At 41.0% G+C, this 144,179-nt stretch overlaps 1 protein-coding gene across 2 annotated transcripts; it reads right to left on the reverse strand.

Moving 5' to 3' along the window:
- Window positions 1-28,902: 28,902 nt before the first annotated feature.
- On the reverse strand, window positions 28,903-116,276 carry LOC135196292 (endoplasmic reticulum resident protein 44-like). 2 transcript variants are annotated; one of them, XM_064222994.1, is made up of 10 exons: window positions 116,124-116,276; window positions 87,966-88,038; window positions 83,130-83,285; window positions 82,693-82,877; window positions 53,876-53,991; window positions 51,341-51,506; window positions 50,784-50,904; window positions 46,798-46,923; window positions 37,318-37,439; window positions 28,903-35,181 (listed from the first exon to the last, which is right to left on the reverse strand). In XM_064222994.1, exons 1-10 carry the CDS (start codon window positions 116,166-116,168, stop codon window positions 35,053-35,055), a joined length of 1,239 nt encoding a protein of 412 aa, XP_064079064.1. In that variant the 5' UTR covers window positions 116,169-116,276; the 3' UTR covers window positions 28,903-35,052. The 2 variants fall into 2 exon arrangements, with proteins under 2 accessions (XP_064079064.1, XP_064079065.1); XM_064222995.1 differs by lacking the exon at window positions 116,124-116,276 and adding an exon at window positions 115,866-115,887.
- Window positions 116,277-144,179: the final 27,903 nt, after the last annotated feature.

Below are 144,179 nucleotides of genomic sequence, written 5' to 3' on the forward strand. Positions count from 1 at the left end.
TTATTGTGTTACACCTACAATGCTCATATGTTTGTTATGATTCTATTATGTTTTTTGTATTTTATATATTCAACTAACCACCTTCTTCAATGTAGCTTAGCCAAGAAACACAAGCAAGAAGATATTGCTTTATTATTGCCCTTTATCCACGGACCTTGACAACGAGAAATGGAACACTATCCAATAGTACTAAAATAACATCTTTACCTCTTCCCATAGGTAAGAGTAAAGAACTGTGGTATGGGTCATATAACTAAAGCAGACCCAAAACACACACACTCTCTCATCTGGAATAGACAAGTTCTGAGTTTTTACCATAAACCCTGGAATGAAAGAGAATGAGACTCCATCCCTCCTTGTACCAAATGAGACAGGACAGGCAATGCTATTTTAAAGCCAAAGTTAAAGGGGCCGGCCGGTACCCCTATAAATGGGGATATAGGGCAAATATAGGGCAAAAAAATGCAGTCATAAAAAAATTCACGGAGCTTCGAAAGGCAATGGAGAATGAATATACAAAATATTTTGTCAAAATTCCTCATACTTTCGTAACGCAATAAGCCAAAAACATTGATCTGTACAAGAAAATGCAACATTTCTTGTTATCATAAATTTTGATAGTTATTGTCAAAGAAATTGTGAGCAATGGCATCTGTAGAGATTCCATGAGTCGCAGGAGGAAAGGTTCCTAGCTAAGACTAAGCTAGTAGTAGTAAGCTTACCACCCTTCAGTGCGAGCAGAAACATGAAAAAGGTTATACGTTCGAGTTTCACCTCTTGACATTCGCTCGCGTTTACGTTTGTTCATCTTTGTTACGGCGAGAATTTCATCATGAAGAAGACAATTCACTCTAATATGAGTTCAGACTATCAGTTAGTGAAGAGAGAGAGGACGGGGCTTGGGGAGGGGTGTGTAGTAAGGAACACTCGGTCTTGCCTGACGCACACGTCAGGCAGTGCCCCAGGCTACAGTCTTTGAGCAAAGGGATCTTCATTTATGACAAATAACATAGTTTTGGTTTATTAATACCCAAAAAGGAATATGAAATTCATAATAATCATGATTTATTAACATTATTTTTGTAAAAAGAGAGTACGTACACGTTCTAGTCTCACCTCTGACATTCTCTTGCTTTTATGTCTGTTTATCTTTGTCTTGGCAAGAATTTCATCATGCGAAAGAGGAAAAAACAAGGAAAACATCTCACTAACATATAGAAGAAGAAAATTCACTGTAATAAGCCAAGTTAGTGAACGAGAGAGAAAGAGAGTTGCATAGGTAGGAGTGGCCCGTCTTGCCTGAAGCAGTGCCCCAGGCTGCGATCTATGAGCAAAGGGATCTTCATTTATGATTAAATTATGATAAATAACATAGTTTTGGTTTATTAATACCCAAAAAAGAAATATAAAATTCATAATAATCATTATTTATTAACACTGTCTTTGTAAAAATACAAAGGGAAACTTTAAATGCCCGTATCTCAAAACTATACTTATTGATCTTCAAGTTCTATCTTCTCCCTTAGTTTTAAAGTTATAGTATTCAAATTTGGTATATAACTTAGAAAGACATTATAGAACAATCAAGTGAAGCCCTTTTTTCCCATTTTGTTTCGTTTTTTTTTTTCTTAATTTTTTTTTCTTGATTAATAGGGTTTATTTTTTACCATACAGTAATGAAAAAATTCATATCTAGCAAAAAAATTACTCTTAGAAAAAATCTCTTCATTTGATTGGAGGTCTACATCAGGTCTATATATGGTGCGTAGTAATCCCAGGTCTTAATATTAAATATCAAGGGAGGAGATAGAATTTGAAAAATGGCTGTTTTCGGGATAAATCCCCCTGGCGTCACAAAACCGAAGGTCAGAGGCGAAAATCATATGCGGTTTGGAGATGCCCCAAGTCACCTTATTAAGTGGTATGAATGTCAAAGGCCTGTCCTTATAAAATGGCATTAGCCAGCCGGCCCCCTTACGAGACAGATAGTCTAGAGAGTAAGGTCTCGGTCTGACAAACATGACAGAAGCTTGAAAGTTGCCCTGGAGAGGACCTGCAGAGCAAAGGACATGTCCCAATCAAGAGGCCCGAGTTCCTGAAAAGGGCAAGACTGTTCAAAACTTCTCATTAGCATAAACAACTCCACTGAAGTGGAGAGGCCAGCTTGCAAAGTTGTGACAAGTTTGGGCAATAGGCTTTTATTGCAGATTGATAGCAGAGATTAATAAGCCCCTGTCTTAGCAAATTGTTGAGGAAGTCTGCAATCTGGTGAACATACACTCTGACCAGTGAGATACCCCTTCTAAGACACCAGTCACAGAAGGTGGCTCACTTTTTGATACACATTCACTAGAGAATGACGGAGGTACCAGCAGAGGTCTCCCTCACAGGCCCATAAGAAAAGCATTTTTCTCGAAGGATAGCCTACACTGGATAACCTCAAACTTTGATCCAGGGGGTGATCCTACCAAGGAATGTGCAAATGTGTAGCTGAAACAGAAGAGTGTGTCCTAGCGACAGCTCTTGCTGTCCCTCAACCAGACCAGATGGGCCAACAGTTCAGAGTATCAGTCTGCTTGCAGCCAAGGAACCAACCAATTCATTTGAAGACCTGGGTTGATGAACACTCACTTGATCACCTTGTGAAAAAAGCTGAAAGCCAGAAATGCATACATGTCAAAGTTGTGCCAAGGGTTTAAGAATACATCTCCCATTACCACCCAAGGATCTGGGACTGGTGAACAGAAATGGCATCTTTCTGTTCAACCTGGTTATAAACAGACTGAGCACAGGGTACCTCCATAACTCGAAGAGCCTCTCCACTCCTTAAGGATATCGATCACTTAAGTCTCTGTGACTCAGCTGATCTGCCAGAACATTTTGCCTACCTAGAATGTAACTGGCAGTCAGTTCAATGGCTTGGCAAACCCACTACTCCTGCATCTGTAGCACCAACTCATCTGAAATACCTGCAATGTTAACCATGCACCTGCACCTTCACAGCACTGATGTACAGACAAAGCAAGTTCTTTAACTACATACCTGAAATGAACCCAAATTCCAGATATGTACACATCTGAAAACAAAAGCATTTCCAAAGGTTAAGAATTCACAACTCACTCTTTTGTCATCTAGCTAAATCCTCTTTGACCTCTTGGCTCAGGCACGAGTTGATTTGGAAGCTTCACCAATGACAACAGATGACCAGGACCACATGGTTGTTCCTGAGGGGAAGGAACTGCCCCATTATCTCATAGCTTGCTCACTACATTGTCTACTCCCCAATCTGTGAGAATGTCCAGGTACTGTGCCTGCTGCTCAGTCATGAGATCAGATTTCTCCTAAAGATTACTACCCCAACTAATGACCATTGGCAATTGATTGATTGACTGACTTACTGTTCTCCAGCATTGGGGCAACTAAGGTAATTGGTGCTGATATCTTTTGTTACCTAAGAATGACAAAATTTATATAAAACCTATAAACATTGACAAAATTTATATACAACCTAGGGACATAAAGACTAGATTGTATATTTCTGGAAGGAACTGGACCTCAGATGCCAGGACCAGCCAATCATCCAGGTACTACTGCAATAAGTGAATAACCCTTGAATGGGCCCAAGCAGGTGCACTAGTGGGCCATGGCCCCCTAGTGCACCTGCAACGTCAACTGGTGCAACGGGAGGGACACTAGGCACCCCTGTTTGTTGACGTATGCCACTACTGTGGTGTTGTCGCACATCAACACCACCGAGTGTCCCATCAAGCGGTCCTGGAACTCTTGGAGAGCAAAGAACGCTGCCTTGAGCTCCAGGACGTTGATGTGAAGGTGCTTGTCGTGACGATCCCACACTCCTGCAGCCAGCAACTCCTCCAGGTGTGCGCTCCATCCCTCGGTTGACGCATCCGAAAACAAACAGTAACATCTCCTGGGGGGGGCGGGCAGGAGTGCGAAGAGGCACTCCTCTTAAGAGGTTCCTGTCGTCCAGCCACCAGGCTAGGTCCTGCCTCCCCTCCTCCGTGAGGGACACGGGGAAGTAAGGTGGGTCTGTTGCCTGTGACCAACTCTCCTTTAGTCTCCACTAAAGAGACCGCAGGTGAAGACGCCCGTGAGGGACTAACTTCTCGAGTGACGACAGGTGGCCGATCACGACTTGCCACTGCTGAGCTGACTGTTCTTGCCGAGACAGGAACTGGTAGGCTGCCTCCCTGAATCTGCTGATCCGCTAGTCTGCGGGGAAGACTCGCTCTGCTACCGTGTCGATCAGCATACCCAGGTACTTCATCCTCTGCTTGGGGTCGAGATCGGACTTCTCGAAGTTCACCACGATCCCCAGATTGCAGCAGAACTCGAGAAGAAGATCCCTGTCCTGTAGCAACTGCGAGCAGGAGCTCGCCAGGACCAACCAGTCATCGAAATACCTCAGAAGACGTATCACGGACGAGTGGGCACAAGCAGACACCAGAGTGAACACTCGCATGAACACCTGCGGGGCGGTTGAGAGACCGAAGCAAAGTGCCCTGAATTGGTACACCGTCCTGTCGAGGATGAAGCGGAGGTACTTCCTGGAGGATTGATGGACGGGTATCTGGAAATACGCGTCCTTCAAGTCCACCGAAAGCATGAAGTCGTTCTCCCTGATGGAGTCGAGCACGGAACATACCGTCTCCATTGTGAACCGAGACTGGCGAACAAATCGGTTCAGGGGAGAGAGATCTATCACCGGGCGCCAGCCGCCCGAAGACTTCTCCACCAGGAAAAGACGGCTGTAGAAGCCCGGTGAACGATCCCTGACGATCTCCACAGCTCCCTTGCTCAGCATGGCTTGGACTTCCTGCCGAAGGGCTACGTACTTTGATGTTCCAGGAACGTAGGTCTGAAGGTGGACCGGGTTGGAGGTGAGTGGTGGGCGGGACTCAAAGGGTAGAAGATACCCCTCCCAAAGGACGTCTACTATCCAGGTCTCCGCTCCGTAGTACTGCTATGTTGCCCAATGGCTCACCAGGCAACCCCCAACTTCCGGCAGCAGGTGAGGGGGAACGCCGTCCCTAGCGTTTCCCACCTCTCTTCGACTTCTTTCCCGCCCCCCCTCGAGGGAAGGAGGGCTGAGGACGACCGGCCCTGGAAGAAGTTGAAGGCAGAGTCTTTCCTTTGGGCTTCGACGATGCAATCGTCTTGGCCACAGAGGAAGCGCTAACCAAGCTTTTGGGCTTGGCCACAGTCGTTCGAGGCTGCCCAGATGCCTTCGAGACTGCCTGGTGTACTAGGCGGTCACTGTCATCAGTGCCCCGTCATTCCACCGCAGCGTCTACCATCTCTCCTGGGAAGAGAGAGGAGGAACTCCGCACCGGTCCGTTGCGAAGACCCAGTGCCGCCTCACGCCCAGCCGCTCTGGTCACTCAGGTGAGGACTGCGTCCCTACGCCGAAGTACCAGGTTGGCCCACAGGTTTGCCGTCTGGTGGGCTAGGTAGGATATGGCTCTACCTTCACACTAACACAGCCTCCCGAAAGCCGGGTCCCCCTCGGGAGTAATATTTCCCGAGGTGGCCGTGACCTTAGACACTTTGAGGGACCACAGGTCTAACCAGGAGACTGCCTGGAATGCTGCCATGGCGGTGGATTCCAGTGCAAGTGCCTCATGCTGCGAGAACCACAAGTTCTCCGGGTTAACCTGTTTGGGCGGCATAGGATCCTCTGAAGGCACATAGAATCTCCTCTGTCGTAGTAGAGGCGGGGGAAGTAGCTTGGAAGACCTGCTGGACTTCAGCGAACCCTCCTGTCCGGAGACAAGTGAGTCCACCTGGCCCAGCAGCGAGTCAGCCAGAGCTGATCGCGGCAGACCCACCGTCGTCTTGGGTTCCTTCTTAGGACCCCAGAACGATTCGAGCCGGGACATGGGCTCAGAAGGTGGGAGCGGCAATCCTTCCCCGAGGTCGTTGTGCTGACGAATCAGCACGATAACCTCTGCAAACGACCTCTGGATCTCGGGAGTGACCGCATCTTGTGGAGTAGGACCGTCCAGTCCCTGCAACAAGAATGCCTCTCGAGACCCTCCTCCTTCAGAAGGAGGAACAGCGACAGACCCCTCCTGGTCTCCTCCTGCCACTTACGCATACGACCTGGTCGGTCCTAAGACTGTGCCTGGTTCGTAGGGCATCGTGGTGGGACCATGAGGAGTGCGCTCCTCACGATCACTCTGGATCGCCTCGCTCTTCCCGGCATAACCCGAGGAAGTTGAAGGGATTGGAGAGGAAGGCCTGACGCTACCCCCTCGCTCACCGGTAGAACCGGTGTGCTTGGGGGGCTGCATGCGATCGCCAACCCACGGTGGTGATCGAGCTGCAGGCCTGGTCACGCGGCTCTCCTGGGGAGAGCGGCTGGACCGAGAACAGCAGCTCCAGTCCCGTGCGTCAGAGGAGCTGCTGCTGGTCCCCCTACCCACCCAGTCCCAATGGGAGTGGCGGTCAGGGGACCTACAGAGACCACTGTTGCAGTGGGAGCGGTGCCTGTCCTCACGGCGCGTCGAACCATGCGATTGAGGGGACCTCTTCCTAGCTTCAGCCCGCGGCCGGTCTGGGACCGTCGTGTCAACCCTGGTTACCTGCGGCTCGCTATGAGAGCGATCGCTGGCCTGGCGGGAGTCACCCGAGCGACTCTCACCAGTCTTCCGCTCTGTGCCTCGGTCCTGGCACCGAGCGAACTCAGAAGCCTGAGCCTAGGCTGTACAGTCACCCGCAGGTGACTGTACACTCGGTACCTCTCGCGAACGAGAGGCCGAGCCGGAACTTGGTGTAGCGACAGAACCCCTAGCACCAGGTGAGGAAGTACTGGTGTTAGCCGGTACCCCTCTGGTCCCAGGAGAGATGGGCCCCGATCCCGAAGGAGCGGGAGGAGCAGCGGAAGAACCCCCCGTCCCACCGGAGTGAGATGGGCCCTTAGAAGTTCCCGAAGGAGACTTCTTAGGGGGGGAGGAGGCAGCCTTCTTCTTCCTCAGCTTAGAAGCCTTGGAAGTCGAAGGGGAAGGGGCGGCAGCAGGTGACGACGACGACACCTTCCTCCTCTTCCTCTTCTTCTTCGTCAGCTTCCTTAGGACAGACGTCAGGTCCTCCATCCAGGACGGAGCCGGGGCTATTGCCAAAGCAACACGGCCCGGCTGCACCTGTCCGGACCCGCGACTGAGGCAGCAACACCACAGGCAGGAACGACGTCGGCAGGGGATGGTCCAGGCACGGCAGGAACGTTAGGTACAGCAGGAGGCAGCACAGCAATCAATGCCATCCTGGGTACAGGTGGAAGGTCCAGGGGCAAACTCTTGAGGTACCAAAAGTCGGGGGCTGAGGCGAGAGCGGCAAACCCGGGTGGCAGTGGCACGACCCTCCTCGGGAAACCAGCAATCGGGGCATGCACCACAGCTGAGGGTGTTACCGTGGTAATATGCTGGGTATACACCAGGTGAGGAGGTGCGGCATACCCCGGGGTCGAAACAGTGGTGGTGGTAGTGGTCACCGGTCCATGGGTGACCGAGCAGCACCTGCCAGGTGATGCAACAGCCCCCGAACGCTCGGCGTCCCCTGGAGGCCCAGCGAGAACCATACCTGGCCGAGGCCGTCGCCCGCAGCGGAAGCACGTACCTGAGGAGGCAAAGGTCGGGTTAGTAGGTGGGGTTCCCCCTCGCACGGGGGGGGACAAGCCCCACCCCGAACGAATGGAAGACCACGAGTACAATTGAATGTCAGGGTACCTCGCCCCCTCCTCTACGCTCGACGGATCGGGCGAAGAGAAGGAACGAGAAATCCCCCCCGAAGGGGAGGAAGCCATACGCGGAAGCTGAGATGGTGGCAGGAAGGAAGACGATGTGTCTAGTGACCAAGGGCATCGCCGGAGAACCCTTCGAAGACTCCCTGGCAGGCTTACATCACTTCCTCCTGCCCTACGACCAAGAATTACACACATCACAGGGCTCGGCCCGAGAGCATTCGCGCCCTCGGCACCGAGCACACAATTCATGAGGATCAACATCTGGAAAAGAGCAGAAGGCCCTCCACACCAGGGCAAACTCTGCGGCTGATGGGGGGTTGTGGGGACGTCTCCAGCTCACGGGAATCCATTATAAATGATAATAATAAAATACAAAGCACACGTACTTACAGTATTTTACCATACACACACAAAGCAAACCAAGTTTGAAGAAGATACAAGGTGTACGATGATAGCGGGCAGAGAGGCGAACAACACGTCTGCCTCCGTCGGCAGCCGAAAGCAAAGTGGTTCTTCACCTCCCAGTCACGCGGTGCGCTGACTGTCGGACAAGCAGTTAACTACCGAACTCCCTTGTTCGAAACTTACGACCGGTTCAGCTGCCGCAAGTTACATTCCTATTGTAAAGGACCGATGGTTTGTATTCGTATCGGAACAAATACAAAAAAAAACAACTACTGCATGTCTGAACAACAGAATCCATGGCAGTCAACTGATGCGCACTATTTTAGGACAGATGAATTCCAAAATTGCAGTTAATTGGATAATCCTGAAACAAAATAACAATTTGTCGAAAATTGTATGTTTCCTAACTATACAAACCTGAGGTCCTTTAACAATAGGAATGGTACTTAGCGGCAGCTGAACCGGTCATAAGCTTGGAACAAGGGAGTTCGGTAGTTAACTGCTTGTCCCGCAGTTGGCAGTCAGCTCGACTGTGAGGAGAGGAGTCTCTTTGCTTTAGGCCCAGGAAAACGCAGAGTGAGGGGTGGCATGAGGTGAGACTATATGTAAAGGACCTCAGGTTTGTATAGTTAGGAAAAATACAATTTTCGACAAATTGTTATTTGTTCCGGTACGTATACAAACCCTCGGTCCTTTAACAATAGGAAGACACTTATTGGTGGGTGGAATCTGAGTCTTATGAACAGACTGGTGTTCGTCCTACCTTGGTTCCCTCCCTGGTCGTAAGAGCAAAGGGAGGGATCCTAGCCTCTGTCCAGCTGATCGGGGTGTGGACTGCAGGATCAGTGGTCAGACATCTGGACCAAATTTATAAGAGGGAGGCAAGCGTACCTCTTATAAATAGCAACAAATGCAAGAACTAGTTCCTACTTCAAGAGCCAAGATGAAATCATGGGTTTGTCTCTTGTTGGCTTCCACTCCCCCCCCCCCCCCTTCCCCCCCCCCCCCTTGTTGGGGAGTGGTGAATAAAAACTTCTATCCCTAATGAAAGGGATAGGATGGAGCTCAGTTGTGTAGCTTACATGCATCGGCCTCCTGTTCAGCGTAGTGACGACTGCGGCCCTCTGCCTACAGGTAGAGGAGGAAGAACGAAGGAGGAAGAGAAGCCAGTCACACAAGGCTGTGATGCTGTTCTGTCCGCTCGGGTGCTGGATAGACTACACAACTTGTTGAGCAGCCACCTGTGGGTAATATCCCGAAGGTAGAAGGAAGTAAAGGTGGTCTGGTTGGCCCAAACTGCTGGCTTCAGAACCTGCACCAGGGAGAAGTTCTTGTGGAACGCAAGGGTTGGACCAATACCTCTGACTTCGCGGGCTCTTGGACAAAGGGTATGGGTGTCGTCACTACCATCCGCGTCGTACGCCCTCCTGATCACCTCACGTAGCCAGAAAGAAAAAGTGTTCTTGGACTCTTCTTTCTTGGTAACCCCGACGCTAACGAAGAGGCGTCGACACTCAGGTCTGAGGTGTCGAGTTCTCTTCAGATAGCGCCGTAGCGCCCTCACAGGACAAAGCAGCATCTCATCCACATCATCATCAGTAAAGTCCTTCAAGGAGGGAATCGTGAAAGACTCGAACCGGTCGTCAGGGACCGAAGGATTCTGAGTCTTCGCTACGAAGTTCGGGACGAAATCGAGCGTCACGGATCCCCATCCTCTGGAATGCTTGGCGTTGTAGTAAAGACCATGAAGTTCCCCTACTCTTTTCACCGATGCCAGGGCCAGCAAGAAGAGGGTCTTGAGGGTCAGATCCCTGTCTGACGACTCTCGGAGTGGCTCGAAGGGTCTGCGAGTTAAACTCCTAAGGACGAGAGTCACATCCCACCCCGGGGGCCTGAGTTCCCTGGGTGTGCAAGACCTCTCGAAGCTCTTCATCAGGAGGGAGATCTCGAAGGAAGAGATGTCCACACCTCGCAGTTTAAGGACTAGTGCCAGGGCGGCTCTGTATCCTTTAACTGCAGAGATGGAGAGGAGCTTCTCTTGGCGAAGAAAAACGAGGAAATCCGCTACCTGCTGAACTGTGGCTCTGAGAGGAGAGAGACCCCGTCCACGACACCAACCACAGAAGACGGCCCACTTCCTCTGGTATACAGCTGCAGAGGACTGTCTGAGGTATCCAGCCATCTCTGTTGCTGCGCTGCGAGAAAAGCCTCTCACTCGCAAGAGATGGTGGATAACAGCCAGCCGTGAAGACATGGACTCGACCGACCGGTGGTACTGCTCTACGTGTGGCTGGCACAGGAGGTTGTGCCAGGGGGGAATCTCCCTTGGTGCTCCGGCGAGCAGAGCCAGCAGGTCCGGGTACCAAACAGCTTGAGGCCATTTGGGAGCCACCAGGATCATCCTGAGATTCAAGGTGTGTGAATCAGAGAACGGGGGAAAGCCGTAAACGAAGAGGTTGTCCCACGGGTGTTGAAGAGCGCCCTCTGCAGCTGCCCATGGGTCTGGCACAACTAAGTAGAAAACCTGGAGTTTTCTGTTGTGCTGGATGCCAAACAGGTCTACGACTGGACGCCCCCACAGGTTGAAGAGCCTTTCTGCCATGTCTGGCTGATGCCGACGGCTGAGCTTGTCTGCTACTACATTCCTCTTGCCTGGAATGTAGCGGGCTGACAGCTCTAATGAGTGTGCCACGGCCCACTAGTGCACCTGCAACGTCAACTGGTGCAGCGGAACGGACACTAGGCCCCCCTGCTTGTTGATGTACGCCACTACCGTGGTGTTGTTGCTCATCAACGCCACTGAGTGTCCCACCAGACGATCCCGGAACTCTTGGAGAGCGAAGAACGCTGCCTTGAGCTCCAGGACGTTGATGTGAAGGTGCTTATCGTGATGATCCCAGACACCAGCAGCCAGCAACTCCTCCAGGTGTGCGCCTCATCCCTCGGTCGATGCGTCTGAGAACAGCAACATCTCCAGGGGGGAGTGTGAAGAAACATTCCTCTTACGAAGTTCCCGTCATCCAGCCACCAGGCTAGGTCCTGCCTCACCTCCTCCGTGAGGGACACGGGGAAGAAGGCAGGGTCCCCTGCCTGTGACCAACACTCCTTTAGTCTCCACTGATGAGACCGCAGGTGAAGACGCCCGTGAGGGACTAGCTTCTCGAGAGACGACAGGTGACCGATCACGACCTGCCACTGCTGAGCTGCCTGTTCCTGTCGAGACAGGAACTGTCTTGCTGCCTCCCTGAACCTGCTGATCCGCGAATCTGTGGGGAAGACTCGCCCTGCTACCTTATCGATCAGTATGCCCAGGTACTTCATCCTCTGCTTGGGCTCAAGATCCGACTTCTCGTAATTCACTACGATCCCCAGATCACGGCTGAATTTGAGGAGTCGGTCCCTGTCCTGTAGCAACTGTGAGCGGGAGCCAGGACTAGCCAATCGTCGAGATACCTCAAGAGACGTATCCCTGCCGAGTGGGCCCAAGACGACACCAGCGTGAACACTCGCGTGAACACCTGTGGGGCGGTTGAGAGACCAGAACAGTGCCCTGAATTGGTACACCATCCCGTCAAGGATGAAGCGGAGGTACTTCCTGGAGGATTGATGGATGGGTATCTGGAAATATGTTTCCTTCAGATCCACAGAAAGCATGAAGTCGTTCTCCCTGATGGAATCGAGCACTGATCGTGCCATTTCCATCGTGAACCGACTCTGGCAAACGAATCGGTTCAAGGGAGAGAGATCTATCACTGGGCGCCAGGCCCCCGAGGACTTCTCCACCAGGAAAAGTTGACTGTAGAAGCCCGGCGACTGATCCTATACGATCTCCACAGCATGTTTGCTCAGCATGGCTTCGACTTCCTGCCGAAGCGCTACGTCCTTGTTCGAACCAGGGACGTACGTCTGAAGATGGACCAGGTTGGAGGTGAGGGGTGGCCAAGACTCGAAGGGAAGTAAATATCCCTCCCGAAGAATGTTCACTATCCAGGTCTCCGCTCCGTAAGCGCTGCCATGTTGCCCAATGGTTTGCCAGGCACCCCCCCACTTCCGGCAGCAGGTGAGGGGGAACGCCGTCCCTAGCGTTTCCCGCCTCTCTTCGGCTTCTTCTTCCCAGATCCTCCTTGAGAGAAGGACTGGGAGGAGGGCTGGTTACGGTCGCTCCTTACTGAAGAAGTCGAAGGCAGAGTCTTTCCTCTGGGCTTCGACGAAGCAATCGTTTTAGCCGCAGAGGAAGCACTGGCTAAACTCTTAGGCTTAGCCGCAGTCGGTCGAGGTTGCCCAGCCACCTTCGAGACTGCCTGGTGGACCAGACGGTCACTGTCGTCAGTGCGCCATTGTTCCACCGCAGTCCACCATCTCTCTGGGGAAGAGAGAGGAGGAACTCCACACTGGTCCGTTGCAAAGACCCAATGCCGCCTCTCGCCCAACCGCCCTGGTCACTCGGGTGAGGACAGCATCCCTACACCGAAGAACCAGGTTGGCCCACAGGTTAGCCGTCTGGTAGGCCAGGTAGGAGATGGCCCTACCTCCAGACAGGCACAGTCTCACAAAAGCCGGGTCCCCTTCAGGAGTGATGTTCCCCAAGGAGGCCGCAGTTTTCGACACTGTGAGGGACCACAGGTCGAGCCAGGAGACTACTTGGAATGCTGCCATAGCAGTAGATTCCAAGGCAAGTGCCTCCTGCTGCGAGAACCAGAGGTTCTCTGACAGGAGCTGCAGCAGGGACACCCCCGGAGTTAGCCTAGCCAGCTCCAGGTTAACCTGTTTGAGTGGCAGAGGATCTTCTGAAGGCACGTAGAATCTCATCTGTCATGGTAGAGGCGGGGGAAGGAGCTTGGATGACCTACCGGACCGAAGTGAACCCTCCTGTCCGGAGACAAGAGCGTCCACCTGCCTCAGTACACTGTCAGCCAAGGCTGATCGCAGCAGACCCACCGTCGTCCTGGGTTCCTTTTTGGGACCCCAGAACGACTCCAAACCCGATGTGGGCTCGGACGGTGGGAGCGGCGATCCTTCTCCAAGGTCGTTGTGCTGACGAATCAGCCCAATAACCTCTGAAAATGACCTCTGGATCTCGGGAGTGACTGCATCCTGCGGAGACGGGCCGTCAAGCCCGTCCAGCAAGAACGCCTCCATGAACCTCCTCCTTCCACAGGAGGAACCACCACAGACTCCTCATGGTCTCCTCCTGCCACTTGCGCATACGATCTGGTCGATCCGAGAACCGTGCCAGGTTCGTAGGGTGTCGTTGGGGGATCGCAAGGGGCACGCCCCTCGCGATCACTCCTAACCGCCTAACCGAGGAAGTTGAAGGGATAGGAGAGGCAGACCTGACGCTTCCCCCGCGCCGTGGCGATCGAGCTGCAGGCCTAGTCGAGCGGCTCTCCCTGGGAGAGCGGCTGGACCGAGAACAGCGGCGATGGTCCCGAGCGTCAGAAGAGCTGCTGCTAGTCCCCCTCACCGCCCGGTCCCGGTGGGAGTGGCGGTCAGGGGACCAGCAGAGTCCACTGTCGCAGTGGGCGAGAGGCCTGTCCTCACAGCGCGCCACGTCGCTTGGATCAGCCAAGGCTGGTTCAGGGGGCCGCTTCCTTGCCTCAGCCCGCGGACGGTCTGGGACCGTCGCGTCAACCCTGGGTACCTGCGGCTCGCTGCGAGAGCGATCGCTGGCCTGGCAGGAGTCACCTGGATGACTCCCACCAGTCTTCCACTCCGTGCCTGGATCCTGGCGCCGAGCAGACTCTGTTGCCTGGGTCTTGGCTGTACGGTCACCGGTGGGCAACCGTACACTCGGTACCTCTCGCGAACGAGAGGCCGAGACGGTACCTGGTGCCGAGGCAGAGCCTCTGGCGCCAGGGGAGGAGGTACCGGTATTAGCCGGTGCTCCTCTGGTCTCCGTCGTCTTCTTCCTTGCGGAAGGAGAGACGGGCCCCGTTCCCGAAGGAACAGGAGGACCAGCAGAAGCCCCAAACTTCCCACTGGAGTGGAAAGGATCCTTAGAAGTCTCAGAGCGAGCCTTCTTAGCAGGGGAGGAGGCGACCTTCTTCTTCTAAGGCTGTGGAGCCTTAGAAGTCGAAGGGGAAGCAGCGGCAGACGACGACGACACCTTCCTTCTCTTCTTCTTCTTCGTCAGCTTCTTCAGGACCACCGTCAGGTCTCCCATCCAGGACAGAGCTGGGGCAGTTGCCGAAGCAACAGAGCCCGACTGCACCTGTCCGGAAGGACCTGGTGTGGGAGCAGCAAAACCACGAGCTGGAACGACGGTGGCAGGGACTGGTACTGGTACTGGAGCGGCAGTGTGGACAGTAACAGGAGGTGGGGCAGGAACCAGCAGCATCCTATGCACAGGTGGCAGGTCCAGCGGAGGGCTCTTAGGACACTGGAAGTCAGGGGCTGAGGCGAGAGCGGCAAAACCAGGTGGCGGCATCACAGCGGGCATCCTCACCTCCATCAGCGGCATCTGCACAGCGGCTGTCGGAGTCACCATGGCTACGTGCTGTGTGTACACCATGTGCGGCGGCGCAGCATAGCCAGGCATGGATACCGTCATTGTAGTGATGGTGGTCGAGCTGTGGGTGACCGGCGTAGACCCCCTCGCCAGGTGACTCAGCAGCCCCTGAATCGTCGGTGTCCCCTGGAGCCCCAGCGGATACCAGGCCCGGCTAAGATCGTCACCAGTGGCAAGCAAACCTGAAGAAGGGAACAGAGTCAGGTTAGTAAGGGGGGGGGGGGCGGTTATCCCTCGCCCGGGGGGGACAGATCCCACCCTGAGCGAACGGAAGACCCTGAATACAGCTGAATGTCGGGGTACCTTGCCCCACCCCCTCTACGCTCAACTGATCAAGTGAAGTGAAGGAACGAGATACCTCCCCCGAAGGGGAAGGAGCCATACGAGGGAGCTGAGATGGAGGGAGAAAAGAGGAACGTGTCCGTGACCAGGGAAGCAACCGGAGAATCCTCCTCCGACTCCCTGGCTGGCTTACGCGTCTTCTTCCTCCTCCCACTGCTCCTCCGACCAAGAAACACATACATCACATGTCTCGGTGTGAGAGCAATCTCGCCCTCTACACCGAGTACAAAACTCAAGAGGATCGCCCTCCACACCAGAGCACAATCTGTGGCTGATGGGGGGGGCGCGGGGGTCTCTCTGGCTCTCGTGATTCCATAGCGAAGTCAACACTTGTATGAATAACAAAAAAACACACGTACTTTCGTATCCTTTTGCACAATCACACAGTAATAGGAAAAGCCCAAAAGAAAATCTTCACGCAGTGAAGCACACAAAGCATACGACGATAGCGGGCAGAGAGGCGAACAACACGTCTGTCTCTGTCGGTGGCCAAAAGCAAAGTGACTCCTCTCCTCGCAGTCGGCCTGACCGCCAACTGCGGGACAAGCAGTTAACTACCGAACTCCCTTGTTCGAAGTTTACGACCGGTTCAGCTGCTGCTAAGTACCATTCCTTTTGTTAAAGGACCGAGGGTTTGTATACGTACCAGAACAAACAACCAATCAGGATTCAGCATTTTTACCGAACCCATAATTCATACCCAAAAACAATGGACGATCAGGCATATTTACCAACAATACATTGACAAAAAAAAAAAAAAAAAAAAAACCATCAGGAGAAAAAGTAACATGGCAGCATAGACACATCCTTAGGGTAACAATAAGGAACACTATTTGGTAATTCTAAGCCAGCATTCCGCAGTAAAGTAGACTATGGCAGTTGACGTTTTCCTATGTTATTTTACTTACTGAACAAGAATTTAAAGTAATATTTATTCGGCCGACTGTAATTAAACCGTAATTTACCTTTGAAGACTACATGATGGTACAAGGGGCGTGATGTACCAACGTATAGAGTTCAAAGGTAAATGACAGATTACTTACAGTTGACCGGCAAAATATTACCTTAAACTCTTGTAAAGTAAGGAAAGTAACATAGGAACACGTCAACTGCCATAGTCTACTTCGACTAAACAATCTTCGAAGTTTTGGTTCGGGTCCAAGAAACGTAAACAAACCGCCACATTTGAATTCTGGTAAGGGGTGTGGGATACGTAACCACCAGGGAGCCATATGTCCAGTAAGGGGAGGAAGGCACAGGTACGAGTTGGTTACCCGACCTAACCTAACTTAGTAGAATGTGTTACCAGAACGTTGGGGCGAAGCTCCCCCGTAAACCCCCCTTGAAGGAAGGCAAGCTTAAATGTAGTAATAGGTGGATTTTGGCTATGTAATGGCTCCATTATCGGTTTATTTATTGCTTTATTTCAGCTTGCATTCCGTGTTTCAAATGTCATAAATAAGAGGAAATAACAAAATAACATGGCAAAACCTTAAACCAAGTGTTTTACCTCCGCCCCATAACCCCACTTTCCCATCAGTCCCCCTTACCGTAGGATAGAGTTCAAAGGTAAATTACAGCTGCCCCAAAAAATATTACTATAAATTCTTGTTCAGGAAGTAAAATTCTATAGAAATACATCAACTACCACAGTCTAGTTCACCACGGTATACAGGTTAGATCTACCCAATATTCATCGGCAAATACCTCCATAACCTTTAATTTGCAGAAGATTCAAGTAAGTTTTTTGTATGAACTGTCGCAAAAGCCCATGCATAGCTTTTCTCGCAATAAATTCTCGCCCGTCCACCAACCTATTCAGAGTCCATAGTAGTATAAATTGTTGGCAAGCAGAACAATGGTTCTCATGTTGTGGGCGAGTTATTGTTTTGTTGTCTTTGGGTCCCGAGTGGCACACACTCACTAATTGTGCCACATAAATTACTGAATGGATTTGGGAATTGAATCCTTTTTAATGATTTTAATTGCATTGTAATTCATGAGCCCGAGCAGCTATAAAAGGAGCTGGCACGTTGACTTACCCTCCTTTCCACTTCTGGAATACCATTTGTAAAGACCTTGAGGGAACAGTCCAGTGAGGCTGTACACGAGTGTGACCAGATACGGTGGTGTGTTATGCATGACGAAGTAACTTGCGAGTAATCTTGTTTGATCTTTGCTATCTCTGTTTGTAGCTAGGAATTTGTGATGATTACAGAAAGCCCAAGTATCAGGGATAATGTTTCAGTGTTCTGTTTTGTAAATTTAAGTGATTCTGTCGTGCTTTAGCAGAGTTCACATGGCAACGTAACCATGTGACCATTCTGTGTGTTGTTGCAGTGAATTGCATTTGATTATTTCAATTTCACCACGTACATTTCGTTATTTAAAGTAAATATTTATATATTTTTTGTCATAAAGTAGCTAAAATTTAGCGTGGTACTTTATTCAGTTGTCCCTGTGACAGGGCTTGCAGCTTCTCCCTTTGGATGGATTTATCGGCCATAACATCTGGCCTAGAACCTCACAGGTCACTGAAGAATTCACGACATGAATCCTCTAAAAATATATATAAGTAAAAAATAATAGATATCCAAATTTGACCAAAACTGTAATAATACCAAAAAGGCTTGAATTATGCCCTTATATTTCGTAATTTATGAAAAAACACTTACTTTGAGAGGAGCACCGAGGTCTTGGTGTGCTGCCTGGATAGGCCACACCTCCTGACTAGTAATGATCAAGGCAGCAAATTCAAGTACCTATTATCATTAGGTAGGTAGGTAGGTTTTAACAGTATTATATATATATATATATATATATATATCTATATTATATATATATATATATATTAACATTATATATATATATAATTATTATACATGTATATATATATATATATATATATATATAGTAGTATATATATATATATGTATATATATATGTATATGTATATATATGTATATATTATATATCTATGGTATCTTAATCATGGTATATATAATATATATATGTATATATATATATATTATATATATGATATATGATATATATAGTTATATATAAATATATATATATAGTATATATGTAGTATATCGTATATATATATATGTATATATATATTCTATAATATAATATATATATATTTATTAATTTGTATATATTAATATCTATATATAGATATATATCTATATATATATATATATATATATATATATAGATATATCTATATATATATATATTATATATACACACACACACACATATATATATATATATATATCTATATATATATATATATATATATATATATATATATATATATATATATTAGCAAAAGCCACAGGGAAAATTTAAAAAAGAAAAGAAATAGTGCCAAGTACTTTTGTGTATTTAACACAAAATATATATATATATATATATATATATTATATATATATATATATATATATATATATATATATTATATTATATGCTACCTATATATACACATCTTTATCAGGGACCCTTGGGAACAGGGGGGCTTTGGGTGGGGTAAAACACTTGGAGAGAGAACGGACATGTTATGATGGCCACCCTGGAATTGTGCTGCTCATAACCTAGGTATGCACAGCATATGGAAGCCACTAGTAGGTATTACTACTTAGTTTAACCCAGGATTTTCCATGAAAACCTACTAAATGAGGAACTAGGTATACAAACTAACCTAACAACCACTTTTTACCATAACTTCCTCTACCTAGTACTACTAGCCTATACGTACTACCTAGCAGGTAATACATAGTATAAGCTAACACTGTGCATGCACGATAGCCCAGCATTCCAGGATGGTCAGCAAACAATAACATCTCATCTGAGGGTAGCTAATTACCTATACAGCAGAACACCAAAAAGTCACAGTAAATTCTTGATAACCAACCAAAATACTAATTTGCGAAAGAAACGAATATGAGAAACGTTCAAGGCACATAGTTGCCTAAAAGAGTTGAAAATCATTCTTCCAAGTCTAAAATATACCTAACAATAAATCAAAGTACAATCTTATCAGTTTCCCCCACACAAAAAGTTAGGATATTAAAAATTAGGTATAAACATTTGACAGACACGTGCTAACTATTCTACATCATCCTTACCTTAAACATAATCTGAGCTGGAGTCAATGATGCCGTTTTTTCTTCACAAATCACAACATTGGCTTTTGGCAGTTACCATGGGCAGTTCACCTGATTTTTATTTTACGTTATGATTTAATGGACAGAACATGTATTTTCCTATGTAGAGTTATTTTCCGTGATGTTAGAAAACTACACGTCACTAACTTAAAGTAATTTTGACAAAGAAAAATAAAGGATTTCAATAAAATTCATTTGCATAAATAAACAGGATATGCTTTATAGCTTTATTTTCACAATAAAACATAAAAGGACAAAGTGAAGAATTTTATTCTTCAGTGCCGTGGCCTGTGGTCAGAAAAGCCACGGAGGGTTGCCAGATGTCACCAGAAAGCCACACTAATAGACTAAATTCCTCAAAACGGCAACACTGGCTGGAGTAGCAAAATTATAGGCTTCTCAGGTTTCGATTCGTTCTAGTGCTTTCGAAGTGAGACAGGTGGCCTGGTATAGCGTTCACAGTTTACAATAATGTCATGGAAGACCATCAGAAAGCTACCATCCTGGTTTCCTGTATAATTATATCTAGTTTAATCAGTAAGTAGCTATATTCCTCCAAGATTTCCATTAATCTCATTAGCATGCAATTTCTACCACACCCTTCTTGGTTTAAAGAAATAATTCGAGGTTTCTGAAGACTATGGATCTCCTGAATTAATTTTTTCTTGATACTTTCATTGAATCTTTATTTTAATATATACTTTCTACATTTAATTTTTCATTACTGAATGCGCTTACAGATTGTTCTTTTCACTGCGGATTACACACTTTCAGTACTTTAACGTTTTATTCCCCAACCCAGATTTCCCGATAAAAAATGAGAGAAGGTTATTTAGTCAGTAAAATACGTCGTCATTAGCAATGTTTTTGTTTGTATGGTTTTTCTACTGCAATGGGTCTGAATTACTTCCCGGGAATGATACTGTAAATTGACATTAAAAGAATGTAGTATATGTCATTCCATCATGTTGTGTCGGAAACCAGTTACAGTTCTATAATGCAATAAATATTAATTTGGTGATGGATATCCTCATTTTACACACATTTTTTATATAATACAAAATGGTTCGAAAATATAGAGGCTTATTCAATTCTATGCTATTTCAATAGGTATTTCTTTAGAAAATAAATTTTTAACTTACATTACGTTAGAGGAAGCATTAGTAACACTTGTGTGTATATATATCTATATATATATATATATATATATAGTATATATATATATATCATATATAGTATTATAACCGTGTGTATATATATATATATATCTATATATATATATATATATATAATATATATATATAATATAACACGTGTGTGTAATATATATATAATTATTATAGTATATATATATATATATCCTCTATATATCTATATGATATATATATATACTGTTAGTGGTACCTCGAGATACGAAAGGCTCAAATTACGAAAAACTCCTGATACGAAAGCCAATGCGAAAAATTTAATGGCTCTACATACAAAAAGTTTTCAAGATACGAAAGGTTTCTGAAAGTCCGAGATTCGCCCGTAACAATTTTGAAACTGGCGCCGCGCGCCGCCATCTTAGTACTAGTAGACTCACCACCATCCTCCTGCTCTCCCACTGGTTCCTGATGCTAATCACCGCCATGAGATCCTTCTCTCCTATTGGACAGCATCCCTCCCATCATGCATCTTATACGTACATGATGGCGTACCTATCTCGGCCTCTTCGTACCAATATCTTGGATCATACGCACGCGGCATTCGTTCGGTCCAACGATTTCGTTTAGTAACGTAAATTCCTTAGTGATTTCGTTGTGCTACTTTATCGTGTTGTGTGAGAACCTAATTAGTATACGTACTACGTAACTTAATTACGTACAGTATAGTCATGGGTCCCAAGAAAGTTGCTGAAGTTCACAGAAAGAAGAGAATGCTTTCTATGGAGACAAAAATGGAGATAATAAAAAAGTATGAAGCTGGCTTGCGGTTGAGTGTGATCGCTAAGGAATACGGCCGAAATCCGTCGACGATAGGCACCATCCTTAAGCAGAAGGAAGCCATCAAAGCAGCTACACCTTCCAAGGGCATGACTATTTTGTCCAACAAGAGGAGCCATGTGCATAATGAAATGGAAAGGCTGCTTCTTGTATGGCTTGAGGACAAAGAAATCGATGGCGATACGATAACCGAGACGGCAATCTGCCAGAAGGCCAACGCTATTTTCGGCGATTTGATTGCCCAAGCCGAAGACGACGGCGGAGAGGGGACATCAACGGCAACCCCAGAGTTCAAGGCTTCTCATGGGTGGTTCGAAAAATTCTGTAAACGGACTGGCATCCATTCGGTGGTGAAGAAATTGAAATTACGTAAAGTATAAAAAGTAAAACGAAATGTAAAAATCAAAAAGACAAAATAAATTTTATTTTAAGTTTTTTGTAAAGTTAAGTGTTACAGTTTTGTTAATGTGTTTTGTAAAGTTTAGTTTGTTTTTCTGGCATTTTTTTATGTGTTTCGTAAAGTTAAGTGTACGTATCTGCCGTTTGTCCTCCTCCTCTGTCGCCACTTTCGGAGATAGCCTCACTCGAAAGGTAAGCTTCCACATTTTACGTACAGTATTTCTTGAATACCATGTACACTAATAAACTTTATTTACAGGTTATTTTGCATTTTGTTATTAATTTAGGTATTGAATGGTCCAAATTGTTGTAGTATTTCATTGTTTATAGGTCAATTTAGCTTTATTATGAAATTTACTGGGGTGATTTTGGAGGGCTTGGAACCGATTAGCCATTTTATGTGTAAAATGTGGTCCAAGATACAAAAAACTCATGATACGAAGGGCGCCTTGGAATGGATTAATTTCGTATCTCGAGGTACTACTGTGTGTATAGATATATATATATATATATATGTTTATATATATAGATATATATATATATATATAATATATATAATATATAATATATATATATTATATATATTATAAATATAATCTATATATATATATATATATATATATGGAAAAAAAATATATATATAATATATATAAATATATACATTTTATATATATATATATATATATATATATATATATATATATATATATATATATATATATATATATATATATATATATAATATATATCTTTATATATTATATATATATATATAATATATTAATATATAGATATTATAATATATAATAATTTAATATATATTTAATATTTATATATCTATCTAATATACGTATATATATCTAGTCTTATAATATAGTTTATATTATATATTAATATATAATATTACTATTATATATTATTAGTGTATGATATGTATCATTATATATATATGATTATAAATAGAATAATATATTATATAATATATATTATATAATATATATTAGTATATATATATAATATATATTAGTATTATAATATATAGTATAATATATATATATTATACTATAGTTTATATATTACTTAGTTATATATATAATATATAATAGTATATATTATATATATATATTATAATATATATATATATATTGAATATATATCTCATATATAATATATATATATATATATATATATTTAATATCTATATATATATATATATAGTATATATATATTAATATATGTAATATATATAATACTATATATAATATCTAGACTATATATATCTATAAAGTATATCTTATATATATATATATATATATATTTTATATATATATATATACAGTAGTACCTCGATACAAAATTAATCCGTTCTGAGGTGCCGTTCGTATCATGAGGTTTTCGTATCTTGGACCACATTTTACATGTAAAATGGCTAATCCGTTCCAAGCCCTCCAAAAACACCCCAGTAAATTTCATAATAAAGCTAAATTGACCTATAAACAATGAAATACTACAACAATTTGGACCATTCAATACCTAAATTAATAAAACAATGCAAAATAACCTGTAAATAAAGTGTATATTAGTGTACATGGTAACAAGAAATATACTGTACGTAAAATGTGGAAGCTTACCTTTCGAGTGAGGCTATCTCCGAAAGTGGCGGCAAAGGAGGAGGAGGACAAACGGCAGATAACGTATGTACACTTAACTTTACGAAAACACATAAAAAATTTAAGGAAAACTATAAAACTAAAATTTACGAAACACATTAACAAAAGTGTAACACTTAACTTTACAAAAAACTAAAAATTAAAATTTTTTTCTTTTTTTGATTTTTAACTTTTTTTTACTTTACGGTACAGAATTCCAACTTCATCAACACTTTCAACGTTCTGTTTATCACTTGGTTCTTCCTTTTTGCTTTCAACTTTCTTCTTTTCATCACTTGGTTCTTCCTTTTTGCTTTCAACTTTCTGTTTTTTATCATTTGGTTCTTCCTTTTTGCTTACTCCTGCTAATGCTGAAGGCCTCTTTAAAAAATAACGATCCAAGAAAGATTGCTTCTGCCTACTTTTCACAATGTTCCTGAAACAACTCAGGCAAACGTCATCGAACTCCACAAGCATACGACCTGTGTGAGCCTTTTCGGGGTGTCTTTTTTTTGATAAACGATTGCACTTTATGAAAAGCGGCTAGAACATCCTTAATTTCTGCCGGTGTCATAGGGTCCTCCTCCTCTTCCTCGCCGCTGCTAGAGAACTCCTCTTGAACGACGTTATGTTGCATGACCTCCAACTCCTTCAGGTCATCCGTCGTAAGCTCCTCTTGGTGCTCCTCGATAAGGTCGTTGATGTCGTCCTCATCGACGACCAGCCCCATGGACTTGCCAAGTGCAACGATCTCGTCAAGATCTGGTTGGGAAACAGTTTCGGGATCGCCAACGGTTTCGGACTCTGCAGCACCAGCTTCGCCCACGTCGAATCTCTTGAAGTCTCGGGCGGATACGGCATCAGGCCAGAGTTTCCTCCACGAGGAATTCAAGGTTCGCCTTGAAACCTCCTGCCAAGCTTGGTCGATGAATCGGATACAAATGACGATGTCAAAGTGCTCCTTCCAAAATTGACGCAAGGTGAGGTTTGTGGTATCGGTGATGTCGAAACATCTCTTGAAAAGATGTTTCGTGTACAGCTTCTTAAAGTTCGCTATCACTTGCTGGTCCATGGGTTGGAGGAGAGGGGTGGTGTTGGGCGGAAGAAAAAGAATCTTAATGAAGGAATACTCCGCTAGGATATCTTCCTCGAGGCCAGGAGGGTGGGGAGGGGCATTGTCCAACACCAGCAGACATTTCAGGGGGAGGCACTTCTCTTCCAAAAATTTCTTCACTGTCGGGCCGAAACACAGATTTACGTATAAGTTACACAATAAAGTTTTCGCACAACATGATAATAGTACTGCAACGAAATCACTAACGAATTTACGTTACCAAACGAAATCGTTGGACCGAACGAATGCCACGTGCATACGATAAAGATGTTGGTACGAAGAGGCCGAGATAGTTACGCCACCATGTACGTATAAGATGCATGATGGGAGGGATGCTGTCCAATAGGAGAGAAGGATCTCATGGTGGTGACTAGCATCAGGAACCAATGGGAGAGCAGGAGGATGGTGGCGAGTCTACTAGTACTAAGATGGCGGCACGAGGCGTGAGTTTCAAAATTATCCGGGCGAATCTCGGTCTTTCAGAAACCTTTCGTATCTTGAAAACTTTTCGTATGTAGAGCCGTTAAATTTTTTGCATTGGCTTTCATATCTCGTGTTTTTCGTAATTTGAGCCTTTCGTATCTCGAGGTACCACTGTATATATATATATATATATATATATATATATATATATATAAATATATAAATATATAGATATATAAATAAAATATATATATATATATATATATATATATATAATATATATATATATATATATATATATATATATATATATATATATATATATATATATATATATATATATATATATATATATATATATATATATATATATATATATATATATAATATATATATATATATATATATATATATATATATATATATATATATATATATATATATATATATATATATATATATATATATATATATATATATATATATATATATATATATATATATATATATATATATATATATATATATATATATATATATATATATATATATATATAATGTATATATATATATATGTATATATATATGTATATATATATATATATATATATATATATATATATATATATATATATATATATAATATATATATATATATATGTATATATATATAGATATATATATTATATAATTAACCCTCTTACGCCGGAGCGGTAAATAAAAAATTGTCTCTCTTGTGCCGGAGGGGTTTCGGAGCGAGTGCGGAAGCGGAAAAAATATTTTTTTCAAAAAATCACAGCGGGCTTAGTTTTCAAGATTAAGAGTTCATTTTTTGTCATTGCCTGAAGTTTAGTATGCAACCATCAGAAATGAAAAAAATTATCATCATCATATATAAATGCGATATATGATAGCGCAAAAACAAAATTTCATATATAATTGTATTCAAATCGCGCTGTGCGGAAAACGGTTAAAGGTAACAAGTTACTTTTTTTTCGTTGTAATGTACACTAAATTGCAATCATTTTGGTATAAAACACATTGTAAAACGATAAAAGCAACACACAGAAAATATTATCACAAAATAATGCATGAATTCGTAACGCGTGGACGTAAACAAATATTTTTTTTCAAAAATTCACCATAAATCTAAATATTGTCCTAGAGACTTCCAATTTCTTTCAAAATGAAGACAAATGATTGAATATTACTATACTGTAAGATTATTAGCTTACAATTGCAGTTTTCGACCATATCTGACGAGTTAAATTTGACCGAATATCGAATCTTTTTGTATATATATTTTTATATGCAATTATTTCAGAAATAAGAAAAGCTACAACCTTCAAATATTTTTCGTTTTATTCTAAATAAAATTGCGCACATTTTCATATATAAAACTCTATGAAATGCCTAATATGAAACGGAGCAAATATTCCGAGAATGGGACGTACGTATTTCGGAGATTTGTGGCGGAGAATCCGCGCGCGGAGGGAAGGAAAGATTTTTTTTTTAAATTCACCATAAATCTAAATATTTTGCTAGAGACTTCCAATTTGTTTCAAGATGAAGATAAATGACTGAATATTACTAGACTGTAAGAGTTTTAGCTTACAATTGCGTTTTTCGACCATTTCGGTAGAGTCAAAGTTGACCGAATGTGGTTTTTTCTCTATTTATCGTGATTTATATGCAAATATTTCAAAAATGAGAAAAGCTACAACCTTCAATTATTTTTTGTTGTATTCTACATGAAATTCCGCACATTTTCATATATAAAACTTTATGTAACGGCTAATTTAAAATGGTGCAAACATTACCACAATCGCACGTATGATTTTTCGGAAGAGTTACCGCTTTGCCGGACGTAAAGAAAATGTTATTTTTTTCATAAATTTACCATAAATCGAAATATTGTGCTAGAGACTTCCAATTTGTTGCAAAATGAAGGTAAGTGCTTGAATATTACTAGAATATAAGCGTTTTAGCTTATAATTACGTTTTTCGACCATTTCGGTAGAGTCAAAGTTGACCAAAGGTTGAAATTTTGGCAATTATCGTTATTTATATGAAAATATCTCAAAACTGATAAAAGCTACAACCATGGGTTGTTTTTAGTTGTATTGTGCATGGAATTGCGCACATTTCAATGTATGAAACTTTATAAAACGGCTAATTTTAAAATGGTGCAAACATTACCACAATCGCATGTATGATTTTTTTCGGAAGAGTTACTGCGCGGACGTAAGGAAAAAGTTTTTTCATAAATTCATCATAAATCGAAATATTGTGCTAGAGACTTCCAATTAGTTGCAAAATTAAGGTAAATGATTGAATACTACTAGAATATAAGGGTTTTAGCTTACAATTGCGTTTTTCGACCATTTCGGTAGAGTCAAAGTTGACCGAAGGTTGAAATTTTGGCAATTATCGTTATTTATACGAAAATATCTCAAAACTGATAAAAGCTACAATCATGAGTATTTTATTGTTGTATTCTACATAAAAATTCACACATTTTCATATATAATACTTCATGTAATGGCTAATTTACAATGTTACAAAAATTATGTCAAAGTGACTAAATAATTTCCGAGATGTGTCACAGATACTTTTTAGTGCGGCAAGAAAGAAATTCGCGCTTGCGCGCCTGCGTAACGATTGTAAACAAAACAACACCTCGATCCGTGAACTCCCAGCATCCCCCAAGGCGCGTGATTCAAAAGTTTTAGGCTGGTAGACCTATAAGTATTTTTCCCTGAATTTAAAAAAAAACTTTTGTAAGTAGACGTAAAATACGTCCAGTTGGCACACAGGAGACAAAAAATGTACTTAAAATACGTCCAGTCGGCGTAAGAGGGTTAATAATTATATATTTATATTATATATGTGTACATATATAATTTATAATTATATATATATATTATATAAAGTAATATATAAATGTTCAGTAATTGTATTTTTCCTAACTATACAAACCTAAGGTCCTTTACATATCCTTAAATCCATGGTAGAAAGGCGAGTAAAAAACTGGGGGTTTTTCACTTGCCTTTCTACTGTGGACTTTGGACTTTTCTAATGTCAAATGTTCTCAATATAGTGTTAATGAAATAACATTACGTTGCTCTATTTTTTGGCAAAAGGCCAAGCGCTTGGACCTATGAGGTCATTCAATAGTGAACAGTAAATTGAGAGTAGAAAGGTTTTTAAGGTTTAACATGAATAAAACCTCACAGTTGCACCATGAAATAGTTGCTAGGAGATAGTGGTTAGATAGAAGAAAGCATATGAATGGAAGTACAGTAGAAGGAATGAAAGGGATTGCAACTGGGGGGTGAGGGGCTCTGCAGAGAACCTCGAGTATTGCCAACAGTGCACCGCATGATGTGCACTGATGGCACTACCCGGTTATGGGGTCTTCACCTGCTTATTTATTTTCCATTTTATCTTCTTAACTTCCTCTGCAATGCAAGTAAATGCAATCCTTGCTTTTGAACATGAAAACTTTAACTGGATGTTAATGATTTAGCTAATCTCTAAGTATTTACAGCATGTTTGCTTTCTAAAAATCATAAATTGGTACAGCACTACACAATGTAGGTGTACAGTGCATACTTAAAAAACTGGATGGGCGAGTGTAACTTTGCAGGGAATTCATTGAAACATTTGGAATGATGGTAAATAATAATTTTCAAAATTTTACAAATACTATTTTATCAGGCACACCATTTATGGTCATATAATCTCTGAATAATGGTAATGGTTGTCTCTCAACATTTATAGAAAAACTTAAGACCTTCAGGTAAGAGCAGATTCAATGCCTTTCCTTCATCTTTATGTAACTTGAGAATCCATAAAACTGACTGTATTTCAAAGTCTGAAGCATTTCTGGTTGTTTGCAAGAGTAATTTCCTATTTTGCTTTATTTATACAAACCAAACCTGAGCATTGCTAGTTTGGTTATTTGCTACTGGACCATTTTACTTTTGATTCCTTGTTGTGAACCTGATTTCACTCACTAATGTTTAAAAATTTGATCATAAGAAAATTTATAACACTCATTAGGGGTCATAAATCTTAAATATCATAAGGCCATCCTGACCGTATATCAACACAACCTTAAAATAAGGCAGAAAACAAAACTTGGAAATTTTAACTTTATTCAGTTATCAAACTTTCACCATTTTCAAGATGAACACAGTTTTAAACCTACAGCTCAGAAAAGTGAGCAATGGAATGATTTTGTACAGGGTGCAACACACACTTTATGGTATCAAATGAATCAAAGCAGAAGCCAAAATCATATAAATAACCCACCCTACACTGTACTGCAACTATTTGTAGAATGAAAACTACAAAAATACACCAAAAGGCCAAAATCACAACTTGAATCGATTAAAAAATCTGACTTACTGCAAATTATGAAATCTGACTTACTGCAAATTATGAAATCTGACTTACTGCAAATCATAAAATAGATGTCCACTTTCTTTGCAGTTTTCCAACAAATGCTGCTGAAGGATATCAAACAAAATATAAAGCGCAATATGAAAAATAATCACATAGTTGGATGTTATCTGTACACCATTATGAAAATTAAACAACTACAATATACCAGTCAAATGAGGAGTAACTGCTTAATTAGTTGTAAAATATCTTGTAAATGACCAAACTAGAGGTATCTTCAATAAGGAAATCAGACAACTCCAACATTAAATCAAACTTAAAAGGCAATACTATACTTGCTTCCATACCACTTATTGCATTTCATCAAAGAAGAGGACTAACATTTAAATTTTTCTAAAAGATATTGTAAACAGTTTTACCCTGAAAAAAGAAATGTACCCTAATATTGTAGGTACATAATACCAATAGTCAGTTATCAAGTTTACAAAATTTGATTTGGAATACATGGTAACTCCTCAAGCTTTTGATATTTACTTAATTGGTTAAGAAAATACGGTTCAAAAATTAGTGCACAAAATCAACAATATACTGTACTAATAGACAGACATGACCATTACAAATTTTAAGACTGAAAACTTAAACAAAATAGTATTTATAGCCAAATATTTGATCAAACTAGAAAATTTCTCTATCAAATTCACAGATTAAGATATGGAGACCTATGTTATATAAAAACATCAAGTTTTTTAAAGTCTTGCTAAATGTAACCTAAACTGTTTGTGAACATGATTCTCTTCAATAGATGACTCTCTGTATTATAAACAAAACCTATGAGACTTTTTATATCAATTTACTGTACTTGACTCATAGAGTGCTCATCACTTCACTTTGAAGCTAGAGTATACTAAACCCTTCTGCCATCCCTAGATTACCTGCTTGACATTCATAACTATGAATCAGAGAATTGCTGAAAAACAGTAAAAATCATATTTTCAATTATTATGTTTTGCACATTTTTTTATTTATGTTATACCATATCAGCTTATCTTTTGTCCTATTTTACACTATAGCCTTCACTAACACCACGAATATGCTTTTTAAATTTAAGTATATCTCTAATAGACTATTACAGGATTGGAGATGACTGTAAGGGTAGTTTAATTTTTTCTCAAAATGGAATTCCGATTCAAATCTTACAACTTTGCAAACTATAGTTGTTCAGATAAAAAGTTTGTCAGGATCACCTACTCTAACAATACGTACTGTCTATCATTCAAGAGCAACTAATCAATGTTTTGGCATGTTTTGCAAAACTTTTCAATGCATATAACAAGAACAATGAAATAAATTAATAAATTTTGAAGTACTTTATATGAAAAATACATAGTCTAGGCCCATTAAACTGAAGAACACTTATGGCATAACCTGGAAATCAATGACATTTTGTCGGCAACATTTCATTTCATTTTTTTCTCTTCCATCCATAATTTACATTTAGTGAGAAAAAATATACAAAAATACAGTATATTGTATATCTGTTAGTTAAGCACTTGATTAATTAGTAGTGTATAATACATACTGATATTTGACAAAACATTTTTAAATCTTAGACTAGATAAATAGTTTCAATATTTTAAAACTGCCACAAGACAATTTATCATGTATTCAATATCTCATATCAACTTTCTCTTTAATACATGCATATTAAATTCTAAAAAGCACCACATCAAAAGTAAAAATTATGAACAAAATACCAGGACAGGATTGTATTGCACATTGTAACACCATTAAAATGAAAACAAAAATAGAAACATTATTTGAAAACTGAAAATTTTGCTCATACAATTATAATCTTACTTCATAATTTCCACTGTCACCCCATTCCTAAATGACAGTCTAGCTTTTGAAATAAAAATGATAACCAAGAAAATAAGGTAACAACTCAACATAAAACCAATGAAAGTATGATTTGTATGCTGCAACCCTTTGAAAATTACTACAATGAAAATAAAGACAGCAAACTCAAAAACTACAGTTTACTGTCAACTGTACTACAATATTAAAACTAATCAGTTACATATTGTCTTGCCAAATTACGGTGATGCATTACTTGGCTTTCATAAGCCTTACTTTGAATAGTTCTTCCAAAGTATGTACATTCTATATAAAAAAAAAATTGAGTCAGGTTTCCACTCCTATTAAGATATTCAAATCCTTTTCATAATTTGTATAAGTTTAACACTGAATCATTAGTCTGATTAAAATTTTCATGAATTACTGTTGAGCACAATTTTAATAATGATATTAATACTGAATGCTGAACAACTCACTCATTCAGCAATTCTTTCTCACATTGACTGATTGGGATATCATATTTAGGCCAAAGGCCAACCACTGGGACCTATGAGATCATTCTGCAATAAAAATCATGTTGAAACTTGACTGAGTTGTGGACATGTGCAATAATATGCAAGAGTTTATTCATGACTGCAATGTGTACTAAGTGTGTTGATGGAAATGTGCTTTCAACAAATCAGTAAGCCATGACAAATGCAATGTATCTTTAACATGTTTTATCATTTTAATATCTTACCACAGCAAGTACATCATATAAAAGGGTGACAGTTTCTTTCATCTTTGTAATCTGGGCCAAAGAAATCTTTTTTTCAATGTGGAAGGGAGGTTACCAGTCTCACCATTGCCAATAGGGGAATAAGTTTTTCCACAGAACTCATGACTTGTAGCAATACCTGTCTTTAACCACAATACTGTTTACGTTGCAATATTACACTTCAATTTCAGTTTTATAATACACCTCCTTTGCATGGTAAAAGAAAACAAGCCATAGAAAAATATGGTATTGATATCTAACCACATGTCATCTTTGGACAAACCCAAATAAAATTTTTCCTCTAATCTCCTTTTAAAATTTTGTGTGATGAAATTATATGAACACTGAAGTCAGTAGAAAATATTGAAGACTAATATATCAAGAGGTGAAAATAATACATTAGTAATTTTATTTACAAAACAGTCTCTGCAATAAAACAAAACTGTGTACATATAGAGAATGAAAAAGCTGAAATATCAAACCAGTAAGTCTGGAGTGTTGACAATGTTTATGACTTTACTGAAGATGATTTTGGGCAAACCATTAAAACTTTTGCTTGAAAATGACTACTTATTATGTAAGCCAGTGATTAAAATAATTATCTATGTTACCTGCAAAAGATTCAATAATATGGCCCACAGATGAAAGCATGAAGAGTCCTCATTAATGCTCTAGAAATTCTCATGGTGCAAGTTTCTACAAAAAGGGCATGAAAAAATAAAAGAAGAAACAATAAAATTTGATGGCTATGTGATTTTTGTGTGCCATTTTGCAAAGTCAAAGGTGACTGGAGACACACAACAGTACTCAAATATTTCATGGAGCTCATGAAACTATCTAGTTCATTTACATAGTACTAATATAATTTGTGGCTCATCAGTTTAAACTTGGAATTTTTCATATGGAAAGATAGAGAAAAAGACTATAACAGGAAAAACTGAAGGCATTCACCGTAGATGTCTTTCATAAGAATAAAACAAAACCCGAATGCTGAACTAGAGCAAAATAAAGACGACAATTTACACACTGACACCAGTCCCATCCTGGTAAAAAGTGATGAAATGAGATGAAGTGATATGAATGACATACATAATTAACAATCAAAAACATTTTAGGTCAACATTCTGATTAACCTGGAACCCACTTCACATTCCTTTCTACTAACATTCTTGCACTCAAGCTACTAACTACCAATCAACCTGAAAACACATTAGTTACAAAATGTTGATCAATTTACAATGCGTAATGATATACAAACATCCTGTTTAAAAAACTATGTAGTTCCCTGTTCATAACAAGCCATCTATACTTCTCAAGGATTTTGACAATCTAATCCATGTCAGGTACACCAATAAGGTGAAGCCGTCTTGTTTCCTAACAATTCCGTGCCTAACATGCAAAGTGTTGCATGTAAACTTTCTGCATCTAGCTAAAGGTGGATAATAAAAGTTTGACAGACTCCATTTCCTAAGAGATCTTCAAGCTGAGCACCAAACCTTTAAGCACATTCAAGTTCAGAAAATCTACCTTATAAATAAGTACTAAGAGAATTTCCAAAGAGCAAGACTATATAAAAATTTTAACCTATTAAACTAACTTTTTTGTTTTAATTCACTATTGGAAGAAAATTTCTGTACAACAAAACATCTCTTGTATGTTGTATAGTCAGCTTAATTATCTTCATAAACAGCACTACACTCACTCCTAAAAGAAAAATTATTTTAAGTTATAAACTACGTGTACAAACAAGCAGTTTATATGTTCATAAGCAACACGTTTTCATTTTTCATCTGTACACATTTTCTGAATAAGGTTATTCCTAGCTTAATATAAAACTACTTCAGAACTTGCCTATAAATTCTAGCCAATCATCAACTTAGTACAGTAACTGTAAGAATACTGAAATGACTGGGATACTGCACTAAGCTAGGGATAGAGTGCTATGTAATATACCTGAATAATATCCTGGACTAGCATTAAATTAAGTTTTCATGTTTGCAAATATACTTTTGCCTTGCTACTATAAAATGATTTACCATAGGCGCTCCTTGTCTGTCTGTCAATAGCACTTTGAGAGTACAGTGAATAGTTACATGAGAAACTACAATAAAGAAGTTTGTGAATATCAGTTTTTTCAAGTTTTGTCAATTTCAACCAAGAACTATAACCTAAATCACTTTATGCACTTGCCCAAAAGTTTTCTAACAAATCTCTGAAAAAACCAAAAGAATACTCTGTTATTACTAAGTACCCAGCTAATTAGAATATGTCCAGTTATACTGTATTCTACAGATAAGGAGACAGCAGTAGCAAAAATAGAAACTATACTGCCTCTTAACCAATTATTCAGATGTTTCAAGTTACGAAGTTACCGTGCTCTGGGTAAACAACAAGCATCATGAAAAATATCAGATACTTGTTTCTACTACCTTTTACATAAAGATAATAGTACAGTCCTTGGGGAAGTCTACATACATTCATAAGTACTTACCAAACACATCAGATCCAGGTCAGTCAACACACTGCATTCACCCACTTCTCCACTTACTGCTGAATCACAAAAATAATGCTATGCCAATAAGGTTAGCAGAAGAATCTCCATAAATACCTATATCTGAATATTTTACATTTCATAAAAAAAAAAAGAGCTTCAACATCTGCTTATAAATCAACTGCAGTAAGAAGTTGAATGTACACTAGTAATTTAGGAAGCTGTAAGGCCAAAAAGATTCTAAATTTTTAGCACAAATATATATAAGATGCAATTTTCTTTGATATTAAAAATCAGTTCAGTCATATGAAAGTTAACCAGTGAAGAATCATATGACAAACTGAACCATGATTATTCTATCAATTTACCAAAGCCATTCAAACACTCCGCACGAATACATTAAATAGCTGACACTTAAGTTTATTTCACAATTTTTAAAATATCCTGAGATGTGAATAAGCTTTGGTAATACTTACAGCATGGAAGGGTCACAAATACCTACTAAGTTTATGCACTTCAATGTCATGACACAAAATCACAAAGATTTACTATCAGAGCTCTAAATAGATTTGCAGTTCTCCTTAGAACTTTTAAACCCACTCTAACATCACAGTTGATTATCCCTACCCTCATTATGGATGAAATTTCACCACAGCATGCGTTTCACATGCACAGTAGTGAATGAATTCTTAATTTGGAGACCAAAATTTTAAAAATATAATAATTTAACCAATCTTGTGCTAAAAATATCCCAATGATTATGAACATCTAAGCTTTTTATACTCTACAGCTCATCTTTTTCTAAAAGCGTATATCTATTCTTTGAAGGTGCCAGTTTCTTGAAGGTTGACTCCGGTGGTGTTGTTGGTCTTTCTTTAGGAGCTTGATTAACATCACCTGATCTATCTTCAATCTGTAATTTTGGAAATTTAGGATTAATTCAATTTTTTACCAACACCACAATATGTACAATACAAAATTCTAAAAAGAAAAAAAAAATGATTTTACATGACTTTAAAGGGAACAGAGAAGAAAAAGATACTACAGGAATTAGGTCAAGAATATTAAAAACAAAGAGGATGTCCAAAAGTACCTTTTTTATATATAAAAACTTATAAAACAAACAGGAAAGACAGGAATTAAAGTTCAGTGTGAAGGATGGTAGTAATGGATTTGAACTATTTGAAAACTGGAAGAAATCAGAAAACAAGATAATGGAAGTTATTTGACTACCTTGCTGACAACCAAGACAGAGTGATGAAAAGTAACAATGCATTTGTGGACAATGCTCTTGAAGTAAAATACACTGTGTTAGAAGAGTACAGAAGCAGCCAGAGAATGAACATCATGACCTCTTATTTTAGTGAAAATTAAACTCTGAAACAGATTGATAAGAACTTTTTAACAGCTACTCTAAATCAGAGGGTTAGTGGGGTTGGAGTTCCTAGAGACACGACAATAAGGGCTGAGAACTGAAGAGTACAATGCACTTTTTTAGATCTATTGCACTGCACATACATGAATTGTTGGAAATATCCTTTTTCAAGGGGACACTTGTAATAGTATCCTCTTCCTACCCAAGTCGACAAAAATTTAACCCAATAAACCCAATTCTATAAAATTTCCAGAGTTTAATACCCATAAAGAAATGGGGAATTGCCCAAAGGCTCTTGAGGGTGGAGAGCTTGTTGACTGGAGAGGTATCAGGCCACACTGAAAGAAAGAGGCATCTCCTTTGAATGACAGACTAATCTGGTTAATCTCAAAGTGTGAAGACTAACAGTCTAAAACTCTGATGGAGAAAGTTGACAAGAGGATTGATGAAGGAAAGTGGACTACAGAAGAATTTCTCATAAGGTTTGTTGGGAGGCAAAGGAAATCATCATACCATAAATTAATCCTGGAGCAATTTCATGCAGATATAATCTACTTATCAATAATCTTGGCTGACTGAAATGGTGAAATTCAAAAACTTCTAAACATTCCAAAGTTGTCTTACAGATTTCATATTTAAATCTTCAGTCATGGGAATAGTAGCTAAAATTAAGATACTGCTGATTTAGCTACACACTGATCAAGTCACCATGAAGGGACTAAGAAAAATTATATATCCCTTCCTAACCATAGGAGGCAAAACTGACTAAAGGAATGTAATCTGACGTGTTTCTCAGGGTAGTGATCCTAGCACACTACTAATTATGCTATATACATACAAAACATGACTGTCCTTACAAACATGTTTGTTAATTGTGCACATGATGCTACTCAACTGAAATCAATCCTATTCAAGTATACACATGTGGTTGTTAAATCTCACAACTGATGCAGGTGAAATTAGTACATGGTGCAAATCATGGGGGATCAAGTTAAACCTTAACAAAACTCAATGTGTGACTGCTATTAGGCCTGACAGTGGACCCCTCTAAAGCAATTTTTCATTGACATGGTATCTTTACTTGCAACATATTTAGTTTATTGAAAATTAATTTTGAGAACAAACACAGTACATTCCTTTTTCAGTTGGACAAAACAACAGATAATGTAATGGACTTTATTATTTTTGGTGACCTTATCATGTGGAGTTATTTCATTTTCCCTTGTTTACAAAATTATTCATTGCTTTGGCCTTCAATTATTGACACATCTTAAAACTGTTAGAGAAAGACCTGAGGTCTTTTTTAAGTTCTGTTTATTCCAGATGGTAACAAAATTTCTTTTTCCATAGCGTGGTTGGTCTTTTTCATTGGGACCTTTGTCCTTGGAGCATTCTTGTTTCCCAATTAGAGTTGAAGCTTGGGTAATAATATACGTACTATATAGTAATAATAATGGAGGGGAAAAAATTGCACAAGTCCTATGCAACCAAATTAAGTAAAATTTGTTTGATACAAACATATTACATTGAAACATCCCAAGAGGTTATTAAACTCAGAATATTCAATTAAAAGAAATTTTTGTGCACACGAACTGTATAAAAATTAAAATGTGCCATTCCAGCAACAAAGAATACTCTACAGTCTGTAGAGTATCAAAAGGTACCTCAACTTACCTGTGCTGTTTCCTCTGTTGTTTCAGGGTCTGGGCCGTAGTGGAATTCTCTATGAAGCTTCCCACTGTACAAATCTGCTAAGAAAGCTTTCAGCTTGCCCGGAACATATGCCTGACTGTAATCTTGAAAAAAAAATGCAAATGCACATATGGTTACAAACACAGACAATGTAGACAAAGATATGTATTAACTTAATTAATTTAATTTACTAAGTTTGTTATACCTTACTAAATTTAGTAGTATAAAAATTTTTTTCTATGATATACATATGAAACAAATTATATGAAGAAGGCACAGCCTAACATGATTCAAGAATGTCTACAAGAAATTAATTTAGGTTTTTCTGATCATCTAAAAGCTATTGCTAGATTCTATTTCACAAGATTAAAACTTTAGTAGCATATTTCTTACATTTAAATACAAAAATTACTAATGCAGTATACATATTTCTTCAGAATATCTTTAAGAGGGCCGGCTGGCTAATGCCATTTTTTAAGGACAGGACTTTGACCATCATACCACTTAATAAGGTGACTTGGGACATCTCCAACCTCGTATGATTTTCGCCTCTGACCTTCGGTTTTGTGACGCAGGGTGATTTATCCCGAAAATAACCAGTTTTCAAATTCTATCTCCTCCCTTGATATTTAATATTAAGACCTGGGATTACTACCTGATGTAGACCTCCAATCCAATGAAGAGTTTTTTTTCTAAGTAATTTTTTTGCTAGATATGAATTTTTTCATTATGGTAAAAAAATAAACCCTACAAATCAGGGAAAAAAAAAAAAAATTAGAAAAAGGGCTTCATTTGATTTTTCTATAATGTCTTTCTAAGTTATATACTAAATTTCAACGCTATAGGTTTAAAACTGAGGGAGAAGATAGAATTTGAAGGTCAATAAGTATACAGTGTTCCCCGCAAATACCACACCCCCCAATGAGTATTTAAAACCCACAAATAGTTAGAACCACCACAAAAAATGCTTATAACTGCCTATCTTGAAAGTTCAGATACCAAATGTATACCTTAAATAACATCCTACTTCAAATATACCTAAAATTACTAACCTATTACTGTATTAATCTTTGAGGTTATATTATTAACCCTTTAACGCCCATTGGACGTACTAAACGTTGATATAAATTGTCTGTTGGGTGCCAAATGGACGTATGGTACGTCGATATAAAAAAAAAATGTTTTAAATTCGCAGAAAAATAGTTATAGGCCTACTAGGCAAAAACTTTTGAATCATGCGCCTTGGGGGATGCTGGGAGTCACGGATCAAGGCGTTGTTTTGTTTACAATCATTACCTAGGCGCGCAAGCGCGAATTTCTCTCTTCTCACACTAAAAAGTATCAGCGACTTCTCAAAAATTATTTCGTCACTTTCACATAATTTTTGCACCATTTTATATTAGCCGTTACATGTAGTATTATATATGAAAATGTGCGCAATTTCATGTCAAATACAACAACAAAAAACTCATGGTTGTAGCTTTTATCAGTTTTGAAATATTTTCATATAAATAACGATAAGAGCCAAAAATTTCAACCTTCGGTCAACTTTGACTCTACCGAAATGGTAGAAAAACGCAATTGTAAGCTAAAACTCACACATTCTAGTAATATTCAATCATTTACCTTCATTTTGCAACAAATTGGAAGTCTCTAACACAATATTTCGATTTATGGTGAATTTATGAAAAAAAATTTCTGTTCGTCCGCGCAGTAACTATTCCGAAAAAATCATAAATTTTGTTATCCGATTGTGTAATGTTTGCACCATTTTAAATTAGCCGTTACATAAAGTTTTATATATGGAAAGTGCGAAATTTCATGTAGAATACAACTAAAAACAACCCATGGTTGTAGCTTTTATCAGTTTTGAAATATTTTCATATAAATAACAAAGTGCCAAAATATCAACCTTCGGTCAAATTTGACTTGACCGAAATGGTAAAAAAACGCAATTGTAAGGTAAAACTCTTATATACAAGTAATATTCAATCATTTACCTTTATTTTGCAACAAATTGGAAGTCTCTAGCACAATATTTCAATTTATGGTGAATTTATGAAAAAAAAAAAATTTCCTTACGTCCACGCAGTAACTCTTCCGAAAATAATCAGAATTTTTTTCGTCCAATTGTCGTAATGTTTGCACCATTTTAAATTGGCCGTTACATAAAGTTTTATCAATGAAAATGTGCGCAATTTCCTGTAGAATACAACAACAAGCAACCAATGGTTGCAGTTTTTATCAGTTTTGAAATATTTTCATATAAATAACGATAAGTGCCAAAATGTCAACCTTCGGTCAACTTCGCCTCGACTGAAATGGTCAAAAAATGCAATTGTAAGCTAAAACTATTACATTCTAGTAATATTCAATCATTTACTTTTAATTTGCAACAAATTGGAAGTCTCTCACACAATATTTCGATTTATGGTGAATTTATGAAATAAACTTTTTCCTTACGTCCGCACGGTAACTCTTCCGAAAAAATCATAATTTTTTTTGTCCGATTGTTGTAATGTTTGCATCATTTTAACCCTTAAACGCCGAATGGACGTATTAAACATCGAGTCAAAATGTCTCCCGTATGCCAAATGGACGTACCATACGTTGACTCAAAAATTTTTTTTTTAAAAATTCGCGGAAAAATACTTATAGGCCTACCAGCCTAAAACTTTTGAATCACGCGCCTTGGGGGATGCTGGGAGTTCACGGATCAAGGTGTTCTTTTGTTTACAATTGTTACGCAGGCGCGCAAGCGCGAATTTCTTTCTTACCGCACTAAAAAGTATCTGTGACACATCTCGGAAATTATTTCGTCACTTTGACATAATTTTTGTACCATTTTAAATTAGCCGTTACATGGAGTATTATATATGAAAATGTGCGCATTTTTATGTAGAATAAAAAAAAAATACTCATGATTGTAGCTTTTATCAGTTTTGAGATATTTTTATATAAATAACGATAATTGCCAAAATTTCAACCTTCGGTCAACTTTGACTCTACCGAAATGGTCAAAAAACGCAATTGTAAGCTAAAACTCTTATATTTTAGTAATATTCAATCATTTACCTTAATTTTGCAACTAATTGAATGTCTCTAGCAAAATATTTTGATTTATAGTGAATTTATGAAAAAAAAATTTTCCTTACGTCCGCGCAGTAACTCTTCCGAAAAAAATCATACATGCAATTGCGGTAATGTTTACACCATTTTAAAATTAGCCGTTACATAAAGTTTTATAAATGGAAATGTGCGCAATTTCATGCACAATACAACTAAAAACAACCCATGGTTGTAGCTTTTATCAATTTTGAAATATTTTCATATAAAAAATAGTAAGTGACAAATTTTCAACCTTCGGTCAACTTTGACTCTACCGAAATGGTCAAAAACGCAATTGTAAGCTAAAACGCTTATATATTCTAGTAATATTCAAGCATTTACCTTCATTTTGCAACAAATTGGAAGTCTTTAGCACAATATTTCGATTTATGGTGAATTTATGAAAAAAATAACATTTTCTTTATGTCCCCACGCGGTAACTTCTTTCTGAAAAAACAAAATCATACGTGGCGATTGTGGTAATGTTTGCACCATTTTAAATTAGCCGTTACATAAAGTTTTATATATGAAAATGTGCGCAATTTCATGTAGAATACAACAAAAAATAATTGAAGGTTGTAGCTTTTCTCATTCTTGAAATATTTGCATATAAATCACGATAAATAGAAAAAATACCACGTTCGGTCAACTTTGACTCTACCGAAATGGTCGAAAAATGCAATTGTAAGCTAAAACTCTTACAGTCTAGTAATATTCAGTCATTTATCTTCATCTTGAAACAAATTCAAAGTCTCTAGCAAAATATTAAGATTTATGATGAATTAAAAAAAAAACTTTCCTTCCCTCCGCGCGCGGATTCTCCGCCACAAATCTCCGAAATGCGTACGTCCCATTCTCGGAATATTTGCTCCGTTTCATATTAGGCATTTCATAGAGTTTTATATATGAAAATGTGCGCAATTTCATGTAGAATAAAACGAAAAATATTTGAAGGTTGTAGGTTTTCTTATTTCCGAAATAATTGCATATAAAAAATATATATATATAAAAAAAATCAACATTCGGTCAACTTTAACTCGTCAGATATGATTCATGGTGAATTTTTGAAAAAAATATTTGTTTACGTCCGCGCGTTACGAATTCATGCATTATTTTGTGATAATATTTTCTCTGTGTTGCTTTTATTGTTTTACAATGTGTTATATACCAAAATAATCGCAATTTAGTGTACATTACAACGAAAAAAAAGTAACTTGTTACCTTTAACCGTTTTGCGCACAGCACGATTTGAATACAATTATATATGAAATTTCGTTTTTGCGCTATCATATATCGCATTATTTATATATGATAATGATCCTTTTTTTTCATTTTTGATGGTTACATACTAAACTTCAGCCAATGACAAAAAAGGAGCCAAAAATGAACTCTTAATCTTGGAAACTAAGCGCGCTATGATTTTTTGAAAAAAATATTTTTTCCGCTTCCGCGCTCACTCTGAAACACCTCCGGCACACGGGAGACATTTTTTTTTTACTGCTTCGGCGTTTAAGGGTTAAATTAGCCATTACGTAAAGTTTTATATATGAAAATGTGTGCAATTTCATGTAGAATACAACAACAAAAAACAACCTATGGTTGTAGCTTTTATCAGTTTTGAAATATTTTCATATAAATAACGATATAGAAAAAATTCGTCCTTCGGTCAAATTTAACTAGACCGAAATGGTCGAAAACTGCAATTGTAAGCTACAACACTTAGAGTCTAGTAATATTCAATCAATTGCCTTCATTTTGCAACAAACAGGAAGTCTCTAGCACAATATTTCGATTTATAGTGAATTTTTGAAAACCGCTTTTTTTTACGTCTGAGCGTTACCAATTCATGCATAATTTTGTGATAATATTTTCTCAGTTTTGCCTTGATCATTTTACAATGTGTTATATACCAAAATTATCACAATTTAGTGTACAAATCAACAGAAAATAATTAACTCGTTAGCTTTAACAGTTTTGCTCACAGCACGATTTGTATACAATATATGAAATTTTTTTTTTGCGCTGTCATATATCCCAATATTTACATATGATAATGATATTTTTTTCCATTTCTGATGGTTGCATACTAAACTTCAGGAAATGATAAAAAAGGAGCTAAAAATGAACTCTTAATCTTGAAAACTAAGCGTGCTGTGATTTTTTGAAAAAAACATTTTTTCCGCCTCAGCACTCACTCGTGAATGCCGCCGGCATACGGGAGATGATTTTTAAAATACCGCTTTGGCATTTAAGGGTTAATATAATTTCAAAGTCATCTTAAACATTTTACCATTAAAAATATACCTACAGCCAATAACAGAGAGAGAGAGAGAGAGAGAGAGAGAGAGAGAGAGAGAGAGAGAGAGAGAGAGAGAGAGAGATCATTGAATGGCAACATCATACATTTGACCATCAAGAGTGAAATTATGAATTATTTCTGAGACAGAGAGAATAATAATGGAGAGAGAGAGAGAGAGAGAGAGAGAGAGAGAGAGAGAGAGAGAGAGAGAGAGAGAGAGAGAATAACTCCTAGACTCGACTCATTCCCCTCCGCCAATTCATATATCAAATTGCCATTTACTCCACCGCCCACCTTCCTCCAAGTGGATAAAAAGACTGGGAATCACTATTTTTTTTGTCAATCTTATTAATACTTGAAAATTAGTTATAAGGTAACTCATTTATTTATACTATAAAACAAATAAACATACATAAGTAAGAGAGAGAGACAGCGAGAGAGAGAGAGAGAGAGAGAGAATGTTATTGTTATTGTTTAATGTCATTAAACTTCATATTATTTGAAAACTAGTACTGTATATTATTATTTTACCCTAAAATGTAGTAATGCCCTTAAAGATATAATTATACATACACTTCCAGCCCAAACAGAGGCCGAGAGTTACCACTATGACATAGTGTATCTCGTGTGGCAAGGGGGGAGAGAGGAGAGTTGTGGCAAGGGGGAAGAAGGAGAGAGACGAGAGAGAGAGAGAGAGAGAGAGAGAGAGAGAGAGAGAGAGAGAGAGAGAGAGAGAGAGAGAGAGAGAGAGAGTTATCCTTATTTAAGAGTGAAATGGATAGATTATTTCTTTAAAATACTATCACATATGAATTTTGAAATTACTTATATTATTATTATATGAAAATATTAATAAACATGTATGCTTGTACCATAGAAATTCTCTCATCTCAATAAGAGAGAGAGAGAGAGAGAGAGAGAGAGAGAGAGAGAGAGAGAGAGAGAGAGAGAGAAATTGCATGATCTGGTGAGGGCAACACACTCCCCCTCCTGTCACATTACTTGATATATTTGACAGCTGTTGGACCCCAGCCATCTCAGCTTGGCTAACTGGAGTTCAATGACAAGATGCGGGGTAGAAAGGATTTTCTTTCATTCTTACATAATTTTTTAATTTATAAACTAAAATCTTGCTAATTCACTTTAGTATTTACTTTAATGAATTTATATTATTGCTGTTTACATTAATATAGAGATCTGAAAATTAGTAAATAACTTATTTATCATACAAAAAAACATATCTCAGAGAGAGAGAGAGAGAGAAGAGACCTCAGAGAGAGAGAAGAGAGAGAGAGACGAGGAGAGAGATGAGAGAGAGAGAGAGATGAGGAGATGAGAGCGAGGCGCTGTAATATTTCTGTAAAATACTTTCACATATGATTGTAATTACAGTTATTATTATTATTATTATTATTATTATTATTGAAAAAATTAATAAACACACTATACATATGTGTACCATAAAAATCTCTGATCTCAGGAGAGAGAGAGAGAGAGAGAGAGAGAGAGAGAGAGAGAGAGAGAGAGAGAGAGAGAGAAACACACTCCCTCCCCTCTCACATTACTTGATATATTAAACAGCTGTTGGACCTCAGCTTGGTACCTGGAGTGTGAAAGAAAGATGTGTGAAGACTGGAATTTCCTTCATTCTTACATATTTTTTTAAATTTATAAACTAAAATCTTACTAATTCACTGTAGTATTTTCCTAATGAATTGATTGCTCTTTACATTAATATTAATATTTGAAAATTAGGTAATCATTTATTTATCATACAAAAAACTTATATCTCTGTAAGAGAGAGAGAGAGAGAGAGAGAGAGAGAGAGAGAGAGAGAGAGAGAGAGAGAGAGAGAGAATTATTATTGTTATGTGATATCATTTAATCTTATTAAACTGACTAATACAGTATTGATGAATATTAATATTTTAAAATTAGTAAATCATTTTTGCATCATAAAAATGTATTTAGGCATGAAAATAACATCAAAATACACTAACTAGTGATTATTTATCGTCAGAAAACCCCGCGAATAGATGAATCCCCCACAACTAATTGGTAAATATGGTCCAGAGAGAAACCTGTGAACCTTCCCTCCTACGACTCATGCCATTGCTTCCAATTTTTTTGACAATAATTATCAAAATTTATGATAACAAAAAATATTGCATTTTCTAGTACGGATCAATGTTTTTGGCTTAATGAGTTACGTTTACTAATTACCCTGTAACTACAAAAGTAAGAGGAATTTTGACAAAATATTTCGTATATGCATTCTCCATTGCCATATGAAGCTCTATGAATTTTTTCATGACTGCGTTTTTCACCCTATACCCCCATATATAGGGGTACCGGCTGGCCCCCTTAATTTTTTATTAACTAAAATTGATGGAGCACAGAAAAGTATTGCATATAATGGGTTTACAATCTCATATCCATAACTTTTAACAACCAAAATGTTTTGTGGAGGGACATATCCACTTGCAAGAGTCAAACGAACAGTTGTATTGAAGATGATGATTTTAATAAAACTTGTTTTGCTGTAACCAAGTATATATTGCATGTTTAATCGTCATATCTATTGTAACACAGAATATAAATGCATACTGCAATCAAGCACATTTGCATTTGGTAAGATTTACATTCTCATAATCTCAGCTGTATTACCACAACATGTTGCTGGATAAAACATAACTCAAGAGATACATTTTTCATGTAAATTAATTAACAAAGCTGGGTTTAAAATATGCAAATACTTTACTTATAATTCATGATTAAAAGTGATTTCACCAGTTTTTGATGTAATTTTATCCTACTCCAAAACATTTCGCATCCTGCACATCATTGATTCAATTCAGCTGCAGCTATAACCTTCTGCTTAAATTTTGTGGTAATCTTACTAATCTTCTCTACTGTAAGGATGCATAAAAATGTATTTAATTTTTACATATAGAAGTTACTGAGAATTAGTAAGTTGTAACAAGTTGGCCCTTTTAATGCAACTCTTAATAAATAGGCCATAGTTTCAGTACATGACGTCAGCAAACAGCCGCTCCTCAATTCAGTGATTTATGTCAGGTTGCCATTGTTTATAACAATGTTTTGCAAAGAATACTAAGTGATTGTTATTTATAAGATGTTATTTATAAGAACAATAATAAATTATGACACACGTCAAGTTTGGCTAAATGAATGATAATTTCCACTTATCAAAATGAAAACTTGCAAATTAAGCAAAGCCTACTGTAATCTACCAAAAATGCAACTTGCATAACACATGATATACAGTGTGTGATGAAAATCATATTTTGGCCATGAAATTTTGAGGGACACATACACAAGATCAGATGATACGCACGTATGTTGCTTATTTACGGTTCTTTTTATACTGTACATTGTTGAGTTTTGCAAAATACTTTTGCTAAAAACAAAATGTGTATGTTTATTATGCAGTAAGCTTCCGTTCCAAAATCTGTACAATCAGAGAACTAAACACAGCTGGCCCTAAAGGTTCTGGGTAAAGGATTGTGAACCTGTATTAATTTCATCCTTAATAATTTCAATCAGTTCAATTTCCAACTGACCAATATAAATAAAAAATGTATACAACAGATTATTGAAGTAAGTACTGTACTCATCATTTCTATTAATATTAAATTTTCATATTATTTTGGCATGGGTTGAAATGTAGAGCCAAGTTCAAGAATACTAATAAGATTATAATCATTATGAATATAAAAATGAAGGCTACAAGAACTTTGATTATTATTAAATTTTTAAAGATAAAGAAATCTATAAATTTTAAAGAAAATAAGTACCAAGAGGCCGGTGGATGGCTAACTGAGGGTTAAAAGTGTGCTTTGGGGGGGGGGGGGGGGGGGGGGGGGGGGGGGGGGTGGGTGGGGGGGGGGGGGGGCAAAAGATGCAGTCTTGGACATCATACTGAACCCCAATTTTATGCATTTATGACTGGTAGGGATATTATGAACAATAAGAAAAATTTCTCACTTGGGAAGTACTATGTACATAGAATTAAAAGATTCACCAAAACTAACCTGGGAAGAGGTACATGTGTCTGAAGGAATCAATAGCAATGAGAGGGAGGTCCTTCTTAGATTTGCCAAGATGATGCAAAGGATGTGCAAACTGAACTCCATCAGCTGTCAAGAAGTTCACATTCTCTGAAAGAAAAAATATATAAAATTTTAGTGAAATATGTGGCTTATTACAGTAATCACTAAATATATGCACAAATGCAGTTAACTAGGAATACAATGTAGGATTTATGCCAAAGGGCAAGCATTGGGACCTATGAGGTCAATCAGCACTGAAACAAACTGACAGTAAAAATGTTTGAAAGTGTACCAGGAGGAAAACCTCGCAGTTCCACTAAGAAACAATTGTTAAGAGAGGGTGGAAGCATGATGAAATCATGATAATATAAACAGAGGTACAGCAAAAGGAATGACAGGGGTTGCAGCTAGGGGCCGAAGGAATGCTGCAGAGAACCTTAAGTAATGCCTTCAGTGCACCGCATATGGTGCAATGCACCGCATTAAGGTGCACTGACAGCACTAACCCCATATGGGCGCACTTAAGTGACGATGAAAAAATTATTTGCTAGGTCTTACCCCACACACACTACCCTGATGAAAAGTAACAAATGTTAGCTACCTCACTGCTGGTTATTCAAAATAGTATGTAAATATTTCACACCAAAATTATAGCTCAGGTCATTTATGGTGTTTTTTTTTAATTTCATAAAATGATTTCATGTTATAAAATTTAAAAGCAATATGGTTTGGAAAGACAAAGGAAGATATACCATCACAACTAAGTACAGTAATTGCTAGACCTATTAATGCTAGTATATGAGTTTCAACATCATAAATATGAATGATGCCAAATTGTAATCAAATATTTTACTAATATGTAGATCTTCCAAGAGGGAAACATAGAATTCAAGTTATGAAATGAAAAGAATAGAGGTTCTGGGCTATTTCACTATCACTATACAGTTTAAGTAAAGTTTCTATAATTAACAATATCATAAAAAAAAAACAATATAATGGAGGAAAATATGTGATTAATTTTCATGAACATTAACCCTCTTATGCCGAAGCGGTAAAAAAAATTGTCTCCCTTGTGCCGGAGGTGTTTCAGAGTGAGCTCGGAAGTGGAAACAATATTTTTTTCAAAAAATCACAGCGCTCTTAGTTTTCAAGATTAAGAGTTCATTTTTGGCTCCTTTTTTTGTCATTGGCGGAAGTTTAGTATGCAACCATCAGAAATGAACAAAATTATCATTATTATATATAAATAATGCGATATATGATAGCGCAAAAACGAAATTTCATATATAATTGTATTCAAATCGCGCTGTGCGCAAAACGGTTAAAGGTAACAAGTTACTTTTTTTTCGTTGTAATGTACACTAAATTGCGATCATTTTGGTATATAACACATTGTAAAATGATATAAAGCAACACAGAGAAATATTATCACAAAATAATGCATGAATTAGAACGCGCGGACGTAAACAAATATTTTTTTCAAAAATTCACCATAAATCTAAATATTGTCCTAGAGACTTCCAATTTCTTTCAAAATGAAGACAAATGATTGAATATTACTATACTGTAAGAGTATTAGCTTACAATTGCAGTTTTTGACCATATCGGACGAGTTAAAGTTGACCAAATGTCGAATTTTTTTATATATATATTTTTTATATGCAATTATTTCAAAAATAAGAAAAGCTACAACCTTCAAATATATTTTCGTTTTATTCTACATGAAATTGTGCACATTTTCATATATGAAACTCTATGAAAAGCCTAATATGAAACGGAGCAAATATTCCGAGAATGGGACGTACGCATTTCGGAGATTTGTGGCGGAGAATCAGCGCGCGGAGGGAAGGAAAGATTTTTTTTTAAATTCACCATAAATCTAAATATTTTGCTAGAGACTTCGAATTTGTTTCAAGATGAAGATAAATGACTGAATATTACTAGACTGTAAGAGTTTTAGCTTACAATTGCGTTTTTTGACCATTTCGGTAGCGTCAAAGTTGACCGAACGTGGCTTTTTTTTTTCTATCTTTATCGTGATTTATATGCAAATATTTCAAAAATGAGAAAAGCAACAACCTTCAATTATTTTTGGTTGTATTCTACATGAAATTGCGCACATTTTCATATATAAAACTTTATGTAACGGCTAATTTAAAATGGTGCAAACATTACCACAATTGCACGTATGATTTTTTCGGAAGTTACCGCACGGACATAAAGAAAATGTTATTTTTTTCATAAATTCACCATAAATCGAAATATTGTGCGGAGACTTCCAATTTGTTGCAAAATGAAGGTAAATGCTTGAATATTACTAGAATATAAGCGTTTTTGCTTACAATTGCGTTTTTGACCATTTCGGTAGAGTCAAAGTTGACCGAAGGTTGAAATTTTGGCAATTATCATTATTTATATGAAAATATCTCAAAACTGATAAAAGCTACAATCATGAGTATTTTATTGTTGTATTCTACATAAAAATGTGCACATTTTCATATATAATACTTCATGTAACGGCTAATTTACAATGGTACAAAAATTATGTCAAAGTGACGAAATAATTTCCGAGATGTGTCACAGATACTTTTTAGTGCGGCAAGAAAGAAATTCGCGCTTGCGCGCCTGCGTAACGATTGTAAACAAAACAACACCTTGATCCGTGAACTCCCAGCATCCCCCAAGGTGTGTGATTCAAAAGTTTTAGGCTGGTAGGCCTATAAGTATTTTTCCGCGAATTTTAAAAAAAACTTTTGTAAGTCGACGTAAAATATGTCCAGTCGGCACACGGGAGACAAAAAATGTCGACGTAAAATACGTCCAGTCGGCGTAAGAGGGTTAATAGCATTTCAAACTATACAGTTGACAATACTGATAAAAATATAAAGAACAGCTGCATAGTACATTTCTATTGAACCGACTGTAGAATTTAGGCCAAAGGCCAAGCTCTGGGACCTATGAGGTCATTCAGAGCTGAAATGGAAATTGACAGAAAAGGGTTTGAAAGGTGTAAAAGGAAATCCTCACAGTTGAACTATGAAATCACAGTTTTTTAAAGTAAATTGTGTTTTCCCTAACTATACAAACTATTTTCTTTAGTAAATTGATATTATTGCTGTTTAAACTAATATTATTTGAAAATTAGTAAATTATTTATTTATCATACAAAAAACATACATCTCTGTAAAAGAGAGAATTTTAATTTTTATTATTTGATATCATTTAATCTTATTAAACTTACTAATACAGTATTAATTAATATTGATATTTGAAAATATGCTCCAAAGAAAAATCCATGAATGAGCGAGTCCACGAGTCTCGAGAACGCAAATATGGGGGGGTTGACTATACACGGTATTTGGCAGTTATAAGCTTACTTGTAGAGGGGGTTTTGCATTTCTGTGGAAGGTTCTGATACCCATCTTTGCGAAAAAGTGAGGTAGCAATGAACTTCCAATCCCTTTATTCTTTCTTTGTCACAACAAACCTGTGTAAACACTGAGGACAGTTAATACCTACCAATGGATCAAAGGCATATTTGTGTCAAAAGTAGTTTCTTAGCTCTTGCTTCTTCTGTCTACAAAGATATAATAATAAGATATATGTAGTATAACTAATATGGACGCAAAACAAGAGAGACAAATTGGAAAATGTGAACGCAAGTATGACTGCAAAGACAATGGGAGATGAAGGTCGGGGTCAGGTCACATCACATGATCCAGGTAACGTTAGGATTTTGTTTTCAGAGACGAGTTTAGAGCAGCCGAAGCTCAGCAAGCGCAGATAAAGAGTAGGTTAGTATACATGTCAGAACAAACAGTGGCTTGAAGGGGATCATCCAGTGAGCTACGTAACTTCTATTCTCTACAACTGTAAATGTCCTCTATAAAAAATAAGGTGACTTTTAACCAGGTCCAAGAGAGAAAATCAAATACCTACACACTAAGAACAATGCTGACACAACTTACGCTTTTGATCTGTTAATTCTTGCTGAACCAAAGCTGTGTATTTCTTGATGCTCTCAGTATCCTCTGGATTATGAAAGAGGATCAAAAATGGTAATCCTTCTTCAGTAAGTTCCTCTGCATTCTGGAAAAGAAACCTAAAATCAGTTTTTATGATCTATGGCAGTCAAAAAAACACCACATGCTTTAATCACTATAGGACAAATGAAATTGCAACTCTCAACACTGTATCCACAGCTAAAAACTAAACATTTGCTTAATATTAGTCTATGAACTACTATTTGGCTGTAAATGCATGGTCAAAAAGACAAAAACCCAGTTTGTGTGGGTTACCCTCAGCTCATCAATGCAAGATATGCAAAAGATTTTGGGTAGCACTCACTCAATTTAAATTATATTATTATACAGGCAGTCCTCAGTATATCCATGTAAGAGACAAAGGTTGTATTCTCATTTTAACGAATATACAGTACCCGTACATTAGAGCTGAACAGCTTGACTTGAGAAAAATTTCAAGCCCACAAAAACATCTTTGTTTAAATGCAATAGTTTGTGAATACCTGGAAGGTGATTTCTCGAACAAGAGGAATACATCGCTCTGTTGCCCAAATTGATACTTCATCAAAGGAATTGATATCTCCAGTGAAAGCATCATCTTCTTTAGACATGCCTGCTTTAAAAGCAATAATGCTCTCACCAGGTGGATGCATACTACGCACAGTTTCTCTGAAACAGTTAAGGAGAGCAATTAACTATGACCTAAAAAAATAATAGTACTGATTTTCAAGTCAATTTCATGAAAAAAAATATACACACAATACAACCAACAAGCCAATGTGTCAACAAAGGCAAATTATCTACCAATTATGAAAAGTATTCTGTTTTTCAAGTAATGTTCTCTACAGTGTTCCCCACATCACCCCCTCCTTATTGGCGGGGGATGCTTACTAGACCCCCCAGCGAATAGTTGAAACCCATATAAAAATGCTTAAAACTGCCTATTTTGTTAGGTAAAACTCGAGAAAAATCCACTAAAAATGTTTATACTTTATTTTTTTAAAATAGTTTTATCATAAAAAAGTGCATTTTATGACAAAACTGATAAAACAAAAAAGGAATTTGTGGATATTTCCCACAGAAAAATACAGTGAATAGGCAAATTTTCAGTGAATGATGGGGTACATATTCCAGAGAGAGAAATCCGCGAATACAGGGGTTCAATGTACTTCATATATAGGTCAACCAAAAAAAACCTTTCTAGATGGTACAACCAAACTAAATACCTTTTCAAATTTAATGCCTGACTATAGAAGGTAAGTCTGTATGTTCTCAACATGGTTCCTAAAATAAACACACATACACAAATAGAAGTAAGCATCAATTTCAACAACAACTGTGGCACACTGCAGATGGCACTTTTAAGATTCTCTACCATATACCTTCAGCACCTACTACTACATTGCTTTATGTTCTTTATTATTCATTCAACAACTCCCTTAGGTTTCTCCATATCTAACTTAATAACTACTTTGAAGGCATCACTTCATTTTCTTGAATGCAAAAATTAAAACATACTACATATGGAAATCTATATGGAGAAATACAAAAAATACCACAAGATTATTTTCTAACTTAAATATAGAGAAAAAATACAAGAGGAGGTTCTCACTGTTGTCTACTCAAAACGTTTGGTAGTACATTCAGGAACTGAAGAGTGCAACAGCACAATACTTAGTGTTGAATGACAAATGCTACTGCTTTCTTTTCTTAACAAGTGGACTAAATTACAATACATATTACAAGTTTTCAAATAGTCTGAGAACTTAAAATACAATGCTATTTTTGGGGTTTTTTACTTCAATCTGTCCCATCAACTAAGAGAAAAACCAAAAATTCTTCTATTCGTTGTAAAAAACAAAACAAAAAACCAAAACAAAATTGTACTAGAAGAATAGGCATGCAGATCAAAATTTGAAGTTATGGGTGGCACAGGGGAATGCTCCAAACACAATTTTAACTTGTGACCCTGTCTGTTCATATCTCTGAATGTTCGTAACACGTTTGCAAGTTGGGTGGCAACTGTGTATTCATTTCATCCCAAACATTAAATTACTCAATAAACTAGATATTCAACACTACTATAAAATAGGAGTCGAGTTGATGAGTTTGGCCACATGTAAGTGTTCTAAGCATTTTTACATTAAGGTTGAATCAAATTAAATATATAGCATTTACAACAAAGGGCAAGGACTGGGACCTGTGAGGTCATTCAGCTCCGAAACAGAGATTAACAGCAAAAGGTTTGAGAGGTGTAACAGGAGAAAAACCTCGCAATTGCACTATGAATCAATGTTAGTAAGTAGAGGGTGGACAGTAAGAGGGAAGAAAGAGAATATGAATGGAGGAAAAGTAAAAAGGAATAGAAGGGGTTGCAGCTAGGGGGCGATGGGATGCTGCAAAGAACTTTAAGTAAAGTCTACAGAGCACCGCATAAGGTGCACTGACGACAATAACCACCTATGGGGTACGGTTGGCTAGGTTATGTAATTCATTAAGATCGGTGTACAGTATTAAAATACGTATTTCTTCATCATAGTTTTGCCTAAAATAGGTTTATCAAAATGTAACACTATCATAGCTTGAAATGAAAAAAAAAAAAAATAAAAAACTAATGGTAAATGTCTTAACCAAACCAGTTAACCTTACCAGTGACCAACCCAGCTTCCCTACCTAGTTGATGATACAACATCTAGGTTACAAATACAAAATTTTAAAGGAAAACAACTAAAAACTACAACTTGGCAAACTGTTAATTGCCAAGAAGAGAGAACTCAACAATCAAAATGAATTCACTTAATAACTAAAACAAAGGCTACACAGTGAAAATAATTAAAATGGTTTGAAATAACGATAACAAATGTTGAGGGAAAGATTAGAAAAGGATAAAACTCCTTGCAGTCCTCAGTAAGAGAACAGCCTGGGAACCTCCTCAGCTGTCAACAGCAGACAAAAATCTGCAAAGCACTACGTAGAGTCATTTTTCATTCAGGTCTCTGACAATTATAAAAGAACTGCAAATGCACACAAACACTTACCCAAAGCCAGCAAGAAACTGACAGTCATCCTTCAGGTTAATAGCTACTTTTCGGAAAATGCCATACTCTGGAACTTCAGTATTTTCAAAGTAGCCTATCACAGTCCTCTTGGTTTCCTGTGAATGAAAAAAAAATAAACAAATACTATAACAGAAAAATACATATGAATATCCAATGTTACAAAGTAACCTATCATATCTTGTTTTTCTTTACACAAATATAAGCAAACAAACTTCTAAGTTTGCAAAGTTCCCTTGGTTATCAGTAAATCATAAAAAATTAACCTTAAGGGGACCGTCCGCTATGTTGTGTATTAATTTTTTTTATTATACAAAATACATAATTTCCATATATGTTTTAGATATACAGTAACCTCCTCGTTAACACGAGTTCTGTTAACACGATTTCGATCTTACACGAGTTCAAAATTATACAGAAAAATTCTGCTAACACGTAATATTCGATGTTACACGATTTGAATTTTCCGCTGAGAGCAAGAGCGCGGGAGATGTGGCGAGAGTCTGACTCACCCCATCTTTCCCGCGCTCTCTCTCTCTTGCCTGCTGGCTCAGTGTGAATCCAGCCCTCGCAGTGAGAAGAGCTAATATCTAGCATTGATTAACATAATATAGTGCGTACTTTACTATGGCACCCAAGCGTCTTTTTGCCTCAAAGGAGAGTGAGGAGAGTGAATCAAAGAGGAGAAGGAAAGTTGTGACCATAGAAAAGAAGTTAGAAGTATTGAATCGCTATGATCGTGGTGAAAAAACTTCAGTTATAGTTCACGCTACAGGATTTTAACTGAGAAGCACATTGAGGACCATAAGGGCGAATGCTGACAAAATCAGAGCTAGTGCTGTCGCTGGTACATCAGCTTCCTCCTCACAATGTTCCAGGGCAAGATCTTTAGAGATGGAGAGGATGGAGAAGTTACTGGCACAATGGATTCAACACCAGAACAAGGAGAATGTCCCTCTCAGCATGGCTATTATACAGGCTAAAGCCTTGAGCATTCACAATGATCTGGTAGACGAGGAGGAGAAAGACAATGTCAAGAACTTTAATGCAAGTGCTGGATGGTTCGCCAGGTTCAAAAAACGATATGGCTTTCACAATCTCAAGATGACTGGGGAAGCAGCCTCTGCCGATGTAGAAGCAGCCAAGACTTATCCAGATACCCTCAAGATGATCATCGAGGAAGGTGGCTACACATCTAAGCAGATTTTTAATGTAGACGAAACTGGTCTATATTGGAAGAAACTGCCTAACCGGACTTACATCTCGGTTGAAGAGACGACAGCACCTGGATTCAAGGCCTCCAAGGATCGACTCACTCTATTGTTTGGTGCCAATGCAGAGGGAGACTGTAAGCTGAAGCCTGCCCTCATCTATCACTCGGAAAATCCACGAGCATTGAAGGTAAGGTAAACGTCAATTATTAGCCACAAAAGTGAAGAGAAAAAGTTTCAATCTTTACACGTGTTTTTATTTATCATCGGATTTTTAATAAGTCATACGATCAAAATGAATTAAAACTTGTATTTTCATACAATAAAATCACCCTGAATACGCTGGGGCTTTCAGATTTTGGATGCGTGTAATATGTGAAGAGAAAATGAAGAATATGTCTTATTATGTTGCAGTCGAAGCTGCAACGTCTTATATCGCTAATTGGCAACTCAAATCTCTTATATCGCTAATTGGCAACTCAAATCAGAGGCCGCCAAACAAACGGCTCGTAGGCGCAAGAATCTACCTTAACCCTATCTATCCAACTGACGTAGCGGTACGTAAAATTTACCAAATTTTTTCGTACGTGTGGTAGGGGCATTTTTTTTTTTTTCCGGACAAGTAGCGATTTCCATAGGCTAGATCATACCTTGGACCGTGTATCTCAGGTATCAATACGCCAGCAAAGTAGTTTCTTTACTGCGCATGCTCAAATCCCTGGCGTAGTAAAATTCTCACAATGAAATCAGCTGATCGCACCTACACTTCCCTCTCAGTGAAAATGAAACTGTTACCGTATCCAATGAAACTATTACCGTATCCAAATCCATTTTTCTTGACTTATTCGTTTTCCATTGATTTATATGTCGATATTTAGGGAATTTTATTGACTTTCTCATAAAAAATAATTCATTCGCCTGACTTTCATAGTTTTTGGGTTAGGAACGAAAATATAAAAAAAAAGTAAATATTTTTTTTTTTTTTTGTTAAATAACTCACATTTTTTCGCATTTAGAGTTAAATGAATCGACTATAATTCTGTTTGTTCTTGTGTCTTCGCAGGGCTATGTCAAGACCTTCCTACCCTGCTATTGGTATTCGAACAAAAAAAGGATGGATGACGGGAAGCATTTTTAAGGATTTACGTTGGAAAATAAAATGGAAAAGAATTAAGAGCTTTACTGTGAGAAGAAGAGATTCCATTCAAGATTCTGCTCATCTTGGATAATGCGCCCAGCCATCCTCCGTCAATAGAAAATTTATCCAGCAACATCCAGTTCGCTTTCTTGCCACCAAACACCACTTCATTGCTTCAGCCATGTGACCAAGGAATTATCAAAACTTTCAAGTCTTATTATCTACGTTCGACCCTGACTGACATGGTTGCGAGGACACAAACAGATAAGATGACTGTGAAGGAATATTGGAAGCAGTTTACCATCAAAGATGCTCTCCGTTTTATTAAAGAATCTTGGGAGAAAGTGCCAAGGAAATGCCTGAATGGGGTTTGGAAACAGCTGTGTCCTCAATTGGTGTATGATTTCGTCGGCTTTGACATCAGTGAAAATATTCACAAAGCTAGCAAGGAATGTCTTGTCAAGGCAAAGGAAGCTGGGTTCGATGAACTTGAAGAAAAAGATATTGAATAACTGCTTGAATCACACCGAGAGGAATTGACAAACGAAGAACTCTTGGAGATGGAGAAGCTACAAAATGCAGAGTTGGAGGCAGTTGCATCACGGCCTACAGCACCCACCCCAGAGCCTGAGCGAATTCTAACAAAAAGTGATCTTGAGGAAGCGCTGTCATCCATACGAGGAGCATTAGACATCCTAGAAGCCAAGGATCCCAACATCAACAGGAGTGCTACAATAGCTAGAAAGGTGATGTCAGAACTAAACTGCTACACAGTAATGCTAGAACAAAAGAAGAAGAAAACAACACAAACAAAACTCAGCCAGTTTTTTATAAAAAAAAGTTCTGGTTGAGGGAAAGAGAGGAAGGTGTGAGGAGAAAGAGGGGGCCGAGGAAGGACAGTGGAGTGAGGAGGGAGAGGGGGTGGGGAGGGAGACGGGGGTGGGGAGGGAGACAGGGGTGAGAAGAGAGTGCGGGCCGAGGAAGGAAAGTCGAGTGAGGAGGGAGAGGGGGGTGAGCGTGGGAACTGGAGTGATGCGTCATAGTGTTTATACTAAGTTTACGTGCGTTACAACTACGTATGTACTGAACAGTATTTTCTTAAATAAATACAACTAGGGTAAGAATGTGTGTTTTATTGTTTCTGTGACCTTTAAATATATAAATAAAGTGTTTTTTTTCTGGCAAAATCCCAAAATAGATTAAGTTTCCCATTGCCCTGGAACGTTAACCCCCTTATTTCCATTATTTCTTATGGAGAAATACTTCCCTGTTAACACGAATTCGGCTAACACGACATCTCCAGGAACATAACCCTCGTGTTAACGGGGAGGTTACTGTATATAATACCTTCATCATATAAAAATTTCAAGTCATTTGAGCAAAAACTTTTAGTTTTATTAGCAAAAATTATAATTAAAAAAAAAATTTTGGTAGCAATTTCTCCACTAATATGACATCAGTTGTATTGAAAATCATACCATAAAAAATGACAATTTGTCGAAAATTGCATTTTTCCTAACTATACAAACCTGAGGTCCTTTAACAATAGGAAGGTAACTAGCGGCAGCTGGGACGGTCGTAAGCTTCGAACAAGGGGAGAACGGTAGTTAACTGCTTGTCCGATCGTGCGCGCGCCCGCGCGCCCGAGAGGTGAAGAATCACTTTTGCTTTAGGCCCATGCAAAAAGTTGCAGAGTGAGGGGTGGCATGAGGTGGGCACTATATGTAAAGGACCATCAGGTTTGTATAGTAGTTAGGAAAAATGCAATTTTCGACAAATTGTCATTTGTTCCGATAGTAATACAAACCCTCGGTCCTTTAACAATAGGAAGACTCACTTCTTCGGTGGGAGGAATCTGAGTCTTTTTGGTGAACAGACTGGTGTTCTGTTCCAACCCTGGAGTGCCTCCCTGGTCGTAAGAGCAAGGGAGGGATCCAAACCTCTGTCCGACTGATCGGGGTGTGCACCGCAGGATCAATGGTCAGACCTCTGGGCCAAGTACTAAGAGAGAGGCAAGCATATCTCTTCGTACCAGCAAGCAAGAACTTGTTCCTGTTTGCAAGAGACAATCATAAAATGATGGGTTTGTCTCAATTTGGCATCCACTTCCTCCCCCTTGTTGGAGGAAGTGGTGGATATTTACTCCTATCCCTACTGAAAGGGATAGGATGGTGCTCTATTGAGTAGCTCACCTGCATCTCGTCCTTACCCAGCAGGGTGACGACCGTGTCCCTCTACCCAAAGGTAGAGGGAAGAAAAAAAATGGGAAGAGGAGCCAGTCACACTCTCATTCCTCATCCATTCTTACGGTCACACCAGGACTCGATGCTGTTCAGCCTGCGAGGGTCTGGGTTAACTACACAACGTGTTGAGCAACCACCACGGTTCCCAAGGAAAAAGGATCCAAGGAACTGTGGGCAATATCCTGAAGGTAGAAGGAGGTGCATGCGGTCCGGTTGGACCAGGCGCCTGCCTTCATTACCTGCGCCATGGAGAAGTTCTTGCGGAACGCGAGAGAATGATGAAGAGGCGTTATCCGCACTCCATCCTGGGTGTCGAAGTTTTTCTTCATACAGCTTCCGTCGCACCTTCACAGGACAAAGCAGCATAGCCTTCGTGTCGGAGGCGTGACGTCCATTAGGGAGGGTATTGTGAAGGACTCGAACCAATCGTCAGTTACCGAAGGGTTCTGAGTCTTCGCTATGAAGATCGGTACGAAATCGAGCGTCACAAATCCCCATCCCTTTGTGCTTGACTTCTCAAGAGAAGTCATGCAGTTACCTAAGACGAAAAGAAGGGAATAGTCGTATGACCTATCCCTCTTCTCGACTTTGGTTATGTACAGTACTCATACTGACAAGCTATTAAGACGAAGTAATGATTGCTCTGGAACAACCGAACTAAGTCCACAGCATAGTTCGTAACTGACTCGGGCGCTCTGACAGCTGCCGACTGACTGGTTCGGAATCAGTAGAGGCAAGTTGTCCAAGCATCCGGGTAAGTCACGTGACCTTCGCCCTTTAAGAGTTATGCTGAGAGACCAAACAAATAAAATATTTGTTAGTCACCGATGCCGGACGGCGCGGCGATGATTCTCTTAATGCATAAGCTCAAAAGGCGAAAGTCAATTGCCTTCAAAAGACCGAGGTCCCTGATGGCAAGAAAATCTCATAGACGTTGAATCTCAGCTTAAGGAGAAACAACACTATGTGACGTTGAAGACGAAGGTAGGCAATGAATGCAACCTACGTCTTCCAGCTGAATCGAGAGAAGGAATCTCAAGATTCTAAACCTGTGCTTACAAATGACTGAAAACGCTAACCGCCATTTCATTGCTGTCCGTTGTGCAATGAAAGCGGGGCGTTCTTCAGTAATGAAACACAGGGGAGAGCCGCTTGAAGAACTGCTTCTCATGGGCTGAACGTTTGGAAGTAGAGCTGGCAGGTGTGGGAGTAGGCGATGTCTTTCAATACATCTGCTAATCCGGGGTGAACAATGAACAATTGTACACCTCCGAATACAAGATATTTTGAGGACAAACTCAGATTCCGCAAAAATGATATTGTTATGTTACAATAAAGTTTCATACATACTTACCTGGCAGATATATACATAGCTAAGACTCCGTCGTCCGACAGAAATTCAAATTTCGCGCCACTCGCTACAGGTAGGTCAGGTGATCTACCGGCCTGCCCTGGGTGGCAGGACTAGGAAACCATCCCCGTTTTCTATCATATTTTCTCTCTTCCACCTGTCTCCTGCGGGGAGGCTGGGTGGGCCTTTAATTGTATATATCTGGCAGGTAAGTATGTATGAAACTTTATTGTAACATAACAATATCATTTTCATACAATCAACTTACCTGTCAGATATATACATAGCTGATTGGCACCCTTCGGTGGAGGGTAAGAGACAGCTACTATATGGAATAGACAGGTAAACAATATGTTGTAGGTATAAATAAAACCTTGGTTGGTCCTACCTGATAGGTGGTAGACTTGGTGGGTGTTTGCCCAGTAGTCTGCATCACCTCAAGAAACTTTAGCGAGATATGTGATCTATGGCCAAGAGTTCTTGTGGGTCTGCCGATGGGGTCTTACCCACTTACTCAGCAGAGCCTAAAAGGACTTTGTCAATGGGTGCTGATCCACTTATATGACAATACACCTTATGAAGGAGCACACCACCAATCCCGACCACCTGATCCTAACCATGTGTTAGAACTAAGGATTGTTACGAGTTATCCCCGAACTCGTCACAACAACCGTAACTCAAAAACCACTACGCACACATACATAATTTTTTCAAAAAAAATTATACTCAACTAATTGGATATGACGAGAATTCTCTTATGAACAACATAGACGGCCGCACGTGCGAGCCTGAATCCTCCATTGTTCGAAGAGATTCTCGACCATATCCAAACAGAAGAACAGTATATACATTCTAAGGATTGGTGTCCGGCCCCGCCCGTTACCCAGAATCGTATCTGCCGATACGATAGGACCTAGAGAAAAGCACTTCTCATACGTCACACGCACGTCTTTCAAGTAATGAGATGCAAATACCGAGTTGCATCTCCAATATGTCGTGTCTAATATGTTTTTAAGTGACATATTCTTATAAAACGAGAGAGACGTCGCAACCGCTCGTACTTCATGAGCTTTTACTCTCAGAAGTTGTAATTGTTCGTCCGGACAGACCTTGTGAGCGTCCGTAATGACGTTCCTTACAAAGAACGCTAGAGCGTTCTTTGACATCAGTCTTGTGGGGGGGGGTCTTTGACCGCGCACCAAAGACCTTGTCTAGAGCCTCCCAACTGACGTTTTTCCTCTGAAGATAGAACTTCAGAGCTCTAACAGGCATAGAGACCTCTCTGCTTCTCTGCTACGAGACTAGACATTCCTTTGATTTCGAATGACCTAGGCCAGGGATTCGTGGGATTCTCGTTTTTTCGCTAAAAACAGAGTTTTAAACGAGCAAATCGCGCCGAGTCTTCCTTGAATCCTACTTTATCCTGCAGAGCTTGTAACTCACTAATTCTTTTTGCCGTTGCTAACGATAAAAGAAATAGGCATTTTCTAGTCACGTCTCTAAATGAGGCCTGATGAGGAGGTTCAAATCTATCCGAAGACAGATATTTGGGACTACGTCCAAATTCCAGTTCGGCGGTACTGGCTCTTTAGACTTTGAACCGTCTCAAAAGATCTTATGAGATCGTGGAGATCTTTGTTATTTGCCAGATCTAAACCTCTGTTCCTGAATAACAGCCGAGAGCATACTCCTGTATCCCTTTATTGTGGATACGGCTAGATGCGATTTTACTCTCAGGAATAGCAAGAAATCAGCAATTTCCGCTATAGAGGTAGAGGAGGAGGACAACTTCTTGGCTCTACACCACCTTCTAAAGACCTCCCACTTCGACTGGTATACTTTCGAAGTGGAGGTTCTGCGAGCTCTCGCGATCGCGCTTGCCACTTCGCGAGAAAAGCCTCTCGCTCTGACAAGTCTTTCGATAGTCGAAAGGCAGTCAGAGCGAGAGCGGGGAGGTTTTGATGGTACCTCTTGAAGTGTGGTTGTTTGAGAAGATCCGTCCTTCCTGGTAGGGATCTGGAAAGTCTACGATCCACTCTACCACCTCCGTGAACCATTCCTGGGCCGGCAAAAGGGGGCTATTAAAGTCATCCTCGTCTCTTTTGACGCCACAAACTTTTTCAATACTAACCCCAGGATTTTGAATGGGGGAAAAAGCGTACACGTCCACTCGAGACCAGTTTAGCAGGAAGGCGTCTACCATAATTGCTCTTGGGTCTTCCACGACCGAGCAAAACACTGGGAGCCTTTTTGAAATGTATGTTGCGAATAGATCCACGTGAGGAGTTCCCCACAGAGACCAGAGATCGCGACATACTTCCTCGTGCAGAGTCCATTCTGTATGAAGGACCTGGTTCCTCCTGCTGAGCCTGTCCGCCCTCACATTCCTTACTCCCTGTACGAACCTTGTCAGCAGGGAGATGTTCCTGTGAGACGTCCAAAGTAATAGGTCCCTCGTGAGTTCGTAAAGGAACGAGGAGTGAGTCCCTCCCTGTTTCCGAATGTAGGCAAGTGCGGTGGTGTTGTCCACGTTTACTTGTACTACCTTGTCTCTCACCAGAGGTTCTAGGCTCTTCAAAGCCAGGTGAACGGCGAAGAGCTCTTTGCAATTTATGTGCCAGGACACCTGTGCTGGTTCCCAGGTGCCTGACACTTCCTCCGAGCCTAATGTCGCTCCCAACCCGTCTCGACGCGTCGGAGAACAACACTAGGTCTGGGTTCTTTGATCTTAGAGAGACCCCTTTGTTCTCTTCCAGAGGCAGCAACCACCACTGTAGGTGTGCCTTTACCTCCACTGGAATGGGGAAAACGTCCGACAGTTGTCCGTTTTTCCAGTTCCAAGACTTCTTGAGGAAGAATTGAAGTGGACGGATATGAAGTCTTCCGAGAGGGAAGAATTGTTCCAGCGAGGAAAGCGTCCCCAGAAGGCTCAACCATTCCCTCACTGACGTTTGCTGTTTCTCTAAGAAGAGAGAGATTATTCTCAAACCTTTTTCGGTTCTCTCTTGCGAAGGAAAAACTCGAAAACCCCGAGAATCCATCCGAATCCCCAGATAGACTAGGTCTTGTCCTGGGGGGTCATCTGAGACTTCTCGAGGTTCACAAGCAATCCCAACGCCTTGGTCAAATCTAGAGTTAACTTTAGGTCCTCCAAACACTGTCTCTCCGATCTGGCCTGATGAGCCAGTCGTCTAGGTACATCGAGACATTCACTCCTTTGAGATGAAGAAATCTCGCCACATTCCTCATCAGGCTTGTGAAGACCTGAGGAGCTGTGGACAGGCCGAAACACAAGGCTCTGAACTGAAAGATCCTTCCCCCCGTCATGAAACGGAGTACTTCTTCGATGAAGGGTGGATCGGGACGTGAAAGTAGGCGTCTTGGAGATCTAGAGACACCATCCAATCTCCTTGTCGTAATGACGCTAGGACTGAAGCAGAAGTCTCCATGGAGAACTTCTCCTTCTGAACAAATTTGTTCAGAGCGCTGACGTCTAGTACTGGTCTCCAGCCTCCCGAGGCTTTCGCCACTAGAAAAAGGCGATTGTAAAACCCCGGGGAGTTTTGATCCAGTACTAGTTCTACTGCACTCTTGTCCCACATTTGTTCCACCATTGATCGAAGAGTATCCCTCAGCACAGGATCCTTGTACTTGGCTGATAGTTCCCTTGGTATAGACGTTAGGGGCGGAGTATTCAGGAAAGGGATACGATATCCCTTCCTTAAGATCTTTAGTGAAGACGCGTCTGCGTGGTATCAGTGTCCAGGCTTCCACGAATTCAGGAGCCTGGCACCTACTGGTGTTTGGAGGAGAAATGTTTCATTTGCCCTTTTTAAAGGGACGAAAGGCGGACCTACCTCTTCTCTCTGGAGCCTTCCTTCTTGCGGGAGGTCTGGAGATCGGACCACCTCGAAAGGCTGCTAGAAGTGATAGGTTCTTTCTTGTCCGACACTAAAGCAGGTTTCTTTCTTCCTAGCTGACTGCGTCAGAAGATCCATGTGTCGCCATTCTCAGTTAAAGATGTGAGCTACGTCCTTCAACTTAACTTAGAAGGGAAACAAATAGTCCGAAAAGAGGAGCATATAGCAGAGCTGACCCTCTGCGCATGCGAGACTGCCTTTGTTAAGAAGGCGCCATACACTGTCCTTTTCTTCAAAAGACCTGCTCCAAATAATGCAGAGACTTCCAAAGATCCATCCTGTACTGCTTTGTCGATGCACGACAAAATGCATAACAGGCCTCAGGTTCGATTCCCTGCGAATCGTGAGCTTTCTTGGACATCACCCCAAGGGACCAATCTAAGAAGTTGAATACTTCCAATACATGGAAAAGTCCCTTGAGGAGATGATCCAGTTCCGAAATACTCCAAGTTATGCGGGCAGAATTAAGACTAGGACGCCTTGAAGCGTCAACTAACGTTGAAAAGTCTGCCTCTGTAGTAGAAGGGAGAGCGATTACCCATATCCTCCCCCGTTTGTACCATAGCCTCTTTTCCCAGCTAACCTTGCTGGAGGCATGCAAAATACTGTCCTGGTTAAGTCTTTCTTCGACTTCATCCAGGCGTCTAAGGCGTGTAAAGCCCGCTTCATCGAGATGGTGGGCTTCATCTTCAGAAAAGACGAAGTCTTCTTGCGCCTTCGCACTCGAAAAGAGCGAGCGCGGAGAAGGAGGAGCAGCCGGAGTCAACTCGTCTCCGTATTCCTCCAGAAGCATGGTTGTCAACACCTTATAGTTAGACAAGCCCTCTCTTCCAAGATCGTCATCCTCCGAGTTTCGTTCGAACTCGTGATAATCCTGAGTTTCTGTTCTCCTTTCAGAATGTTCCTCTTCTGGGGGAGACAAACTCCTGATCGGAGAGGGGCTAAGGGAATGAAAGTCTTTCCTTTTTCCCATTCTGATCGACTTGGAAGCCGTCACAACCTGCGGCTTCTCTCGCGCTTTAGAAGACGTCATGTATGACGCTTCCCGCTCTCCGAGCGTCATGTATGACGTCTCTTGTTGACGTTTAGAAGACGCTTCGCTCCGTCCGGAAGACGCTTCGCTTTCTAAGGGCTTCCTACTCGGCGTCACAATCTTGGACGGAGCGTCACGTCTAAGATCCTCTTGATTTGACGCTTCACTTCTAAAAGACGTCTTCCGAGCAGGTGCGAGAGGACGAGACTTCTTAATAGGAAGCGTCACGTCTTCCGACGGGGCGCTAAAAACCTCCCACAAGAGATGATAGTTGTTCTTGCACCGCCATAATGATCTTCCTTGACGCTTCTCCTACGTCTAGCGCCTGACGCCCTTCGTCATCACTCGGGGAAGAAGCATGATGGGGTACTTCCTCATAAGCGTCAGGTGACGTTGACGCCACCTTCGCCTTCTAATAGCAGACGGGGCGTCAATCCGAGAAGCGCTCCGGGCTAGAATCAATGTCTTGCTTCATATGACGCTTCAGCGGTCTCGATAAGGTCGATCCTTCCACCCTCGTTTAGGTGAGGAGAGGGAGAGGACGAGAAACACTCGCGAAGGACGCTTTTCCTGTAGAGCCCTTGAGCTGGCTGCCATGAAGCAAAGCTAGCTGAAGGGACGTCTGACCGTTGGGGATTCCCCACGACCTCCTTAAGCTTTCGACTTTCCTTCTCCTCTGGGGCATGTGAGCTTGGAAGAGGTCTAGGCTGGGAGCGCCGCAGGGACGATCAAACGCCCCCTCCACAACACTGATAGGGCTCACTTCACTAAAATTTTCACTATCACTAAGCCTTACCTTTCGAGTCCGCCATCTTGGACTTCATGTCTCGAATCGTCGCTTTCAGATTGGCGATTTCCGATGCCGAATCCGAAAAGACACTCTGAGAATGAGATTTATAGGGAGATTCTCCAGAAGTAGGGTTAGAATTATTATTTAAAGGCTCAATAGGCCTTGAATTCACACCTTTCAGTCTTCTAACTCTATCCCTCTCTAACTTCTTCAAATAAGAAGTCAAAGTTTTTTTTTTTTCCCCTTTCCATTCTTCTGCATTCAAACTCTCGCATTCCTTACAAGTGTTAGTAGCAGAACACTGCACCCCCCTACATTTACGGCATACAGTGTGAGGATCAACCGAAGCTTTCGGTATCCTCACCCTGCAGCCTACATTCCACACACTTCTCACACTCACATTAGAATCAGACATCTGAGAAAAATCCAAAAGAGTTATTCCAAAAACAGTCCACAGTAGCGAATGCCAAAACACGATCCAAATACGTCACCAAAAGTCGAAAAAACGTTGATCAAATGTTGAAAAAAGAATCCAAGTCAGGAGGTAATAACAACAATGTTGATACCACCGGCGACAGAGAAAATATGATAGAAAACGGGGATGGTTCCTAGTCCTGCCACCCAGGGCAGGCCGGTAGATCACCTGACCTACCTGTAGCGAAGTGGCGCGAAATTTGAATTTCTGTCGGGACGACGGAGTCTTAGCTATGTATATATCTGACAGGTAAGTTGATTGTATGAAAATCATTCGCATTATCGGGATACGATGCAGCAAGAGACTATTACAGAATTCTTTTACCGTGCGGTAAACAGAAAGATGAGAGTCGAATAGATATCTGTTTAAAATTCTCGCAATACCGAAGACGATGAATACTAGCGTCTCTCAGCAGTAGATGGTCATTCATGTATGCGAGAATCCCCGTTAATCAGAGACTTAAGTCCGTGATTGTTGGGCAGAGATACGGTTGTTATTCAATCAAAGCAGGTGAGAAAGACATAAAACAACCCGGTCTATCTCAAAGCGGCAGCTGATACTGAAATGCCTCGGGCAATTCAATACGCAGTAGCTGTCGCTGACTCGTCATCCTGAGTGCCAAGTAATCCTTTCCACGAAGGAATGCGTTCGGCTAGAACCACCGAGCATAAAAAGATATGCTCGAGCAATTATATTTAAGCGAAACGAATTTCGGTAAATATAAAAGCTTAAATGGTGTTGTTGTGACAACACCATAAGTATATAAAATTGAAACTGGAAACTCCTGGGAGGTTGCAGGCAACCCGGGTTGCAGTTCAATTAGAATACTTTTCGTCTAAGTCGCAATCCGTAGAATAACCAGGATATGCGCCTACCCCTCGGACCATTCAACTGCTTAGCAGAATCATGTCGCGAGGTTAATATACGTAGTATATTTGTAGGATTCTGAACAACAATCTCCATCCTAAATTCTTTCCTTCAAGAAAACAAAATAAGGATTGGAGATCGACCACCTTCGTTCTCTATTAAAGAGAGTGAAGGAGAAGTCTTCCTCGAAGGAAAGCTTCAATGGTGAACAGAATACTAAGACGATAGTTCCAGCCAAACTGGATATTCCCGTCCGTTCTTCTCTATTCCAGGTTGGTCGCCTACTGTGAGATAGTCTTCTTTCAGCAGCAGTCTTCTTCCTAATGCTAGAAATTCCAGGAATTCAGAGCATAGGCGATTGGTTCCCGATTATCGTGTAACATATCGGGGATTCTCGTCTCGCTCACTTTGGACCGTGGTCTCGCCTAAGTGTTTGGAGATCGTAAGAAAACTCTAACACTCTGAATGCGCTAGAAATTCCGTAGAAGAATTCTAAGCAGTCTGCGAAACCCCCACCGAATTCGTCAAACGATATCGGCTGGTGGTCCTCTCGATTCCCGTAGAAATCGAGAATGGGGCAGGATCCCTCCTCAACGACCGGGCCGGGGCTTACGTCAGGTAGGAACCGAAGGTCACCCCCCTGGTAGCGCAGTCCCCAACGTGGGATCCTACAGAGAAATCTCTGTAGGATCCTTCCCCTTTCCCTCGTAGCCGTAAGGAGAGAGGGAATGGGGGAGGAATTGGATACTCGCTCGCCTTCCCAGTGGAACTAGCAGTTGGAGAAGAGTAGGAGCAGCCATCGCCTTGCGGCGATGGCCTCTCAGAGTCTGGGAAAACGTATCGTCAGGAGAAAACGTTTTCCCCGAGGAGGGTTACGAACTCTCACTGTAGGTAAGGGTCTGCCGCCACTGTGAAACTCGTCTGGGTGGGGCTGATCGACACCTGACGGAGAGAGCCGATACCGTCCTCCGACTCATTCCAGTCCTCGTCGAGGTCGAAACCTCTCAGGAGGACGAAGGAGTATTTAAAATACGGTGTCCGAAGACACGTAGAAACGCCGCTGTCGCAGTAGATAGAGGAGGTGGAAGTAGCTTGATCGAACCGGCCAGAACTGAGAGAGCCTTCTTGTCCGGAGACGAGAGACTCTGGTTCAAGACAGAATCGGCAAGCTCCGATCGCGGCATTACCCACCGTCGGTTTGGGTTCCCTCTCGGGCCCCAAAACGACTCGAGCAGAGACATGGGCTCGCTGGTGGGAGCGGCGATCCTTCCCCCGGTCGTTGTGCTGACGAATCAGTGCAATAACCTGGGTAAAGTTACTCTGAATCTCGGAAGTTACAGCGTCTTGAGGAGTAGGACCGTCCAGTCCCTCCAACAAGAGCAGCTCCCAGGACCCTCCTCCTTCAGAAGAAGGACCAGAAACAGACTGACGTTGCCTCCAATCACTTGCGCGTACAGGTTGCCTGGTTGGTCCTAAGGGGACCAAACCTGGCACGTGCGGCGCGGAGGGAATCCACGAATCTGTTGGTCCTAAGACAAACCTGGCAGACCGTGCGGCGTCGTGACGGGATCGTGAGCGGCGCATCTCTCACGATCACTCCTATATACCTCGCTCTTCCTGGCGTATGCCGAGGAAGTTGAAGGTATCGGAGAGACAGAACTGACGCTACCCCCTCTCCCCCTGACGGTCGCCTCCAATCACTTGCGCGTACGTCCTGGTTGGTCCTAAGACCATACGTGGCACGTGCGACGTCGTGACGGGATCGTGAGCGGCGCACCTCTCACGATCACTCCTAGCTACCTCGCTCTTCCCGGTGTAGCCCGAGGAAGTTGAAGGTAGTGGAAGAGACAAGATCTGGACGTTCCCCCCCGCTCGCCGCTGGCAGGACCAGCGTACGTGGGGGCTGCAGCCGATCACCAACCCGCGGTGGGGATCGATCTGCAGGCCTGGCCGTGCCGCTCACCTGTGGCGAGCGGCTCGACTGAGCACGTCGACCCCGGTCCCGTGCGTCAGACGAGCCTGCTGCTGGTCACCGTATTCGCCCGGTCCCTGTGGGAGCGGCGGTCAGGTGACCTGCAGAGCTCGCTTTCGCCGTGAGACCGGTGAGCGTCCTCGCGGCACGTCAAACGCTGGTACCAGCCGAGGCTGGTACCGTCGGTCGAGGGGACCTGGGGGACCTCTTCCCAGCCTTAAACCGTGGCCGGTCAGAGACCGTCACGTCCACCCGAGGTACCGGCTGGTCGCTGCGAGAGCGGCCGCTGGCCTGGCGAGAGTCACCTGAGCGGCTCTCGACAGTCTTCTGCTCCGTTGCCTCGGTCATGACGCTGAGCGAACTCAGGCGTCTTAACTTTTGGCTGCACGGTCACCCGCAAGGAGATCGTACACTCGGAACTTCTCGCGGACGAGAAACCGAGCCGGTACCTGGCTTAGCAGCAGAGCTGCCAAGACCAGGCGAGGGTGTACCAGCGGTAGCCAGCACACCCTTGGTCCCGTCTTCTTCTTCTCAGAAGGGGAGACGGGCCCCGTTCCCGAAGGAACAGGAGGACCAGCAGAAGAACCCCCCCGTCACACCGGAATGTGACGAGCCCTTCGAAGTTCCCGAAGGAGTCTTCTTAGGGGGAATAACAAAACCCGGTTACCAGCTGGTCGCTGCTGAGGAGCGGTTTTTTTGGGCCGCTGGCCTGGCGAGAGTCACCTGAGCGGTTCTCGCCAGCCTTCTGCTCCGTGCCGTGGTCTTGGCGCCGAGCGAACTCTGGCGCCGAAACTTTGGCTGCACGGTCTCCCGAGGGAGAGCGTACACTCGGGATCTCGCGAACGAGAGACCGAGCCGGAACCTGGCGTAGCGGCATCGCCGCTAGCACCAGGCGAGGAAGTACCAGAGCTAACCGATACTCCTCTGGTCCCCGTCTATCTTCCTTCCTTACGGAAGGGGAAGACGGGCCCCGCCCCGCTCCCGAAGGAGCAGGAGGACCAGCAGAAGGACCCCCCGTCCCACCGAGGTGGGACGGGCCTTAGAAGTTCCCGAAGGAGACTTCTTAGGGGGGGGAGGCAGCCTTCTTCTTCTTCGGCTTATGGGCCTTAGAAGTCGAAGGGGAAGAGGCAGCAAACAGACGAAGACGAAGATGACACCTTCCTCTTCTTCGTCAGCTCACGCAGGACAGTCGTCAGGTCCTCCATCCAGGCGGAGTCGGGGCCTATTGCCGAAGCAACACGGCCCGACTGCACCTGTCCGGAAGGACCTGGGACTGGGGAAGACACACCATGGGCAGGACCAGCATGGACAGGCGCAGGAACCAGGAGCGACAGGAACAGCAACCAGCTCAGGAGCGGCAGGAACAGCGGCAGCGGTAAACACAGAAGGGACAGCCAAGCCAGTAGCGGGAACCACATCAGCGACAGGTACGGCAGGCCCAGCCATCGCCTCGTAGAATCATCGGCAGCCAGCGTGGTACTGGCGGCCGGTCCAGGGGCGAGCTGCTGGAAACAGCGGAAGTCTGGGGCAGGCAACACGAAGAAAACACAGGCAGCGGCGGCATACCCCTCCTCGGTACGGGCGGCGACCGGCCCCTAGAAGCGGCAGACGGCGGTCACGACACAGCATGGGGAGTGTAGACCAGCGGGGGGAAGCAGCATAAGCGGCCGTGAAGGTTGTAGTGGAGACCACTCCAAGGTCACCGCCCCAGACCTCGCTAGACTCTGCAGCAGATCGTGGATGCTAGGCACGCCCTGCAGCCGCAGTGGTCCATACCTGTCCAAGGTCGTCTCCCACGGCTGTAGCACCTGCGGGTAGCACAGACAGATTAGTAAGAGGGGTTCCCTCACGCACGGGGGGGGAGACATGCCCCACACCCCGAACGGAAGGAAGACCCCAAAAAGAAAATAAGAGGACGCTGAGCGGGGGGGCAGGAAAGAAGACGAAGAATCGGATACCAAGGGAGTCGCGGGAGAGCTTTCCGACGACTTCCTCAGGCAGACCTTCGCTTCCCCTACCCCCGCACAGCAGTGAAAAGTAATATGAAAATGAAACAGAATACTGCACTTTGCGATTCACTTCATAGAACTTAAAGAGGGAAAAATCAATTCCCGGTAAGAGCGGAAACTTGATCCATAATAATATGATGCTATCATAAATATATATGAAAATGAACAATACTGCACTTGCTATTTTCACTTTCACAGCAATAAATCGTAAGGATTAATTCCCGGGTAAGAGCGGAAATTGATCCAAAATTAAATTTGATGCAATTAATAAATGAAAATGAAAAGAAAACTGCATTGCGAATCCACTTTCATTGCATTCTATTCATACAAAATAAGAGGCTCTTGCCGAGCGCAATCAAGCTCTCGGCAACGAACGCACAGGGCAAAAATATAATGAAAAAGAGTACTTACATCTTTCAATTACACACTTTCGCCCAAAATACATGACTCGGCGCGAGTGCGCCCGCCCTCGGCACCGAGACATAATTCAAGGGTTCAATTCATGAAAAGAGCGGAAATCGCCGTCTCTACGGCGATAGCTCCATGTTGATTCATAATTAAGTAATGAAAATGAAAACAGTGTACTTACAGTTTCATTTTCAAGTCAAACCAACCATTAGTAGAAAACCCAATATAAACAAAGCATACGACGATGAAGCGGGCAGAGAGCGATGACGAACACGTCCTTCACACCCGCGGCCGAAAGCAAAAGTGATTCTTCACCTCTCGGGCGCGCTGCGCGCGCACGATCGGACAAGCAGTTAACTACCGTTCTCCCTTGTTCGAAGCTTACGACCGTCCCAGCTGCCGCTAGTTACCTTCCTATTGTTAAAGGACCGAGGGTTTGTATTACGTATCGGAACAACTACTTTATATACGGAATAATCCTGTGTGAACAGAATTGTTATTTTTTATTTTTGTTATGAATTTTTTTTTTTACATTTTTTTTTGTCTAGACACTTAAAAAAAATTGTAAAAAAAAAGAAAGAAAAATTGGCTCACAAGGAATTATGGGATTTTTATTCCTCTTTCCAATGATATCTTTCTCTTTAAAATTGGATAATAAATAACCGAGTACAGTGGACCCCCCGTATTCGCGTTCTCCAGATTCGCGGATTTCTCTGGGGAACGTTTCCCTGCATTATTCGCGGAAAATTCGCGCATTCGCGGTATTTTTCTATGATAAATATCCAGAAATTCCTGGTTTTTTAGATGAATTTAATCATAAAATGCACTTTTTGTAATAAAACTATTAAAAAAACCAAGTACGAACATTTTTAGTGGGTTTTTCTTGAGTTTTAACTAACAAAATAGGCTGTTTTTAGCATTTTCATAGGGGTTCCAAACATTCGCGGGTTCTAACTATTCACGGGGGGGTCTGGTACGCATCCCCCGCGAATACGGGGGGACCACTGTAATGGCTACCAACATGCGAATAAGTATGTTTTTGAGTTATGAGCTCCCAAAGATTTGCTATGTAAATTTTTGCTTTTTTCTTATAAAAGTCAAAACAACATTATTACAATTACTTTATTTGTACTTTTATTGTTGATTTCTACATCAAGGATCCTGGTCCTCCCCCTAAAAGTGGTATTAATACCTTAAGCGTGACATGAGACAATGATGTTGACGGCGTGTCATGAGACAATGAGGGGAGCTGATAACAATGAATTTTCGTGTTTTTCTTTCAGCACACTCCTGGCCTTCGCTAATTTTGCTAGCCTTAGTTGCTGCGTAGCCTTCTTGATCTTGGGTAACTTCGGCATTGCTATAAGTTCACTAAGAAGTTATAAAAACAACGTAAATAGCCAGAAACCAAACTCAAGTGCGTAAGTGCGTACAACTACTTTGACGTCTGTGGCGTAACAGTCATTCTCTGAGTCTCACCTATAAATAACCGCTCTGAGCAGCTGGCCTCTCACACTATGTTTTATTGCTACCAGATGTATGATAATTTCGAAACGCTGTATATATGCAAAAATAAACACGCAAAAACGATCCTGTCAAACTCAGTCAAAGAGACGACGCAGTTACGATGATGTCGTTATTTAAAAACCGCTATATCTTCAGTATTTGTAAAAATAATTGGCTGAAACTTCTGGAAAGCATGCACGGCATGTTTCTGCATAGATACAAATAATAACTCGATTTTTTATTTTTTCAAGTTGACATGTCATCCGCCATAGCAGACGGTCCCCTTAAACTATGAGAAACAAAAAGTAAGTAGATAACTTCAGTGCATTCAATTTTTCTGTACATCATATAATCAAGGCCACTGAAAATAGATCTATCTTTCAGTGGTCTCAGTATAATTCTGTATGAGCCATGGCCCATGAAACTTTAACCATGGCATGGTGGTGCACTGGCGCTAATATCGTTGCCAGACACAATTATGGCTAACTTTAACCTTAAGTAAAATTAAACACTAATTTGCAGCCCTCTAGCCCCCATAACACACTATTGTACAGTCACATTAAAAACACCACACAAACATGACAGACAAAATATAAAAAAATGAACAAATTTGGATTACAATCCCTCACAATACAGTTATTAAGAAGAAAACCATTTTAATCTTTGAAATGTGAAAATAGTTTGCACAGTTACTACCATGAAAGTAATACACAAACATGTTTGTGTACAACAGTCTTGTAATAGATTTACTGTTACATATAGGAATTAATCTTTGTGACTATAGATATTTTTTTATGATACTTTTATATATTATTCTCTATCTATTATAACTTAATATAATTTATACTCTTCATTCAGAGGTTGTTTACAAGAGTTCTGAATACCTTTCACTGGGATTAGGATAAGTTTACAAAAGCTGTAAATTTCAACCTCTGGGAGGCACGGTAAATTTCAGAATTTGTTCAGAGTAAATTGTAATGTTCATTCTTCTATTTTTCACTCCATGTTGTTACATTAAAAAGTATGGCGTTTTCGTACATGTACTACTGGCTCTTTCATATCTGTGACACTTGCCTTTAAGTACCACAATACTGCAGCAGCATTATACTTGACAAAGAAACAAGGCCAAATTTTAGCTTACTTAACCCTCTTACGCCAACTGGACGTATTTTACGTCGACATTTTTTGTCTCCCGTGTGCCGACTGGACGTATTTTAAGTTTTTACGTCGACTTACAAAAGTTTTTTAAAATTCGCGGAAAAATACTTATAGGCCTACCAGCCTAAAACTTTTGAATCACGCACCATTGGGGGCTGCTGGGTGGTTCACGGATCAAGGTGTTGTTTTGTTTACAATCGTTACGCAAGTGCGCAAGCGCGAATTTCTTTCTTGCCGCACTAAAAAGTATCTGTGACACATCTCGGAAATTATTTCGTCACTTTGACATAATTTTTGTACCATTGTAAATTAGCCGTTACATGAAGTATTATATATGAAAATGTGCACATTTTTATGTAGAATACAACAATAAAATACTCATGATTGTAGCTTTTATCAGTTTTGAGATATTTTCATATAAATAACGATAATTGCCAAAATTTCAACCTTCGGTCAACTTTGACTACCGAAATGGTAGAAAAACGCAATTGTAAGCTAAAACTCTTATATTTCAGTAATATTCAATCATTTACCTTAATTTTGCAACTAATTGGAAGTCTCTAGCACAATATTTCGATATATGGTGAATTTATGAAAAAACTTTTTCCTTACGTCCGCGCGGTAACTCTTCCGAAAAAAATCATACATGTGATTGTGGTAATGTTTGCACCATTTTAAAATTAGCCGTTATATAAAGTTTTATATATGGAAATGTGCGCAATTTCATGCACAATACAACTAAAAACAACCCATGGTTGTAGCTTTTATCAGTTTTGAGATATTTTCATATAAATAACGATAATTGCCAAAATTTCTACCTTCGGTCAATTTTGACTCTACCGAAATGGTCGAAAAACACAATTGTAAGCTAAAACGCTTATATTTTAGTAATATTCAAGCATTTACCTTCATTTTGCAACTAATTGGAAGTCTCTAGCACAATATTTCGATTTATGGTGAATTTATGAAAAAAATTATATTGTTATGATACAAAGTTTCATACATACTTACCTGGCAGATATATACATAGCTATCGACTCCGTCGTCCCCGACAGAAATTCAAATTTCGCGGCACTCGCTACAGGTAGGTCAGGTGATCTACCGCCCTGCTCTGGGTGGCAGGACTAGGAACCATTCCCGTTTTCTAATCAGATTCTCTCTTCCACCTGTCTCCTGCGGGGAGGCTGGGTGGGTCTTCAATCGTATATATCTGCCAGGTAAGTATGTATGAAACTTTATTGTATCATAACAATATCATTTTCATACATTCAACTTACCTGTCAGATATATACATAGCTGATTGACACCCTTTGGTGGAGGGCAAGAGACCGCTAACTTACTGACTAGACAGGTAAACAACATATGTTGTAGGTATAAATAGACCTTGGTTCCTACCTTATTAGATGGAAGACTTCGTGGCTACTGCCCAGGAGTCTGCTTCACCTCAAGAGCCTTAGCGAGATAGTGATCTGTGGCCAAGAGTTCTTGCTGGTCTGTCGATGGGGTCTTATCCATTTACTCGACAGAGCCTAACTGGCATTTGTCAAGGGGTGCTAATCCGCTTATATGACAACACGCCTTCTTTAAGGAGCACACAACCGATCCCGATCACCCGATCCTAACCCGTGTTAGTTCTAAGATTGTTAAGAGTCATCCCCAAACTCTTAGCAAACAACCACAAACTCGATAATCATACAAAATCAAAAAAATTTTGTACCCCTCTAATAGTCAGCTGTCACTCGATTTCCTAATGAAGAGAAGTGAAGGCCGCCAGTGCGACATCTGACACTCCCATGCACAGGAAACACAAGAACACATCCGACAAGAGGGTTACGTACACATATTTAAGGATCGGTGCTCTCTCCTTTACCCAGAACCGTCTGTGCTGACACAAACGGACCTAGAGAAAAACATTTCTCATACGTTACTCGCACATCTTTTAAATAATGAGATGCAAATACTGAGTTGCATCTCCAATAGGTTGCGTCCAAAATATTTTTAAGTGACATATTTCTCTGGAACGCAATTGATGTCGCGATTGCCCTTACCTCATGAGCTCTTACTCTTAATAGATTAAAAGAGTCATCTGGGCAGTTCTTATGAGCCTCGGTAATTACACTTCTAACAAAGAAGGCCAAAGCATTTTTAGACATAGGTCTCTTGGGGTCTTTCACCGAGCACCATAGACCATGTTGTGAGCCTCCCAACCGCTTCTTTCTGTCCAGATAGAATTTCAGTGCTCTAACTGGACAAAGTGATCTTTCTATTTCTCTGCCTACTAGGCTAGTAAGTCCTTTTACCTCGAAACTCCTAGGCCAGGAATTCGAAGGGTTCTCGTTTTTGGTAAGAAAAAGTGTCTGGAATGAACAAATCGCAGGAATCTTCTTTGTGAAGCCAACTCGGGTGAACTCAAGGGCGTGCAACTCACTGACACTTTTAGCCGTAGCCAGAGATAGCAGAAATATACACTTTCTAGTGATATCCCGGAATGAAGCCATATGAGGTGGTTCGAACTTTTCCGAGGACAGAAATTTCAGAACCACATCTAAGTTCCAGCTCGGAATCCTAGGTTCTACTGACTTCGACGTTTCAAAGGAGCGGATGAGATCGTGCAAATCTTTATTATTCGTCAAATCTAAGCCCGTTTCTAAAGACTGACGAAAGCATACTTCTGTATCCTTTAATTGTTGGTACAGAGAGATGTGACTTTTCCCTCAGGAAAAGAAGGAAATCCGCAATTTCGGTTACAGAGGTATTGGAAGAGGACAGCTTCTTCGACCTGCACCAGTTTCTGAAAACTTCCCACTTCGATTGGTGCACTTGCCTAGTAGATGATCTGCGGGCTCTAGCAATTGCGCTTGCCGCCTTGCGAGAAAACCCTCTCGCTCTGACAAGTCTTTCGATAGTCGAAAGGCAGTCAGAGCAAGAGCGGGTAGATTTTGATGGTACCTCTCGAAGTGGGGTTGTTTGAGCAGATCTATCCTGTTTGGAAGAGATCTGGGGAAGTCCACTGTCCACTCCATCACCTCCGTGAACCAAATTCGGGATGGCCAATATGGGGCTATCAGTCATTCTGGTTCCCTTCGAGGCCACAAACTTTCTGACTACTTCCCCCAGAATCTTGAATGGGGGAAAAGCGTACACGTCTAGCCCTGACCAGTCCAGGAGAAAGGCGTCTATTGCATAAGCCCTGGGATCTTCTACCAGGGCGCAAAATGTATCTATCCTTTTGGAGAGAAACGTGGCAAATAGATCTATCTGCGTTTCCCCAAAGATACCAAAGGGTCTGACAGACTTCCGAGTGGAGGGTCCATTCTGTAGGAAGGACCTGGAACCTCCTGCTCAGTCTGTCCGCTCTCACGTTCCTCTCCCCTTGAACAAATCTCGTTAGAAGAACCACGTTCCTTGGATTTGCCCAAATCAGCAGATCTCTTGCCAGTTCGTATAGGGCGAGAGAGTGAGTTCCTCCTTGTTTCTTGACACAAGCCAGAGCGGTCGTATTGTCGGAGTTTATCTGTATTACTTTGTCTCTGACTATCTGCTCGAAGCTCCTTAGCGCGAGGTGAATCGCAAAGAGCTCCTTGCAATTTATGTGCCATGACACCTGCTCTTCCGACCAGGTGCCTGACACTTCTTTGGACCCTAAAGTCGCACCCTAACCTGTCTCCGACGCGTCTGAGAACAATGTCAGGTTTGGGTTCCGTACTTCTAAGGATACTCCTTTGTTTTCTTCTAAGGGGGTCAACCACCACCTTAATTGTTGCTTTACTTCTAATGAGATTGGAAACGTGTCCGAGAGCTGTCCTGTCTTCCAACTCCAACTGCTTCTCAGGAAGAACTGAAGCGGACGGAGATGTAGTCTTCCTAGAGGAAAGAACTGTTCGAGCGAGGAAAGGGTCCCCAGAAGGCTCAACCATTCCCTCGCTGAAGTACACTCTTTCTCTAAGAAGTTCAATACTGTGGCACAGCCTTTCCTTACTCTCTCTTGAGAAGGAAATACTTGAAAACCCCGAGAATCCAACTGAATCCCCAGATAGACTACGTTCTGGCTGGGGACCATCTGAGATTTCTCAAGGTTCACGATTAATCCTAATGTCTTTGTCAATTCCAGGATTGTTGACAGGTCCTCCAGACACTGCTTTTGAGACCTGGCCTGATGAGCCAGTCGTCCAGGTATAGGGTTTAGTTGTTCTTTTTCATGGGACTTCTTAGCAATAACCCCAAGGGACCAATCTAGGAAGTTAAATACTTTTAAGGTATGAAACAGTCCCTTGAGGAGATGGTCCATTTCCGAAAGACCCCATGTTGCTTTCGCTGAATTTAAGGCATGTCTCCTCGACGAGTCTACGAGACTGGAGAAGTCCGATTCAGCTGAAACGGGCAGAGAAAATCCCATATTTTCTCCTGTTTCATACCATACGCCTCTCCTACCCCTTAGTTTAGCGGGAGGCATGCAAAAGATCGTCCTTCCTAACTCCTTCTTTGTCTTGATCCAGGAGTCAAGAGATTGTAAGGCCCTTTTCATGGATATGGCCGGCTTCATTTTCAGGAAAGATGAAGACTTGTGCGCCTTCGTACTTGAAAATAGAGAGCGCGGAGAAGGAGGAGCGGCTGGAGTCAATGCATCTCCATATTCTTCTAAGAGAAGAGCAGAAAGAACTTTGTAATTCGAAAGTCCTTCTCTGTTAGTAACTTCGTCCTCCGAGACGTCATCTAAATTAATAGGCTCGGAAGGAGAAGGCTCCCTTCCCTCCTCTGTTTCCTCTCTTGATTTCTTCCTTTCCGAAGAAGAAGCACTTCCATTAGGAGAGGGGCTAGGAGTAACTCTCTCCTTACGTTTATCATTAGGCGAGTCATGTGTAACTGTTTTACGCCTGTTAGACTCCTGTCGGATATTAAGCTCTTCATGAGGAGAATGCGCCTAGCGTTTAGCAGGAGTATCTCGCTGAGAATACTCCTGGAGCCTGGTAGGAGTATCCTGTTTGGAATACTCCTGGCGCCTGACAGTCGTAACACTCTTCGAATACTCCTGACGTCTGGTAGGCGCATCTCGCTCCCAATACTCCTGGCGCCTGTTAGGAGTATTAAGCTCAGAATACTCCTGGCGCTTGGTAGGCACATCGCGCTTCGAATACTCCTGGCGCCTGGTAGGAGTAAAAAGTCTAGAATACTCCTGGCGCCTGGGAGGAGTATCGAGGTCAGAGTACTCCAGGCGCCTGGCAGGAGTATCTCTTCCCGAATACTCCTGACCTATGTAAGGCGCATCTAGCTCCGAATACTCCTGTGGCTTGGTAGGAGTATCGCTCATGGAATGCGCTTTTCGAATGGCAAGTATATTGCGCTTAGCGGGCGCTTTACTCCTATCAGGAGTTCTCTCTTCTCCAGTTGGCTCTTGTTGCTTGGATGAAGATTTGGGCCTAGAACGATCTACAGTAAAGTCAGGCTCTTTGCGCCTACTTGGCGCCTGGCTCCTAGTTGGCGCCAGACGCTTGGCAGGAGTTACTTCCTTTCCCACGTCTCGCCTGCCTAACGCACCGCTCCCCCCAGAGATGGCCGCCTGTGCGACAACTCCCCTGGAGGGTTCGTCGCGCCCGACAGGAGATCGGTATTTGGATCTCTTAATCGGAAGCCTGTCATCCTTTTTACGAGTAGGCTCTTTAGAAAGTACTCCTACCAAAGACGCTAATTGCTCCTGCACATTCATCAAAATTTTCCTGGTCGAAGGCTCATTCGAATCAGGAGAAGGAGATCTGGAAGGCGCTCAAGAGTCTTTTACATTCCAAGGATCTAACTCCTTTCTAGCCTTCTTCATTACCGAAGGCGCATCCTCTTCAGAGAAGCGCTCGGGGCTAGAATTGAGCTCAGGTTCTTTCCAATTCCTCTTCAGCGGACGTGAAAGCTTCGATTCCTTTCCATCCTCTTCTCGATGGAAAAGGCGAACTAGATGATGAAAAGCACTCACGAAGGACGCTTTTCCTATAGCTGTCCCTGGCAGTCTGAGATGTATAAGATTCTGCCGAAGGGACGCCTGATCGTTGGGGATTCTCCACGACCCCCGTAAGGCTTTAGACTTTCCTTCTCCTCTGGGCCAGGGAGCTTGGAAGAGGTCTAGACCTGGGAGCGTCGCAGAGACGACCAGACGCCCCCTCCACTACATTGGGGACACTAACATCACTCGAAAAACCACATTCACTTCTCTTACCTTCCAATGCTTCCATTTTTTCTTGCATTTTTTGAAGGGAAGCTCTGAGTTCCGCCATTTCCGAGGTAGAATCAGAGGGATTAACTTGTGAACGGGCTGAAATAGAATGGGCATAATTATGAGAAGAAGAAGCAGCTACAGAACTACTAGACATTTTCTGGCTTTTGTAAGCCGCCTTCCTCTCTCTATCTTTCTCTAACTTCTTCAAGTAAGAAGTCAGATTCTTCCATTCTTGCGCACTCAATTTCTCACACTCGTTACACGTATTCTCAACTGAGCATTCAACCCTTCTACAACCACTGCATGTAGTGTGAGGATCTACCGAAGCTTTCGGAATCTTCACCTTACAGCCCTCATTCACACACACTCTGAAGCTAACACTAGAATCAGACATATTCACGAAAATCCAAAGCGAAGTCCAAAAAACAGTCCACGATAGCGAATGCCAAACAACGATCCAAGTACGTCACCAAAAATCAGTCGAAAGATGATCAAAAGCGTTGTGAAAAAAGAATTCCAGTCAGGAGGAAGTAACAACAATGTTGATACTACCGGCGACAGAGAGAATCTGATTAGAAAACGGGAATGGTTCTTAGTCCTGCCACCCAGAGCAGGGCGGTAGATCACCTGACCTACCTGTAGCGAGTGCCGCGAAATTTGAATTTCTGTCGGGGACGACGGAGTCGATAGCTATGTATATATCTGACAGGTAAGTTGAATGTATGAAAATAACATTTTCTTTACGTCCGTGCGGTAACTCTTCCGAAAAAATCATACGTGCGATTGTGGTAATGTTTGCACCATTTTAAATTAGCCGTTACGTAATATCAATATGTGCGCAATTTCATGTAGAATACAACTAAAAATAATTGAAGGTTGTAGCTTTTCTCATTTTTGAAATATTTGCATATAAATCACGATAAATAGAAAAAAACCACGTTCGGTCAACTTTGACTACCGAAATGGTCGAAAAACGCAATTGTAAGCTAAAACTCTTACAGTCTAGTAATATTCAGTCATTTATCTTCATCTTGAAACAAATTCAAAGTCTCTAGCAAAATATTTAGATTTATGGTGAATTAAAAAAAAAAATCTTTCCTTCCCTCCGCGCGCGGATTCTCCGCCACAAATCTCCGAAGTGCGTACGTCCCATTCTCGGAATATTTGCTCCGTTTCATATTAGGCATTTCATAGTGTTTTATATATGAAAATGTGCCCAATTTTCTGTAGAAAATGAAAAATATTTGAAGGTTGTAGCTTTTCTTATTTTTGAAATAATTGCATATAAAAAAAATATATATAAAAAAATTCGACATTCGGTCAATTTTAACTCGTCAGATATGATCGAAAACTGCAATTGTAAGCTAATACTCTTAAGTATAGTAATATTCAATCATTTCTCTTCATTTTGAAAGAAATTGGAAGTCTCTAGGACAATATTTAGATTCATGGTGAATTTTTGAAAAAAATATTTGTTTACGTCCGCGCGTTACGAATTCATGCATTACTTTGTCATAATATTTTCTCTGTGTTGCTTTTATTGTTTTACAATGTGTTATATACCAAAATGATCGCAATTTAGTGTACATTACAACGAATAAAAAAGTAACTTGTTACCTTTAACCGTTTTGCGCACAGCGCGATTTGAAAAAAATTATATATGAAATTTCGTTTTTGAGCTATCATATATCGCATTATTTATATATGATAAATGATAATTTTTTTCATCTGATGGTTGCATACTAAACTTCAGCCAATGAAAAAAAAAGGAGCCAAAAATGAACTATTGATCTTGAAAACTAATCGCGCTGTGATTTTTTGAAAAAAATATTTTTTCCGCTTCCGCGCTCATCTGAAACACCTCCGGCACACGGGAGACAATTTTTTTGTTTACTGCTTCGGCATAAGAGGCTTAAGTGATGATCATTTTATGATGAGTAATCAAGCATCATCACATGAATTGTAGGCAAATAACCAATCTGACAACAACAACAGGAACCAATTACCAATGCTAAGTGATCTTTCAGAAACAAATCCCAGGTATGTAGCCAAAGTTTATAGTTCATCATTGGACAAGTGGGTTGTGTACCCGCCTATCAATCTGGTAGTCCAAGTTTGCTCCTAGCTGCTGCCAATGAGGAACCAGACAAATTTATTTCTGATGATTAAAAATACATTTCTCAATATAATGTGGTTCGTATCCCACAATATACTGTAGGTCCTGTTGCTAAGTAACCAATTGGTTCCTAGCCACATCAAAAAAAAATCTAATCCTTCGGGCCAGCCCTAAGAGAGCTAAGTGGTCTGGCTCAACTAAGATATAACTTTTTTCTGCTTGTACCAAGCCTTTGTAAATTAGGTGTAGAAAAGAAATTCCAAATACTAGTTGCTAAGAGAGAGAAATAAATTATTTAACACTTCTCACATAAACATTATATGATTTGAAGTACTATAGCCATTAAGAAGACAACCAGAAATTTCAAACTTTTTTTCTATTCTTGCTTCACATACTATACCTCAATGTTCTGTACTTCATCCAGGTTCTCAATTTGCTTCACTGGATCAGCTAACTGCTCTTTGATGAAATTTGCAAAAGCATCTGCTGATCTTTGTCCTCTGTATTCTCTTTTGGATGCCTGGCCATTATGAAGGAGTTTCAAGGTAGGGTACTTGGTTATGTGAAATCTTGAAGCAATACTCGCTGTGAAAAAAAAAGGGTCTTGTGGCTACTTATATCATTAAAGTTTCCTCTTTCAAAGTTTAGACAGTTTTTCTTTTTTTAGTGCCGTCAATAAAAAAAAGTACATATTACTTGGTGCTGTCAATATATTACTCTAAACTGTGAACACAAAAATATATGCCAAAAATTTAATAACCTTCACATAAGACTACCTGTACCAGTCTTAAAATGACTGAACTATCATACTACATATGCAAGACATATAATACATACACTGGGCATCACAGTCCACTTTCCCGATAACAACTCTTCCTTCATCGGGAAACTCCTGTTTAATTTTATCAGCAGCTTCATCCCAAGTAGGAGCCAATATATTACTGAATCGGCACCAATCTGCGTAAAAGTTTATAAACACAAGTTCGTTGTTGCCTGTAAAAAAAAAGAAAGAAAAGAAAAGATGTGTACCTGGGAAAACTACAGGAGACAAAACCCAGTATAATTTTGGAATGGGAATTTACAAAAGAAAAAGTTAAATCAGGAAGATAGATATAAGTGCGAATGAGTTTTCTCATGATTGTATGAAGAATACATAGTAAGCAATCACGAGAATAATCAGAGAAAGGGTTAAAGGAACAAGTTATTGTTCATCCTTGTGTGGCAAAAATTCTTACTAGGCAAAATAGGCATGCAGAGCAAAATTTGAACTCCTGAGCTCCAAACACAATTTTAACTGGCAACCCTGTCTGTTTGTATTAATGTTCATAATAGGGGGCAACTGTACATTAATAAAATAAAATCACCCCATTTCTTGAAGGTTCCAAATCCCAAACAAATTTGTACACACTGGATTGAGCATTTGATCTTAATATACTATACAATGGAAAAATAAAAGGTAACAAACAAATCAAGATTACTCATCAAGCTACCATAAACATTTACTCAAATTAAAAAATTTCATGTGTCACTGAAACTAAACAGTTAATAAATGATTAAAAAAAAAAGGAACAAAGATGTAGTCATCAAATAACAGCAACTTATTATGTGTTCCAATGCAGCAAAACTAAGTATTGTGTATTCTCTTGAGTAAAAGCTCCAGCATACTTAATATGTACTATGTATCATTAAATTACTAAACATCATAAGCATAATGAGCTTATTTTGTTCAAGCTGAAGATGAACCAAATTGTGTTCATGCATCAGTTCTTATTTCAAGAAGACCACAATAGGCAAGTTTTATCTTGGTGTAAATTCAGGCATATTTCCTTATCTTTGTTGGCAAAATAACATTCATAAATATACATATACTCAGATTGCATCCTTCTAACATGGTAGTATGTGGCTTGTATCTTATCAAAAGTAATATTGTAAAATCACAATTTTTTAAAGTAAATTGTAATTTTCCCAACTATACAAACCTGAGGTTCGTTACATTAGGAATTATCTTAACCCTTAAACGCAGACTGGACGTATTTTACGTCGACATTTTTTGTCTCCCGGGTGCCGACTGGACGTATTTTATGTTGACATACAAAAGTTTTTTTAAAAATTCGCGGAAAAATACTTTTAGTACCAGCCGAAAACTCTTGAATCACGCGCCTTGGGGGATGCTGGGAGTTCACGGATCAAGGTGTTGTTTTGTTTACAATCGTTACGCAGGCGCGCAAGCGCGAATTTCTTTCTTGCCGCACTAAAAAGTATCTGTGACACATCTCGGAAATTATTTCGTCACTTTGACATAATTTTTGTACCATTTTAAATTAGCCGTTACATGAAGTATTATATATGAAAATGTGCGCATTTTTATGTAGAACACAATGAAAAAATACTCATGATTGTAGCTTTTATCAATTTTGAGATATTTTCATATAAATAACGATAAGTGCCAAAATTTCAACCTTCAGTCAACTTTGACTCTACCGAAATGGTCGAAAAACGCAATTGTAAGCTAAAACTCTTATATTTTAGTAATATTCAATCGTTTACCTTAATTTTGCAACTAATTGGAAGTCTCTAGCCCAATATTTCGATTTATGGTGAATTTATGAAAAAACTTTTTCCTTACGTCCTCGCGGTAACTTCCGAAAAAAATCATACATGCGATTGTGGTAATGTTTGCACCATTTTAAATTAGCCGTTACATAAAGTTTTATATATGAAAATGTGCGCAATTTCATGCACAATACAACTAAAAGCAACCCATGGTTGTAGCTTTTATCAATTTTGAAATATGTTCATATAAAAAATGATAAGTGACAAATTTTCAACCTTCGGTCAACTTTGACTCTACCGAAATGGTAGAAAAACGCAATTGTAAGCTAAAACGCTTATATTCTAGTAATATTCAAGCATATACCTTAATTTTGAAACAAATTGGAAGTCTCTAGCACAATATTTCAATTTATGGTGAATTTATGAAAAAAATAACATTTTCTTTACGTCCGCGCGGTAACTCTTCCGAAAAAATCATACGTGCGATTGTGGTAATGTTTGCACCATTTTAAATTAGCCGTTACATAAAGTTTTATATATGAAAATGTGCGCAATTTCATGTAGAATACAACAAAAAATAATTGAAGGTTATAGCTTTTCTCATTTTCGAAATATTTGCATATAAATCACGATAAATAGAAAAAAAACCACGTTCGGTCAACTTTGACTACCGAAATGGTCAAAAAACGCAATTGTAAGATAAAACTCTTACAGTCTAGTAATATTCAGTCATTTATCTTCATTTTGAAACAAATTCGAAGTCTCTAGCACAATATTTAAATTTATGGTGAATTAAAAAAAAAAACTCCTTCCCTCCGCGCGCGGATTCTCCGCCACAAATCTCCAAAATGTGTACGTCCCATCCTCGGAATATTTGCTCCGTTTCATATTAGGCATTTCATAGAGTTTTATATATGAAAATGTGCGCAATTTCATGTAGAATAAAACTAAAAATATTTGAAAGTTATAGCTTTTCTTATTTTTGAAATAATTGCATATAAAAAAATATATATATAAAAAATTCGACATTCGGTCAACTTTAACTTGTCAGATATGGTCAAAAAATGCAGTTGTAAGCTAATATTCTTATAGTATAGTAATATTCAATCATTTGTCTTCATTCTGAAAGAAATTGGAAGTCTCTAGGACAATATTTAGATTTATGGTGAATTTTTGAAAAAAATATTTGTTTACGTCCGCACGTTACGAATTCATGCATTATTTTGTGATAATATTTTCTCTGTGTTGCTTTTATTGTTTTACAATGTGTTATATACCAAAATAATCGCAATTTAGTGTACATTACAACAAAAAAAAGTAACTTGTTACCTTTAACCGTTTTGCGCACAGCGCGATTTGAATACAATTATATATGAAATTTTGTTTTTGCGCTATCATATATCGCATTATTTATATATGATAGTTAATTTTTTTCATTTCTGATGGTTGCATACTAAACTTCAGGCAATGACAAAAAAAGGAGCCAAAAATGAACTCTTAATCTTGAAAACTAAGCGCGCTGTAATTTTTTGAAAAAAATATTTTTTCCGCTTCCGCGCTCATCACTCTGAAACACCTCCGGCACGCGGGAGACATTTTTTTTTTTACCGCTTCGGCGTTTAAGGGTTAAGCAAAGCTGGAAATGGCTGCTAGACTTTCATAGCATGGCAATTCGGTAGTTGAACAACCAATTGGGTGGGAGAGCGCCTCCCACCTGGGTATATGCATACCACTTTGTTTTGGCTCAGGAATAGCTGAAAGGGGGTGGTATGAGGTGGGCCTAATGTGTAAAGGACCTCAGGTTTGTAAATTTAGGAAAAATACAATTTGCTTCAACAAAATTGTGATTTGTTCCTACACGGTATACAAACCGTTGGTCCTTTGCATTTGAAGACATAATTGGAGGGAGGATTCTGATATAAGTCACCTGAGCTGACTGGAGCTCGCTCACCTTGATTAGAACATTGGTCGTAAGAGCAAGGGGATGAACTGTGCCTCTGATGAACTGGCTGGAGTATATGAACCGAGAGAGATCATTCACCAGACATCTGGGCTTTGCTCCCATGGAGGGAAAGACTGTTTCATAGGAGAAAACAAGCTTAGATAAATCTGACAGGCAATGACAGTAATGCAAAATACAAGACGTGGGTTTGTCTTATTGTCCAAGACCCACTATCCTCCCCTTGCAAGAGTAAAGAGGATGTTTCTCTTGTCTATAACAACCGAATGGATATTCTGCTATGTCACTTACTTGCATCATAACCAGTTCCAATATGTGACAACCATACCGCTCTCTGCACGAGGGAAGATAAGAAGGATGGGGCTTGGATGAGAAGGGAGCCAGTCATCCACACTCATATTCTCATCTGCAACCAAATCGGTTCTCATCTGGCAGGCCAGGTATACTCGGTTCAGCCTCGACGACGACGACATGTAGCCCTCCGACAGTGTCTTGGTGCCCTTCCTCCAATATCATTTCCTCCCCCGCAAACTTAACCCATTGCACAGGGGACTAAAAAACACACTCATTGCAAGTAAATTCAGGATTGCAATCCTGCCCTCTGCAAGAAGTGCAGAGAGCATGAGGATCAACCTCCACAGATGATTGCCAGTTACTACATTTCTTACCTCCCAGCCCAGGCCACAAGCACTTGGGTTTGCGTGTTGAAAACTGGTCACAAACAACAGCAAACACACTCAAGATATTGTTTTACACTGAAAACAAGGGAAGATCTCACTGTGATACACAAGTAAGGAAAAGCTAGCGACAATCGAACAGAGAGTGATGTGATACATGTCTGAGCCTGACGGCGGCTGAAAGCCAAGTGGTATGCATATACCCAGGTGGGAGGAGCTCTCTCAGCCAGGCGGTAGTTCAACTACCGAACTACCTTGTTATAAAAGTCTAGCAGCTGTTTCCAGCTTCACTGAAGGTAATTCCTAATGTAAAGGACCGATGGTTTGTATACCGTGTAGGAACAAAAAACAAAATGCGCATGTACACATAGCATTTACATGTAATACAGATCATTAACGATGCCATAAAAATAAATTTACACAAACAGCAAGAAGTCTTCCAAAAGCAGATTTAAATACTAAATATGGTAAAACTCCACTTACCAATAATATTATCGAAGTTACTATTATCCAGCTGTAGAGCACCTCCTTGAATCTGGGTAAACTGCAGCACCATCTGAAAAGTGCAAGTAATGCTGTTACTTATAAGTTTACTTTCAAATCATGTGAAGAACTATTAAAAAGGTACTGATGTCAGTTTGTCAGATTTACAAAGTGAGACAGGTAAACAGAGATATGTGCCTGTCAAGGTGACATGTAGTAACCCCTAACTTTTAACATGCAGAATAAGGTACAGTTTGGTACCTTTTTCTGCATGTAAAAAGTTACCCATCAACTCAAATGATTTTAGGGTATTTTATGTCACCTTGAAAAGCACATTTCTCTGCTTATCCAACTCCCTTATAAACCTGACATATTCTCTGCTTACCTAACTCCCTTTGTAAATCTGACATACTGACAAACTATTAATGAGGCAGTGATAAGCCTTTATGAAATTACTCTTCAAAAACCATACTGCAATAAAATTACCCCCCTTCACAAGCATGTACTTAAATTATTTGAAAAAATGAAGTGGAGGTAAAATTACAAAGGCAAAATGAATCAAGTATGATAACAATGAATTAATGCATGTTAAAATCTAAAAACACCTAAAATATGGGTGTTTTTTCTAAACTAATCCCCTCTCACAATATTCTTTACACCTCTTCCTGTTCCCCATTCTTCTCTGTCCAATTCCTTCTCTGATGCAAATCCAGACACTATTTCATCTCCAACGTCTGTGTTTGGATCCCCTCCCCATCCACTGCCTAATGTCCAACTCCATCATCCTCAAGAGGAGCTACCCCTCCATTCAGTCCGAGCCACCAATTAACCATGACAGTTCTCCCTCTCAACCTCCTGGGTGTCATCAGATCTGACTGCTCTCAACAAGATGGCAAAGTAGTACGTTTAACCTTACGGCAATATAATGGGTGGAAGATATTGTTGACGACTCTCCTTGGATTTGATGCCCTGATTATTTTCATACTTTTTAAAGTATAGTACAGTATTCCCAACCAAGTTTTTTGCAGCTTCTGTTTGATAATCAAAATGAAATTCAAGATTCCTAATCCTACATGGGGCCAACAACATGTTAGTGGGTCATGAGGTGGGTGGCTTACAATCAGAGCATAACCCTTTAATTCCCATACAAAAATCAAGAATGACGTACAACTGGTCATTATGAAAAAAGAACCTATCACCTACACATGGTTGACAGTAAGCAAAATGTTAGTAGTTGATGTAATGGTGTGCAAAGTCTCTTCACGAAATGGTGTACACATGAAACAGTTCTTTGCACCAAAATCTGGACCTTCTACTTCTGAAATGCCAGAGAAAGCAATGAATGTCCACAAACAGCAAATGATTATGAATGACTATACCAAATATACATTCTAATCTATATAATTAGGATGTGACATCCTGCATACTCCTCCTCAGTACAATTTAAAAACTGTATCCTATGAAACATGAAATTCCTAAAAGGGATGGTCAATCACATCATCACAACAGAATGAAACTGAAAGCGTTTTAAAAATTGTTGCCAACTGTTATGACCATGATTCAAAGCTAAGCATCTGTTTGCATCTCATGGGCAACTTTGGGTTGTCTGGGAATCCAACTCTATGGCTTGGATTACAAATTATGTCAATCATACCTACAAGAATGGTAAGTTTCAACAGCCCCTCAGCAGCATGACATATATGTACAAGATAACATCTCCATCAGGGTGTTTTTGCCTCCAAACACCATCTCTTATCCTGCCCACAATCCAAAGAATTATTGTGATACTCAAGGTCTACTATCAGCTTCATATGATACAATTTGGTTTATATTCTCAATGCTAGTTCTAAGATGATCAAGCTGCACTCGAGGAATTTCCACATTATGGACATGATCAACTTCATTGTTTGTATGTGGGATATAGTCCACCATTGTATGTTGAACCCCAAACAGCAGATGCTCTAAATTGAATGTATCCATGACTTCAAGAGCATTTCTTCTTTGTAAACAATTCATAAGGACTAATGAAACTGTAAAATGAAGTTGCATTTGACAAGAAAAATGAGAAGGATGCTGCTGAAATTATTCTGGTCAAAGACAGCTGTTCACCAAAAAAGTTAAAAAGAGCTCAAGTTGGAGCATGCAAGGTGCATAAAGTCCATGGAAGAAGAGATAAAACCTCCTGAAGTGGTAGACCTGAAGTGTACTTGGTATCTTGAGATGATCTGAGGATGTCAATTTTATAATTACTAGTGGCTTATTGGTTTTATGAAACTTAGGCTGTCAAACCAAGTGCTCAAAACAGTGAAAAGTGGAGTGGCTGGAGAGCAAGATAAAGAGAAAGAAAATAAAGATGAAGTACGTACAAGGATGTGAGGGTGGAACTGGGAGAAAACTCCCACAACTGGAATAAGTAGTAGTTAGAGAGGTTGGCCAGCAAGACTGAAGACAGGAAGTAGGAACAGAGGTTAAGGAAAAGGTCAGCTGGGGGATGAAAGGTAGCTGTAAACACCCTTTAATAATGCCTACAGAGCACCACATGAGATGCATAAGGGCTTATACATACATGATAAGAGATCCTTAGACCTTAAAAAATGGTACAACAAAGTCATAAACCCATGGGACCTTTAAGCTACAAGATGAGATGTTGGAAGTGAGGAAGCAGCTTGCCTCTCAGACAGTGGTATTAAGAGTTCTACAAACTCTTACCATAGCTGTCCATCTGCATACATTTCCTCTTCTGCTGCTCACCTGACTTTCCATGTACTTTGATGCCTGGCATAAGAATACATATGCTCTCTTTTGTTATCCTTATGTTTCATCTCCACCCAATCTCAGTCTTCTCATTAACCTGACGGTCCTCACTTCTCACCATCTACAGAGCTGGAAACTCTTATGATAAACTTCAGCCTAAATATACTACAGGAAAGGTAGGGGAGGGGGGGGAATGGAAATTAATAATAATTTTGCTAAGACTGGACATCAATTGTGGAAGGTACCAATTACTGTATTCATTTTGTAAATACTAAGCTAATCAACTCTCATGATACACTTAAAATTTTCCTTGAATTTTGGTGGTAATCCATCAGATTTAGCCTGTAAGAGGTTAAGTTGCTGTAGAACATAACCCTACTTTTGGTAAATATAAGATGTAAGTTCATTTTTTGCCTAAGACATCTAAATTATATTTTTCAGACTACATCAAGAGTTTTTGCCTTGTTAAACATTAATATTGGTGCAACCAAGTTAATTTTGTGTTTCCCTTGCCACCAGTAGGAAAAAAGTACTGGGGAATGTGGTGAAAAGTATGGAAGTTTTCAATGATGGAAAATGTTATTGTTATTATACAATTAAGTTTGTTCATACTTACCTGGCAGATATATATATAGCTGTATTTTCTGACGTCCGACAGAAATATGATATTGTTATGATACAATAAAGTTTTATGCATACTTACCTGGCAGGTATATATATAGCTGTATTTTCTGAAGTCCGACAGAATTTAAAAAAACTTCCGACACACGCAGTGGTCGGCCAGGTGGTTAGTACCCATTCCCGCCGCTGGGAGGCGGGTATCAGGAACCATTCCCATTTTCTATTCATAATTTTTATTTCCACTGTCCCCTGAGGGGAGGTGGGTGGGTACTTGAATATATATATATCTGCCAGTTAAGTATGAACAAACTTTATTGTATCATAACAATATCATTTTGCTCATGAACTTACCTGTCAGATATATATATATAGTTGAACCCCACCGTTGGAGGTGGGAAGGGACAGAATAGAAGGATTTTGGGACACAAATGCATGCAGATGATTTACATCTTGGTTCCACCTGTTAGCATAGCCGACTTCGTGATTACTGTCACCCAAGTCTGCTTCTGCTTTACTAGAGTTGCCAGCGAGGTAGAGACCTATAAAGCTGGTGCACTCCAGATGATCTGTCAACTGGGGCGTGACCACAATGTGACTAGACCATATTGACCATACCATGAGGGCTAAGAAGTAAAATAAATATATATATATAATTATATATATCACCACCTGACCAACCTAGCCAAAGTTAATGTGTGTTAACTAAGGCTTCAGAGTTAAGAAGTCGTCGTTGTCAGCGACTCCACAACTAAATTAAGAGCTCTTCCTAACCATTTTCTACAGGATAGGATGAGTAGTACTTCTTGCCCCCAAGATTGTGTCTGCAGACACGTATGGCCCTAGCGAGCAGCAGATCTCAATATTGCCATCTTCACATCTCGCAGGGAGTGTGAAGTGAACCCAGAGTTGCTTCGCTAAAATATGGTACTCAGGATGTTGCTGAGTGCCATGCTCTGTTGAAATGCTTCCGAGGCCGCGCCCTCACCTCGTGAGCATTCAGATAAAAAGATTTCAAATCTTTGTGCAAACACAATGAAGGAGCTTTTTTTTTTTTTTTTTTTTTTTTTTTTTTTTTTTTTTTTTTTTTTTTTGAAAGAACTCCTTAACCCTAAAACCATAAAACCAGGGTGTACTTCGATATGGGCAAGTCTGGTCTTTTTCGGAACACTGCAGATTGCCCGACTGACTTCGACTTTCTTGATTTTAAGTAGATAAAACTTGAGAGACCTGACAGGGCACAGGACTCTCTCTGGCTCCTGCCCACTAACTTGTGCCATCCTTGCTTCCAAGATCCTGGCCCAAGGACAAAAAGGGTTTCCATTCTTAGGCCATAACGAAAGGCTTAGAGAGCACACCTCCTTGTGTTCTCTAAAGCCAAAACTTGTGACGATGGCTTAAAATCTCACTAACCCTCTTTGTCGTATCTAGGGTGGTTAGAAGAAGGCCTTCCTGATCACATACAAGAAGTTAACAGGCAGGAGAGGTTCGAATGCTTTGACATCAAGAACTTCAGACTACGTCAAAGTTCCATATTGAAAGCTTCGATCCGGAAATGCACAGTCTGTACTAAAGTCAGGTGAACGACCAGTTGACCAGTCAGACGAATCAAGGACAGCAAGGCTGTACCCTGAAGACCAAAAGGCACTATTCTTAGCTGAAGGATGAGTGTCTGGACTGCCTGGGCGATTCAATCTAAGCAAACCTTGGGGGTGTATCAACGCAACCCAACGTCGTCCGCAATCGACTTCGTCAATAAGAAACTCAGGGCTACTATATGTCGCCTGATCTCGCACGAGTGTCTGACTCCGAGAAAACAGGCGAGACAAAAAGTAGATGGTGAGCTAGAATCGAGATTCCACAGACCTCAATGATCGTGAAGGTCTTTGTTGTTTGACAGATGCAAATCTGTTAAACAACATTCTCTGTTGTCTGTTCGCACTGGCAGAATTTTCAAAACTCTCGGCAACCGCTAGACCACTGGTAGTTCAGGCGATATCCCCCACGTTCCCGTGGCGCTGGTACTTGGAACTATTCCCGTTTTCCTCAGATTTTCTCTGAACCCTGTCTCCTGAGGGGAGGAGGGTGGGAATTTATTATTATATACCTGCCAGGTAAGTATGCATAAAACTTTATTGTATCATAACAATATCATTTTTATGCATGACACTTACCTGGCAGGTATATATATAGCTGATTGACACATTTGGAGGTGGGTCACAGACAGCAATATCGTCATAATTCAAAAATTAACTAATTTTTTAAAAAGTTTTTAAATTATTTAAGTTCCTTACCTGCTAAGGTAGCTGACTTCGTAGTCCTGCCTCTTAGCCTGCTAAACCTTAGTAGCTCTCAACTAGGATGTGACCTGTTTGTTGAGAAAGCTAACAACAAGGGTCTGACAACTGGACGTGACCAATTTGTTGACAGGAAACCCACCTAGCCCTCTCTTACCAGGGGCATTCATGCTAGGATAAGTTAGACCACCTGAACCACACACAAAGCTAACGTAACACATTACACTTCACATACTGAAGAGGAAATAACCCTCTCAGACAACCATAAAAAGAACACCACTTAATTAAAATACCTAGCATGTTAGTAATCTATCGAGACGATTCGTACGGACTTTTGCAATCCTGTAACGAACCTCTAGATGATCGTTACATTCTACGCCTGTTGTTATAATAGGCTCTTTCTCGTAAACTCGAGCAGGGACCGAGAGAAGATACTTCTTAAGATATGAGAGAGCTGTGGAATATCAGTTGATGTGGACCACTGGTTCCAAAAACTCGTTTCGAGGACTGGAGGGACGACCGAATTGCATTTACTTCTTTCAGATTAAGATCCAGGACATCTGAAACACTATCCAGATGTCCGGCACCTTCTTTCTATCATAACGCACTGAGAGATGTTCAGAATAATTCCTAGATCTTGAATAATATTTCAGTTTCCCGGTAGTAAAAAACTGTGGTCTGAATTGCAGTCTATTCGGGGAAACAAACTTCTTCAGGAAGGAAATGGTCCCCCGCAAGCTCATCCATTCCCTCCCCGAGTATGCTTACTTCCCTATAAGGCTGCGCTTTGCCTAAGCAGGAGAGCATATAAAAGTGCAATGTTGCGGTAGACTCGTAGTTCTATACCGTGCGGTAACGAGCACCGAAAGGATTAAGAGATAACTCTGTTGAACATAGTAAGGCAAAACTAATGCAACGTTTATTCATTCACGTAAGAAATCCCCTCAATCTTAGGCTAAAGTCCGTGATTGTAGGACAGAGATACAGTTAGTCAGTCAATCCCGCAGGAGAGACGTAACCGCCAGCACAGAGATACGGTTAGTCAGTCAATCCCGCAGGAGAGAGAGACGTAACCTACCGTGCATGACCGCGCACGATCTGTTACTGGCTCGGTTGGAACTTGGACAGTCAGACACAGCAGCAGCCAGCAGCTTACGAACGTCGTCTCTTAACTTTATGTCTGGGTTGCCAGCTACCTATTCTACGAAGAAATAGGTCCGTTATTTTTGAACAAAAAGAGACTCTCAAGCTGGTATATTTAAGCGAAACAGAAAACGCTAAATATATAGATGCGTTTGTGTCGTCAGAACACTACCATACAACGGTAAAAGATAAATCGGAAACTCCTGGAAGGCTGCAGGGAGTGACGATTAAATGTCCTTAAAATAGTAGACAATAGACCTCTCGGTTGCCATCCGAAGAGGTAACTACAGCAAGCGTGTATGACTTGAACCAACCAGTAGTAAAAAAAACGCAAGGCAAAAAATTTTTATTATATCACAATAAAGTTTGTTCATACTTACCTGGCAGACATATATATAGCTGAATTCGGAAATATAGCTACATACATATCTGACAGGCAAGTTTCATGAACAAAACTTAAGAGAATCGAAGCAGACAGCTCAAGCTTCTTAAGATACTGGACATAAGCGTTCATTGATGTAGTCTACCAGTCTATTTCTTGTACGAGTCTGCGAATGAGGAAGGAGAGCTCTTCCGAACCTTGTCCTTATTCGCTTACGCAATATCAAGTTAATGAGATGTTTGTCAATGAGAACTAACCCATTAACGGTACAGAGAGATATTTTGTCAATGAGGGGAGACCCACTTACTTGACAAAACGAAAGTATAATGTCAATGGGGGAAAGTCACTGAATTGACAAAACGTAATCCAGGAAGTCGAGCCTTTTATTTCGATTCCCGTCTCAAACAAGGAAGGGACAAGAATCCTGTTAAGAGACTGGGCTTACGGTAGGTAGAACGACGATGCTCAATCGGCATGGAAGTCTCTACTAGAAACTAACAAAATCTATCATCTGAAAAACCCTTTCAGATGGTCTAAAAAGCTTTAAATTTATTGGCAGTATGGCAAAGGAAGTCCTGTCTTGCGCTTTCCTGAAGAGCGTCCTTTTGATGAGTGCCTTTGCAAGAATCCTACTGAACGTTGCCGAAAATCCTGACGTTCAGGACGTCGAGCCTTTACATAACCCGTAACTGTCTTATCTCAAAGTCTTGACTGAGGTAGAGAAAACGAGATCTTCCCTTGAGCTTTCCTTAACTCCATCCACCTTTGCGAAAAGCAATATAATATTGACAGAGACCTCTTGAATTCACGAAACCCGAGGTCTTGCTGGGTTTCGAAGACGAAGTTCTGTTCACTTTCTTGAGGCTCAAATCTTAAACAAGAGCTTGAAGAGTTCAACAGAAACATTCTGGTGCGCGCTCGGCGTCCACTGGCGAGGACGCTCGGCGTCCACTGGCGAGGACGCTCGGCGTCCTGGTGCGCGCTCGGCGTCCACTGGCGAGGACGCTCGGCGTCCTGGTGCGCGCTCGGTGGCCACTGGCGAGGACGCTCGGCGTCCACTGGTGAGTGCGTCCATCCGAGCGTCCTGTTCAAGCCGATCGTCCAAATAAGCGTGCAGAAAAGCGTCACGCTCCTGACAGGCGTCAAAACAAACGAGAGAAACAGCCTTCTTTTTCCTATTTCTTGGTGGAAAGAAGTACACGTGATCAGGCAACTTTCGCCTTCTTACTTCTCACTGAAACACATAACGAGGGAGAAGGGACGTGAAGCGTCCTCTTCTATAAAGCTTCTTAGAGGGCGCGAGTCCTTCCGAGAGCTCCAACCCTTGTGCGGGGAGGACGCCTTGGAGGACGAGAAGCAATCCTTCAGGATTCGTGCATGTGCACGCACTTTGGCAGTCTGGGGATTTTCATCAGAAACTGCCGAAGGCACGCCAGATCGGTGGGGTTCCCTGTAACCCTCCTTCGGCTTTCGACATGCCCTCTCCCTTGGTTCTGGGAGTTCGACAGAGGTCTAGACCTAGAGGCGTTATAAGGCCGATCTGACGCACCCTCCACTACACAAGGGGCACTGTCACTGCACTTAGCCACTTCACTATTGCTCTCTAAAGCAAGCACTTTCGATTCTAAGTTACGAATCGAAATAGTATAAGAGAAAGGGCAATAACCTCTACAGACACTGTTTTAGGGCCCGAAGGCAACATTACAGGGTTAGGCGTAACAAAAACAGAAGTAGAACTCTTCACAACAATGAAGGAGAGCGATCACCTCTCGCAGACATAGTCATAACCCGTAGGCCATACTACAGCGTTAGGCAAAATAAAGTCTTCCGGAAGGTTAGCAGTATCACTACCCTGACTTTCGTAATTGATTAATTGCGTACATACTAAACAAACTTTTTCCTTACGGATTAGACACGTTTACTGATTAATTGCGTACAATACGAATCATACTTTTTCCTTACGGAAATAGACATGTTTACTGATTAATTGCGCCCCCCAAGTGCGGAACTACCGAAGCTTTCGGTAGCCACACCCTATCTTTGCAGACAACACCCTCTGAAACTAGCCTAACTAGATTCAGATATCTTATGCAAAAATGAATCAAATTCAAATCAATTTAAGATAGCGTATGCCTAGCCACAAATCCAAGTAAATAAATTAAAAGACAATTAGGATACTTAGCGGCAAATGAAGTTTCCAAAATCCTAAGCCGGAAGTACTGAAAACAGGTGTTTTCAGTACCGGCGACAGAAAATTTATGAATAGAAAATGGGAATGGTTCCTGATACCCGCCTCCCAGCGGCGGGAATGGGTACTAACCACCTGGCCGACCACTGCGTGTGTCGGAAGTTTTTTTAAATTCTGTCGGACTTCAGAAAATACAGCTATATATATACCTGCCAGGTAAGTGTCATGCATAAAATTCAAAACTCGCGGCACACGCAGTGGGCGGCCAGGTGGTAGTACCCATTCCCGCCGCTGGGAGGCGGATATCAGGAACCATTCCCATTTTCTATTCATATTTTTATTAATGCCTCTGTCTCCTGAGGGGAGGAGGGCGGGCACTTTAATTATATATATCTGCCAGGTAAGTATGAACAAACTTAATTGTATAATAACAATAACATTTTGTTCATGCCACTTACCTGACAGATATATATATAGCTGAATCCCACCTTCGGATGGTGGGAAGAGACAGAATAGGATTTTTTAGGAAACTTAAATTAAGTAGATGATATACATCTTGGTTCCTTACCTGTTTGCAAAGTAGACTATGTGATTACTGTCACGTAAGGCTGCTTTTGCTAAAAACAGAGTTGCCAGCCAGGTGGAGACCTGTAGTGCTGGTGCGCTCTGGATGATCTGTCAACGGGTGCGAGACCTCAACGTGACAAGACCATCGAGGCCATACAAATGAGGGCAACGAAGCAACTGACCACCACCTGACCAACTATTCACAAAAAACCCCTTAAACTAACTAAAGGATGGGAGATCTTCACATGAGACTCACCACAACCTAAAAACACAACAGCCTAACCTAATCCTAACTAAGGGATAGGGAAAGAGCTACTTCCGGACCCCAATACTGTGTCCGCAGAAACGTATGGCCCCAGTGCATTACAATCGTCATAAATCGTTCTCACATCCCTTAAGTAATGTGAGGCGAAGACGGAGTTACTCCTCCAAAAGGTGCAATCAAGGATGTCCTTGATTGACATATTCTTTTGGAAGGCAAGAGAGGTAGCGACGGCTCGAACTTCGTGCGCTTTTACTCGGAAGAGGCTCAAATCAGTCTTCTGGAAAGATGAATGAGCCTCCCGAATGATGTCCCTTAGAAAGAAAGCAACCGCATTCTTCGATAAAGGTAACTCTGGTCTCTTCACAGAGCACCAGAGATTACCTGAGGGACCTCTTACCTCTTTCGTTCTATGCACGTAGAACTTGAGAGCCCTGACCAGGCACAGGACTCTCTCTGGTTCTTGGCCCACCAGACTTGACATACCCTTGATCTCGAAAGTCTTCGGCCAAGGGTTCGAAGGATTTTCATTCTTCGCCAAGAAAGTTGGGTTCAACGAGCAGACAGCATTGTCCCCTTTGAATCCCATTAACTTGCTAAACGCTTGAATTTCACTAACTCTCTTAGCCGTCGCAAGAGAAGTTAGGAAAAGAGCCTTCCTTGTCAGGTTTCGAAGAGACGCTGCCTGAAGCGGTTCGAAAGGGCTTGACATAAGGAATTTAAGGACTACGTCCAGGTTCCATGATGGAGGTCTCATTTGAGAACCTTCGAGGTCTCGAAAGACTTTAAAAGGTCATGAATGTCCTTGTTGTCAGACAGGTCGAGGCCTCTGTGCCTAAAAACCGCTGACAACATGCTTTTATATCCCTTGATGGTAGGGACCGCTAATTTCTGCACATTCCTGAGAAAGAGCAGAAAATCAGCTATTTGGTTCACAGAGGTCGAGGAAGAGGAAACTCCTTCCTTTTTACACCAAGCCCTGAAGGAAGCCCACTTCGATTGGTAAACAGCTCTTGTGGAAGCACGTCTCGCATGTGCGATTGCTCTCGCAGCTGCTTTCGAAAAACCTCTCGCTCTGGCCAACTTTTCGATAGTCTGAACGCAGTCAGACCCAGAGCGGAGAGGTTTTGGTGAAACCTTTCGAAGTGAGGCTGTTTGAGTAGATCTTTCCATCCAGGGTAATGTCCTTGGAAAGTCTACAAGGAAAGACATGACCTCTGTGAACCATTCTCTCGCTGGCCACATCGGAGCGATCAGGGTTAACCTCGTCCCTTCCGAGGCCGCAAACTTCCTCATGACTTCCCCCAGAATCTTGAATGGTGGGAAGGCGTACAAGTCTAGGCCCGTCCAATTCCAAAGCAAAGCGTCTACCGCGATTGCTTCTGGATCCAGGACCGGGGAGCAGTAAAGAGGAAGTCTCTTGGTCCTTGACGTCGCGAATAAGTCGACCAGTGGACGTCCCCACAACGTCCACAGGTCTCGACAACGTCTTCGTCGTTCAGGGGCCCATTCCGTCGGTAGGACTTGTTCCCGACGACTGAGAAGGTCTGCCCTGACGTTTTGCACTCCTGCAATGAATCTCGTCCGGATAGTCACATTTCTTCTCTTGCCCACAGCAGAATCTCTCTCGCTAGGGAAAACACGTTCTGGGAGGTGTTCCTCCCTGGTTTTTTAAATAAGCGAGTGCTGTGGTATTGTCCGAGTTTATTTGAACAATCTTGTTCTCCAAACTCCTTTCGAAGAACTGCAGTGACAGAAATACTGCTGCCAGTTCTTTGACATTTATATGCCAGGCTACCTGTTCCCCTCTCCAGGAGCCTGACACTTCCTTCCCTCCTAGTGTTGCTCCCCATCCCGTGATGGAAGCGTCTGAAAACAACACTAGGTCGGGGCTCAGAAGACTTAGGGACACGCCCTCCTGAAGCTTCTGAGGGTCCAACCACCATCTTAGATGGTTCTTGATCGGAAGCGATATTCTCAATATGGCATTGAGATCGTCCTTGGCCTTCCACTCGTCCGCAAGGAAAAATTGGAGAGGCCTGATGTGCAGTCTTCCCAAGGAAACAAACCTTTCTAGCGAGGAAATGGTCCCCAGCAGACTCATCCATTCCCTCGCCGAGCAAGTCTCTTTCCTTAGAAAGGCTGAGATCTTTTCTAAGCCTAGCCGCTGACGTTCCTGGGACGGAAACGCTCGAAAAGCCACTGAATCCATCTGAATCCCCAGATACCACGATGGACTGTGTTGGGGTCAGATGCGACTTTTCGATTGTTGACCAGAAGTCCCAGGGACTTCGCTAGGGCCAAAGTGAACTGCAAGTCCTTCAGACACTTCTCTCTCGACGACGCTCTGATCAGCCAGTCGTCGAGGTACAGGGAAACTCTTATTCCCGAAGAGTGTAGCCACCTCGCTACGTTCTTCATCACTACTGTGAACACCATCGGAGCCGTGGTCAGTCCGAAACACATAGCTCTGAACTGCCATACTTTTTTGTTTAAGACAAACCTTAGATACTTTCTTGAAAGAGGGTGGATCGGGATGTGAAAGTACGCGTCCTGCAAGTCTAAGGACACCATCCAGTCGCCCGGTCTCAAGGCTCCCAGAACAGAATGAGGCGTCTCCATCGTGAATTTGGTCTTTTCCACGAAAAGATTGAGCCTGCTTACATCTAGAACTGGACGCCAACCTGACGACTGCTTCGGTACTAGGAAGATTCTGTTGTAAAAACCTGGAGACCCCAGGTCCGCGACTTGTTCCACCGCTCTTTTGTCGATCATCTGCTGAAGGAGATCGAACAATACTTTCTTCTTTTCTCCCTGATAGGATGGAGAAAGGTCTCTGGGAGTCGTAGAAAGAGGAGGAAGATCTAAAAAGGGGATCCTGTACCCCTGCTCCACGATCTTGAGGGACCAAGAGTCCGTGTCTCTCTCTCTCCACGCTCCCGCAAAAAACTTCAGTCTGGCTCCGGACTGGTGTCTGAAGGACATGCTTCTCACTTGGAAGGCTTTGGCTTAAAGGAAGCTCTTCCTCGTGAAAACCCTCTCCCTCGAGGAGCTGCTCTCGAGGGGGGAGCCCCACGAAAGGGCTTAACTTTCTTCGGCGGTCGAACCGCAGCTGAAGAGGTTGAAGGTACGGCTGACCGTCTTGTAGACTGGGCCAAAAGGTCCTGAGTTGCCTTCTCTTGCAAGCTGTTCGTCAGGTCCTTTACTAAAGTCTGGGGGAAGAGATGGTTCGAAAGAGGCGAAAACAGCAAATCCGCTTTCTGAGCTGGAGTCACCGAAAGAGCTGTGAAGTTGCACAGCAAAGCTCTCTTTTTTAATAAAGCCGTTCCAAAATGAGATACGATCTCCTCCGAACCATCCCTGACGGCTTTGTCCATACATGCTAACACGCTGGACAGCTCCCCCAGACTGAGAGATTCTGGGCTTCTCGCTTGCAGATCCAGAACTCCCAAACACCAGTCAAGGAAGTTGAACACTTCCAGCGTCCTGAGCAGACCCTTCAAATGATGGTCAGTCTCCGAAGAGGTCCAGGTTACCTTAGCAGAGGGTAAAAAGCGACTCCTCTGCAAATCCACTAGGCTGGAGAAATCTCCTTGAGCCGAAGAAGGGATACGAACTCCTACTTCATCTTTGGTTCTATACCAAATGCCCCCTTTTCCGCTAAGTCTAGCTGGAGGCAAGGCGAAGGTCGTCTTGCCTTGATCTCTCCTTCGTACCATCCAATCTTGGAGTTTCTTAAAGGCACGTTTCGTGGAGAGAGAAGTTTTCATCTCTACAAACTCCGGGGTTTTTCCAGTTTTAGATGAAGAAAACTGCGAAGGAGGAGACTTGGGAGCTGCGGGCTGAAACTTGTCTTCGAAAGAAGAACGCAAGAGTCGCACGAGGACTTTATAGTCCGAGATTGACGGGGCTGCAGAAGGTTCCTCTTCAACCGATTCAGCCGAACTACTTAGCTCTCCTTCTTCTCTAAACGGAAGAGGAGACCGTCTGTCCGGAGAGGGCGTCCTAATGTCGGGTCTTGGCTTGATCAAAGACCCCTATCCTTGCTAGAGGCAGCCTTATTTCGGCTGTCTTCTCTATGACGCTTACTACTCGATGAAGGTAGAGCGTCCTGACGAGGACAAGCGTCCTTAGCGCCATCCGCAGCAGTCTCACTTGCCAGAGAAGCGTCCTTACGTTTCTCAAACGAAAGGGAAGACCTTATCGCCGGAATACGTGCCTGTGCGCGTAAACTAGCGTCTGGGGGTACGACTTCTTGGTCGGAATCCCCAAAAACGTCTTGAAAGGAGCCCTGAACGTCCTGGCGAGCTTCCTGCCAAGCGTCCTGCGAGCGTCCTGGCGAGCGTCCTGGCGAGCGTCCTGGCGAGCGTCCTGACGAACGTTCTGCCTAGCGTCCTGACGAGCGTCCTGACGAGCGTCCTGCCGAACGTCCTGCCGAACGTCCTGCCGAACGTCCTGCCAAGCGTCCCGCCTAGCGTCCTGCCTAGCGTCCTGATGAGCGTCCTGTCGAACGTCGTACAGAGCGTCCTCCTCAAAAGCGTCCTGACGTAACGTCCTTCTAGAGGACGAACGAGATCGGCGAATCGCCGAAGGAGAAGCGATCGGCGAACGAGACGAAGTAGGTGAAGGAGAAGGAGACTGCTTAGTCCTCTTGACAGGCAGTCTAAGGTCCTTCCTCCGCTTAGGCTCGACTGCTGCTGGGCGAGTCCTCTGAGCCATAAGCGAGGATAGCTGGTCCTGAAGGGACAAAAGAATGTTCTTCGTCGGGGAAGAATGAACAGAGGAAGCAGGACTGATCCTGTGAGAAGACGAGGGGCGAGGGGACGCCTCCTTCCTTCTCACAGGTACAGCTACCTGCTTCTCAGGTATACGCGCCTGTGCACGCAACCCAGCGTCCTCATCGGATGAGATCTTACCTCTTTTCTGAGGCGGGAAAGCATCATACGCGTCCTCCGACGAAAGTGGCGAAACAGGACGTGAAGCGTCCTCCGCACGAAACGTCCTTTTCAAAGGACGAGAGTCTCTCCGAGCGCTCCACCCCTTGCGCGGGGAGGACGCTTCGGAGGACGAAAAGCACTCTTTCAGGACGCGCGCTCGTGCGCGCTCCTTGGCAGCCTGGGACTTTGCTACAAGGCCTGCCGAAGGGACGCCAGATCGGTGGGAAGCCCCCGTAACCCTCTTGCGGCTTTCGACATACCTACTCCCTGGGTCTTGGGAGTCTGATAGAGGTCTAGGCCTAGAGGCATTATGGGGCCGATCTGACGCCCCCTCCACAACACTGGGGGCACGATCACACACTTGCACCGAGCCAGTTTCTAAGGCTTTCACTTTGGTCTCCAGAGTGCGAAGAGACTCCAAAATCAGAGAGAGAGCATTCGCTTCTCCCGACACAGAATCAGAGCCCGAAGGCAACACAGGTTTAGGGGTTGTAAACACTACAGGTGTTAATGTAGGAGAGATGTTAGCCTTACCTTTGGTAGAACCACTCCTGGAGGAAGACCTCCTGATCCTATCGCGCTCCAATTTAAGGCGATAGGACTCATATACTCTCCACTCATCATCGGTCAATTTCTCAATCAAACAATCAAACAATTAAGCCCCCTACAACTCATACATACTGTGTGGGGGTCTACCGATGCTTTCGGTAGCCTCACCTTACAATCAACCCTCACACACACTCTGAAACTCACAGCACTTGATCCAGACATATCTTATATAGAAAAGTCAATCCAAAATCAAAAAACGGTCCACTATCGCGCATGCCAATTCAACAATCCAATTCAATACCAAAAAAATCAATCAGATACTTAAAAGCGAGTCAAATTCCAAAAAATCCTGAGCAGAGGTCTGTAAACAGTTGTTTACCGACCGGCGACAGAAAAAATATGAATAGAAAATGGGAATGGTTCCTGATATCCGCCTCCCAGCGGCGGGAATGGGTACTACCACCTGGCCGCGAGTTTTGAAATTTCTGTCGGACGTCAGAAAATACAGCTATATATATATCTGTCAGGTAAGTGGCATGAACAAAACAAGAAATTAATGGATTGCATATCTAGTGGAATGGTGAAAAATGCTAGGGGGTTCTGAATGGTGGCAAACCAAAAATTAATGGATTGCACCTTGTAAGGATGGTGAAAAATACAGGTCACAAGGTAAAAATGATATTGTTATTTTACAATAAAGTTTTGTACATACTTACTTGGCAGATATATACTTAGCTTACGTCTCTGACGTCACGACAGAATTCAAAACGCGGCAAAATGCGACAGGTAGGTCAGGTGATCTACCCCACCGCCGCTGGGTGGCAGGTGTATGAACCAATCCCCCTTTCCAGTCATAATTTTTCTTCCACCTGTCTCCTGAGGGGAGGCTGGGAGGGCCATCAATCGTATATATCTGCCAGGTAAGTATGTACAAAACTTTATTGTAAAATAACAATATCATTTTTGTACATGAACTTTCCTGCCAGATATATACTTAGCTGATTGACACCCTTGGTGGAGGGAAAAAGACAGAGCTAACAAGGAAAAAGGGGAAACAACATCTGTTGTAGGATACTAACAAACCTTGGTTCTTACCTGATAAGGCTGAAGACTTCATAGTTACTGTCTATTAGTCTCGCAAAGCCTGAAGAGCTACAGCGAGGGCGTGACCTACAGCTGAAAAGACTCTTTGGTCTACCGAAGGGATTTGATATCCACTTACTCAGTAGAATCCAAGTCGGATCATGTCAATGGGGATTCGCCCTCTTAAATGACAGAGCCTGACCACTACCAATGCAGGGAGCTCTAGCACAAACAGATCACCTAACCATTCTAATGTTAGCAATACGAATAGAAAGAGATGCCTACCCGCATCCTCTTTCAAACAACCATAAAAACACAACACAAACAATAGGGGAAAAAATTTACAAAGGATATGCTTCAGCTCCCTGCCCCAGCACCGAATCCGCCGATACATACGGGCCTAACGCGAAGCACTTCTCGTAAGTAATCTTGACGTCTCTAAGGTAGTGGTTCGCGAATACTGAATTGCATCTCCAGAATGTTGCTTTCATTAGATTCTGGAGTGACATATTCTTGTTGAAAGCCAAGGACGTCGCAATGGCTCTTACCTCGTGAGCCTTGACTTTCAAAAGCTTGAAGTGATCCTCACCGCAAGCCAAATGTGCTTCCTTCACGAGGCTTCTAATAAAGAAGGACAAAGCATTTTTAGACAATGGTTCTACTGGGATCCTTTACAGAGCACCAAAGTCTGTCCTAATGCCCTTAAGAGACTTCTTCCGCTGGAGGTAGTATCTTAAAGTCCTCACAGGGCAAAGAGTTCTTTCTGGCTCTTCCCCTACCAGGGGAGCTAAGCTGGAACCTCAAAACTCCTTGGCCAAGGATTTGAGGGGTTCTCGTTCTTAGCTAGAAAAGAAGGAAGGAAGGAACAAATCACGGAATCTCCTTTGAAACCTACCCTTCCTTCTAGAGCATGAAGCTCACTAACTCTTTTGGCAGATGCTAAAGCCAAAAGAAACAAAGCCTTCTTCGTAAGATCCTTGAAAGAAGATGACTGGGAGGTTCGAACTTCGAGGACCTCAGGAAACGAAGAACCACATCCAGGTTCCAGCTCGGAATTTGAGACGAGGGTTTCTTGCAAGTTTCAAAAGATCTTAGCAGATCATGTAGATCTTTGTTGTTGGAGATATCTAAATTCCTGTGCCTAAACACAGCTGCTAACATGCTCCGATATCCTTTGATGGTCGAAACTGCAAGACCGCATTTTTCCCTGAGAAAAACCAGGAAATCTGCGATTTGGGTCACAGAGGTACTGGAAGAGGAAAGCTTCTGGTTTCTGCACCAACGGCGAAAGACGTCCCACTTCGACTGGTAGACACTAAGGGTAGAGGGCCTTCTAGCTGATGCGATAGCCTTCGCTGCCTTAGCTGAAAACCCCTTCGCTCTGACAAGACTTTTGACAGTCGAAAGCCAGTCAGATTGAGAGCGGGGAGGTTTCTGTGATACCTGTCGAAGTGGGGTTGTCTGAGCAGATCTATCTCTTTGTGGAAGAGCTCTTGGAAAGTCCACCAGCCATTCCAGTACCTCTGTGAACCAATCTTGGGCCGGCCAGAATGGAGCTACCAGCGTCATCCTTGTCGCTTCCGAGGCCGCAAACTTTCTGAGTGTTTGACTCAGAATCTTGAATGGAGGAAAAGCATAGACGTCCAGACCTCTCCAGTCTAGAAGGAAAGCATCGACTGACACTGCTCCTGGGTCCGAGATCGGGGAGCAGTAGAGGTCTATTCTCTTGTTCTTTGCTGTCGCAAAAAGGTCGATATGAGGTCTGCCCCATAACCTCCACAGGTCCTGGCAAACTTCGAGTGCAGAGTCCATTCCGAGGGGAGCACTTGATTCCTCCTGCTCAGGAGATCGGCTCTGACATTCCTTTCTCCCTGTACGAAACCTGGTGAGGAGAACGATCTTCCTTGCCTGAGACCACAACAGCAAGTCCTTCGCTGTTTCGTACAGGGAGAAAGAGTGTGTCCCCCCCTGCTTTCTTATGTAAGCCAAGGCTGTGGTGTTGTCCGAGTTGACCTGAACTATAGCATTTCGGACGTGGGGCTCGAAGGCTTTTAACGCCAACCACACTGCCATCAACTCTTTGTTGTTGATGTGCCAGGACACCTGTTCCCCCTCCCAGGTGCCTGACACTTCTCTTGACCCTAGGGTCGCACCCCAACCCGTCTCCGACGCGTCGGAAAACAATACTTGGTTCGGGTTTGGCATGTACAGAGACAGACCTTCTGCAAATCGGAGAGGATCTGCCCACCACAGAAGGGCCTTCTTGATTCCTTTTGATATCATGAAGGAGAATTCCAGGTCTAGAGAGAGACACCTCCAGTTCCAGTAAAGGAAGAATTGGAGAGGTCTGAGATGCAACCTTCCTAGAGAAACGAATTGCTCCAGCGAGGAAAGTGTCCCCAACAGACTCATCCACTCCCTCGCTGTGCATGCATCTTTCTCTAGGAAGGTCGTTAGTTTCTCTTGGCAACGAGCAATCCTCTCTGGTGACGGATATGCCCGAAAATCCGGAGAAACCATCCGAATCCCCAGATATATCAGCTCTTGACTGGGGATTAATTGTGACTTCTGGAAGTTCACCAGAAGTCCCAACGAACTTGCTAAAGTCAGTGTCTTTTGTAGGTCCTCCAGACATCGTTCTTGTGAGCTTGCTCTGATCAGCCAATCGTCTAGATAGAGAGACAGCCTCACTCCCTCCAAATGTAGCCACTGCGCTACATTCTTCATTAAACCCGTGAAAACTTGAGGGGCTGTCGAAAGGCCGAAGCACAAGGCCCTGAATTGGAAGATCTTCCCTCCCATCATGAATCTCAGAAACTTCCGTGAAGAAGGATGGATAGGCACATGGAAGTAAGCATCCTGAAGATCTAGGGACACCATCCAGTCCCCTGGACGAAGAGCCGCCAACACTGAAGAAGTTGTCTCCATGGCGAACTTCCTTTTTTCTACGAGGACATTCAGGGCGCTTACATCCAGAACCGGTCTCCATCCTCCTGAGCTCTTGGGAACTAGGAACAGTCTGTTGTAAAAACCCGCAGAATGAGGATCTTTCACTAGTTCTATCGCCTCCTTCTCCAGCATAAGATCTACTGCTAGAGAGAGGGCTTGATTCATGATGGGGTCCTTGTACTTGGCTACCAACTCCCTCGGAGTCGTCGTCAACGGAGGTCTTGATAAGAAGGGAATGAGGTAGCCTTTGCGGACAATCGAGAGTGACCAGTTGTCCGCCCCTTTCTGGGCCCAGACGTCGGCCAAACTTCAGAAGTCTGGCACCCACTGATGTCTGGAGAACTTGAATCCTACTTCTTCCCTCTGATGGATCTAGAGAAGGTCTTCCCTCGTTTAGTGGGTCTAGATCCTCTAGAGGAAGAAGCTCTGGCAGGAGGGACTCCTCGAAAGGGCTCCTGCCTAACTGGTGTCTCTCTCTTGGTTTTAGCTTGGAAAGAAGAGTGAGGCTTCCTGGTAGACTGGGCTAGCATGTCCTGTGTAGCCTTAGCTGAAAGGGCACAAGAAACATCCTGAACGATCTTCTTAGGGAAGAGTTGAGGAGAGAGCTGAGAATACAGGAGAGAGGCTCTCTGAGCATGCGATACTGATTTCGTCAGGAACGAACAGTACACAGATCTCTTCTTGATCACTCCCGCTCCGAAAAGTGAAGCTACTTCACTCGATCCATCCCTCACTGCCTTGTCCATACACGTGAGAACACTGATAAGATCCTCAGGAGAAATGGAATCCGGGGTCTGCGTCTTCTTGGCCAAACGCCCAAAGACCAGTCTAGGAAGTTAAACACCTCCAGGACTCGGAACATTCCCTTCAACAGGTGGTCAAGCTCATTCATCCCCCATGTCGTCTTAGCAGACATGAGGGCAGAGCGTCGAGAGGAATCCACCAGTGAAGAGAAGTCCGAGTCTGCCGAGGATGGAAGAACGAGGCCCAAGGGTTCTCCCGATTCATACCAGAATCCTAGTTTCCCAGTAAGCTTAGAAGGAGGGAAAGAGAACACCGTCTTCCCTTTCTCTTCCTTCGAAAGAAGCCACTCACCAAAACCTCTAAGCGCCTTCTTCATAGAGATTGCAGGCTTCATCCTGACACAGGATGAAACCTTCGAAGTTTTCGAAGTCGAAAATAACGAAAGAGGCGAGGGCGGGGCGACAGGAGAAAGGGCGTCTCCAAATTCCTGAAGCAACAGGTCCGTCAAACGCTTGTATGAAGAAACGGAGGAATCTTTAGGAATTTCTTCTTCCGAGGGATCCTGTTCTTCTTCCGCCGAAGATCCTTCACGATCCTTACGATGAAAGGCTGTCTTGTCCTCAGCCGAGAGTCCATCCTTGGAAGAACGTCTGGAAGAACTCTGACATCTAACCGGGGAAGTTATAACTTCCGTTGAGCTTCTGCCTGAAAACTCCTTCTTGTCAGGATGAGGGCGTATTCTAGGCTCTTGGCGCCTAACGAACGCAGGGCGAAAATCTGGCGAAGAGCGCCTATCAGGCGAAGAGCGCCTATTAGGCGAAGAGCGCCTATTAGGCGAAAAGCGTCTATCAGGCTCCTGGCGCCTGTCTAAAGGAGAGCGGCTGCCTGGCGAATGCAGCGCTGTCATGCGGGAAGCGATTATCAGGCTCTTGGCGCCTGCTGCGAGGAGAGCGAATCTCTGGAGACGAGCGCCTACCAGGCGAGAAGCGTCTGACAGATTCCCGGCGCCTAACTCAAGGAGAGCGAAAATCGGGAGAAATGCGCCTTGAAGGAGAAGAGCGCCTACCAAGCTCTTGGTGCCTGCTAAGCGAAGGGCGGCTGACAGGAGAAGAGCGCCTGTCTACCAAAGGGCGTCTGGTCACAGGAGAGCGAAAGCCTGAAGGAGAGCGGCTACCATGAGAAAAACGCCTACCAGGCTCCTGGCGTCTGCCAGCGGGAGAGATCCTGTCTCAAGACGAGCGCCTGTCAGGAGAGGCTCGTCTACGGGAAGCATGCCCCTTGTCCGACGGAGAAACGATGTCCGCAGGAGAGCGCCTGTCCTTTGAAGAGCGCCTCGTACTACGATCCACTCCTGGAGAGAGGGCGGTTACTGACGAATAGCGTAAGCCTGGAGAAGAGCGCCTGGACTTCTTTACCGGGAGCGAGACGTCCTTCCTACGACCAGAAGTTACAATCAAGGAGTCAGCCAGAGCCGTAATCTGCGCCTGCAGACTAGCCAACACACGTGTAGGAGACTTAACAAAGTCCTTCACGGGAGACGCAGCTCGATCCTTACTAGGAGAGCGAAACTCCAAAGAAATCCTCGGTTTCTTCACATCCAATCCAGGATCTTCCGAAAAAACTTCAGGGCTGGAGGGGAGAGCGGAAGAAGCCTGCCAGGCTCTCTTCGACGGCCGAGAAGCTTCCGAGGAGCTCCAACCACGTTTGGGCGAAGGAGAAGGCGAAGACGAGAAGCATTGCCGTAAGACTTCTCTCTTGGCGCGATCCAAGGTAGCCTGGGATCGAACATCAGGCTCTACCGAGGGGACGCCTGACCGGTGGGGGTTCTCCCTAACCTTCCTGCGGCTTTCGACTTTCCTCCTCCACTGGGTCTGGGAGTCTGGAAGAGGTCTAGGCCTAGAAGCATTAGGGAGCCGATCAGACGCACCCTCCACTGCACTGGGATCACTGCACAAATTGCTATCACTCTTACCTTCTAGCACTTTAATTTTCAGCTCCATGCTGCGAATAGTGGCTCTCATAGTGTCCACCTCCGAAGGCGCATCTTCGGGTTCGGTGCAGGAAGCAGGGGCTGAAACTGGTAAAGGCGTTACGTCTACAACAGGGTTATCAACTTCAAACTCGCTAGCGTGAGACCTACTAGAACTCCTAGATGAAGCTTTCCTAACCTTGTCCTTCTCAAGCTTTCTTACATAAGAAGAAAGCGCCTTCCATTCTTCTTCATTCAAATTACCACATTCATTACAAGGGTTAATAAATGAGCAGTCATTCCCCCTACACCTCATGCATACTGTGTGAGGGTCTACCGCAGCTTTCGGTAGCCTCACCTTACAATCGCTAACAGAACAAACTCTGAACATAGTTGATTTCTTAATTTCTAAATCAGACATAATGAAATTCCAAGAATAATCAAAAGAATAATCCAAAACCGGTCCACAAATCGCAAATGCCAAGCCAAGGAGCAGGTACTTCACCAAAAGTCAGATGAAACAATCCAGGGCGAAAACGAGTAATAATCCAAAATCGAGAGGTATCGACAACAGATGTAGTCGACACCGGCGACAGAAAAATTATGACTGGAAAGGGGGATTGGTTCATACACCTGCCACCCAGCGGCGGGTGGGGTAGATCACCTGACCTACCTGTCGCATTTGCCGCGAGTTTTGAATTCTGTCGTGACGTCAGAGACGTAAGCTAAGTATATATCTGGCAGGAAAGTTCATGTACAAAACAGTAGGACATTAATGAACTGCATCACATGGAATGGTGAAAAATGCAGAAGTCACATGATAAGAGTTAAAACTTTGAACACTTCCTGCATGTAATCAAGACAAACCACAGTAACTACCTGGCTTGGGAAAGTGAGGGTTGAAGGCTATGGGTTAACAAGTAATTGTAAGGAAGTACTCCACTCCACACGGAAATATTGTTTACTAATCAAACTTATTGTTACAAAACAATATAGAACAATGTGTATATAATTCAGATGAGAGCATTTGCGAAATGTACCAAGATAATTTGATAAATTTACTGTCTGTTTTCACATTACCAGTAGTACCACATTACATACACCATTTTCTATATTGTTCAGTAAAACAAAAAATTATTACTAAATGGTATCTCTGTCCTTATAATTGGAATAAGAATTACACTTGGGGCACTGCAAACTCAGGTAAAGTACGTTTCCAAAAGAAAGCAAGAGTGCTTGTGTGAGGGGGACAAAGTTTGGCATGACTATAGCAATACATCCAAAATATTCCAGGAGCTACGACACAACTGAACCAAAGACACTTAACACATACACTGCAAAATGAAGCCAGAATTTTCAAGGAATTCCTAACTTCCAAAATCCTACATAATTTCTGGAACTTAGTTGTATATCAAAACAACTAATCACGTTTCAGCATTTCATCACAAACCCACGTCCTCATTGGATCAATGATTTCCGCGATCATCCACCAATCTGGTGGTCCTAAGTTCGATTCTCGGCTCTGCCAACGTGGAATCAGAGGAATTTATTTCTGGTGATAGAATTTCATTTCTCGATATAATGTGGTTAGGATCCCACAATAAAATGTAGGTCCCATTGCTAGGTAACCAATTGGTTCCTAACCACATGAAAATATCTAATCCTTCGGGCCAGCCCTTGGAGAAAACTGTTAATCAGCTCAGTCGTCTGGTGAAACTAAGATATACTTAATCGCAAACCCACAGTTCCAAGACAAGACGTTCCTGATACATACTCCAAGCACATTGCACTCTCACAAACAAAACCCGTGACATTGTTAACACACTAAAAACTTCAAAAATTTCAAGAGCATGCAAATAAGATGCCTACTTTATCATCAACTTTCTCTGTAACTATTGAGATTTCTCAAATAATCTCAGCTGTATCACATTATATACAAACACCCTTTTTTATATTGTTCAGCCACAAAATTTCACTAATAAATGATATCTCCATGAGGAGCCCTTCCTTAGAATTACTGGATTTACTATGCTTGCAGCATTTTGGTTTGGGTATTGCCAAATTCTGTGACTTCCATCAGAAATTAGTGCATCAACTCATTTGTCTTGTGCAATTCCAAGTCATAAATTTCATGTTTATAAACAGAAGACTTTTTGGAATCGTGGCAATCTACAAGGCAGCATGCAGCCATTCTGCATGTGATTACATCAAAAATAGGACAAATTTTATGCACCTTTTGTACCAACACAGCCTCTTCAAAGGTTAGCAGAGGTTACACACACATTCACATAAAAGAAACCAAAAATTTCTTTAGGCTTAATAAATTCTCGGGGTAAACTAAGCAGATAATATTACATTTCCAACTGGCAGAAAATTTAACAATTACAAATTACCACTGGAAATACAGTATTTACTTAAACAACAGCCAGCAATAGAAGTCATCAATGTGATGTCATCAACACATCATCTCCAAACAATAACACTGCTGCTGGGCAATAAGCCATTTCCACTCTTCTACCTTATCAGAAGAACGATCATTCTAGTTAATGTGTACCTTATTTATAAGCAATGGTTCAGTCGTGTTGTTGTAGGATGCACGAATAGGTAGGGGAAGGAAGCCTAGTATCCTGGCATCGTATTCCCAGCAAAAGTGACAAGGAAAAGAGCAATAAGAAGTTGGCAGCCATAAACTGTCTAACTCATTCAAGGCTTAAAAAGAATTAAGATGAAAGAGAGCAGTGGGACAGAGCACTTTGTAACTTGGCTCAAATTACTTGGGAGGTGCAAGGTAGAGCACTTGCTTGCTAAGTAAATGAGTAATATTATAACTACGTAGTTCATAAGAACCACAACCTAGTCCCGCCATGTCAAAACTACCAATTTGAAACATCTGGCAACCACTGCTGAGAGAGACATTCCAATAATATTTTTGCGCCACTACCAACACATGGACAGAAGTTTTCAACCATTTGTATCTAATTTGTCCTATCTTTCAATTGAAAGTTGATCTTTATGGAATAATATAATCTTATACAAAATATTAGAGCATAAAAGCATTTGTATATTGAAATATTCAGATTTACATATTTTCAATGACATCGTTTCGCAAGACTGCTCAAAATGCTGGCGATTTCACTACATAGAAAATTTAAAATATTATTCAACAAAATTCCTATATACTATTTACTCATTTTAATCCATATACCAACAATAAATATATAAAATTATAATTCCATGTTTTTGGAGTAAAAAAAATCATGATAAACTTCACAGGAGCAACCGTTGAGATTTACAGAAAATGGATCGAGATAAAGTACCAATGAAATTGAGATGCTTCCACAGTGACACAGACAGCTTGTGGGGGATTTGCCCTTGTGTGAAACTTGTTTGAAACTACTGTACTCTATACCTTTATGGAAACATAATATTAATTTGATTTAAATATTTATTGTTGCCTTGGAATGGTTTTTCTCTCTCATGATAAGTGAAGTTAACAGACTGAAGAACTTAAAATATAAGCAACTTTGAGAATCTTTTTTTTTTTTTTTTTTTTTACATTTTGAGAAACTAATACAGCACTACACGAGAATACATATCAATGTAATAAGCAAGAAATAAACCTTACACTGCCATACATGTACAAGTACACAAAACACTTGACAAAATCAAATTAGGTAAGAGTGTCGTCTGCCATTGTTCGCTTTTGCCCACCAGCATACTGCACATGCGCCAGATAGTAAGCTTCATTTGTTTACAAACATTTTCCTATCTAGCCTAGTTGAGTTAGCCCACACAGAATACAATGCTATCAAATATAGGTCTTTCTTCACCGACTGACTCGTTAAAAATCCATACCTTCAAATCTTCAATTAGGCTAGAAAATCTGGCATGCACACTACTTTGTTAGCCTATAGCTTAATCTACAGATCTTAGAATTGTTCTTAAAGCAAAATCATAACTGCTGAACAAATAAAATTTCTGGTAACCTAGCCTATGTGGTAGCAAAGACTGGCCAATTTTACTGGTGGCAAGGCATCTTGTGAGGTCAAATACATGTAGTAGCCTTATACAGTAAGTCCTCGGGTTACGCTGGTCTCGACTTACGATGTTTCGTGGTTACGAACGCGCCCCCATAAAAATATAAAAAATAATATTTTGCGTCGTTCCGTCTTACGCGGTTTAGCGTCGTAAGCAACGTAAACAAACGCGAACTAGTTCCGGGCGCACGGCGGAAGAATACGCTTTGTGGGGGAGAGGACGGCGTCGCTTCGCTACGCTCATTCCTCGCCCATACGCCATTTTGGTTGTTTACACTGCCTCTCTCTCCCTCGTGTTGTATCGTTTTTGTAACTTTTTGCTCTTTGTTATGGCTCCCAAGCGCAAGGCGGACTCTTCTGATGGTAGTGCATCGAAGAAAAGAAAGGCCATCACCATGGAAATTAAAGTGGACATTATAAAGCAATCTGAGAAGGGAGAAACGCCAACAAACATTGGCCGCTCGCTTGGCCTTAGCCGTTCGACCGTTGCTACCATTATCAAAGATAAAGAGCGCATCGTTGAACATGTGAAAGGATCTGCTCCTATGAAAGCGACAGTGATAACTAAGCAGCGTAGTGGTCTAATAATTGAAATGGAAAGGTTATTGGTGCTTTGGTTGGAAGACCAAAATCAACGGCGTATCCCAGTCAGCCTTATGGTGATTCAGGAGAAGGCGAAAAGATTGTATGTTCTGCCTCACCTCAAGAATCACCTGCCTCAGCATCTCCAGCAACTTCTGGAGGTTCTTTTTCTCTTCACTAACCTCCCCCAGTCTCTCCAGCACCGCAGCTTCCTCTCCAGTGTGCAAGCCAATCAAATTAATAAAGGTAAGGAATTGTTCTCTCGTTGTTATTGATAGGTATTTACATTAAATCATGTGGTATTTTTCAATGTTCCGACTTACGCTGAAAATCGTGTTACGACGCATCTTAAGAACGGATCAACGTCGTAACTCGAGGACCCCCTACTAAATTTAGAGGGACAAGAGGGGGAAAAAAATGGTGAGATTGTGGTTTGTCACAACACTATTAGCAAATAAAACCATCCACAAGTAGCGTTGGTCTAAACAATATGGAAAAAAATCCTTATTTCAGTTCCGGTTAAAGGTTGCTAAAGTAACCCTTCACGCCAAGGACAGCCTAACCTAGGCTACACACACTCCTTAGGCTTGCCTGCGCCAAGCATCCTACTAGGAACACCCTGAGACTTCACTTAAAATTTTAGCATTTCGGATTGACTCATCGCTAAAGCAGTCGCCTAACTGTGCATAAGGAAGTAATACGACAATTCCAATGTAATTAGCGGCAATTCAATTACTAAACGTGAGTCGCCTACACCAATTAAGATGTTTTGGTCCGTAGATTTCTGGGATTATGACACAATCCACTCGTGGTTCAACACAAAAATGACGTATGCGTACATTACAGGCATTTTGCTACCGTTCCCACTGGGACAGCAACAGACCCGAAGTTCGACAGCATTTAATATGTGTACTAACACTGCCAAACTGTTCAATCTTGTCACTTTATCACGATGTATTTCCCGAACCGACAGTTTGAGAAACCCGACACAACCATCCCGTGTCACAAATTCTTCCGTTTCTCGGACTAATATACATTTTATCCCATCACATTAATCACCAAAGGAAAGCACGCATATTCACGCTGACAATACTCACCAAAATAAACGCGAGAACCATTTGAACACAGTTAAATTTTTGCATTTTTAAAAGAGAGACACTCTAACCACAGATACACTTCGATAACAGCTGGTCTCTGCACAACACGTAGACTTCTCAGAAAGTGTTGCCACAATCCCCGGCTAATCAATTTTTCTTACCAAATTAGTGATAAAGTTATTATTTGTATATCTATTGCGTGTGACGAACGTATGCAATTACATACACTCGTCCATTAGCATATCACACGGCGTCTCTTCACGACAGGAATAAACAGTTAAAATTCCTTAATTGTCAACGGCACCTTTTTCACTTTTGCTGTCAAATAGGACCCGGGGAAACAACTCGAAAACAAACTTAGGACATATCTTTTAAAATCAACACAATATGCATGAAACGGAAATATTACAGGAAAACAATGAATTCATAATAATGAAATTTCGTTGTAATATTACAAGAGACCATCAAGGAGTACGTCACAAGACCGAAACATCTGGTTTTAGTTAGAATAAATTTTATCAATTTCAAATCAAAGCATTTTAGTCTCAGAGAAACTCAAACTATCATAAACAGATTTTTCTAACTCTCCTCCGATAAATTTCGGTCACTGGAGGTAAATAAAGTGAATAATTTATGGATATTTCACGAAATATCAAGGAAGATTATCGTACATCATTGGAACTTATCCCCGTTATCGTACATTTATAACAAATTTATATACCATGCTAAATCTATTAGAAATGACAACGTAGTCCTACAAGGAACGTGGAAGTTATCAAAGAGATATTTGGTGACAAATTATGATTCATTTGCGTTTTATATACCTTGTAAAATTTTGGTAACAACGAATGAATAGTCAGAAGTCTGATACCCAACGGTCTGTGTTGGTGTCCCACCCTTCGTGGATACTTTCACTTCCATTTCAATACGAATCATCATTATAAATATACTATATAAACCGCTGCGGGCCTTTGGGGTAACATAAAATTTTCATACATATAGAGAAAAATGCATCGTGGGGACTCTAATTAAGTACATAGAGTCTGCAAGGAGCAAAATAACACAACATTAAGCCTAAGATGACACGTACTGACGCTCACCGGAGGCCTATCTACCTCGAAAAGGTAGGGGTAGATGCTATGAGCCGCTAAGGTTAAAACTTTCACTATACATAAATACCACTCTCATTTTGGGTAGATGGCAAGAAGACGTAGGCTTACGCAGATAGTTTTGTACAAGATGCGGGTTGTGAATATTACGTTATATATATATATATATATATATATATATATATATATATATATATAAGAATGGGATAAAGAACATCAGTGATTCCACCAGAAGCTTCTTTGCTGCTGTCTCTGAATAATCATAATTCAAATAAACTTTATTAAGGTTTCTGAGGTGTATGTTATCTTCCACAAGGATTTATGAAAATGGCACCGACTAGAGCACTTAAAAAAAAAAAAAAAAAAACTCCTGTTTTCAGTTTCTCAACTTTTTCATTCTAACATTTCTGCCACTCCGACATTCTGAAACTGCCTTAGTTTCTTTAAAATTTAAACATTCACGTCATATGACCAACTGACATCAAACAAACGCGGCCTATCTTTTACGTAATTCACGCAAAATATTTTCAGTTATCTAGCCACTGCCATTCAAATGAAAATTTTGGCAGTAAAAACTATTTCATTAAATTACCGGGTAGTCTATTTTGTAGTTACAGGTCTGCTTAATGACCTGAAGTAAAGATTTAAACGTTACGATTTTATTTAATTTCCAAGCACTTATTTGTCCAGTTTTCTCTTAATATAGATTTTAACCATGGGACTTCGTTGCAGTTAATGGTTCCATAAAACAAAATAACTCGAGGTTACTGACTATGAAACCATCATTAAAGGCTGAAATGCTGTGGAGGGATATACTATATATATATATATATATATATATATATATATATATATATATATTTATATATATATATATATATATATATATATCTATATATATATATATATATATATATATATATATATATATATATATATAAACCTAGCCACCTGGGGGGGCAACCAAGTCCTTATGGGTGCCGGTCCCAAGCCCGGATAAATAGGGAGGGTTGGTGTCAGGAAGGGCATCCGGCTGTAAAAATCTGTGCCAAAAACCAAAAACTGGAATGAGCCGAAATATGGAAAGAGGTAATGCTAGGGCGTACTCCGTAAACGACGCACAGAGACATCGCCCTAACTCTGTGGTAAGGCGAGGGCTACTGCATCAGGAGCGGGTTGCAGCTAAAGAAGCGAGCTCACATTGGGTTCAGAGTATGTCAGCTAAATGTTGGGTCCATGACTGGGAGAGGTAGAGAATTGGCTGACTTGATGAGAGAAAAGAAAGTAGATGTTGTGTGTGTGCAAGAAACGCGGTGGAAAGGAAATAAAGCTAAAGAGTTGGGAGATGGATATAAGCTATATTATAGTGGAGCAAATAACAAGGTAGAAATGGAGTTGGCATAGTACTGTCAGTGAACTAAAGAATCGGTAATAGAAGTGCATAGAAAGAATGACCGTATCATCAGATTGAAGATATGTTATGGAGGAGAGATTCTGAATATTATAAGCGCATATTGCACCACAAGTTGGTTGCACAGAAGAAGAGAAGGGAAATTTCTGGAGAGACATGGATGGAATAATGCAAGAACTGGAAGAGCATGAGAGGGTGATAGTTGGGGCAGATTTGAATGGCCATGTCGGAAGTGAAAATGAGGCGATTGGGCGGGTGCATGGGGGCCATGGAATTGGGGGGAGAGAAACCCAGAAGGAGAGAGTGTAGTGGACTTGCTGTGTCATTCGACATGGCAATAGTAAACACATTTTTTGAGAAGAAAAGGGAACACCTAATAACATATAGGAGTGGGGGAAGATTCTCCCAGATAGACTATTTCTTGTATAAAAGGATAAATCTGGTGGAGGTCAAGAACTGCAAAGTTATTCCAGGCGACCATGTAGCCCCCCAACACAGGCTGCTATGTATGGACTTGAAGTTGAAAAGGGAAAGAAAAACCAAAGCTAAAGGGATAAGGAAAATTAAATGGTACGAATTACAGAAGGAAGGGGATAAGAAGAGAGAGTTTAAGAGGAGGGTTTTGGAGGATATTGATATAGGGATTGAGATGTTCAAGAATGGGGGTGGGCACGAAATGCAGCAGTAATAAGAAGGCATGGAAAGGAGCTGCTAGGAGAGACATCTGGTATCATATGGGAAGAAAAGGATAGTTGGTGGTGGGATGAAGACATTGAGAAAGTAGTAAAAGATAAGAAGGAGGCAAAGAAAAGATGGGAAGAGTCACAGTCAGTGGAAGACAGAAATAGGTACAGAGAGAAAAACAAGGTGGTGAAAAAGGTGGTAGCCCAAGCTAAAGCAAAGTCGTATGATGATGTGTATAATGAGCTGGGGACAAAGGAAGGATTAAAGAAGATGATGAAGCTATCAAAGGCTAGAAATAAGAGCACCAAAGATATAAAAACACACATCAAACAAATAAAGAATCAAGAGGGTGTAGTGCTTAGAAAGGAGGAAGACATTGTGAAGAGATGGAAAGAATATTTCGAACAGTTGTTAAATGAAGAAAATAATAGACTAATAAGAGAGGATGGGCAAGTGAACATTGGCATGGTAATGAGGTTTTCTAGGCAAGAGGTACTAAATGCACTGAAGAAGATGAAGAATGGGAAGGCAACCGGACCAGACATGATCCCGGTGGAGGCATGGAAAGCATTAGGAGATGAAGGAGTGGATATACTGTACGATCTTATGATAAAGATCCTTGAACAGGAAAAGATACCAAATGAGTGGCGTGGGAGTATATTGATCCCAATTTTTAAAGGGAAAGGCGATGTCCAAGAGTGTGGTAATTATAGGGGCATTAAATTGATGTCCCACACTTTGAAGATACTGGAAAGGATGATAGATGCTAGACTGAGAGAAGAAGTACAAATAGGTAAAGAGCAGATGGGATTTATGAAGGGAAGGGGGAACAACAGATGGTATATTTTGTCTGAGGCAAATAATGGAGAAATTCGGGGAAAGACAAAGGGACCTACATATGGTATTCATTGACCTTGAAAAGGCTTATGACAGAGTCCCGAGACAAGAGGTATGGAGGAGCCTGAGGGAGAAGATGGTGCCAGAGAAGTATGTGCGATTGATACAAGAGATGTACCGGAATGTATTTACCAGAGTGAGGAGCAGTGTTGGGGAGACAGAAGGTTTTGAGGTGAGAGTAGGATTACACCAGGGGTCGGCTCTGAGCCCATTTATCTTTAACATAGTGATGGATGTTATAATAGAGGAAGTAAGGGAGACAGTACCATGGAACATATTGTATGCGGATGATATTGTTCTGTGTGCAGAGAGCAGGGAAGATCTGGAAGTGAAATTGGAAAGATGGAGACAAGTACTGGAGGACAGAGGAATGAGAATAAGTAGATCCAAGACAGAATATATGTGTAAAACCACCACTGAGGGGGATGATAGAGAAAGTATTCAGCTTGGTGGAGAGCAAATAAGGAGAGTTGATAAGTTTAAGTATTTGGGATCTTTTGTTAACGCTGGAGGAAGTATGGAAGAAGAAGTAAAACATCGGGTACAGGCAGGCTGGAACAACTGGAGAGCGGCCTCGGGAGTTCTTTGTGACAAAAGAGTGCCGCTTAGGTTAAAAGGAAAATTTCACAAGACGGTGGTAAGAACAGCAATGCTGTATGGTACGGAAACAGCAAGCATGAGAAAAGCAGAGCAGAAGAAGATGGATGTGGCAGAAATGAGAATGCTTAGGTGGATGTCTGGGGTAACAAGAGTGGATAGGATCAGAAATGACTACATAAGGGGGTCAATAAGGTGGTGGAAGTATCAAAGAAAGTGCAGGAGGGGGGGCTTGAATGGTATGGACACCCGTTGAGGAGAGAATGAGGACCACGCTGGGAGACACACTATGGGAGTGGAGGTGCAAGGAAGAAGAAAGAGAGGGAGACCAAGAAAGAGATGGAAGGACTGTGTGAGAGGAGATTTACATGAGAAGGGAATTGATGAGGCAGAAGTGCAAGATAGAAATAGATGGAAACGGCTCATCCGAAACGGCGACCCCATATAAAAATGGGAAAAAGCTGGGAAGAAGAAGAAGAAGAAGATATATATATATATATATATATGCGAATACCACGGGAAATGATAGTCAGGAATCTAAGCGCTTTCGTCTTTATTCAGACATCGTCAAGGAGCTACTAAAGTACAATTGGAGAGGAAGGCCTCAGGTACAAACAAGATCAGGAATACCAGATGGTTAATTATCAAAAGGGTAAAAATTAAAAGGGATAATCCAGGATTATCGGATATCACACGGTCACAAACTTAAACAGATTCTGACCCTAACCGAAATTACAAAGTATCTTTACAGTCCAAAACATGTAAAAACTGAATATATTAATTTTGTTGCTTATATTTATCTACAACTTTTTTCATTATGAAAGCATCAAGTTTAAATAAACCAAGACTTAAATTTAGAACATTTCTATTATTTGACTTGATAAAACAAGATTCAATGATATTCCTTTTAACTGTGTCATTACATGGGACTAAGGCTCTTGCTTGACTCCAGTTAATAGGCTGGTCTAAATCTCTCATATGTACAAATAATGCATTCGATATTTGCCCAGTTCTCACAGAATATTGATGTTGCTTAAGACGCTGTGAAAGAGATTTGCCGGTCTGTCCGTAATAGATTTTATCACACTTTTTGCAAGGAATTTCATATATGCCGCCTGGAAGATCTTTAGGAAAATTTTTGATTACTAAACTCTTGACATTAATATTACTGAAAACAACATTTATGTTAAAAAGCTTTAAAATTCTAGGAATATCTAAAAAACCTTTCATCATAAGGTAATTTTAGAATGTTATGCTTACTAAATTCAAGTTTGTCATTAGTTGAATAAAATGTTTTTCTAGCTCTTTTCCATGCCACATCTACAAAAGTCCTTGGGTATTTAAGTTTCAATGCAATATCATAAATAGTTTTAATTTCAGCGTCAATAAACTGCGGGCTACAGACACGTAAAGCCCTTAGGAACATCCCAGAAAAAACAGGGGTCAGAATCTGTTTAAGTTTGTGACCGTGTGATATCCGATAATCCTGGATTATCCCTTTTAATTTTTATACTTCTATATATATATATATAATATATATATATATATATACTATTATATATATTATAGTAAGGAAGAGTTAATGACGAAGAGCACTAGACAAATTTAACATCTCGTAAATAGTAAAATAGTTACGAAATATCTTATCGTATCAATCAATGTATTTCCCTATCTGGCATTGAGACATACTGTATGACTGAAATCACAGAATTTATTATTATTTACATTATTATTACTAAGCAATAATATTCCACAGAATATAAAAAAAATAAACACCATAAATATGAAAAAGGATTACGAATGATATAGTAATAATATATATATATATATATATATATATATATATATATAAATGAAAAGATATTAACAAATCACACTAAATGAATAAATACATAACACAAGCAACAAGCAAGAGATGTGAAACAAGTTCAATGTTTTCAACATATCTGGGATGTGATGTTGACGGAGCTTGCGAATATCAATCGGATGTTTTTGGAAAAACTTACAGAAAATCGTATTTCTTTTACATTTCGAATTAATTCTAAGGGCAATGATTATTAGGAGGAAACTTCAGGAGGAAACTTCAGGTTTGAAAATGAATGTTACCTACCGAAATGAACTCACAAAGCAAAGCTTACATCTTTTTATAATACACCCTAAGTTCTTGCAGCTTTTGAATTCGCTCCTGCATGACTGTGCGTTACTTATACATACATATATATATATATATATATATATATATATATATATATATATATATATATATATTATATATATATATATATATATATATATATATATATATATATATATATATATATATATATACGTATATATACATATATATATACGATATATATATACTATATATATATAAACATACGTATATATATATATATATATATATTATATATATATATATATATATATATATATATATATATATTGCTTCTGTCTACATTAGTCACAGCTCCACCAAGGTTGTGTCAGTTTATGGGGATTCCTTCGACTTGACGATACCAGATCAGTATCGACATTTAAAGAGAAAAAAAATACACACACACACAAATAGAACAAATGTATTCAGAAGCACAAACTCAATCGGAACGTCATGTTCTCTCCTCGGCATGGAGACATAATGAAAATGAGCATGACGCTTCGGAACTGTATGTGCTTCTGAATAGATTTGTTCCTCAATTTATGTGTTTTTTTTTTTTTTTTCAGTTTCCTTCGATATGTCCCTCTGAAGGTGTTGCTAGTTTGAACCTGCCATAAACTAGCGATTTTATGGAGGCATGAAAAAATGAACATTTAATTGTAAGCATAAGTTTCAGATTCTATTTCAGTAAGGTATTTTAATCCTTTACTTACATTTTTATCTCTGCATTCATTTGCTAATTCATTCTTTTCTTCTTTAATAAGTGATCTCTCCATTCTCTATATTCAATTGCCTTCTGTTACTTCTTTCTAATGAACGCTATATTCTCTTTAAGCTTGAATTTCAAGTCAGTGGCCCCTTTAGTAGGCTTGATCCATATGAATAGGGTTCGTCTTCTGAATAATAATAATAATAATAATAATAATAATAATAATAATAATAATAATAATAATAATAATAATAAAAAAAGGATAACTATTAAGATCTGAAAATAGAAATAAGAAGATATGGGATATACCAGTGGAAATCATACCCATAATCATAGGAGCACTAGGCACGATCCCAAGATCCCTGAAAAGGAATCTAGAAAAACTTGAGTCTGAAGTAGCTCCAGGACTCATGCAGAGAGTGTGATCCTAGAAACGGCGCACATAGTAAGAAAAGTGATGGACTCCTAAGGAGGCAGGATGCAACCCGGAACCCCATACTATAAATACCACCCAGTCGAATTGGAGGACTGTGATAGAGCAAAAAAATAAATAATAAAATAATAATAATAATAATGATAATAATAATAATATCTATTCCTTTATTACTTTTCATATCACTTGTCTCTTTGTGCAGGCTGATTTTGGGCTAATAATTTACCGTCCATTAAGGTTTTCAGCAGATAATGTAAAGAAAGAATGAAAGAAAGAAATGAAGAACTAAAGCTCAGGAGACCGAACAGGGAAAAAAAAAACAAATCTAACTCACTCGCTGTAGAAAAGAACGAAACTGCTGATGGTAAAACGCAAAGGGGTAAGTAGGGAAATCTAATAACAATAAAGCGGAAACACCTAAATAGGAAAATCTACCCAAGGACTGGCCCAAGGTCTGAGGTGTTAGACAGGATAACTAGTGGGCACGTACAACATAAATTCAGCTATCCTGTTTAAAGTTTTTTTTTTTTCTTATATGTGTAACCGATGTAACTGCTATGATTTTTTAAGTTCTAAATATAAAACTGCTGATTATACATATGGGTTTATATAGAGATTTCCGCACAAATGATACTGACTCTTAGGGAGATGCTTTGCTTTTTGGGTCAGGCAAGTTGAGTAACTGTTTGGGGGTTTCCGTTTTCCAGCGATATTGCCTGACGTATTTGAAGCGCTCATATATACCCGCCTCCTCTCTCTCTCTCTCTCTCTCTCTCTCTCTCTCTCTCTCTCTCTCTCTCTGTCCTTGAAATATATATACATGTATATATATATATATATATATATATATATATATATATATATATATATATATATATATATATGTATGTATGTATGTATGTATGTGTGTGTGTGTGTGACTTTGCATCTAAACAAATAAATTCCATTAGTTAAGACAAGAGAGGAAATGAACTTCATAATGAGCATCATGAGATAAGATGCAGAAAAACATATATATTTGCACTTATAAAGAGCCAGTAAGCAGAACCTCTTCTTAATTCCTATGTAGCCTCCGCCCGCGCGCGCCCGTAGAACAGGTATTTCTGAAGAGCCTCTAACCAGTTTTTCTCGGCTGCCCCTTACCACACCACCTTCCTCCTCTCCTCCTCCTCCTCCTCCTCCTCCTCCTCCTCCCCCATCACGCCTCGCCCTCTGCCCCAGAACAAAAAACGGAAACTTCGTGGAAGTGGAAATGATGACTCAATAAAACTCCTGGAAACGGGATTCTGTGTAAGACCTTGATTTCTTAAATATATTTCAGAGGCAGGTTTTTTTCTTTAGGAATTTAAACCTCCTAACATTCATATTTAATTAAGGTACTGTTTATGAGACATGAAATTTGCTTGTTATTGCTAGAGAAATGAATAAAGAAAAAATGAACTCAGCCATTTAGGAGCAGAACTATTGTTGAGAGTGAGGTAAACTGTTTTTTTTAACACTACACACACATGGTGTATACTTTGTTCCTTATCTCTCTATGGATATTTGTAAAATGAAAACCATTATGAAAAGTACCTTCACAGAAATGCCTGACTGGATAATATGGGCCACTTTGATCTATGGATGTACTAAGTGACAAGCCATAATTGAGTAACACCTGTATCTGATAAAGGTATAGAGCTTTAAGGGCCGTTAATGAAGTCCCAATCTGCAATTCATGTTTAAATTATATGAATGAGGACTAAAAGATATGTCGCTCCTGAATTAGGACTGGCCAATGATGAAGTGCCATACTTATTTACATATATACATACATACATTCTATACACACACATACATATATATGTGTGTGTATAATGTATATGTATTATATATATATATATATATATATATATATATATATATATATATATATATGATATATTATATAGTACTATCACTTTCATATTTTTATCTATGAATATTAACACATTCAATTTTTGATCTTTGAATAAATATTAACACTTTAATTTTTTCATCTTTGAGCAAATATTAACACTTTAATTTGTTCGTCTATGAATAAATATTAACACTTTAATTTGTTCGTCTATGATCAGAATGGGATAGTCTTCATATACAACCAAACGCAAAGAAACAACTAAACTATTCTGAGCACTTATCTAGCTGTAATTACCCCTTCCGGTCACCATATGCGATAATCGAACATGAAGGTGAGATACAATTTCCTGTAAAGGCTCACAACTAAGTCCACATATTTTTCTACTTTCCACCTGCAACCTGTATCGTTTCATGGTGATTATGATTCTTTAAAATAATGCTAATATTTATTCATAGATGAAAGAAATGAAAGTGTTAATATTTATTCATAGATGAAAAAATGAGTGTCAATATCTATTCAAAGATGAAAAAATGAGTGTTAATACTTATTCAAAGATGAAGAAATGAGTGTTAATATTCATTCATAGACGAATAAATGAGTGTTAATATTTATTCATAGATGAAAAAAATGAAAGTTAAAATTTATTCAGAAATTAAAAAATGAAAGTGTTGATATTTATTCAAAGATGAAAAAAATGAATGTGTTAATATTTATTCATAGACGAAAATATGTGTTGATATTTATTCTAAGATGAAAAAATGAGTGTTGATATTTACTCATAGACAAAAATATGAGTGGTAATATTTATTCAAAGATGAAAAAATGAAAGTGCTAATATTTATTCATAGATGAAAAAATTAAAGTGTTAATATTTATTAATGGATGAAAAAATTAAAGTGTTAATATTTATTAATGGATGAAAAAAATGAGTGTTAATATTTATTCATAGATAAAAATATGAAAGTGTTAATATTTATTCAAAGATGAAAAAATGAAAATATTAATATTTATTCAAAGATGAAAAAATGAAAGTGTTAATATTCATTCATAGACGAAAAAAAATGAGTGTTAAAATTTAATCATAGATGAAAAAATTAAAGCGTTGAAATTTATTCAGATGAAAAATGAGTGTTAATATTGATTCAAAGATGAAAACATGAGTGTTAACATTTATTCATAGATAAAAAAATTAGTGTCAATATCTATTCATAGATGAAAATAGGAAAGTGTTAGTACAATTCAAAGATGAAAAATGAAAGTGTTACTATTTATTCATAGATGAAAAAATGAAATGGCCGACGAGGATGGTACTGGAATGGCCAAGGTGATCGAACCTCTTTTGTAACGAGGGTTGGAATCTAATCGATGCCAAAAAGTAAGTCTAATAATTTAAACCAAATTTCAAGGGCAACTGTCTCGTGGAACGCTGACAGAAAACACTGGGGAATTAAGAGGAAATCGAACAATACCTGAAACGTGATATATACGAAAAGTAATATAAAAGGATACCAGATATCACTGAAAGAAATTGACATTACTTATATAATAGCGTCATAAAACTAAGGTCACCTTAGAGGTACTACCGTGAAAATAAGGGTTGAAAAAGGGATCACCCTATGATGTCAATGACCTACAGTCTTTTCTACACCCTGTCGTCTGGGAATCTTGATTAGAGAGACGATTAAATGAGGCGAATGTTTGCTTTATTGTTGGGGATCCAGAATCCACATCGCCATGGTCAAAATTCATTCCAACCGGTTCTTTGTACGAGACGAATTTCACGTTGTTCCATTCAAGGACTCTAAAGCTGCAGTAATTTGAATAAGGTGCAGAGAGAGAGAGAGAGAGGAGAGAGAGAGAGAGAGAGAGAGAGAGAGAGAGAATTTTCAGTATCACATTACAACCCATTGGACATTAACGAAATTTTCTCAAGCAATCCATAACAGCGGTAATCACAGTAATCAGCCCAGTGGTCCGGTTAAACTACTTTTATAATGGTGATGATAATAATACTAATAATAGTAGCATTAAAAACTGTCCAGCGCATTCTAACTCTCGTTCAGGAACAACCGCTCAATCCCGTACAGGAAGAAGATCGGTAGCGACGTACCGCAGGTACCGTTGTGTTCAGCGAAGCCCTTAAGATATGAGCAGTGATGGGATAGAAAAAGACGCACAAAGGAATAATCACCTAGGAGATGGAATTATAGGTATACTACCTCGCTTACGATACCGTATAGGTAGGTTGAATAAATGGGCTTTATTCTGATCCTTACCATTACTCTCAGGATTATCGTCATTTGTATTGTTATTATGTCTACTTACGCCGTATCAATTCACATTAGTCCTACTGCTATTATTCTCATTACCTATGAAAATCGTTTCCACGGGGATCTTCCGAATCTTCCAGAATAAAAAGTAGACCAGGAGAATGACACATAACTTCAGTCTACAATTGTTTTCTGATGAAAATATGGACTAATTCGTGGAGCAGTATGGAGTCGAGGAAGGGTCCGAGCCAGAGGCTGCTTCTTCGTAGGAAGGCAGATATCCTGCCAGACTGGGGAAGTGGTTCTGGAGAGGGCTCAAGAACTTCAAGGATGAGGCCCAAAAGACCCCAAGGCTCGACAGTCTCTTGATGGCAGCCTTGAAGGGAAAGGTTCCACCCAAAGGTTGCTTCCTCGTAGGAAGGCAGATATCCTGCCAGACTGGGGAAGTGGTTCTGGAGAGGGCTCAAGAACTTCAAGGATGAGGCCCATAAGACCCAAGGAAACTCGACAGTCTCTTGATGGACAGCCTTGAAGGGCGAACGGTTCCACCCAGGTGTTTGCTTCCTCGTAGGAAGGCAGATATCCTGCCAGACTGGGGAAGTGGTTCTGGAGAGGGCTCAAGAACTTCAAGAATGAGGCCCATAAAAAGACCACAAGGACTCGACAGTCACTTGATGACAGCCTTGAAGGGAACGGTTCCACCCAGAGGTTGCTTCCTCGTAGGAAGGCAGATATCCTGCCAGACTGGGGAAGTGGTTCTGGAGAGGGCTCAAGAACTTCAAGGATGAGGCCCATAAGACCACAAGGCTCGCCAGTCTCTTGAGGGCAGCCTTGAAGGGAAAGGTCCCACCCAGAGGTTGGCGTTCCTCTCGCAGGAAGGCAGATATTCCTGCCAGGCTGGGGGAAGTGGTTCTGGAGAGGGCTCAAGAACTTCAAGGAATTTGAGGCCCAAAATCCACAAGGCCTCGGCCAGTCTCTTAGGGCAGCCTTGAAGGGAAAGGTCCCACCCAGAGGTTGCTTCCTCATAGGAAGGCAGATATCCTGCCAGGCTGGGGAAGTGGTTCTGGAGAGGGCTCAAGAACTTCAAGGATGAGGCCCAAAAGACCCCAAGGCTCCAGTCCTCTGAGGGCAGCCTTGAAGGGAAAGGTCAACCCAGAGGTTGCTTCCTCATAGGAGGGCAGAATATCTGCCAGGTTGAAGGGTGGTTCTGGAGAGGGCTCAAGAACTCAAAAAGTTAGGCCCAAAAGACCCCAAGGCTTCACCAGTTCTCTCAAGGGAAGCCTTGAAGGGAAAGGTCAGAGGTTGTCCTTGCAGGAAGGCAGATATCCTGCCAGACTGGGGAAGTGGTTTGGAGATGAGGCCTCAAGAAACTTCAAGAATGAGGCCCAAAAGACCCCAACAATCAACCAGTCCTCAAGGGCAGCCTTGAGGGAAAAGGTCCCACCCAAGGAGGGTGCTCCTCATAGGAAGGCCAGATATCCTGCCAGGGCTGGGGAAGTGGTTCTGGAGAGGGCTCAAGAACTCAAGAATAGGCCCAAAAGACCCCAGGCTCACCAGCTCTAAGGGCAGCCTTGAAGGAAAGGTCCCACCCAAGATTGCTTCCTTGCAGGAAGCAGATATCTGACCAGCTGGGGAAGTGGTTCTGGAGAGCTCAAGACTTTCAAGAAGAGGCCCAGACCCAAGGAATCACAGTCTCAAGGGCAGCCTTAAGGGAAAGGTCCCACCCAGAGGTTGCTTCCTCATAGAAGGCAGAATCCGGCAGACTGGGGAAGTGGCAGAGGGCTCAAGAACTTCAAGGAGAGCAAAAGACCCCAAGGTCACCCAGGGGTCTCTTAGGGCAGCCTTGAAGGGAAAGGGTTCCCACCCAGAGGTGGCTCCGAGGAAGGGCAGATCCTGAAGGCTGGGAAGTGGTTCTGGAGAGGGCTCAAGAACTCAAGATGAGGCCCAAAAGACCCCAAGGCTCACCAGTCTCTTTGAGGGCGCCTTAAGGGAAAGGTCCCCCACCCAGAGGTTGTTCCTCAAGGAGGCAGATATCCTGCCAGGCGGGGAAGTGGTCTGGAGAGGGCTCAAGAACTTCAAGAGAGGCCCAAAAGACCCCAAGGCTCACCAGTTCTCAGCAGGTTGAAAGGGGTAGAGGGTTCTTCCACCCGAGGTGGGGCTTTCACTTAAGGCAGAGGCAGATATCTGACAGGCCTGAAGGGGAAAGGTCCCAGTGTCCTGCGGAGGCCTCAGGAACTCAAGAACTTCAAGAATGCCCAAAAGACCCCAAGGCTCACCAGTCTCTTGTAGGCAGCCCTCCCATCTTGAAGGAAGGGAGGTCCACCAGAAGGTTGGCTTCCTCGCAAGGAGGAGGCCCAAAAGATAATCATGACAGGCCTTGAAGTGTTCTTGGAGAGCTGACAGGGTAAGTGGTTCTGGAGAGGGCTCAAGAAACTTCAAGGTGAGGCCCAAAAGACCCAAGGCTCGCCAGTCTATTGAGGGCAGCCTTGAAGGGAAGGGTCCCACCCATAGGCAGTTCTTCGTAGGAAGGCAGATATCTGCCAGGCTTGCGAAGCGATCTTGGAGAAGGATCAAGAACTTCAAGGATGAGGTCCAAAAGACCCCAAGGCTCGACAGTCTCTTGAGGGCAACCTTGAAGGGAAGTGTCCGACTCAGAGACTGCTTCCACGTAGGAAGGCAGATATCCTGCCAAACTGGGGAAGTGTTCCTGGAGAGAGCTCAAGAACTTCAAGGATGAGGCCCAAAAAACCCCAAGGCTCACCAGTCTCTTGATGGCAGCCTTGAAGGGAACAGTCCCACCCAGAGGTTGCTTCCATGTAGGAAGGCAGATATCCTACCAGACAGGGTAAGTGTTCTGGAGAGGGTGGCTCAAGAACTTCAAAGATGAGGCCCAAAAGACCCCAAGGCTCGCCAGTCTCTTGAGGGTAGCCTTGAAGGGAAAGGTCCCACCCAGAGGTTGCTTTCTCATAGGAAGGCAGATATCCTGCCAGACTGGGGAAGCAGTCCTGGAGAGGACTCAATAGCTTCAAGGATGAGGCCCATAAGACCCCAAGGCTCGCCAGTCTCTTGAGGTAGCCTTGAAGGGAAAGGTCCAAAACCCCAGAGGTTGCTTTTCTCATAGGAAGCAGATATCCTGCAGACTGGGGGAAAGCAGTCCTGGAGAGGACTTCAATAGCTTCAGGATGAGGCCCATAAGACCCCAAGGGCTCGCCAGTCTGCTTTGAGGGTAGCCTTGAAGGGAAGTTTTGTTTCCGACTCAGAGACTGCTTCCACGTAGGAAGGCAAGATATCCTGCCAGACTGGGGAAGTGGTCCTGGAGAGGACTCAAGAACTTCAAGGATGAGGTTCAAAAGACCACAAGGCTCACCAGTCTCTTGAGGGCAGCCTTGAAGAGAACGGTCCCAACCAGAGGCTGCTTCCTCATAGGAAGGCAGATATCCTGCCAGACTGGGGAAGTTGTCCTGAAGAGGGCTCAAGAACTTCAAGGATGAGGCCCAAAAGACCCCAAGGCTCACCAGTCTCTTGAGGGCAGATTTGAAGGGAACGGTTCCACCCAGAGGCTGCTTCCTCGTAAGAAGGCAGATATCCTGCCAGACTGGGGAAGTGGTGCTGGAGAAGACTCAAGAACTTCAAGGATGAGGCCCAAAAGACCCCAAGGCTTGCCAATCTCTTGAGGGTAGCCTTGAAGGGAAAGGTCCCACCCAGAGGTTGCTTCCTCATAGGAAGGCAAATATCCTGCCAGATTGGGGAAGTGGTGCTGGAGAAGACTCAATAACTTCAAGGATGAGGCCCATAAGACCCCAAGGCTCGCCAGTCTATTGAGGGCAGCCTTGAAGGGAAGGGTCCCACCCATAGGCAGCTTCTTCGTAGGAAGGCAGATATCCTGCCAGGCTGGCGAAGCGGTCTTGGAGAAGGATCAAGAACTTCAAGGATGAGGTCCAAAAGACCCCAAGGCTCGCCAGTCTCTTGAGGGCAGCCTTGAAGGGAAGTGTCCGACTCAGAGACTGCTTCCACGTAGGAAGGCAGATATCCTGCCAAACTGGGGAAGTGTTCCTGGAGAGAGCTCAAGAACTTCAAGGATGAGGCCCAAAAAACCCCAAGGCTCACCAGTCTCTTGAGGGCAGCCTTGAAGGGAACAGTCCCACCCAGAGGTTGCTTCCTTGTAGGAAGGCAGATATCCTGCCAGACTGGGTAAGTGTTCCTGGAGAGGGATCAAGAATTTCAAGGATGAGGCCCAAAAGACCCCAAGGCTTGCCAGTCCCTTGAGGGCAGCCTTGAAGGGAAGAGTCCAACCCAGAGGCTGCTTCCTCGTAGGAAGGCAGATATCCTGCCAGACTGGGAAGGCGGTCCTGGAGAGGGTTCAAGAACTTCAAGGATGAGGCCCAAAAGACCCCAAGGCTCGCCAGTCTCTTGAGGGCAGTCTTGAAGGGAACGGTCCGACCCAGAGGCTGCTTCCTCGTAGGAAGGCAGATATCCTGCTAGGCTGGGGAAACGGGCCTGGTCTAGGGCCTAAGGGTGAGGACCAATGGCTTCTTATGGAGGCCAGTTCTTTGAGGGCACTTTGGAACGGGAGTGTCGCCTTCAGAAGAGTCTGGATTTCTTGGAAGATCTGATATGAAAATCATTACAGTTTGATTTCCCATTAATAGATCGCTCTTTATTACTCTAGTTCTGTTTTCCAGAGGATTAAAATGATTTTCTTTTATTATTGTCATGTACTCTGCATCATTTAGTTTGTATTCAAATTTTCCCATGCCAAGAATTAATTCGGGGGGAGAGTGTATATTGTATGTAGCATTTCGCGCTGGTTTAGTACCCGATCCCTGGGAACTTGAGAAATCGTTTCTTCTGAGAGTTCATTGATGAAAAAAGTAATTATCGTCTTTCTCTGGGATCACAGAAAGGATATTTTGAAGTTCGTGGAGGAAGCTGGTTTTCTTGAAAATTTATAACGTATCGACAATTTACTGTTACCAATTTATCAATTTCTTGGAAATGTTATGTTTTTTATTCCCTTGAGGCCACATTATTTAGTAATGGCTATGATTTGTATGAGGTCACTGAATCACCCGAAGAGAAGTCCTTAAGACGAAGGACCCTGTTCACGACTGGCAGCCGTGTTGAAACAGGGAGTCCTTCAACTGCCATCTGCCCCGAACAGCATAGCGCTCACTCCTCTCGCTAGTTATTATTATACATATATTAATAATTGTTGATATTACTTGGTTTAAAATTTTCGCTGAAATACAATAGAAAATAACATATGATTCGATTTCAATTCTGGACAAATATTCAGAAATGATGTCCAAAATCACCAACCTCCATAAACGGCAACGATCAGATAAAAAACAAAAACAAAGATATTCCGCTATCTTCGAAGTTAGATACTCTCTTCCGTTCATGACCGCCCCCTTCCCTAATTTCTTCTCTCTCTCTCTCTCTCTCTCTCTCTCTCTCATACCTTTGTTTGATAAGGGTATAAGTCGTAATCCTTTTGTATAAACAAATCTCAAAGTTCTGTTGTGTTTTTACACCTTACCAAAATTAAGAGGGATCTTCAGCTACCTTTGTTTTGATTTCCTTCAAGGTTACATAGTTTGTTTACAAGTATGTCACGACATATTTCCCAAGATAGACGGAGTACTGCATATTCTCGCGCTTATTCCGCAGGAACTTGAGAATAGAATAGATTATGGCATTTAGGCCAAAGGCCTAGCGCTGGGACCTATGAGGTCATTCGTAGCTAATAGGGGAAATTGACAGTGAGAATGTTTGAAATCTGTAACAGGAGGAAACCCTCGCAGATGCACAATGAAACAATTGTCAGGAGAGAGTGGAAAGTCAGATGGCAGAAAGAGAATATGAACGGAGGAACACTAAACGGAATGAAAGAGGTTGCAGCTAGGACGCTTCAAAGACCCTTAGGTAATGCCTACAGTGCACCACGTGAGGCACTGACGGCACTAACCGCCTACGGGGACAGGGACTTGAGAACCCAATTCAAAAATGTTATTCTTTGGGCTGTGATTCTTCTTATCTATTCGTTTGTTATTAGTTATTTCATATTTCATTTATAGTTGTAAGCTCAAGTATATGTTCTCATGAGTAATCTAAAGGAAATGATTTTTAATCTAGAACCGTCTGAGTGAAACATCGCTCCTGGAAATTAAAGTGTTCATTTCGATATTGGTGAACATTACTTATTCTTCTGCATATACACCGGGGATTCAACATAAGAAAATAACTCAGTCTTTGCACAATCCTTCACAGCCACAGTCCCTGAAGTATGAAACTGTAATTGTGTCAATCATTTCCAATAACACATAGCTTATGTATTTTAATTTTCGTTGGCGAAACAACGCCCTAATTGGCCATAGATTTTAGCACGCGGCCCGAGTAAGCTGGCAGTCGGATCACACCTTGTTTTGTTTGATATGATTGGATTCGACTCTCTCTGCATGCCAAGTATTCACTTAGAAATTTATATTACATGAGGAGAAATTGCTGATTATTTTATATACGCAAAAATATTTATAGGGAGGTATCAGTGTACCTCACGCGGTGCACTGTAGGCACTAATTAAGGATTTTTTAAGCGTCCCCTCGGCGCTTGACTGTAACCCCTTTCATTCCTTTTCCTATACCTCCATTAATATTCTCTTTCTTTAGTTCCCCGTTGGACGAGTCGGTTACGTGCTTGACTACCAATCTCAGGGTGTGGATTCGATTCCCTCGATGTGGTTCGGATCCCACAATAAGCTGTAGGTCCCGTTGCTAAGTAACCAATTGGTTCCTAGCCACGTAAAAGTATCTAATCTTTCGGGCCAGACCTAAGAGAACTGTCAATCAGCTTAGTGGTCTGGTTAAAATAAGATATATACTTAACTTCTTCCACCTTACTTACCGTTCTACCCTAACAATTGTTTCAACGCTATTTTCAGCGGTGAATGATCCCATAGGTCCCAGCGCTTGGCTTTTAAATTTTATATGTCAGTCCCAACACAGAAAGAAGCTGGATTAGCGACAGAAAACCGCAACGGCTAAACATGGGGTTCCATTTCCGTAGCAACGCTCGAGTCACGTTCGTTTGCAAGCTTCGGTCAAGTCTAGGATGATCTCTCTTCATTAGCGCTCTGGTAAGCCATCTGCGGTAAGTACGATCTAAAACTGAGAACGGGATGGGATATATAACGCTATTTGGAGAGAGAGAGAGAGAGAGAGAGAGAGAGAGAGAGAGAGAGAGAGAGAGAGAGAGAGAGTTTCAGCGGTAAACGTAAAAATTGTTAATAATCACGCTAATCTTGATTCTTTCTGTGACCAGTCTTGAAACTTCATAAACTGAGAGAGAGAGAGAGAGAGAGAGAGAGAGAGAGAGAGAGAGAGAGAGAGAGAGAGAGAGAGACTTTAAGTGGATAAAGGTAATTATTGTTAACTAATCCCATTACGCTTGATTCCTTAAAATTGAATCATCTCGATTCTTTTTATGACCAATCAGGAACCTTCATAAACTGAGTACATAATTGCACACTTGTGTTCTTGATCTCTATCGCAGATACTTTATGGTAAAAACTATCTTCTAGCTTATTTCTGTGCAGAATTTAACATCGAAATAGGAAGTACACTCATCTGGATAACAAGAGAGAGAGAGAGAGAGAGAGAGAGAGAGAGAGAGAGAGAGAGAGAGAGAGAGAGAGCATGCACTTAGTAAAGGGAATCACCGACCCAGCCTAGCAGCCAATTAGAAGGTTAACGTGCAATAATTAAGATTCTCAAGTAAAATATGAATTTTTTTTTTCTGACGCATTTGCATGACTTGAGAACTCCTATTATGTTCATGCCTTCTTTATGGATGAATGTCCACTAATGACACCAACAAACTAAGACGCGTTTAATTCGTCTACAGATTCAAGACTAAAGAATCAATAGCATATACATATATACATACATCAGCAGATGAAACCTATTCATATGGAACAAGCCCACAGGGTCAACAGACTTGGAATTCAAGCTTCCAAAGAATGTAGTGTTCATTAAAAAGAAGTAAGAGAAAGCAAAGGGAAATACAGAAAGAAGAGCTACCGCTTATTAAAAAAATAAATGAATAAATAGATAAACAGTTAAAAATGTATCAAAATGCAAGAAGAATAGTATTAGGGTCGTAATGCACTGCTTTTTCGCTTGAGTTTCTGACGTTCCAATTGCACGATATCTTCTGGGAGGCTTTGCCACAGTACAACGGAGTAAAGAACAAAGGACCTCTGGAACCGAGAAGTTCGACAGCGAGGCACATTTGACGCATATTGATGCTGCTGTTCAGCGAATCTGTTTACTCTCGACAGATAAAGGAAATTGAGGTTATTCAGCGCTGGAAATGAAGTTGAGAATAGGTAGGTTTGAAAGGTGCAACAGGAGGAAAACCTCGCAGATGCACTAAGAAATAATTGTAAAGAGAGGGCGGAGAGCAAGATGGAAGAAAGACGATATCAATGGAGGTACAATAAAAGGAATGACAGGGGTCGCCGCTAGAGGCCGAAGGGACTCTGCTCTCGGCAGATAAAAGGTGATCAGGGATCGATTGTGAATGTGAAAGATCTCTGTTGAAATACAACTTATGAAAAATTCACATACAAGAGACCATCCGTCGATGTTACAAGTCACAACTTACTACCACGAATCACTCGATGTAGGAGTGGACGTCAGCCTCTTGTCTATTACAGTGATGTCTTGTGAATGAAGATCAACAGAGCTAATTGTCAAGCGCTTATTTGGAACTACGCTGCTACGGCCATACCTAAATTTACCTGGACCAGAACTCAGTAGAAGGGATGATAGAATCTAAAGGATCAAGTGACGTCTTTACGCACAAGGAACAGGTGGACGCGTGGGCGGATGAACCAGAGAAGACACAAGATGAAGATGACCCGGAAGTGGTTAACCTCGTAAACTGCATCTCTGAAGCCAATGTCTAATTATAACAGTTCGGTTGATATACTTTCTAACCTTTCTTACCGTGCATTTTTGTACAAAAAAAAATTATAAGTTGGACTTCAGTGCAGTGAAGATTAGAACACACACACACACACACACACACACACATAACAGACGTACAGTTGCACATACTTATCGAATATAAATACATAGAAGTTGAGGAGCTGAACAATAAAGAGAAATAGAATAGGAATTTAACACTAAATATTCTCCACCTCCGTGCTTTCTGACTGGCAGGTGTTGGTTGTATGCACAGGTGTACCTTGAGATGCCAATTCATGTTTCTCATTTTTTTTCCTCTTTCATCTCGTGAGATAGAACTAAAATGACGTGTTTCCCTCGAAACAGCATGGGAGAAGTTATTGATTTCAAAGGGTAGCACGTTAATGATGAAGACATTTCTTGAGAGAGCATCATTATACCGCCGTCTACTCCAGAGTTGTCCTAGATCTTGGCAACATAACCCCGTTTCCTGCCTTTCCCAACCAGTCGATTTTTTTATCGTTATGAAGTTACGCCTCGAGACGGTGGAAGTCTTTTACTGGCAAGCATTCAGTTGGAAAAAACTATTCAACATTATGATTCTTCATTTTTATGTCTTTCACCGTTAGCTTCATTCATGCAGAGAACGTTCTGCTCGTATTAAGAATTAACTGTTTCAGTTTTTTTTTTTTTTATTGTGGTTTGGTTTAGTTATCTGTGAATAACTTCAATCAAATTTTTATTTTAAAGAAACATTATATTATAGAGGAACGTTCTGTTCGTATTACGAATTAACTGTTTTAGATTTTTTTTTTGAAAATGTGGTTTGGTTTAGTTATCTGTGAATAACTTCAATTAAATTTTCATTTAAGGAAACATTACATTTTCCCATATAAGCTGAAGTTTTGCTTTGTAACTCTTTCTTCGCTGGACAACAGTGTAACGTATTTGTCTCATTAACTGTTCATATGTAATATTATCCACTAGCGCAAGACCGTCGGCTTATTTGACGTGTGTGTGTGTGTGGTTTCAGTCAAGAGCTATTATGTAAACAACATAGACGCACTCGATCATCTCAACTCCACTTGTCAGCATTTGGATCGCTTTTAATTTCCTGGTGAAAATATGTCAGGTATAAAGTTTGTTATTATCTAAATTGATAATAAAATTAAATTCCACATTTACTTTTACGGCATTAAAATCTTACTAACTGAAAGAGCTTCGTTACCGCCAGGTTTCCGACACAAATTATAAAAATGAGACAGGCATATCCCGCAAATACCTTTCGTCTAATGAACACATGTGTCCATATATATATATATATATATATATATATATATATATATATATATATATATATATATATACATGTGCGTATGTAGTGTGTGTATAAATATACATACATACGTACATACATAAAAATAAAGCATTCCCAAATGAATGCAAATAATCAACACGGGTTATTATTCCAAGATGCAAAAATTACATCCGTTGAAAATCTGATTATCTAGGGCCGAGTCCCTCATAGGAGGGTAGAGCCGCCAGTGCACCTAACGCTGTCCACTGTAGGCATTACATACGGCTCTCTGCAACGTCTCTTTGTCCCCTGGCTGCAACCCCTTTCATTCCATTTACTGTACCTCTGCTCATATTCTGTCTTCCATCTTTAATTCTACCCTCTCCTAACATTTGTTTCAACATTATTTTCATAGGTCCCAGTGCTTGGCCTTTGGCGCCAATTTATATGTTTTTCTAATAGCTGATCTTTTCGTTTCTCATTGCCATCTTTCGAATGAACGCCACATTCTTTGGAAGCTTGAATTTCAAGTCAATGGCCCCTGTGGCCTTCTTTCATGAGAATAGGGTTCATCGTCTGAATAATAATAATGATAATAAATGTTATATTTTCCAATTCCAATCTTCGTCTGAGTCCAATGGAATGTAGTCAAGTCCCTGACTGAGGGAGAAAGGAGCGGGAATGAAGCAAAATGAGACGAGACTACTCACTGTTGTCTGACTACCTAGGTACCATCGATCATCGCAGCTTACGTCTGAGCGCTTTAATGGACTGTTTGATGTGGCGGACTGGCGTCACGACAGACATGTTTCACAAGAAGGCCTGAGCCAATTTTGCACCCAAGTTACATTCAGATCTTCACGCGTGAAGTTCTTGATTGCAGACTTCAGAATTTAAATGAGCTAAATACAGGAAGATGCAGGTTTAGAAATGATTCTCTCTCTCTCTCTCTCTCTCTCTCTCTCTCTCTCTCTCTCTCTCTCTCTCTCTCTCTCAGTAGAAGGCATTTGCACTTTCCTATTCTTTCGTTAAACAAGAGCAATGAAAAAACTCGCATTTTTACATCTCTGTGTTTCAGTTTCAAGAAATCTCTCTCTCTCTCTCTCTCTCTCTCTCTCTCTCTCTCTCTCTCTCTCTTGAACAGTTATAATTTCCTATTCTTCCATTAAATACAAACTACTAAACACTCGCATTTTCTCTCTCTCTCTCTCTCTCTCTCTCTCTCTCTCTCTCTCTCCTCTCTCTCTCTAGAACAGTTATAATTTCCTATTCTTTCATTAAATACAAACTACTAAGCATTCGCATTTTCCATCTATCAGTTTCACAGTCTCTTTCTCTCTCGTAGGCGACACAGCCACGCTAAGGCAGAAACCAATTAAAAATGAACTTAGAAAAAAAAAGAAAGTCTGATTACGCAGAGATCAGGTTAAGGCAACCGCATCGCGTTGCGAATGCAACTTGATACGGTAGACAGAAAAAAAAAAAAAAACAATCGCTGACGCCGAAAAGGAACAAAAAATATTCCAGGTTTAGTAACCACAACTTCGTGCTGTGTCTTTACTTTTTGACTCAAGCAAGCATCTCCTCCTTGTTCTATATATATGGATATCATATAAACGCATATTAAATAAATTTAAACGCGCATGAGCACATTTTCATATACAAAACCACGTCCACAAACAAACAAACAAACAATACATACATACAAAGGCACATTTATATAATGTATACATTATATATATATATATATATATATATATATATATATACATATATATATATATGTATATATATATATATATATATATATATATATATATATATATCGACAGTGACCATCAATGATTCTAGATTATATATATAATATATATATATATATATATATATATATATATATATAATATATATATATTATATATATATTATTTATTTAATATATCTATATATATATATATTTATATATATATATATATATATATATATACATGTATTAGTTGGATACCGATTCTCGTTTCCCGCTCACCCAGTCGACCCACTTGTACCGTCTCTTGGTAAGGAGTCAAAAGTGGTTAGGAATGAAGCCGACCTCACAACTGCACAATCCCGTGGCCTATTACGTAAAGTGTCTCCACTCGATATCTCCACAAAGCCTTGGTAAGGGACGAGGTTTTTTCTATTTATTTATAAATATAATCCCTTCAATCTGAATATAGAAATATCAAGCTATAGTAACATATAGAGACAATCTAGGATATAAATCAATACGATATCGTCAATGAAAATGTGGAAATGAAAAGAAGACGAAAAAAAAAGAAACATCAGATCCTACTCCCTCTTCTCTCAAGGTCTTCGGAAGGAAATGCTTCCAGCCTAATCGCTCGCTCTCAGTAATTTGTGGAAAAGGTCATTCTTTAATTTGATGGGCAATTTCCGGTCGTCTGTCTTTACAAAAATCATCACAATAACGGGAAAAAGAATCCAGGGAAATTCAGCCACATGAACGTAAACAGCTTCTATTGTTATTCAATGAATTCACTTCTGTAGCATCCGAAGCTTCGTGTAGCTGTGTACATAGAGAAAGTTAAAATAAAAAAGCAGTATTTCATGTACTCTACATACAATTACAGTATCCAGTATCCACACTATGCATATTTGTACACAAGGACAAGCCAAGTCATTCTTCGAGCGTAAGACAGGCACATCTTTGGGAAATAGTAACAAATTCAAAGCGGTAAGTGAACACAAAACCTGTGGACTTTTGAATGATCTTTTAGAACAGAATAGAATTTAAAATTTAGGCCCAAGTTCTGGGACCTATAAGGTCATTCAGCCCTGAAGCGGTAATTGACAATAAAAAGGTTTAATAGGCATCGGGGAAAACTTCGCAGTTGCACTATGAATCAATTGTTAGGAGAGGGAGGAAAGGAAGACGGAAGAAAGAGAATATGTCTGGAGGTACAGTAAGAGGAATGAAAGGGGTTATAGCTAGGAACCGAAAGGACGCTGCAATGAATCTTAGGTAAGCGTACGGTGCACCGCATGAGGCGAACTGACGGCACTACCACCCCCCCCCACCCCACCCCCCCTTTCCCCTACGGGATTGATTTATCTTTGGAAAATTAACCAATATGGTCATGGCCACGTTAATGGACATCCTTGAAGGATGACGATTCCTTATGTTACAAATAAGCAGCTGAAACAGAATATTAATGATGCTTTCATGAGTTTTTTTTTTTATTCAGACTATAGTAGAAAAATTTCTATCGCTCACTGTATTTTAAAAAGTTTACGTAAGATAAAGGTTATTGATTCCTATTACAACCTATAACGATGATAACTATCCAGATAACGTTTATACAAAACAATCACCATTAGTCCCGATGTTGTGGTGATTGTTCTATGATCACGTTATTCCACATGTCATAGAAAAGCTTTTTATCACCACCACTGCTATAGAAGTTCATCATAATCAGCTCCAAAATTTCACCATTCACAATATTTCAAAAAAGAAAAGGCGCCTTTACACACTTGTACAATGTTTGTTCAGATTCCACAATAAACACTTTACACACTTGTACAATGTTTGTTCAGATTCCACAGTAAACACTTTACACACTTGTACAATGTTTGTTCAGATTCCACAGTAAACACTTTACACCTTCCTCTTTGTACGATGGTTTGTCTCAGATCCACAGAAACACTTTACACACTTGTACAATGTTTGTTCAGATTCCACAGTAAACACTTTACACACTTGTACGATGTTTGTTCAGATTCCACAGTAAACACTTTACACACTTGTACAATGTTTGTTCAGATTCCACAATAAACACTAAGTAATTTATAATGTCTATAATGTACTTCCACTTTTGCAGCTACTGATTTAGTACTGTTATCAATGTTAAAAACAATAATTAAAGTTGAACGAACGATTAATGAAAAAAAAAAACACTCCATGAACAAAAGCGAACCTCTCCAACTATATGAATACTGAAAACCTATATAGTAAATAAATGTAGGGCGGTGCCCGGTAATCCCACCTATCTGAAAAAATCCGCATGAAATACCCGGCCTAAACTCTCTCTTTATATTGAAAACCGTCCAATTAATCCGTAGGGATCTCCATTTTGAATAGAATATGAATAGGAAAAATTATTCATGCGTTGAAGAAAAACTAGGTCGATAAACATGCACCAAAAAAAAAAAAAAATGCGACATACATAAGGGTTTTTCACCCCATTCTCTCTCTCTCTCTCTCTCTCTCTCTCTCTCTCTCTCTCTCTCTCTCTCTCTCTCTCTCTCTCTCTCTCTCTTTCTCTGCGTGAATTATACCAGTACTAGAGCTTGACGAAGTGGACGATAATAACAATCTATTTATAAATGCAATAATAATAAAGATAATGCAGAGGGTAAGAAGAAGAACAACAATAAAAATAATAATAACACACCTCATAAAAGTATATATCTTAATTGGAATCTCTTGGATGTTCTCTTAGCACTGGCAAGACAACCAGGCAGGCGAGAGAGAGAGAGAGAGAGAGAGAGAGAGAGAGAGAGAGAGAGAGAGAGAGAGAAAAGAAAAACTTCCTCAAAGGTCCTTTTCCCCTTACTACTATTATTTGGAATCCCAATCAAGTTCTATCTTTCTGTGACCTTCACAAGCTCTGAGGCTTCCAAGGGTGTATCTGTGGTTTCCTTCGAGGTTCAGCGTCACTCTTTTCAAGCAACAGCCTTTTCGTGTTTCTTCTAGGCTTGATATGCAGGAGGTGAAGGTTATTAGAATGGCATTCCCATGAGCTTCTTCCAGACAAAAAAAAAAAAAAAAAAAAAAAAAACTCGTATTCACCCTCAAAATCTTCTTCCTAAAGTCCTATCTATTTCTGCTAGGATAAAAATACCTTTTATTCAAACCCTCTAACGCTCCCTGCTAAAGGGTTTTCATTGGTTCCTCATCACTAGATCTGGCAGGTATACAAGGAAGTACGGAAATCAACTGGCTCTCGTTAAAATAGGTCTACTGTGACGAAGGCTAATCTTTGGATTTGCGCCAATAAAAGGTTCAGGGGGAAATGGGAACGCAGTGCTCACGGGGATATTCGGGTTATCTCTTCAGTTTTAAATAGGGCATGGTAAATGAAGATGATGCTATTGCATTCATAGAAATAATTACTAATGTTGTGAGTAGCCATTCGGGAAATTGTCACTGAGTTATGAGTTATCACCATTTCGTCACCGACCGCTATAAAGTATCACAATTTCGGCAGTATTTAGACAAGAATAATTCACGTTAACACCAAAATGAATATCCCACTTTATGGTTTCAAAAAATCACTTTCTGCATGGCACATAAAAATCAATGTTTCTCTCTCTCTCTCTCTCTCTCTCTCTTCATGGAGAAAAAAAAGTGAATTGTACTTGGATGGAATACTGGAACCAGCTGTCCAGCAAAGAATGAAAGATGCAAAGAAAAAGGGAGAAAAATGGGAAAATTAAGAATGGGGCTGATCCATCTGTGTCTTTATCATCAACAATATCTTAAGGAAGAGAAAGAATTTACTTACCAGCTTTTCATGCCGTCCTTTACCCTGATGGTTGACTGACTGAATTTTACCACACACTGGTGATGTCTGCTGAACCTTCCTC

The sequence above is a fragment of the Macrobrachium nipponense genome, chromosome 17 (assembly GCF_015104395.2).
Source record: "Macrobrachium nipponense isolate FS-2020 chromosome 17, ASM1510439v2, whole genome shotgun sequence".
NCBI lineage: Eukaryota > Metazoa > Arthropoda > Malacostraca > Decapoda > Palaemonidae > Macrobrachium > Macrobrachium nipponense.

Bases quoted from the DNA above. Each gene is read 5' to 3' on its own strand.
- LOC135196292 (XM_064222994.1), bottom strand. From the start codon at position 116,168: ATGCAAAAATTTAACTGTGTTCAAATGGTTCTCGCGTTTATTTTG. The intron at 82,878-83,129 runs GTATGTATTATA...TTTTTTTCACAG, and splicing joins AGTGGACTGTGATGCCCAGT to CGAGTATTGCTTCAAGATTT. The intron at 35,182-37,317 runs GTAAGTTGAGGT...CCAAAATTACAG, and splicing joins CAACAGAGGAAACAGCACAG to ATTGAAGATAGATCAGGTGA.